We start from the raw sequence: 133,524 nt of genomic DNA, 5'->3' as shown, positions 1-133,524 counted from the left end.
TTCTATTGATGAGATGAGTAGCAGTGAGCAAACATTCTCCCCAAAATCTCATTGGAAGTCTAGATTGGAAGAACAAAGCTCTTGCTGTTTCTAATAGATGCCTATGCTTCCTTTCAACTACTCCATTTTGCTGTGGAGTATCTGTACAGCTTTTCTGATGTTTGATCCCAAATTTATGATACAAGGACAAAATTCTCCCCTCACAAAGTTCTTTAGCATTATCTGATCTAAAACACTTTACTTTCAAACCATATTGAGTATCAGCAAAGGTCAAGAAATTAGACAAAATATCAACAGAATCAGATTTATGCTTTATAAAAAAAGTCCATGTATTCCTTGAATAGTCATCTACAATTGTAAGGAAAAATGTACAATTGTCATGAGTCTTTACTCTAAATGGTCCCCAAACATCAATATGAAGAGGTTCAAAACACTGAGAAGTCTTAGTATGACTAACAGGAAATGGTTTCCTACTTTGTTTTGCTTTGGGACAAATCTGGCAAAAACTATCACAATTTCTGCCAACAGAAGGCAAGGATTTATTCACTAAATGAAGTTTATCAAAAGGTAAATGGCCTATCCTTAAGTGCCATACTTGATGTCTTCACTGACTGTAACCAAGACTTCTGAAACTGAGTTGTTCTTGAGCTTCTTATTCTCCGAATCATCCTCAACAACAGCATACAACCCTGATTCTATCTTACCAAGAACCACTGAAGCTTTCTGAGAATGTTCCTGAATCATACACTTGTCATGAGTGAAAATGATATCATGAGACAGATCTCTACACAGCTTATGAGTTGAGATAAGGTTAAAATGACAACTAGGTACATGTAGAACATTCTTAAGCACAATGTTTTTCCCAATCATAACATTACCAACATGTTTAACCTCAACTTTCTTTCCATCAGCTACTGTTATAGACCTAACATCTCCTTGCAACTCAGAATATGTATGAAACAAATCCAAATTAGAACAGATATGATCAGTTGCTCCACTATCAATGATCCACCTTGTATTAAAAGATGTGATTAGACAAGTACCTGCCATATTTGCTGAGTGAACAGACTGTTCTTGACCATTGATGAGTGTTAAAAATTGTTGGTATTGCTCTTCTGAAATGTGAGTAACATTCCCATCACTTGGAGTATCCTCAGTACCTTGCATTACTGCTGCAAATCTTTTTCCCCTGTGACCAGGTGGATACCCATGCAGCTTCCAGCATTTTTCAACAGAATGACCAGCCATGTTACAGTGATTGCAGAAATATGAATTGCCAATTCTTTTGTTTGAGACTGCAATTCTGTTGTTACCAGGACCTTGCAACATCTTTGGCTGATAAACTCTGTTGTTATTGTTGTTGTAATGAGTGTTCCTTCTGTCATCAGATACTGCAAACACCATTGGCTTTACATCTTGATCTTTAGACATTCTTTGTTGTTTCTCATCTTGAATAAGCAACCTGTATGCAGTTGCAATACTAGGCAAAGGGTTCATCATTAGAATATTAGTTCTCACTTGGGAGTGCTTCTTATGCAGCTTCATTAACATCTGAATCAATCTTTCTTCTTCTTTTTCTTGCACAAACTTTTGACTGACATTACAAGTACAACCACTGCAGATACAAACTGGTGTAGCCTTAGCACTATTCAATTCATCCCAAATCATCTTAATCTTGGTAAAGAAATCAGTAATGCTGCTATCTCCTTGTGAAATTTCACTTAAACTTTGTTGCAGACCATAAAACTGTGGTCCAGATGTAACTGAAAAACGTTCCTCCAAATCTTTCCAAATATCTCTTGCAGTTGGAAGAAAAACAACACTCTTGGCAATTGTAGGACTTAGAGATCTTAATAAGTATGCCATGACCATGTTGTTGCATCTGTCCCAAGCTTGGTAATCAGCATGATTGAGGGCTGGTTTAGGCAATGATCCATCAATGAATCGAACTTTGTTCTTGACTGCAAAAGCTAGTAATATGCCCCTCTTCCACTCTGCATAACCTTCTCCATCAAATTTATCAGACACCACTGCTGCATAAGGATTTTCTGATGTATGTATGAAGTACACACTGTTTGGATCTTGCATTGCTTCTGTTGCCATGATGATCTCAGGAAATCAAATAGAAAATTTCAACAAATTGCTGCTTTCAATTATCAAGATTATTTTTCTGGCTTTGAATAACAAACAAGTTGAGATTTTATCAAAGAATTGCTTTTCTGTTCTTTTAACAGTTTAAAGAAATGCGGAATTTTGGAATTTTGGCAGAATCTAAGCCTGCTCTGATACCATGAAGAAGTTCTATATTTAGAACTACAAATTGAGAGAAAGGGAAGAGAATTTTATTAACTAAGAATCGAGAATGATTCTTGTTACTTAACAGAAGCAAAGCACTACTGTTTTTATACTAGTGTGCTAGTTTTACAAGCCTAAACAAACACACCTAAGAGAGTTAGTTATAACTAACTATTACATCATGTAACAACCTTAGCCATGTCATCAATCTGTCTACTGCAGTGCCACATCACCAATCTGTGCATTGTGGTCTTCTAGTGTCAACAAACAAGTCAGCAGTGCAGTGATCAGTTTAGTTCTTGTGTTGGACTGATCTTGCTCGAATGTGTTAGTCAGTTGTTGCTCAACTATGTTGCTGTCTTGCTTCAGTTGTTGTTCAGCTTGATTGCTGTCTTGCTTCTGATCATGATCTTGTATTCCATGATCATGTTCTCCAATATAGAATAATCCATAGCCATCTGAATTAGAATCTCCTGTAAACCATACACTCCATGGGTTGTTGTTATCATCGTCATTTTCAGGCCCGGCTATAGGGCGGTCCGGGCGGTGCTACAACACAGGGCCCAAAAATTTTGGGGGCCCAAAAATTACAGACTGTTGGTTTAAAAAAAGAAAAGAAAAGAAAAGCCGCTCTTCTTCTTCAATTCCCTTCCCGGTGAAACAGAACCCCAAAATCACTCATCAAATTCTCTCTCCTTCCCATGTTTTGATTTCCAAAGCTAGTCAATAAATTCTCTTAATTCCTTTAATTATCTCTCCTAAAAACTACTAAATTCACTGAATTCGTCTCCTACCTTTTCTCCAATTAGGAAAAAAATTCCATTCATCTATATTTTTGTATCAAGATCTACAATTTCGAATTATTTCAATTCAAAGAGGGGAAAATCGAAAGTATCAATATCTACAATTTGCTACAACTCAAAGAGGGGAAGCAATCAATTTATTCTCTTTCTTCAATTGACAAGCAATCAATTCAGGTTGTATCTATCTTTTTTAAAAGTTTTATTTTTGTAATTTATATGTAAATTTAAATTGTTGTTTGATTTTTCAAATGCTTTAAAATATTGTAATTGTAATTATTTTTTCTGTTTAATTTTTCAATTATTGAATTATGCCAAAACGTGAATGGGAAAAAAGAATGGGAAGAGTTTGGAATTAAGGCTAAAATATTTCTCATAAAAGTCGTGCTTCAAATATGGTTGCAGATTATCGGGCAAGACTGGGACTCAATAGGGAAGATGTTTTCATTGCTAGGATGTAGAACTTTATCTTTGGCTTAATCGTTATATTCGGTTGCTTAAGTCTGCTGTATAATGTATTGAGCTGAACACTTTGCTCGTTTAAAGCAATGAAAATCCTCAATTATAAAAAAAAGGGCTAAAATATTGTATTTGTAGGGGCCTCATATGAACTTCGTTGATAAGCTTAGCACAGGGCCACCAAATCGTCGGAGTCGGCCCTGGTCATTTTGCCTCATAACCCAAATGCAGCTACTCTGCTTCGAAATACCAAACACTGCCAATGATTCGCCTAAGTTAAACAGATTCATCAACGTTCACTACAAGAAAGCGCTTGATTACCAACTGCTTTTACCGACCGCCAAAAAATTAGTCAGTAAAAAAAAAATTAGCGACCGTTAAAAAACCAGTCGGTAATTTACCGACCGAAAATTGAGCGGTCGCTAAATTTTAAGTTTACCCACCGCTTTTAAAGCAGTCGGTAATTTATCGACTGCTTTTTCTTGTATTCCGACTAAAGAGCGGTTGGTAAAAATCCGACTATTTCCAAAACTCATTCAAAATTTTAATTACCGCCTATTTAATATCTCCAACCATATAAGCGGTCGGTAATTTTTTAAAGGAAAAAAAAAAAAGAGATTTGAGTACAATTTGTGACCAACTTCATTCAGATCTACACTTCAAAATAAATATATAAAAAAAAGCTTCACACCCAGCGAAGCACCTCGAGGCGACGAACCTGCTGGGCGATTTGGGCTGCCGGCGACGAACCTACCACTACCGGCGACGCCCCTCCCACCTTCCGGCGACGCACCTTCCCAGCCCGCACTACCACACTTCCAAAAACCCGCCACAGCCCGCACTACCGCACTACCGCCACCAACCGACGCTCCTTCCCAGCACAACCGCACTACCGTAAAATCTGAGCAACCGCACTACCGCACAACCGCACAACCGCACTACCGCACAAACTAAATCTGGTGAGTTGTATTTCTGCTTTTTTTTCTCTCTGAAATTAAATATGTTATTTTTTTTATGAATTTATTTTCTTTTTAGATTGTGGTGTGTACTTGTTTTAGGTTGAATTTCTGGAATTTTGTGAAAGAGGTTGCTTTAGTTCTTGATGGTGTTCATTTCATGTGCTCTTAATTGTCTGACATTCTTGAAAATGATGAGCAATAGTCAAAGTAGCCGTTAAGGATGATCGAGAAACGTTTAATTTGGCCCCTTATATAATGATTTGATGTTTTTTCAGTTGATGTTAGCTGTAATGACTGACTTGTAGTATATATTCTACGCAGTAATAAGAATCTAAGAGAAAGTTAGTAAAGAATAATAGGCCAATTGATGAAAATAGTCCTAATAGATTTTAGATTAGGTGTGAAAAATGATATGAAGCCACGTGAATTCGGGAGTATGCATGATTTTTGTGTTAGATTTCAAGAAGATATTTGTGATTCGTTCTCACGTGAATTGCTTCGAATCGATTTTAGAAACCTTGAATATGACACATAAAACATGTAAATGGTTTGAAATGACAAGTTTGGTTCCTTAGCTCAAAGTTGGGCGAGAAAATGACATTTTAGGCAATATATGACCTATAACGACCAAATAGGCCTTAGATGTGAGTAAATACCTTTGAATGTGACTTACCAAGTTCAAAAAAAGCTTATGAAACATGTTTTAAGTTTAAAATCTGCCCCTAGGTGATTTAGTTGAAATATGGGACCGAAAATGCCTTATTTAGCCTATATATGATCTATAACGACCAAATAGGCCTTAGATGTGAGTAAATAACCTTGAATGTGACTTAGCAAGTTCAAACAAAGCTTATGAAACATGTTTTAAGTTTAAAATCTGCCCCTAGGTGATTTAGTTGAAAAATGGGACCGAAAATGCCTTATTTAGCCTATATATGACCTATAACGACCAAATAGGCCTTAGATGTGAGTAAATACCTTTGAATGTGACTTAGCAAGTTCAAACAAAGCTTATGAAACATGTTTTAAGTTTAAAATCTGCCCCTAGGTAATTTAGTTGAAAAATGGGACCGAAAATGCCTTATTTAGCCTATATATGACCTATAACGACCAAATAGGCCTTAGATGTGAGTAAATACCTTTGAATGTGACTTAGCAAGCTCAAACTAACCTTATGAAACATGTTTTAAGTTTAAAATCAGACCCTAGGTGATTTAGTTGAAAAATGGGACCGAAAACGCCTTATTTAGCCTATATATGACCTATATCGACCAAATATGACCTAAATGTGCTTAAATTGCTTAGAATCGGTTTTAGAAACCTTGAATATGACAAATAAAACATGTAAATGGTTTGAAATGACAAGTTTGGTTCCTTAGCTCAAAGTTGGGCGAGAAAATGACATTTTAGGCAATATATGACCTATAACGACCATATAGGCCTTAGATGTGAGTAAATACCTTTGAATGTGACTTAGCAAGTTCAAAAAAAGCTTATGAAACATGTTTTAAGTTTAAAATCTGCCCCTAGGTGATTTAGTTGAAAAATGGGACCGAAAATGCCTTATTTAGCCTATATATGACCTATAACGACCAAATAGGCCTTGGATGTGAGTAAATAACCTTGAATGTGACTTAGCAAGTTCAAACAAAGCTTATGAAACATGTTTTAAGTTTAAAATCTGCCCCTAGGTAATTTAGTTGAAAAATGGGACCGAAAATGCCTTATTTAGCCTATATATGACCTATAACGACCAAATAGGCCTTAGATGTGAGTAAATACCTTTGAATGTGACTTAGCAAGTTCAAACAAAGCTTATGAAACATGTTTTAAGTTTAAAATCTGCCCCTAGGTAATTTAGTTGAAAAATGGGACCGAAAATGCCTTATTTAGCCTATATATGACCTATAACGACCAAATAGGCCTTAGATGTGAGTAAATACCTTTGAATGTGACTTAGCAAGCTCAAACAAAGCTTATGAAACACTTTTTAAGTTTAAAATCAGACCCTAGGTGATTTAGTTGAAAAATGGGACCGAAAACGCCTTATTTAGCCTATATATGACCTATATCGACCAAATATGACCTAAATGTGCTTAAATTGCTTAGAATCTGTTTTAGAAACCTTGAATATGACACATAAAACATGTAAATGGTTTGAAATGACAAGTTTGGTTCCTTAGCTCAAAGTTGGGCGAGAAAATGACATTTTAGGCAATATATGACCTATAACGACCATATAGGCCTTAGATGTGAGTAAATACCTTTGAATGTGACTTAGCAAGTTCAAACTAACCTTATGAAACATGTTTTAAGTTTAAAATCAGCCCGTAGGTGATTAAGTTGAAAAATGGGACCGAAAACGCCTTATTTAGCCTATATGTGACCTATATCGACCAAATATTACCTAAATGTGCTTAAATTGCTTAGAATCGGTTTTAGAAACCTTGAATATGACACATAAAACATGTAAATGGTTTGAAATGACAAGTTTGGTTCCTTAGTTCAAAGTTGGGCGAGAAAATGACATTTTAGGCAATATATGACCTATAACGACCAAATAGGCCTTAGATGTGAGTAAATACCTTTGAATGTGACTTAGCAAGTTCAAACTAAACTTATGAAACACATTTTAAGTTTAAAATCTGTCCCTAGGTGATTTAGTTAAAAAATGGGACCGAAAATGCCTTATTTAGCCTATATGTGACCTATAACGACCAAATAGGCCTTAGATGTGAGTAAATACCTTTGAATGTGACTTAGCAAGTTCAAACAAAGCTTATGAAACATGTTTTAAGTTTAAAATCTGCCCCGAGGTGATTTAGTTGAAAAATGGGACCGAAAATGCCTTATTTAGCCTATATATGACCTATATCGACCAAATATGACTTAAATGTGCTTAAATTTCTTAGAATCAGTTTTAGAAACCTTTAATATGCCACATAAAACATGTAAATGGTTTGAAATGACAAGTTTGGTTCCTTAGTTCAAAGTTGGGCGAGAAAATGACATTTTAGGCAATATATGACCTATAACGACCAAATAGGCCTTAGATGTGAGTAAATACCTTTGAATGTGACTTAGCAAGTTCAAACTAAACTTATGAAACACATTTTAAGTTTAAAATCTGCCCCTAGGTGATTTAGTTGAAAAATGGGACCGAAAATTCCTTATTTAGCCTATATATGACCTATAACGACCAAATAGGCCTTAGATTTGAGTAAATACCTTTGAATGTGACTTAGCAAGTTCAAACAAAGCTTATGAAACATGTTTTAAGTTTAAAATCTGCCCCTAGGTGATTTAGTTGAAAAATGGGACCGAAAATGCCTTATTTAGCCTATATATGACCTATATCGACCAAATATGACTTAAATGTGCTTAAATTGCATAGAATCGGTTTTAGAAACCTTGAATATGCCACATAAAACATGTAAATGGTTTGAAATGACAAGTTTGGTTCCTTAGCTCAAAGTTGGGCGAGAAAATGACATTTTAGGCAATATATGACCTATAACGACCAAATAGGCCTTAGATGTGAGTAACTACGTTTGAATGTGACTTAGCAAGTGAAAACAAAGCTTATGAAACATGTTTTAAGTTTAAAATCAGCCCTTAGTTCTTTTTTTTGAAAAATGGGAGCGAAAATGCCTTATTTAGCCTATATATGTTTTAAGTTTAAATGTGCTCAATTTAATATATTTGTTATGCATGGGTGATAATCATTTTAATTCTTGTAGGAAAACTATGAAAAAATTGTTGCTAAATGTGTTGAAAAAGGCATTGCTAAAGATCCCAACCAAATCTACTTTGAGACAGTAGGTGGGAGAAAGAAGGGAAAGATCCCCGGGCTGGGGAGTGGAGACTCTCTATACTTTGCACCATCTAGAAGGGGTGGTAGTTCTTCTAGCTCATACACCCCATCTATTTATTCTCAAATGTCATCTCGATTGGAAGAGACTCAACAACAGTTGACCCAAAAATCCATTGAGCTTGAAACAACAAAAATCAGATGTTAAAGGCTATGGAGGACGATCTACTTTTGAGGCAAAGGGAGAGAGAAGAAAGAGAAGCAGATCGACTAGAGCACCAAAGGGAGATGGAAAGGGAGAGACAAGAGAGAGAAAGGGAGAGACAAGAAAGAGAAGAACATGCCGCCCAGATGAAAAAGGCAATGGAGTCTTACGAGCGGATGTTCAGTCAATGTACTGGTTTTCCTTTCTCGCAGTCGCAGGACCCTCGAGATCCAACCGACGGCGGGACACCTTTGTGTTAGGTAGTTAGTATTCTTGTATTAGTTTGAACTAGTTATAACTTTTCGTATTAACATGTTTGAACAACATTATGTGTATTATGAATCTTTGTTGTATGACTTTGAACAGGTTTAATATTATAACATCGAGCAGGTTTCATACGATTTTACAGAATTTATATAAATTCGTATATATACAGGCATATATAATATTTACAGGTACATATATAATACAGGTATATATGCGATTTTACAAAATTGGCTGCAAATGATATTTGCATAATTACCGACCGCAAAGGCAGTCACAAATTTAGTGACCGCCACTAAAGCAGTAACTAATTTAGTGACCGCCACCAAGGCAGTCACTAATTTAGTGTCCGCCTAGGCAGTCACTAAATTAGTGACCGTCTAGGCGGTCGCTAAATTAGCGACTGCCTTAGCGGTCACTAAATTAGCGACTGCTTGGCGGTCACTAATTTAGTGACTGTTTATTGCGGTCGCTAATCCTGTCGGTAAATTTTAGCGACCGCCTTCCAGTTGGAGTTTCCTAAATTACCGTCCAGGTGAAAACTGACCGCTTTTTTGCGACCGTTGGCGGTCGCAAAATCTTTTACCAACCGTTTTTCGCGTTTTACCAACCAATTTTAGCGGTTGGTAATTAATCAAATTCTTGTAGTGGTTTCATCTTCAACAACCGGCAATTTCACATAGCTGAAAGCTTCCGCACCAAAGTCGAACGAAAGAACATGTGTGAATTGATTTTGTTCTTCTTTATCGGACACAAGCCAGTGTGCGGCTCCATTAGAGTAATAATCACACATCTGTCCTAGACCTGGTTATTGGACAGGGTAGTCCAATGGATATAGGGTTAGGGTCAAGTTAATAGGGCTTTTATTGGGCAGGGCTCTTATTGGACAGGGCCTTTATTGGACAGGGTCATTGTAGGGTCAAACTTATAATACAATTATTTTGAAAATTAAAATAGTAATGATACAAAAAATTACGTGTATAGCTTCGTATTTACTTGTACATGCACATGGCTCTTTTGTTTTTCATTTTTCATTGCTCGTTTATTGACCCGCCCACTAATGACCCGCTACTGACCCGCAACACGATTTGACCCGCCCATTATCGACCCGCTAAAAATGACCCTTTCAATACCCGACCCTCTTTTAACCCGCACCGACCCTGACCCGCCCCGCCCGATAACCAGGTCTAATCTGTCCAGATGTTCTCGTGCAATTCCTCCACAAACGTAAAAATATTACAGGAAAATCAATCGTAACGGTCTTGCTCCTCCAAAGATGATCACTAACTGAATAAACCGAAACTGTCATTGATGAATTTTTTAAATGAAAGCAAAAGGCAACCACTTTATATTCATTACTGCAAGGAACAAATCCAATAACAACAACGTCTACACAGCACGGAGAAGGGGGAAGTACCATATATAGCTTTTTGTGCAGACGGGTTCCATAGCTTTATCAAAGGGTTCACCCTATTATCATTATGAATCCCAACCAACGTATCATAATGTTGAATTACAACCAATCCATTACAATTTCCGTGAATCTTAAATGATTTGGTATTTTGCTGAAGTTGTGTAATTATCGTAAAACTCTCTCTTAGACGAACTCCTAAATATGGATCTCCCCAAAAATCTGAATCCATGACTAGTAAGTAATTCTTGTTAACATTATTCTTAAAAAGATTAAGATGCATCGAAAGAAAATCAGGTTCATCGATCACAGAACACCAGGTTCTACAAACCGCCCTGAATCTTAATAGGGTTTTCACCGGCAACCTCGCCAATACCTTCCTCCATAACTCTGGTGGTAAATATAACTCCGGTGGTAAAACTTTACGTTTTGACTTATTACGCCGGTTTTTCCTTCTCCTACCGCCACCCATATTAACCAGATCGATTTGATAAAAGACTATATTTCACATATGAAGAACAAAGAGAGGAAGGGTGTAATTAGGAGTAACTTTAAGTATTCCGAGTAAAGTTTTACTCAAGTGTACAACAATTTTTATTTTATTTTTAGGTGGTAAAACACAATTTATTTTTTTGGCGATATAAATTTTTCAATTTTTTTATGTGGTAAAAGTTTACCCTTAAATATAATAAAATATGGATGAAGTAAGAGAAATGTATAAAAACTAGTGTTTTCCCCGGGTGATGCCCCGGTTAAAACGTAGAATACTATATGAAATATATTTTTACACATTGTTTACATTTATACGTGGGTATGCGAGTTTGACTCTTTTTTTTAAAACTATCCAGCAATAGTTTATTTTATTTGGATGTAGTGTGTTGTACGTAGTATCATATTTTAGTAATAGTGTTCTTTATCTTTTTTGGGTTGTTAGTATTTGTAAATCATAACTAATATCTATTCAATGTCTTGTATATATGTTATAATCCATATATGCTAACAAAATTGTTGACTAATGAATGAAAAAACATGTTATATTATATGTAGAAAATGGTCAAATTAAAAGATGTAATATTATTTGAAACCTTTTTCAATATTTGTAACAAAATTACATTTTCTTGCAATCACTATTGTGTGAAAATTAGCAAATAACATAAACATGGTGAAAAATTAGTATTAATACACACTAATCCTATCCAACTTAAATAATTTAAGTAGAATTAAAAGACATAACTAATAATTAGCTAAGATGGTAAGCTTTCTAATATATTATTTGTTGGTCCCATGTTCGAACCCTAACAAAATCATTTTGTTTATTTTAATATAAAAAGCATACCCTCCATGTCATTGTTGATGTGGCGTCTTGTCATATTTACAGAAGGTGACACATGGCGGCGTGACATACTTTGTCTTAGAGATTTAATAATAGTATAGATGTGGGTGGGTATAAGGAAAAAAAAAAGAATAAAATAAGAGAAAGTTGTTGTTTGCAACTTATTTTACAACTTAACACATTTTCCACTCTATCTTCCTCATTCAACATCAATTTACCAATCATCATTTACTATATATGGAGTATTAAAGTAATCACCAGATAAATTTCCGAAATGCGCATGTCGCTTTTTTAGAAAAAAGTTCCCAGGCTTAAAATATTTTCTATTTTTTTTAATTTTAAAAAAAAGTTAAGCAGATTCTATGTAAGAACTTAAAAGATAAGCATGAAATCATTGTTTTTCTATATGAAATAAATTTTAAACATAAAATTTGTCAAATACAACCTAATAAATTTCACTATTTGCTAATTACACACTCAAATTTCTAATTTTTTCAATATTTTAAATTACAACCCGAAATCATTTTCCTGCAAAAATCACCAGAAGATAATGTAATAACGTTATTAAAAAAACTTACGAAGTACTCTATAAAAAAAATATTTTTTCAATTTCTTTTTTTTTTTGTTTTAATTCTTATTTATCGATTTAATTTTTTTATAGAAATTATGTAATTTTTTTTAATAACATTATGATATAATCTTTCGGTGATTTTTGCCGGAAAATAACTTCGGGTTGTAATTTAAAATGGATGTATAAGTTTAAGGTTGTAATTGGCAAAAATAAAAATTTATGATTGTAATTGACAAATAAAGAACTTTATGAGGTTGTATTTGGCAAATTTTCACATAATAAATTATGATTTGTTAAACGTGAAGATAAGTCAGGTATTGTTAATATAGAATCTTTTACTACATTTTTAAATAAAAGATTAAATCATTGTTTTTTTAATAAATGAAAAAATGTTAAACAGTAATATATGTTGAACGTGAACATAAGTCAGAGTTTGTTAAAATAGAATCTTTTATTACTTTTTTAAATAAAGGATAAAATTCTTCAACCAAAAAATAAAAGTAATCTCTATTATATAAAGGAACATCTGAGGATAAATAAGTAAATACACTTTTCGTGTCCCCTTAGAAAAAGACAATAATACCCTCCTACCCCAGACTTCGGTCGAAACCCTAGAGATTCACTAAGCGCCCAATCTCTCCCTCCTCTCAACTCACGCCTTTTCTCTCTCCTCTCAACTCCATGGTAATTCTGCACATCCCAAACCTCCCCCCGTCTTCTTCCCCGGTCACTGAAGAACCCTAACCAATTTCGAAGATCAATGAAAAATCATTGATGGTAAGGTTCACCCTTTTCCCTCTCAAATAGCAATGGTGTTTTCTCATGCTTTTAATGGCGGAATTCTCCATCGAAAAACTCATCTTTGAGCTGTACAACGTGACATATGATCATCGATCACTTATCATCGCCGGACGCCGTCGTATTCTCATCTCCGCCGGCATCACTACCCTCGCGCCACTCCCCAGGTCATCATTCTTCCTTTTCCCCGAATTTTGTTGTAAATATTTCAATTTCATTTAAATTTACATTTCTTCCCGATTTTGGTGTAATAATACCCAATTTTTACTTCAATATCAATTTTCAATTATTCAGATGTGGCTTGATTTGATTGCAAAGGCAAAAGAAGGAGGTGTGTGATTGAAACATACACATTTTGGAATGGACCTAAGCCTGTGAGAGGAGAGGTTTGTGGAACTCCTTTAATTTCAAAACCTAAATATTTATTTACTTATTAGTTCATATTTAATTTTGTCTCCTAATCATAATTGTAGTATAATTTTGAAGGGAGTTAATCCCGTGAGTTTAATTTTACTCTGCAATTTTACTCGGTGAATTTCTGCACCTTTTACACCGCCTTAATCACTTATAATTGTAGAATTTGGGGTTTTGGACTGGTGATTGATTGATCAGGTACATTGGAAGGGGAATTCTGGTGTGTGTTAACATGAGATGATTAAATTAAGTTGTAATTAACCTAATATCACTAATAAGCTGGTGTGTGTTAACAAACTATGTGCATCACTATTAAACTCTGCAATAAAATGATCTCAAGAATGTATAGGTTAATTAAATCTTGGTCGGAGATTAATGAATATTGATGAACTAGATGGGGGTACGTAGGTAACTGATCTTACCAAGTTTATTCCAGTTGGTAAGAAGTAAAACCCTTTTACAGGGTTGTTTGCGAAACTAACTTGCTCTGTTGGTCCAACCATATTCGTCATCGCAAAGCTACAATTCTTCCATTTTTGTTAAAAACTTTGAGCAGCCTCCTGTACAAAGTGTAAACGGAGATAGTGACTAATGTCCGAGAAATTGAAGGTCTATGAAATTGATGCTATAGGTTTGCTACCAGATGAGCTTTGGAATTTTATTTACCTCACTAATTTGTATAATTCTCCATACCTTGAGGACTTGAGGTCCTTGACAATAATCATCAATATTTTAGGTTAATTTTAATTATATTCACTGGATCTTTGTGTTTAACACAAGAGCATCATGGCAAAGCAGAATATAGTTTTATCTGACATGTGATGGATGTTTTCTTACTATGTAGGAGACTGGGACAAAATTACTTGACAGCCTATGTTTCTCCAGGGATAGATTTCCCTTTCTCTCTCCTCTCCCATGTTAACGGTAATTCATTTCTACTATTTCATATTATCAATTTGATTCCTGCACTAAATCAGTTGAATTTCTAATTGCGATTCAAAAAATTGAAAATTTGAACTTGATTAAACTGTGTAGGAGATGGTAAAGTAGCTGCTGCTTATTATTTTAAGAACTTGATTCAACGAAATGTTCATGGGAAGGTCGATCGGGTTCTTTTAGTCAGGAATTTAAGGAGATGCTATTGGAATCGTTAATTCGAGCGGAATTTCCGGTTCTTAGGTTAGAAGCAGTAACCTAACTTTTTTAGCTGAATTTCCGAATTTCCTATTTCCCTTTTGGTTTTTGATGATACGGTAATTGTAAGTTTGTAACTGATCGACTTTTGATTTTTGATAGTTTTGTTGTTGATGCTGAATTTGTAAAGAAGAATTCATGGCCTGAACTTGCTCTATTGTTTCCACTTCTCATCAGGTAAATTTGCTCTATTGTTTCCATTTCTTGCTTCTCTAATTTTACAAGAGTACTTTTTTTATTGAGGTTATTATGATTGTGATCATGATGCTCTGTATTTGCTGCTTTGGATGAAATTCTAATACAATTTTCATATTCAATTGATCAATTGCAAATTTGAAATGAAATATTTAAGATTTTAAGCAAAAGGTGACAACTTTTCCCCCTAATTAACTACTTTGTTTGTTCGATTCTTATCATTAGTTACCATGATTATAAACTGGACAATTGATTTTTAAGGTTTTATATATTGCATAGATGAAATGGATCACTAGCGGTAACTATTCATTTCTCAAGTTAACAGATGCAATGAAGGCTTTGAATCAGAAAGTTAAGTCACCTTAAAAACATTTAATATCCCCTATATTTTATAATATTTTTAATCACAGCAGAATATACAGGTTAACTCACCAAAAATCATGCCATAATTGAAACAGAAAATAAGAAAAAGGAAAGTCACATTAGTTTGCGACTTTGCTCCACCAATCACGCCACAAATTCAGTAGCTATCAAAAACGTCAAGATTTTTTTTTTAAAAGGTAGAATGATTGAAATATAATTACTACTTAATACAATTACTAAAATTATGGAATAACAATTTGAGAAGAAAATCAATGGAGAAAAGAGGGAGAAGAACTATAGAATTTTGCTTCCTTGAGAGAAGACGAGTGGTCATGAACTTGCGAGTTCGGATTTTGATTTGTGACTACTTTTCCGCCATTTTTGTAGTGACACTGCGATGATAGCTGAGATAGGAGACTCATTGTTCAATTGTCAGAAGTTGAAGTTAAAGGATGCGGGTATCCTTTATCAATGTGAATAATTATTGTTGGTTTTATTTTTTTCTATGGGGTTGTATGAATAATAGGATTAGGGTTTCCAGTGGCCCTACTCTTGGTTATGCTCAAGATGTTCCTGAGAATAGGGTCCTTGCTTTCATAGGCTGGATGGATTTGTTTGAAATGAATTCTAAGACGGTAGCAGAACACTGCAGTAGAACATAGCAGCTGCTACATCATTAGCCAACAACGTACTCTGGGAAAAACAGAAGAAAACAGCAGCACCTGCACTTCTTATATGTGCAGATTGGTTCTTCTGGTAGTTTTTGGTTCAGCAGCTGCAGGTGCAGTTTGATTTTCATACTTTTGATATGTGCAGATTTGTGTTAGAGTGTTTGCAGACTGTTTGTTCTGTTGTTACAGTCTGCTGCTATGGGTTGTTCATTCCAGCTGTTTCAACTGTTGTTTTTCTTCTGTTTTTCCCAGCAGCAGCTGCGGCTGAGGGTTATCTTTTTTTTCCCTTTCAGCTTTGCTTATGCGTATGTTACTTTGTTACACTTACGTTTTTACCTTCATTGCAGTTATTGTTGTGGTTGGCGGTTTTTTAAGCAAAATCTGTTTTGGTGGACTGGTTAGGTAACTGAACAACATAAATCGACAATGCTGCGATGTGACCAAAAGACTATCATCTTCTTGATCCACACGAGTGGAGATACTACTGAGGTTGAGATCCATGACGGTCCACAATGTCATAAAAACTGGAACTAAACTGCACTTGAGAGAAGACAATCAATGGAGAAAAGAGGGAGAAGAACTAAAGAATTGCTTCATGAGAGAAGCCGAGTGGTCATGAACTTGCGAGTTTGGATTTTGATTAGTGACTTCCTTTTCCGCCATTTTGTATTCTTATATTCTCTCTCCTCTGGTGCAGGAATTACGGCTGAATCATCCTTCAAGTTTCACGGCAAAACAAAAGATAGGGTAATGAAAGAAAAAGGTGAAACACTTGGGTAGAGTTTTGTATTCAGGCTATTGTCTTTTTTGAAAGCTTCTTTGTTTGGGCTCAATATTTAAGCCCAATGTTGGCCTTTAACGGGTTTACGTTAGCATCATTATGTTAAGTTTCTATCACTTCATAATTACTTTTATTCAGCTACATAATTTATTCTTATGTGATATAGATGTTCATATGTTGTGTAATTTAATGTAATTCTGTTTTTATGTCTCTTCAGAGACATCTAGAATTAACAACAATATATTGTGTAATTTAATATAATTCTATTTTTATTTCGAAATGTTACTACTTTGTGAACATTTTTTATTATATTTAGTGGTTGTAATACAATTTTAAGTTTTTATATAATTCCGCACGCATCGCGTGCATATTAGACTAGTTTTCTATAACAAAACGTCTACACATAAAGATTTTTTGATTTTAAATATAGCTTATTTTTTGGATTAAAAAATAAGTTGTGTTGTTGTACGTCTACGACTATATAAATGATATAAGTATAAGGGAAACACTGCACAATTATTTTTCGAATAATATTCACTGATCATCATGGTGTCAAGATTAAATTTAGTTTTGGATGTCACTCCATTGAACTAATCATGGAGCATACAAACTAGTGTAATTCGATTCTAGAAAACTCATAGCTCTAAGACTCATATAGATCCATACGGCATTGAAATAGTTCTTATGGATGAGAAGGTAATGTGTCTTTTTAATTAACAAGTATAATCATTTACTATTGAAAAATTACGTACAAACTTCTTAACTTAGTGTTACCATCTTAGAAGTTAATGTGTTTTCTTATGCATTGTTGAATCATTCACAGAAAGTAATACAATATGCTCGTATCAGCCTCTTATGCTCTAAATTCACACAAATATAATTGGATTATTAATCTATAGGAATGGAGAAGATGATGAACAAAGAAGATAAGTCATAAGATCGAAAAAGTTTTATTTTTCATTTTATTTAAATAGGAATTTTCATCCAAAGTTAGATGACTTTTAGTTTTTTTTAATTTTTTACCTTATTGGCTTATATTTATTTTTTTATTTTTTTGGTGATCGATCTTCTGGCTTTTAGTTCTTTTATTTGGTTGTGCATTATTTTCTTTTTAATTGGTAACTAGTTTCTGGGTTCGGGCGATGCCCCGAGTTACCACATTAGTAACATTTTTATTTATTTATTTATATTTTCGTAATGATAACATGAAACACGTTATGTCATAGTGGTAAAAGCTTTATTAATTAAACACAAGGTTAGGGGTTCAAACTTTATACAAATCATATTTCACATTTTTTTTCATGTATGTGAAAATCGCATAGAGTGAATGACTAATAAGCAGAGCGCCATGTAAACTTCTTTTGAAACGCCTTTTAATATATAGTATAGATTTATTACCACGTTATTTAAAAAATATATCATCTACTTTAAGTAATGATGCTAATAAAGTTCATATATGATACATAAAAGTAAAAAACTAATGAATTAAAAATATATAACCATTTGTGCATGGCACGGGTTTTGTACTAGTTTTAATAAAAACATATACAGTTCTTGCTAATAATATGTTATGCAATAACAAAAAATACCCACCTACAACAAATTTATGTCAACTATTTTCTTGAATAACACTAGTGAAATAGCAATTGAATGTGTTCCGTGTATGAAATAATGGGATTCGGATTAAATACCCTTTTGTAGTGGAAGAAGATCTAACATGGTCTTGAGTGTTTTAGTCCAAGAATACCTCCACACAACTGAGTTAACTGGTCTCGGGGATGTTACGAGTAAAGCCCATCCGATGCCTAAGTAAATACTAGGTTCGAGAGTAAGCTCTATAAATTAAAGTGTATGTAAAAATAATAAATGAACGTATTTTGGTATGTGCACTAAGACGGCGTATTTATAGTGTTCGTGTAATAAATGTAGCATTACAAATGGGCCGTGGGCCGCTTAAGAGGCGTAGAGACTTGTGGAAGATAACTGGATTATGTTGTATTTATCCAAGTGGGCTTTCAGACTACAGGACCAACTAAAAGTCAATTGGACGTACAAACAGAATGTACAAATATGATTAAAATTTATCGTAATATATTTTTCAAAAGTTCTTGTTCTCTAGAACGAAATTAATCAATTATCCCATTCTTGATTATCGAACAGAAGAGAAGCAACCGAGGACACGTGAAAGTCACATAAAATTGATTTAATTCTGTATTTAGAAAGTATTTGGTAGGTTATGGACCCAAAATCTATTAATCTAGAAAAATCTAAATCTACAAGGTGTTATATAAAAATCTAGTAGTAAAGTGTGTAGAAAAATCTAGCCAAAACAATGTCTAGAATTTACTTGAAAAATATCTAGTTAAGCGTCTAGAAAAATTTATTTAGTGAAAGAGGTAAAAAATTCTAGAGAATGAAAATGACCTATATTGAACAACTATAAATAGTTTGTATTTGCATAAGTTTAGGAATGAGCCCATAAAGAGAGCTCCCACAAACATGAGGGGTAAAAACAAGGGTTCTACCAAAGAGATAAGTGAGAGACATGAGCTCTCGCAAATATTGTTGTACAATTCTTATTAATGTAATCAATGAAAAAAATACAATTTTGTTATATTATTCAGGTCCATCAAAACTTCCGCATGCGTCCTCAAAAAAATGTTATATTTTAAATTTTATAAAATTTGTGTGATTTTAATGAGATTTCACTTTTTGGGGAACTCCTTTATTTCTGGGTAGGTCATTTTGTATAAAATTTGTTTCATGAGTGTCACCGTGTAGAGTGAAAATCTTAGTTTAGTTTAGAGTAGATATAGCCACTTTAGATCCATTTACTATAATAATTAATTTCTTAATTAGTAAAGATTTATTTCTAAGTTGTTAGATTAAGAAAAAAAAAATCATATTTCGAATTTGATAAAGTTTTCGAAATTTAGTTATTATATATATATATATATATATATATATATATATATATATATATATATATATATATATATATATATATATATATAGAAAGATGTAAGTATCATAGGTTCATGATCGAAGGAGGTAGGGAGAAGAAGAAAAGATAGAATTAAGGATGATTCAAGAAGATCAAAAACAAATGTGTAGCAACATTTGTGGTGATGATGGGATTGTTAATAGATCATCATCAATATCATCATCAAAAAAGTTGAAGCAAATTTTCATCTCCATCCACGGATTCGCCTTCTCGAAATGGTATTCATTTGCCATTGCCATTGCCTAATTTACCAATTCCTAATAACCAAAAGCCACTAAAATCTTGTCGTCCTCCATCACCTCCTCCAATGCCGATTAATTTGTCGTCTCAAAATCCGATTTTTATGTTACCAAATACCGAGAATTTTCACTTAGGATCAATACCTTGTTTGAGTCCGGGTAGCAATGGTGATGGGGTTCAAGGTGGATGGCCTCCAATCCCGGTCCATGGAAATGTTGGTTATACTAAATTGTGGCATACAAATCCTAATGAGTTTAGTCATGATCAGAATACACAATAACATCAACCGCCTTGTTCGAGTTCATTGGTAAAAAACATTTCCTAATGAATCTATATTAATTCTTAATTGTATGTAAATTAGTTTAATATTTTGTTCAATATGTAATAGGTCAATATTTTGTCATCATCAACTGTAGTCAATTTTCCAATGGAACCCCCTTCAAACCAAAGCTTTTACTCACCATTGTGGCCAGATGAGGATAAGGTATCACCATCCTGATTTTTTCATCCTAAATGTTAGGTGAAGTTGATATATTTTCTCCATGTTTGTTACATATTTTTCTTTGATATGCATGTTAGATTTGGTCCTTGAATATCTCCTCAATTCTCTAAACTAATCACATGCACATGATCCATTATGAAAACTTGGTAAGTGTTTGGTGAGGTAACGGTTTAGGTAGCGGTAGAGGTAGCGGTTGAGTAGTTTTTATCAAACATTAAAATTAGTAGTACGTGTTTAAGGTAGCGGATAGCGTTTGACAAATTTATATTAAAGTCTTAAATAATATTTCAGCTTTTATTTTATTTTATAATATCAACCGCTACTTTTATCGAACACTCATATTTGTTACCCGCTACTTTGACGGCTAACCGTTATCCGCTACCATTCACCGCTACCCGCTACTTCAACCGCTAACCGCTACTCAACCGCTAAGGCGCTAACCGCTACCCGCTACCGCTACTTTTGCCGAACAAGGCCTTGGTGGGTTTTAATATCTTCAAGAAATAAATTGAGATTGTTGATCATGCAAGTAATTTTAATTATAGACGTATTTTCAATTCCTTTGTTAAACTAATTTGTTTTGATGTAGCATAGATGATGGTTGTTGGTATGAAGAGGACATGTCCCTTCCCTTTAGACAACCCTTCGATACCCACATTTCACAGTAAATTCGCTCATCGTTCACTTAATTAGCCGGTCAGATGAATCGTCATCAAATGGAAACATTAGTGTGGGACTGTGGGTATCCCGATTTTCAGGTCAGCTTACCAGAAAGTTGATCTAAACTTAAAGTTGTAACGATTCCAACATAAAGGGGAATTACGTTGATGCATGTTTAAGGCGAAATGAAAAGTTCGAGTGACATAAATAATGTTACAACGTTGGTTATTAATTAAAATTTACTAATTACTACCTAGGTATTTGGTGACTTTGCATATTACTACCTAGATTGTTAAAATTACTACCTAGATCTTTAGTTAATTGTTGTCAATTACTACCTTAGTCAAAATTCCGGCCAATTAATCACTAATCATATCCTAATCAATCGTTAATTATATTTTAATTATTTTAATTAATTAATAAATCTAAAATTAGTGTTAAAAAGTGGGTCCAATAAAATTACTTATAAACCTGAAAGGTTGTTATATACCCAATCTAGGGTATTATAACTTATACAGTTATCAAATCAATCCCATATCCAAAAGTTTGGATAGATCAGGGGTACCATTATAGTTACGATTACGGATATTATTCAATTCCAAAAGAAAATGATATCTAATAATTGTATAAGTTAAATACTTCAGTCTTTACAACTTACAAGCTACAAATGAAGAAAAAAGCAATCTTGCATTAGGAAAAGTTTGTAGGGTCTTAAGAGTGTACCAGTACCAAGCAACAAAACAATCTGTGAATTAGCGTAGCAAAGTTTGGTCTTAACGTCCACTGCATAAAGCCAAGCTCTCCACATAAGTATCTGCAAATTTGATTCTAAGGCCGGCCGTAGATTCTCTCAAACGTCGTATTTCACGAGTTATAATATTGTAAGACATTGGTTCATCATACTCGTGGTTGTAGTAGTTGTATACTACAAACAATATTGTTGTACTCTTGTATACTACAATGAATGTACTTGTACTCTCATCATAGAATAGCTTCTTATATAACAATAACTGTGTTTTGGAGAAAAATCTAGAGGTATCCAAATTAGAGTCTCCTGAAAACCATAGACTCCATGGGTTGTTGCTTAAGTTTTCCGCCATAACCCAAACCCAAATGCAGGTTCTCTGCTCCGAGACACCAAAGACGGCCAATGATTCGCCTAGGTTAAACATACTATGCATTACCATTTCATCTTCAACAACCGGCAATTCCACACCAAAGTCGAACATGTGTAGGTTTAGGTTCGTATTCACTATTCAGGTTGTTTCTTATCGGAAACAAGCCAGTGCACAGCCCCACGAGAGTAATAAAATTTCCATTTATCAAAGATCATAGAGTAATCGTATTTTTGGCGGTACCCCATACTTTGAACAAATATAACTGGAAAATCAATCATAACTGTTTTTTCCCTCCAGATATGATCACTAACTGAATAAACTGAAATCGACACTGATAATTTCTCAACAGAAAAGCTAAAGGCAGCCACTTTATATTCATGACTAGAAGGGACAAATCCAACGATAGGAGCTTTAATTTGTCTAACGCCAGGACAACGGGGAAGAACAATAGATTTTTGTATAGAAGGGTTCCATAGCTTAATCATACCATAATCATCTTTCCGTGAAAGCAAAACCAAACCATTACAATATCCAAGAACGTCAATGTTTTCGCTCATATTCTTCTGCAGAAAGTTTGTACTTATCTTAAAGTTATCTCTTTGACGAACTTGAAGTATACTGCATCCCTTTGAATTCTTCATAACTAGAAAACGATTCTTGTCAACATTATTCTTGTAAAGACTAAGATGCATCGATAAGAAATCAGGTTTATCGATCGTAGAGCACCAAGCTCTACAAACACACCTGAATTTTTCAAGGGCTTTTGCCGGCAGCCTCACCAATACCTCCGTCCACAACTCTGGTGGTAAATCCAGCTCCGGTGGTAAGACTTTCCATCTGGACAAATTCTTGTTCTTCTTTTTCCGGTTTCTTCTTCTTCGCGGAAAGAATTAGGTTTAGAATATATATAGGGTTATACGAAGTACCTCTGTATGAGTGTATGACTATATACTTCGTCTATATTTATATACTCCGTATACGGTATATCTTCTTTGTTGTAAAAAAGGAAAAGGATAACGATTTCTTTATATCAAATAAATCACTTTCCTCGAAATAAATATTCGTACTTCAAATCCCACAATTTTGTTATTCTTTTTATTTTCCAAAAATATTGTTTTATGTACATACTATCTCTGTTTCATTAAGTTCCATTTACATTTTGAAATGTTGATATTGTTCAAACTCTACATTTTTATTAAAACTGTAGAGGATCCAAAAGTATTTATTATAGTCCGCTTGCAAATAAATGTTTGCTTTGAGATTTAAGTTATGTGGGCCACTTGACTCACTTCTAGCTAATTTGAGATTTTGAGATCCCTTACAATATGTGAATTAATTGGTAAATTACAAGTTTAAATCTTTCTGGAACTACATAGTAGTAATTTTATCCATAAAGTATTGGAAGATGAATTCCAACACGGAAAAATTACAAGTTTAGATCTTCTCGGTAAATAAACTGACCGATCTATACCATTCAACACTCGTACAAAATTGATCAAAAAATCAAATGAATCATAAAATCTACGCATTAATTAATTATTCAAACCCAAATTAACCTCAAGAAGTGGTGATTTCCCCAATGATTTGGACCAAAGAAGTGTAGGTACCAAAAACAACAATAAGAATACTCAAGACTATAACACTTAGGATAGCAACCATCTCAACACTACCCCATTTAGTTCGAGAAATCTTCATGTAACAAACACAAGGGATGGTAAGAGATGCAGTTGCACTTAACAATGCTCCAACAAGTGACATGAGATACCCGAAGAACGGAATACACAACGCAACGATAACTTGTGTAGCAACCAAGAATGTTCTGATGAAGATTCTGAAGGACTTGTTCTTCTGGTATGTAGGAAACCAACTCTCGGTTGTAATTGCCACGGGCTTTAACATGAGTGCGTATTTTGCTAATGGAGTCACCAATGTGGTGTAGATTGCTACTTGCGAGGCTAGCTTTGACGTCGGAAGGTTTAATGTGATTTGCGAGTTTACTCCTGGACCGAACATTGCGTACCCTAAGATTGCCATTGCTGCGTAACTCAGTGTGCATACTGTGAAACATAGGAGTAAGACCTGCCCATATACAAACGGAGCAATGTCATTAACTTAGCAAGTTAACCATTATAAAGTTTATAAAATTGAAATATAGATTGTCATAGACCCCGACCATCTTGAGCCGGCCCGCTGACCTAGCCTGAAAATAGTGGGGTTTGGGCATATTTTCAGGCCCGTTTTTATTGGTTCAGCCTGATACGCTGCCCGGTTTTAATTTTTTTTGGGTGGATTTGGGCAACGCAAAATTGAAATTTTAGTTATAAAATTGGTCCGCCATGAAAAATCCGCTATTTTTGGTCTAAAATAGTGGGCTTTGACATAAAATTTGACCTGATGTCTGGCCTAGCCTAGTCCAACACAATAGGGCAGAATGTAATTTTGACCGTGGCCCGTCCTAAACACATCCCGCCTATTGATCAGGTCTAGATTGTGATAATATCTATAATTCTAGTGTGTTTTTCGGCGATATAAGAAAGTAAAAATTTTGATATCATCGACAAATTTTACTCTTTGTCACTCGAACTTTTCATTTCGCCTTAAACATGCATCAATATAAGCTTTTTTAACACTACAACAAATATTATTAGTGGCGACTCGAACCTATAAACTACCATACACAGACATTCGGTCTATCACTAGATTAAGACATCATTGGTGCATACGAAATTACATTAAGTAATATAAAATCATAGACAAAAACATAGATCGGGTTGGAGGTTTACGTACCGTAGAAAACTGATGTTTCTTTTGAATGGAAGTGTATAGTGGAGGGAAAACAGGGTGAGCACTGTAACAAAACATAAACAAACTAACAGCCGTAGGTAACCCTTTCAAGTTAAACAATTCCCCTTTATGTTGGAACCCAACTCCATCAAATGCACCAACCCATACGACCGATAATAGTATAACAAACGATGCGACCACGCCACCAGCCGAGACATACGCAAGAATACTAAGATCATCTAACCAAACCGTAGGCAACAAAATCAGGGCAACCATAACAATGAAGCTCGAGTTACCATTGATCGTCAACCCGAGTAATTCAACACTCATTTGTGGGAACAAGTTGTGTAGATTATCGCCTTCTAAGATTAAGAACCCGGTTACGACCATGTACAGATCTGCGTACAATACTGCGGATACCACGACTTTTCCGATGCGTCCGAACGCGTGTTCGCCTATATCGGAGTATGTTTTGATTTTTGAATCGGCCTGCATGCATCGTTTTACTAGTAGGCCTGAGTATGTTGCTGCTAAGGCTATGATGAAGAATAGGATTAGACTCATCCATCCTCCTGCTGCTAAGGCATACGGTACTGATAGTATTCCAATTCCTGATCCAATAATATTAATTTACCCATTTTAGAAACTAATTATGGTTAAATAATGTAACAATAATTTGTTACATTAGTGCTACGTTTATATAATTTGAGAGTGACTATAGAAAGTGTACAGGTACAAGAATATGTAGACAGTAGACTGTCATACACTCATACACGTAAAGATAGCTTTATTATAAGTATAACTGTTTGATCTAAAAGTATACTCCCTCCGTCCCTTAATACTCGCACCGGTTTGACCGATGCGGAGTTTAAGACATTTGAATTGAGTAAAAAATGTTTGTTAGTGTACTTACTTCTTAGGCTCTTAGCCCATTAGTCCTTTCTTGAAACAATAAGTATGTTACTTCATAATTTTGTTTGAACTTGATGAACTTGTGTAATTTTAGACGTTGGTAAGACTTATTTTTGTTTGACTTGATCTTCTATTTTCGGTTTATTCGGTTAAGCGTTCTGTCAAAAATTGTAACCGTAACCGACCCGTTTAACCGTTAATTTTTCCGGTTCGATTTACCGCCCATTTAGGTCGGTTTTTTATGAACACCCATAGATAGTGGGGTAATTTTCAATATAGTTAGTGGAAAATGTGTAAAGGGGTAGTGGGGGTGTGAATTTTTAAATGATTTTTTGTAGAGAGTAGGGATGTGAGTGAGTTAGTAGGTAAGTGTGAGAAATAATATAATATTGGTAAAAAAAAATCCATTTATAGAAATGGTGCGAGTATTTAGGTACGACCCAAAAAGGAAAGTGGTGTGAATATTAAGGGACGGATAGAGTAATTAATAATAGTAGAACATAAAATGTTGTCTTACATAAAAATGAGACCTCCATATACAAAGTACTCCCTCCGTCCCATTTTAAGTGGCACAAATGGAATTTGGCACGAATTTTTAGGCACAAAAAGAAGACAAGAAAAAGGACATTTTAATTTAAGATCATTTTAATTTAATTAATTGAGATGAAGATGTAAATTTGTATGGGCCCATTTATAATATAGATATGTATAATTAAATTGGGACGACTACATAAAAGTAATGTACTCCCTCCGTCCCGGAATACTCGCAACGGTTTGACTGAACACGCTTGCCAATGCACAACTTTGACCATCAATATCTTCAATTATATATTATAAAAACTTATAAAATATTAATATTTTGAAAATATATATTAAGATGAAGCCAACAATATATTATATGATAACTAATTTTCATATACTATAAATAAAATAGGGTTAAAGTGAATTATGTGAATAGTGCAAAAAGTCAAATCGTTGCGAGTATTCTGGGACGGAGGGAGTAGCACTTAAAATGGACGGAGGGAGTATAAGTTTTTATACAGATAAATCTAGATTGGTGTTACGTTGGCAATGAAGTGGACCATTTGTCGTACCGATAGTCATCATAGCCTATATGTGTTAGTGCCTTTCTTGGACCATGTTGTCCAGCTATTTTATACCACATCAACAATAATTTTTGTTTTTATCTTTTGAATAAACTTCGAAGAAAACAATTTGCTCAACTACTACGTACGTATTACATTATTTTTTCCTTAATTTGTTGCAAAACAGATCTTCTATTGTGTGATTTTTAGTTGTCTTGTAATTAATTGATTAATTCTATTTTTATTCTTCCTACTTTTCTTGTCAGGAAGTGGGGAAAGAGGAGTAGCTAATTAAAAATGAGAATAATACAACCAAAACGTCATAAGGTGGCTCTTTTCATAGACTTAGCTTTTTTGTTTACAAGTTGTTAGCTCATACTCCATGCGAGATAATTTTTCTTAATCCCTCCTTAAAAAGTAGTCATATTTTGCAAGATCTCGCATGAATAATACTTTGAACAAAAGACATTAGAAAATTGACCAGAGGGATTAATTGATTTGATTATAATCAGTTCATAGAGGCTCCGTTTGGTAGGGCGTAAAACGTTTTCATTGTAAAATAATTTTTCATGAAAAAACAAAATTTCAAATTAATTTTCCTTTGTTTGGTAACTTAAAGGATAATGGGAGAAGATGGTGAAGATTGAGGGGAAGAAAGGAGAGCGAGGTAAGGAGGAAATAAGGAAAAGTGGCTTCTCTCCATTTCAAATGGAAAAGGGTTTAACACCTTTGAGGAAGTCATGAAAAATTGTTTTCAATCCCTTATCCAACCAAACAACGTAAAATGATTGAAAATGAGAAAATCGTTTTCCATGAAAACCTTTTACGCCCTACCAAACGGAGCCATAATTAGGTCAATGAAATCCATGGTCAAACTTTAAAAACTTTACTATATACAATTAGACAAACAGTAAGGGACGGAGGGAGGAAATATAAAATAAGAAAATGCGGAAACAAGGGGATGGAAATAGATATAGAGGAAGAAGTAAATAACCTGTAATGGCATTGAGGCCATTAAAACAAGTGTTGAAGAATGAAGAATTGCCTTCTTTAATTGATGAGATGTTGATGTTGTTGTTTGCTTCGTCTAACTCTACTAATGGTTGTGTTAACGACGATCCCTCGCGATGATCACCTTCCATTTGTTTGATTAATTGTTGACTGCCTTGTTTGAGAGGAGAGAGAGAAAGAGAGAAAGAGAGTAGAGAGATGTGATACTTTTTCAAAACAGAAATGCTACAACGTTGGTTATTATAAAGAAAAGTAAGACGATCAAGTGCCAAATATGACTACCTTTTACAATTTAAATAATGTATTAATTAAAAATTAAGAAAGTGTAGGTTGAAAATTCTCATCGAAAAGCACAAAGAAAAAAAAGATAATCATAGAGTCTTACTTTGAAAAAACTCTTCATATTTTCCTTGTTTATTAATTGGGGGAAAGGATGTAACTCTTGTTTAAGAAAGTAGGAGAGTGATATAGGTGAACACATAATGCGAGTGCGTGCTGGGTCGGGCTCGGACCGTGGGCGTGGGGTGGGTTTTAATTTGCATTTATTACGTCCGTTACATCCTTCATGATTCTGCTGTTACAGTCATTATCTTTTTGTTATTAAAATGCATTAAAATTAGTGGTGGTATGGAAAGATAACGTAGTTATCCTATGATAGAATATCGTGGTAGAGTTGTGTTCTATTTTGTTTGTATTATAATATATGCCCATGAATAATACACAACAGCGTACAACCATATATTTCGTCTTCAAAATCATGATTTCCCGTTTTAAAAATCCCGACTCCGCCACTCATTAAAAACAATTGGTCACGTGCTCAGTTGTGGACTACTGGACTTGTGGTCGACGCTTCCACATTCCATGATCAGTAAATAGTTTAATTTCATTGGTATTATTGGTTTAGGAATTGTGTGATACTGTAGTTTACTCGTAATAAACTTTATTATTTTATTATAATATGTTGACCGGTTGTGGCTGTCTACAATTAGGCTCCACGTTACAGGCCATCATGATTCAGGATGCAAATATTTCAATATTACTCCCTTTCATTCTTACTCCGTGTACCAATAAGATATTTATAAAATAGAAAGCTATACGAGGATGAATGTTAGATAAAAAAATTATAAAAAGAAATTAAAGAAATAACTTAATGCGATAAGAGAACCAATATACTTTCTCCGTTTCAAAGATATCGTACCATGGTTGACTTTTACTCCTCTAACCTATTACTTTAACTCTTAATACCTCAAATTATGTGTAAGTAAAAATTATAAAAAAATAATATTTAGAAAATATATATTGATACAACGGAAATTTCATGAAATGCCCTCGAGTTTTGCCATAATTCACCAAACGCCCATCAAGTTTCAATAATTCATAAAATACCCCTCACAATTCGTACAAATACCCAACATACCCTTACTAATAACGGGCCGTTAGTCCGCCGTTAGTCAAGTTTCCAATTCACCCAAATGCCCCTATTAGGAAACTTATTTCACCAAATTCTCCAAATTTAAATATAGCTATTCTGATGTTCAGACGGCTAGTTTTTGTGTTTCAAAAGTGGTTCTTGGTCATGGTTGGCTATAAAAACCCCTTTGCTGAATGGTTCTTGTATTTTAGATGTTATTTTACTTTACTTTGCTAATTTCATAAGATTTGTGTCATGAGTTTTCTTTCAAAATCATCTTCCACACCCAATCATTCCACATATATTAGGGTACCTAACAAATTTTGTTATTGTGGTAGGAATGGAGGTTGAAGTGGTGTTCCACAAGCTCTTCTGGATAGCTGCTAATGCTTTTTGGGGTAGTTTTTTGCACATCTGTTGTGATCTTGCACATATTCGTTGAGTAGAAAATAACATTAAATGTAGTTGGTGGAAAGATGTTTTGTAAGTGAAGCTAAAAACAGAAATCCTTCCCACTTTGGTATTTTGTGCAGATTATGCAACATCAATTATTTATTAAATGTGAATTTGTTTCTCATTACTTGTGTTTACTTCATGATTACAAACAGTAAAATTACAAACATCAATATCCCCATTTGTATTACAACTTTGACTACTTTTTGTTGTTGTTTTAGCTTCTTCTTCATTTGCTTCAATTCTTCTTGCATCTTACTGTTTCGCCTGTTTTCAATACTTTCTCATTCGTCTAAGCTTCCCCCGCATTGTCCTTCGTGTTGTTGCCCCTTGTTTTTTTGCTCAACTACTCCCTTTCACCATCTCAGATTGTTTCAAGGATCACACTTGTAGTACAACCTTTGTGGATTGAGTGTTGTATTAGAGCTTCGAATGACAAATTTCCTACCACAATAACAAAATTTGGTAGGTACTCTAATATATATGTGGACTCATTGGGTGTGGATGATGATTTTGAAAGAAAACTCATGACAAAAATCTTATGAAATTAGCAAAGCAAATCAAAATAACATCTAACTTACAAGAACCATTCAGCAAAGGGGCTTTTATAGTCGACCGTGACCAACAACTACCTTTCAAACACAAAAACTAGTCGCTGAAACATCAAAATAGCTATATTTAAGTTTGGGGCATTTGGTGAAAAAAGTTTCACAATAGGGGCATTTGGTGAAATAAGTTTCAGAATAGGGGCATTTGGGTGAATTGAAAACTTGGCTAACGGCAGACTAACGGTCCGTTATTAGTAAGGGTATGTTGGGTATTTGTACGAATTGTGAGGGGTATTTTATGAATTATTGAAACTTGATGGGCGTTTGGTGAATTATGGAAAAACTCGAGGGCATTTCATGAAATATCCGTTGATACAAATATAACATGGCCCCACATGACTACAATTTTTTACATACAAATTACAAAAAATGACCAAAATCATAATGTGAATAGTGTGAAAAATCAAATGGTGCGATATTTACGAAATGGAGAAAATATAACTAATTTTTTTTTATTATTATATCGATCAAGTTGTAACCCCTAAAAGCACGAGGGAGTACTCTTCTTACATTTTCAGACTAATCAGTTTTTGTCCTTTTATCTGTGGTTTTATTCTGGTACTACGTACATTTTAACGTGCTTAGAGTCTTAGACCGTGTAGAATGGAAAAACAAAATAAATAAATAAATAGACTACGGCACTACGCATGTTTGTTTAGTCAAATTAAAGCCATCATGGATTCATGGCTGGAAATAACAATTCGAGTCAAGTTGGGTGAGATCTTTTAGTTAACTATTGTAATCTTTTGGTTATAATTCGGCTCGAAATTGGTGATCACGATTCACGACTCACGAGGTAATACACTTTATATTCGGTCGTTTTTTTTTTTTTTTTTGCCTATCATTGCACAGGTTAATTTATGTTGTTGTGTATTACTCCCTCTGTATTTATTTAAGGATACACTTGTCTTTTCTGTCGTATTTATTTAAGAGATACACTTGTCATTTTTAGTAACTTATCAACCTCATCATCTAATTAAATAATATATCTACATCCCACCTCCATCCCCCACTCCCTAAAATGACATGGTCTCCACTTGTTTTTCTTATTAAAATATCAACTCAACTCCACTTGTTTTATTATTTTATTTCATTCAATTCTTTTTCTTAATACGCGTGCCCGACTAAGTATATCTCTTAAATAAATACGGAGGAAGTATTTGATTTTTGACATTTGATATGGAGTTATATTAACATATATCTGATTATATCTTTTAAAAAATGATAAAAGACTATTTATCAAATTATGTCTTTTAAATATTCGCTTAATCTTATCTTTTCAAAAAAATCACTTTTCCTTATCCTAAACGTATTTACTTTATTTTATAATTTCTAAATCTTAATATTTAAATACTTTATCCGTTCTGTAAATATCGTACCATTTTGTTTTTACACTATTCACAATACGGCTTTGACCATTTTTTGTGATTCACACGTAAGAAAATTGTAGTCATGTGAGGTCATGTTAGATTCGTATCGATATATATTTTCTAAATTTCAATTTTTTATAACTTTACTTACACATAATTTGAGATATTAAGAGTTAAAATAATATGTTAGAGAATCAAAAGTTAACCATGGTGCGATATTTATGAAACGGATGAAGTATAATTATTGATTAGATCGACAATCCTACATGGATGCTTTAAATGCTCACCAAAAAATCTTCCCTATATATATTTACTAGATTAGATCCCGTGCATGCACGGATTTTGATATTTTGTTTTCACAAAATATTTAGCTGAATATCTCCCAAACTACTGCATAGTTAGAACATTTTTAACATACTCGTTTAAATTTATTCATCTAATATGCATATTTAAAATGCTAATATGACAACTTGACCAAAATATTGAGTGATATGTTTTCCATTATTAATATAGCGATTTGGCTAATATATTACCAATGTAGAATAATTATTATTACGTCATATCTATTATTGCCATAATTTGTAAACTAAAATTTGTGTCCATACATAAATAGCTTATAAAAAAAGGTAGAGAATAAAAATAAAATAAAACAGATACACTTTTTTGGGAAAGTGATTTTTGGAGGGGAACAATCGCACCTGGAATTGACACGTGTCATTCCTGTTGTCTCTTTTAGTATATAGTAATACTAGATTATTATTTATTTATTATTATTAATATTATTATTATTATTAGATTTAATTATCTCCTACGTGGTCCCTATACTCACTCACATTATCTTTTTACTACAATAAATAATTCACTCACTTTAATCACGTTCTTATTACATGACACAACTCTTTAATAATGTTTGTCAATGCACGATTTCAAACATTAATATTTTCAATTATGGATAAAAAAAAGTTGATATTTAAATAATACTTATTGAGACGAATCTAACAAAATCCAGACGAATATATTTTTTTATTAATTATAAATCACAGAAGAAAGTCAAAAGAACATGTGTAAATAGTGTCCAAAATCCAATTGCACGATTTAAAAAGTTTTAAAATTAAAATTGTCCTAAATTAAAAATATAAATATTTATATTAGTAGAACTCCGTATTAATGTTGTTCACTGAGTTAAATAGACGTTATTTTATTATAAAATAATTATTACAAATTGAGATGAAATCAACATTTTACGCCTTAATTAGTACGTTGTACTACTTATTGCAACACAAAATTTATGTTACTATTACTTTATTAGTTCCATTTTTTTATTATTTTAATGTCATAAAGGATATTATTGCGTACTCCGTACATAATCTATACTATTATTAAATCTCCAAGGCAAGGGATGTCACGTTGCGAGAGTTGGTGGGGGAACTCACCTTGTGATTTGGAGGTCACAAGTTCGAGCCCCATCAACTGCGAAATGCTTGGGAGTGGCTCAAGTGATGACCTGCGGAGCTGGCTGGTTAACCTGTGCTAGGTGCTGGTTCAGTTAGGATCCCTTCTTCTTACCTATTAAAAAAAAAAAAAAAAAAAAAAAAAAAAAGGATGTCACATTGCGAATTCCTCAATTTTATTATCACAAAAAATGTTAGTATTAATGTTCGAACCCATGACCTCTTATTTATAACTTTAACCATCTCTTCAATGATATAACGTATGACTCTATAGTAATGAAAAAAACACAAAAGTCATTCTTATAAATATTAAAACTTTAATGCCCAATATATATTTGAATAACAACCTATTACAAACTTTTACTTAATCCTTTCTTAATTACTCAGATCATGCATAAAAAAAAGTCAATTATTACACTACTTCTTTAGATAATCAATTTTGTTTTTCCAATAACATATAATTTTTGTTATTCAATCTAATATATATATATAAAGGGGAGTTTTTTCAAAAGCATTTAGAGCGTCCACGTAGGATTTCCACGTCATCACATATAATTAAATTATTAATTAATTAAATAAATAATATTAGAGTCTTTCCATGATTAACCACTTAATATGATAAAGATAGATTCCAACTAAAATCTATCCTACTTCTCTTCTCCCTTTTTGTATATATATACATATAAACTTCTTTTCAGGATCCACCAAAACTCACGTATAACACAAAAAAATCTACGTAATTTTTTTTTTGTACACAGCATAATTGTTTATGCTCCATCGGCTTAAGAACTTGCTATTCGTTGATGTGTGTTCATGTAATACTATTTTGTATGCCTACTGGATATTGATATATTTGAATTTTAGTTTTTGTTGTGCTCTTGATTTCATCTTGCTTAAGTAACTCACGTACATAAATTCTTTGCTATGTTTCAGCGCAAAAGTCGATGGTTCAAGGAGGGTGATCGATTCAACAAGTTATACGGAGTAGTAGTTATTATAATAAATGGTAATTGTAATTTCAATTACCTTAATAATTTTTACATAAAAAAATCTTTTTGGTGCAACCACGAAAGAAATTTGTAATAGTTATGATAATTATGATTAAGTATAATAGAGTTCTATTTGCATTAAACCTATTTTTTCTTCCAATTACAAATTATATGACTTTATACCCATATCTAACCATCAACATAACAATTTTTTTTTAAAAAAATATAGCTTAAATAAATAAGGTTTATTCATATTTTTATTAATTAAAAAAAGATTTGCCGTGAAATTAGCATGCTGGTAGTTAGATAGATTTTTTGATTTTGTTAATATGTTGGTAGATCTTAATAAAAAGGTAATTATGGTAGTTAGGATAGATTTATCTATCCAAAATCATAGGATGGATTATCTCCATCGAAAAAAGTTATAGGGATTAGTTTACAAATTTGAACGACTTATTAATTTTTGAGTAGATAATTATTGTAACGGGCTTCAAAATAAAGTGTGAGAGTAAATTATTCATTTAATTTGCATTTGTAGTTTGATTAAAAAAATGGGTGTAATCTTAATGGCCAATTCATAATTTCGCGATGATACGGATTGTCGATTTCGCCAATTTTTTGAATCTACCCAAGATGATGGAACTCCAGCTAATGAATATGTACTTTTCATTACAAACCCGTGCATCGCACGGGCTTCAATACTAGTTTATAATAATTGACACTTTAAGAAATTTCCTATGTTTATAAGTGAAATAGAAAAAAAAAAGTTTTATACAGAGTACCAACCAAGTAAGACTTGAAAAAATAAAGAATCTGAACATAGGGACTGTTCTGAAAATTCTCATATATTTAGAGGAAATTATGTAATATGACAACAAATTAAATAAAACAAATACAAAAAGTTTTGCAAAGAAAAAAATCATTAATCAGACAAAAACAAATAACAAAAACAATAAAATTTGGGGCATCGCCCGGGTCACTAACTACTCCCTCCGTCCCGGAATACTCGATCCGGTTTGACCGGCACAGAGTTTAAGGGACTTGAACTGACTTATTTAATTTAATAGGTAGTAGTTGATAGTAGGGTATTATTTTATTGTAGTTAATGGGAAATGTGTAAAGGGATGGGGTTGGGGGAGAGTAGGGGTTGAATTTTTAATTATTTTTTGTATGGAGTAGGGGGTAGGTGGGTTAATAGGGGTGGAGTGAGAAATAATATAATATTGTTAGAATATTTTCATTTTTAGAAACAGGTCAAGTATTAAGGGATGGCCCGATAAGGAAAACAGGTAAAGTTTTCCGGGATGGAGGGAGTAGTTGTTTATTAAACTACGTATTACTTCATCCATTCCAATGTTCTATAAAGTTCTACAAATTTACTACTCCATTCGTTCTTAAATGCTAACTAGCATTTGAGCCCCAATGCAATGCACAATAGCATTTTTAAGGTGTTATACGAACTTGTATTGCTCAACCTACAATAATTTCCGGTATTATGATATAAATATATAATTAAATAGAACCACGTGTATATATTTAAGATTATTAATAAATTAATCTAACAACATTTAGAAGGAACAATCAACGATAATGATATATAATATGATGTCAATATAAAAACAAACCATTAATAAAATAATCATAATACATTGACGAAAAAACAAACTTAGCCATAAAAAAAAAAATAGACACACAAAGTAAAACACACATTACCTCTGAAAATGGTATGATGATATAGAGTGATTGTGTAAGTGATACAACGAAAATGATTGTTAGTCAAATTATTTATAAGAGGGTGTATGGAAGATGAGAGGTTGATGAAGAAGGTGTTTAGTTTCTTATGATTTATTTTGAGTTAATTTTTTTAAAAAAGCTATTAACTCATAAATACTAATGTTTATTGTTATTGTTATGGAATATTAATAACACTGTAAGTTAGCTCATTTAGTTTTGATTATTTATTTTTAGGGGTGTATTTTAGATTTTTTTTTTTTATGGGAAGTCTTTTGGGTTTTCCTTCTTTTAATACAAGTTGATATCTTTTTATTTTTCTATTTTAATTAAGAAAAAAAAATGGGAGATTGATGAGGTGAGGACACATGTCTCATTATCACCTATGATTTTAGTTTTTAAATACTAGGTATAGATAGATAAATTATGTAATGATATCTATAGTCCAAGGAGAAATAAAGCTAGAATCTTAGAGGAGGGGAGGCGGCGTTTAGCTGGAGGGTTAGAATTGAATTAGATATCAAACCAAGCATTGTACTCCCTTTGTATTTATCTAAGAGATACACTTGCTTTTTCCGGCCGTATTTATTTAAGAGATAGACTTGCCATTTTAATAACTTATCAACCCCACCATCTAACTAAATAATATATTTACACCCCACCCCCACTCCCTAAAATGACATGGTCCCCACTTGTTTTTCTTATTAAAATATCTACTCAACCCCACTTGTTTTATTACTTTATTTCATTCAATTCTTTTTCTTAATACCCGTACTCGGCCAAGTGTATCTCTTAAATAAATACGGAGGGAGTAATATATAACTCATTACAAACGTTCAAATAAGTTGTAATAAATTTAATTAATTTCAGATAAGATAAGGTCATGAAAAATAAATAAAAATTAGGAGATTATATAGAACGCATGATAGCTAATTAAGTGCACAATTTTAAACCTTGTAAAAGTAATTAAAAGAAACAAGGTTTTTCTAATGTGTGCCCATGGGCACATATTAAGAAAACAGATTCTATACTAAAATATTTAATAGTGAAGTATATTTACAAGTTTATGGTAAGTTGAATATGTCGTTTGTGAAATAATAAAATCGTCATTATTTCCTTTCTTACCAAGGTTACCACCCTTTCCTAATTTTTCTATCGATTTATTTTAGTCTATTTTCAAATAACAACAATCAAATATCACTACAAGAATTTGTATCTTTAACGACAACCTAATTACGACGGGTCAAAAATCCCGTCGCAAAAGCCTTTTGCGACGGGGCTAACAACCAAACAATGACGGGAATAACCGTCGCAAATGTCTTTTATGACGGGTTTACGATGGATTTACGACGGGATTTTCTATTAACGACGGCCCCCTTTTATGACGGGTTCGCGACAGGAAATCCCGTCGTTAATCAACGATTATTGGCCTTTCACGACGGGATTTCCCGTCGTTAATAGTGCAATTTCTTGTAGTGTATGAAACTCGGGGAACGCCGCCTAATATCACCTGAATGATTTTTTTCCACAAACAAAGTCATCCACTTAAATATTTTCAACACTTTGTTCTTTCATTCTTTCATTCTTTTACTTAAAACTTTTAATAAGAAATCCAGGATTTATTTTTCAATTAAACTACTGGAAGTTTAAGTGAGAATTCTGTAACTTTTTTTGAAGTATGCAGACAAAAAATGAAAAGGATAAATGATGGATAATCAGAAAGACTCTTGTATAAGCGTACAAAAGTGTCTTTCAGAAAATATTTTAATTGTTAGTCTAAAATATTGTTAATTTTGTTGGTGTTACCATCCGATTCACCCTTAGTGCTAATCCGGATTCGAGGCGAGTTTAAAATGTTGTTCGCAATAAAGAATAAAGGAGTAAGAAAATAGATTACGGGAGACATGTAAGGGAATATAAATTCTACCTCCCCATTTAACACACCTACCTAATTAAGAGATAAAATTCCACAAAATAAAATATTTAGTATAGAATTTATTTTCTTAATGTGTGCCCATGGGCACACGTTAGAAATACTCTTAATTAGGATCACAAAAAAAAAAAGTTGCATTGGAAACCTACCCCTTGTACTATATTTCCCTTCCCCCTGTACTATATTCTACTTTCTCATACAAATTAATCATCAATGTATTATTACCTCGTTTCATTAAGTTTTTTGCGCTTTGAAAGTATGACCAATAATCAAAATTTTGACCATAGATTCCCACTATTATTTTTATAAAAAATTATCATGAGATATCTTATTAGATTCGTCTCAAAATATATTTTATAAATGTCAAGTTTTTATAATTTTTTGTCGACAGAATTGGATATATTAACGGTCAAATATTATACCGGAGTCCGTGCAAATAGTAAGTGAGATTTTTTTTTGAAACAGAGGTAGTATATTTCAATTTCCCACCAACTATATTCCACTTTTTGGTCAAACAAGACTATAATTTTGGGACGGGAGTATAATCTACTTTAATATACTCCCTCCGAATCTAAATGTTTTTCCCATTTGCAATTTTACGCGGTAACTAAGTAGAAAAAAAAAAAAAACATTGAGAGTTGATAATAATTTATTGTTGTATTTTATGGGGAGTTGTTGTCTTTGCTAATTTTTTTCACAAGAATACAAAACAAATTTTAAAGTTTTGATTTGTAAGAGCCAATAGAATTTAAAGAATCAAAATGCGAACTCATCAATCCATCAATACTTAAACTAACCAATGAGAATGCATGATTTTATATTGATAAATCAATAAGATTACAAGGTTAAAAAGGAAAGAAAACAAATTAGAATATCATTTATGGACACTTAAAAAGGAAATGGAGAAATCATTTAAATTCTGATGGAGTATATAAGTTGAAAAAAAAGCAACAAGCATCAACACAAGTTTCAAGGTGAACTACCAGTAAGGCCCTGTTTTTTAGAGCTGAACTGAACTGAGCTGCCAAATAAGTTCTGAAACTGAAATTAAGCCAAAAAGAACAGGGCCTAAGGCAGTAACATACTAAGAAAATAGCAAACTTTATTATAAACCTCTGTCTGTACAAGCTATGAAGAAGAAGACAACAAATATTAACAATTGATTCTTGAAATTCTTGAACGAGAAAGACAAAGTTTGTAAGGTCTTAAGAGTGTACCATTACCAGGCAACGAAACAATCTCTGAATTAGCATAACAAAGTCCGGACTCCGGCCTTAACGTCTACTGCACAAAGCCAAGCTCTCCACATAAGTATCCACAAAATTGATTCTAAGGCCGGCCGTTGATTCTCTAAACCGTCGTATTTCACCAGTTATAATATTGTAAGACATTGGTTCCTGTTCATTATACGACTCGTGGTATACTACAATGAATGTACTTGTACTCTCGTCATAGAATAGCTTCTTATATAACCGTAATTTGGAGAAAATTATATAGGAAACCTTTTTGTATGACCAACATTTAATTGAGAATAGTTCATATGCTTCTGAAGTAGAATCTCCTGAAAACCATACACTCCATGGGTTGTTGCTTAAGTTTTCCTTCATAACCCAAATGCAGGTTCTCTGCTTCGTAACACCAAAGACTGCCATTGATTCACCTAGGTTAAACAGATGCATTGCCATTTCGGGATCTTCAACAACTGGCAATTTCACATAGTTAAAACCTTCCACACCAAAGTCGAACCATGTTTAGGTCCGTATTCAAAAACCGGTTCGTATTCATCACTCTGTTGATTTGGTTCTTTTTTATCAGACACAAGCCAATACACAGCCCCATGAGAATAATAACTTTTCCAATTATTAGAGGAACAATAACCCTCTTTGTATATTTCGACATACCCCATACTTCGAAAAAATCTAACAGGAAAATCAATCATAGCGGTTTTGGTCCTCCAAAGATGATCACTAAATGAATAAATTGAAATTGAAACTGATAAATTCTTAACCGAAAAGCGAAAGGCAGCCACTTTATATTCATTACTAGAAGGGACAAATCCAATAATATATATAGGAGCATCAGTTTGTGTGACGCCAGGACAACGGGGAAGAACAGTAGATTTTTGTATAGACGGGTTCAATAGCTTAATCTGATCATACATACCACAATTCAGCGAAAGCAAAACCAAACCATTACAGTATCCAAGAATGTCAAGTCTTCCACTCATCTTCTGCCGAAATGTTGTAGTTAATGTAAACTTATACCTTAGAAGAACTTGAAGTGTACTGTATTCCATCGAATCATCCAAGACTAGTAAACGATTTTTGGCTGTGTTATTCTTGTAAAGACTGAGATGCTTCGAAAAGAATTCAGGTTTATCGATCGTAGAACACCAAGCTCTACAAACAGTCCTGAATCTTACTAGGGTTTTCGCCGGCAGCCTCGCCAATACCTCCGTCCACAACTCTGGTGGTAAATCCAGCTCCGGTCGTAAAACGTTACATCTCATCAATTTATTGTACGTCCTTTTCATGTTCCCCTTACTGACTAGGGAGGAGGGATCGATGAAGTTGAGAGAAGGGAGATGAAAGAATTAGGTTTAGAATATAGGGTTATACTTTTGTAAATTGTAGGACCATATATATGGAGTATAAAATTATAAACCCTAAAAAACCTAAGTCCAGGGGGATTAGAATTCCTACGGCTTGTTGTAACACCAAGCACGCAGACCCCCCTAACTTCATTTATTTGTTAAACGGGTTGGTTAGGTGGGTTATAGTTAACTAGATTAGATTCCGTGCACGCACGAATTTTGATCATTTTTTCACAAAACATTTAACTGAATATCCTAAACTACTGCATAGTTATATCATTTTTAACATATTTATTTAAATTTATACATCTAATATGCATATTTAAAATGCTAATATGGTAATTTTAACAAAATATTGAGTGATATATTTTCCATTATTAATATAGCGATCGATTTGCCTAAAATATTACCAATTTAGAATTATTATTATTACGTCGTATCTATTATTGCCATAATTTATAAACTAATTTTGTTTCCATGCATAAATAGTTTATAACAAAAGGTAGAGAATAAAAAATAAAATAAAACAGAAACACTTTTTGGCGGGAAAAATCGCACCAGGAATTTACACGTGTCATTTCTGGTGTCTCTTTTAGTATATAATAATAGATACTTCGTAATAGATACTACATGGATAATAGATAATAGATAAATACTTTCGGGCTTGGGTTTAGTTCGGGTCATCAGTTTTGAGTTCCGGTTTACAAATGCTTAGCTTGTTCATGACCTAGAGTGTTTAGATTTGGGCGACTCAACGGGTTGAGAAACTTTAAGACACGTATTATGCTTTGATAACTAGTTCTGGTAACACTAACCGTAGGTATCTCAATCAATAAATTATACTTCCTCTGTTCATAAATACTCGCAACGTTTGATATTTTTACACTATTTACATATTCCACTTTGACTATTGTTAGTGATTTATATGTCAAATAAAACATAGTCATGTGAGATCTTGTTAGATTCGTCTCAATACGTATTTTCAAAATATCAACTTTTTATAATTTTTGCTTGGAGAGAATTTAAGATATTGACAATCTAAAATGTGCATTGGCATGCGTGAAAATGACAAACGTTGCAAGTATTGAGGAAGTACAAAATATGCTCACATGCATAATAATAACAAAGTATCATATACAAATTTATATGTAGTCAAATTCAACAAAAAAATGACGTATAAGTCAAACCAAAATGGTATTTCACCCAATAATAATAACAATGATGGTGATCTTCCTGTACCTCAGTTGATTTGAGTTTCCATGACTGCTCCTGCTTGTTTGTTTTTGTCCATGTATTGGTGATGGTGTAGGCATTAAAAATGTGATAAATGCCACGTCATCATTTTTGTCCCGTAAAAGTCAAATGTTGACTTCTATTAATTAAATGTCATATAAATTATTTTCTATGAAAGTCTATCCAAATTATTGTTTAGTTAAATTAAGTCTTGAGTCCTGTTTCATATCAACTTGGCGAAGAAGGTTGACCAAATTCTATCCTAACTCGGTATTTGAGCATGGTTACAATTTCTCTTTTATTATTTCCAAAATGTTGAGATTATTTCTCATGGAGATAATCTGAGTAAGTGTTCAGTCCTGGATCAAGAAAGCCAAAAAAAATAAAAAGGGGCGGTCCAAGGAGATCAAAGTTTGGGCCATCACAATGGACCAAGTTCGGCTGGGCTAAAAGGCCAAGTATTACTCCTGGTTCTAGTAAAAGGCAGATGCTGGAGTATCAAAAAAAAAATGCAAGCAAGATTTCGAGATCGAACCACGAGCAAACACTCAAAGCTTCGTGTACGTGACCGATCCCGAGGGGGCAATTTGTAGGCATTAAAAATGTGATAAATGCCACGTCATCATTTTTGTCCCGTAAAAGTCAAATGTTGACTTCTATTATTTAAATGTCATATAAAAAAATAAAAGGATAAATGATGAATAATCCGAAAGACTCTTGTATAAGCGTATAAAGTGTCTTTCAGGAAAATATTTTAACCGTTATACTAAAATATTGTTAATTTTTTTGGTTAATACCCGATTCACTCTTAGTGCTAATCCGGATTCGGGGCGAGTCTAAAATATTGTTTGCAATAAAGAAAAAGGAGTAAGAAAATAGATTGCGGGAATCCAATTGTCTATTGGTTCACTGATGATTGGGGCTGAACTTGGTAGGGAGGAGTGGAACCTATCCACCCATAATTCGTGCCGAATCCGGATTAGCCTTAAGAGTGAACCAGGTGCTAACACCAAAAAAAAAAAAAAAAAAAAAAGATTACGAGAGACATGTAAGGGAATATATATTTTACCTCCCTATTTAACACACCTACATAATTAAGAGATAAAATGCCACAAAAAAAAATATATAGTATAGAATCTGTTTTCTTAATGTGTGCCAATGGGCACACTTTAGAAAAACCTATTATTTACTACTCTCTCAGTCTCTTTTTATATACTTTGTATAACTTATTATTTATTGCTCTTTCGGTCTCTTTTTTATTCTTCCTGTTTGGAATATTTTTGTACTAGGCAACGAACAATCTCTGAATTAGTATAAAAAAGTTTGATCTTCACGTCCACTGCACAAAGCCAAACTCTCAACATAAGTATCCACAAAATGACTCCTCAGGCCGGGTATAGATTTTCTCAAACGTCGTATTTCATGAGTTATAATATTGTAAGACCTTGGTTCATCATACTTATCTCTTTGACGAACTTCAAGTGTACTGTATCCCTTCGAATTCTCCATAACTAGTAAACGATTCTTGTCAACATTATTCTTGTAAAGACTAAGATGCATCGATAAGAATTCAGGTTTATCGATCTTAGAGCACCAAGCTCTACAAACACACCTGAATCTTACCAGAGTTTTCGCCGGCAGCCTCGCCAATACGTCCGTCCATAACTCTGGTGGTAAATCCAGCTCCGGTGGTAAGACTTTACAATTGTTGTTCTTCCTTTTCCGGTTCCTTCTTCTTCTGCTCCTCATGTCGACTAGGGCCGGAGAAGGGATCGATGGAGTTGGGGGAAGGGAGTGGAAAGAATTAGTTTATGACCTTATACTTCGTGTATATAAATAGGGATTATATTGTATACGGAGTTTTTACATATATAAACACTAATAACCTAAGTCAATGGGGATTACTACTGGAGTATATCCGTACAAGTTTATATGTAGTCAATTAAATTTAACTATAAAATGACACGTAAGTCAAACCAAAATTATTTTATAAATTTAATTATAACTAACTATAGTAACAATAACGTGTTATTAGGCTTATAATCATTTACAATCTCAATTATTACTATAAATACACTTATTTTCAATCGGTGGGAAAAAAACGGGTTCGGTCGGGTTGTGACCCATTATTTTCAGTTTGTTCGAGTTCAGATAAAATTATTCCAAGTCACAAAAGTTTGTTCAAGTCCGGCCCGGTACGTATTTTGGGTTTGTTCGATTTTTGACAGGTTTAAGAGAGCCTCTTACGGAAAAATGTTTGAAGGATCATCACAATTCAATCCCCGAAAAATTAATCTCAATCGACAGGTACGATCTCTATACCATGGACAACTAGGCCAGATTTATGCAAACCAATCTCTGTACCCATCAATGTCATCTCCAAAACATCAACATTATCATCAACCCCGTTGAAGTATTTGCCCATATCTATCTTTATCCATTTATTACCAATAATATCACAATCGATAGTGTCTTCAACCTCTGCATCATCATACATTTCACCATGTATTGGTCGAGCTTTGAGATAGAATGTCTTTGAAGTATAGTTGCCTCTCACATATGCACCATTCGTGTCGATTCTCGACAAGAACACCCTAATAGGGTACACATCGAAACCATACGAGGTAGCTTCGAGCATGAAAGAGAAATACATACGGTAAGTTGTGTTTGGAGATAGCAATTGTGCTCTTATTCTTCCTGTTATGTGGAGCTCGTTTACTCCTATAAGTTCTGCCACCTCTAGGAATCTGTAACGAATGAAAGCTCTGTTTTATTCAACTTATTCTGTAAAAATATATACTACGTATAAACTATCTCGTCTGAAATAAGTCAAAATAAATTTCTAGTAATCGAATCAAATAGGGCCTAATTAGGTTCGCTTCATTTGGATGTGGAAAGTGTGAGGAAAAAGAGATCCATACCTGGACTTGGGTTTGGGCGGCTTTCCCCTCCAACAACCAAACACATCACCCGATGCAAATATTAGTCTTCTAGCACCAATCATATAACTTTTCTTCCCTGTCCATTCATCCAATGAAAAGCTCTACAAAGGTATTGAAGATATATTAGAGGTGTGTAGGAAAGTAAGCTCAATAACTATCCTAACCAATACATCCTTCTCAAAAAGTAACATCGTTTTTTATTTTAGTAGGTAAGAAGAATGAACCCTACTGAAGAAGAGCTCAACCATATGACCTCAAGATCACAAGGAAAGTCCCCACTGACTCCAACAACTTATGTTAGTTTGTATAAAAGAAACATGTTTTGTGTCACATAGTGTGATTGCAAGCGTTTGTTTTGATGAGACTAAATACGGAGTAGTTACTTTGTTTACTTTCATTAACCAATACTTGGTCTGACGAATAAGAACCCTAGACCGCCTCAATGATAGAGAATTTAACAATGCTTAACAAAAATATATAAGTAATTAGACAAAAAAAAATCATATGCTAAAAAGCTTACCATGTTTCCATCTTCTAAGAGAATGAAAGAACGGCAAAGGAGGAGGACGAGGTATTTTACGGAAGGAGAAGTAGTCGACGAGCGTTCAACGAGGGGGTGGAAATCGGACGGTACTAATTTCTTCCACACTAAACCGGAGTTGGCAATGTAGTATAAATTCTTACATACGACGGAACAACGAAGAACACAAGAAGGAGTTGTGAGTGACAGGATTTGAGATAAACATCCTTCTGGTAAATCCAACAATTTTGTCTCCTTGTTATTTTCTCGCTCCTTCATTTTCGACATTTTGCTACAAGTTTAATGGAATTAAGGATAAGTTAAAATGGTATTTAAAGGGGGGATTTCTTGCATTTCAAGCTATTTTAAGACGACCAAGAACAAACGTTGATTTCCTCCCTTATTAGTCCATTCTTAGATTATTTGAGTCAATTTCACACTTGTATAAGTTGGACTTTAGATGCTTCCATGCACTAGGATAATGCACACTTTTTGTTTTGTTAATGTTAAAACATTGTTATTGCGCGCTTTTGATTAATTAGTGCGTATGTCACCGGCTGCCGGACAGAAATTCCAAATTCCAACCACCCAAATTGAAACATTCTCAACTAACACTATAGGGAATTATAGGGATTATATTATTTAGGATAGACTGATAGAGTACATATAGCTAAGATGCGAATATGTGATTGGTTATAATAATGGCTCGAGTATCAAATCATATAATCTGTACTATATTGCCCGACCCTTATACTAATGCATGGCTTGTAGGGATGGCAATCACATCCGAATCCGAACCGAGTCCGCCCCGATTTGAAGAAAAAATTCCTATCCGAATTTGAGAAAAAAAAGTCCGAATCCGAATGGATTTGGATCGGATATGGAGTATGTAGAGACTTCAACTTGAGTCCGATCCCGAGTCCAAATCCGACCCAAAATTATTTCAAAGTGTATAAGATTTTTTTTAAAAGGAAGTTCCCAATGTAATATATTTAAATAAAGCGCGTATATTTGTAAATTTATTAATTTATTAGAAACTCATTAGATTTTGGTAAATGAGAAATATGATTTCAAATTTATTTTAGAATTAAAAAAAATACAAGTTCTGTGTAAGTAAAGTTAACGCATGATTTGGATTTGGATATGGATATGGATTCGGATTTTAGATGCATTTTGGAGTCCTGATTTTAAATGGATATGAATACAATTTTGAAGTCCGGATTTGGAGTTTACTACATCCGGCCCGAGTCCGATCCATTGTCATTCCTAATGGCTTGAGTATAAAATCATATACTTTGTACCTAACCGTGTGACCTTTAGTTATGAAGGCCGGTTTGGAATTGAACATCGGGAGAGTTTAAGTTAATTAGGATCGAGAAGCATTTAGAATTTTAGATATTTCCCTAAAAAAAAAAAAAAAGGATTTTAGATAAACATACAAGACTAGTAGGATGTAATTGATTGCTAAATACGGAGAACTCTGTAAGGTTGTAGTAACCTTTACACGAGCATTACTAATTGACCCAGGGGATATACATACATAGTGAGGTGTATAACATATTTGATACTAATGTAAGTACGTCGTATCATGTATGTAACATGTTACAATTTTGTGACTAGGCAATCATATTGGACAAGATGTTACGCATAATTAACAAAATTCCAAAACTATCTCTAATCACGGGAGTATTTAATCGATCATACAATCGAATGTATTCTTACACCACTTCAATCATCGTCTCCATAAAAGACTACTATACAAACATGATAGGGGCTAATAAATTTGCTCTGATACCATGTTAAATAATATGCAATGAGTATGACTATTCAATAAGCAAGAAGAGAGCTATGTCCAATTATAAGTTTAGCATCGGTTTCACACTAAAATCAATTGGCAACAGTGGGTATTCTCCCCTGTTTTTCCAATGTGTGACAACTCACGTGTAGGTAACATTGAGTTTTAACATGTTTGACTCGATTCAAGTCCTAAGAAAGAAGATCATCGATCGATCAATCGACAGGTAAAATCTCAATACCCTGGACAACGAGTCCAGACTTGCGCAAACCAATCTCAGTACCCATCAATGTCATCTCCAAAACATCAACATTATCATCAACCTGGTTGAAGTATTTCCCCATATCTATCATCATCCATCTATTACTAATATCACAATCCATGGTGTCTTCACTCTCTACATGAGTCACATGACCATACATATCAGCATGCATAGGTCGTCGTGGTTTGAGATAGAATGTCTTTGAAGCATCATTGTAGCTACTACCTCCTAAATACGAACCATTTTTATCGATCCTCGACACGAAAACCCTAACTGGGTAGACATCGAAGCCATGAGAGGCAGCCTCGAGCATGAAAGAGAAATACATACGGTAAGTTGTGTTTGGAGATAGCAATTGTGTGCTTATTCTTCCTGTTATATGGAGCTCGTTCACTCCTATTAGTTCTGCCACCTCTGAAAATCTGTAATGTAAAATGAACAATTGAACATCGTAAGTTGTAAGCAGAAATAATCCTTTCTTTTGATAAGATGGTTCTAACACATAAAAATGTTTCACCTAAGCAATTAATTTTAAATTTCTTTGAATATTTCACCTAATCTCTTGATTGTATCATAGGTTGTGGCTCGTATGCTAAAAATACGATCCAACATTGCTATATGAAAGTTAAATGGGTTGTAGATTAATGGGTTAGCAAACTAGTTATGGTGTTTTGTTATATGACTTATATCTCCTAAGGTAGTGTTGGGCTACATGAAAGTTATTTGGGCAGCAGATTTTTTTTTTTTTTTTGAAAGTAAAAATTAGTTCATTAATAAAATAGTCATACGACATCTACAATAGAAATCAAAACAATTTGGATCAAACGAAATTCTAATCCGGCAAAACCACGATCGTTGTAGATTAGATCTGGCAATGATAAATACTCTCTTTCACATCGTTGTTTGATACAACATTAACTCAACGAGGAGGTCTTTAGTTCTTGCTTTATTTGATTATTTCCCTTTCTAGTTCGTACTAGGTTTCTCCTCTCTTTTTTACACACACAAAGGAAAAACAAAAACAAAACAAAGATAACTTTCGACCGAGTTGGTATGTTAGGAAAAATTGAATCACTCAACACATTTTCTCATGTTAATTAGTATAAGAACATTTCAAATAAAACCTTAACACATGTCACTATGACCTACCAACGATAAATTGGCATAGCGTATAATTGTATAAAGCTGAGAGTATGTGCACAATAGGTTACTAATTCGAATTCCCCATTAGCAATATGTTTAATTTGCTACAAATTGAGTAAGAACTTAAGTGTGTGCACGTACGTATCATAGATTCATAGTTGATTGTAGAAAGGTAGAGAAACAGAGAACCTGGATTTAGGTTTGGGAAGTATTCCCCTCCAAAAACCAAACATATCACCCGATGCAAATGTTAGTCTTCTAGCACCAATCATATAACTTTTCTTCCCCGTCCATTCATTCAATGAAAAGCTCTACAAAACAATTAAAAACATATCCATAATCATGTCATAAAATTCTTGTAAAAGATGGTCTGACATATTTTAATTCTAACGTAAATTGAACGAAAAAGTCGTAGCTTACCATATGGCCATCTTCTAAAATAATGAAAGAACGACAAAGGAGGAGGACTAGGTGCTTTGTAGGAGGAGAAGTAGATGATGAGCGTTCAACCAGGGGGTGCAAATCAGACGGTACTAACTTCTTCCACACGAAATCAGAGTTTGCAATGGAGTATAAAAGCTTACAGACCAACGAACAACGAAGAACACATGAAGGAGTTGTGAGTGACAGGATTTGAGATAGACATCCTTCTGGTAAATCCAACAATTTAGTCTCCCTCTTTTTGTTTTTTTTGTTTTTCATCTTCAACATTTTGCTTTGATTTTATCTGAATTTGAACAATATTTTAAAGAGAAGGAGGAAGTGTATATTTTAAGACGACCAAGAACAAAAGTAATTGTTGTTAGTCCATTCTAATTAACATGAATCAGTCAATTCCACACCTGTTCTAAGTTACGTTGGACTAGCTTTAGACGCTTCCACTCAATAAATTTGTACTTATTTTTTTTCAATTTTCTTGGTCTTCTGTACTAAAATGAGTTTGACTACATTGATGATTTGACCGAATTTCATGGAAAATCATTTGAAATAATCCCCACATAGGTATATACCTAATGGTGTTTGGTACGAGATAAGGAATTTGAGATATAAGGATGGAGAATTGGTTAGTGGGTTAAGGATAAAGGTTCAGAATTGTTTCAATAAAAAAGTTCGACTCGAGCCTGATTAGTTTGTTAATGAACCAAGATCGAGGCTAAATTTATAGTTCAATAACTAAATGAACCAAATCAAGTGATGTTCACCTTGAAAGCTCGTGAACTCATTAATTTCAGAAAAATAACGCATGTTTATGAGATTATTATGACATGGTATATCCTTTAAATCTTTAATATCAATGTCTAAACTATCCGTTGAGTGACAAACAAGGCGGATTTTAACATGTTATGGTTCAAGAAAAGTAATGACAATGTTAACATATTTTATTGTACTTATTATCGAAATATGTTTTATCTAACTTATCGAGTCAAGGCTCGAAAAAACTCGAAATTCAACTCGAACTAAAAGAATTTTTATCAAGCATAGTCCGTCAGGAACTTTTTAACTCGAGTTGAGTCGAGTTCACATAAAGCCAAGTCGTATTAGAGTGCGACTTGATACGGCTTGTATCCTCCCCTAGATGACAAAAAACAATGGATCACAAATGATACACAAATGGTACAAATATTCATCGATCAATTAAAAAAAAAAGTGATTCATAAATGGTACACAAATTGTAGGAAACAGACTCCAAATCCTCTTCTCCGATAATATTTTTGTTACCCCTTGAATGCCACCATAGTTCCCAAAGTAACACGTTGACTTAGTCAATCAATCAGTCCAAAGGACGTAATTCAATCCCTTGAACAAGAAGACCAGCCTTCCAATTAAGTCCATCAACATCCCTCATACAAATCTCCAACACCATACTTCCATTATCACCACCACCATCACCACCACTACCAACGTTGTACCTTTCCAACTCTATCTCCATCCAACCATCACATCTCTCAGTCGGAAGCTGCACTGCTTCAACATGCCTTCTGAATTGCTCTGTAAATTTGAAAATTTCAGACTCTACTGGAGTTTTGAGGTAAAACTCCTTATGGACCGTTTTACGACGAAGAAGATGGTGTTGATCATTTCTTGGCAACCCTTCGTCGAGTTCTAATACGGATAGCTTAACGGATGTGTGTTCGAATGTTGCAGGGTACTTGATTCCTAGCTTGAACACGAAATAAACGCCGTAAGTTGTGTTTGGTGACAGCATTTTGGTGTGTATTTTGCCAGTTATGTCGATCCATTGAAGCTCAATCACTTTTGGGAACCTTGATTTAGGGTCTGATTTCCAAACCCAACAATCGGGGGTGTCGCCTCGTGGAATTACTAGTGTACTTGCACTAAGCATGTAGCATTTCTTGCCGCTCTGTATGTCTAGTGAAAAGCTCTGAATGATGGAAGAAATCCAGCATAAGGAATGCATCATTATAGCCAACTACACTAGCTACATATATTGTTCTGTGACTATAAAAGAAAAATAATGTACTAGACCCTATCAAAATGGCGGGTTGGACCGGGTGCAGGCTAGACCACGGTCTAAAAATCAATCCTTTATGTCGGGTCAAAAAGTTTCGGGCCAATAGTGTATCACCAAAACCCGCTAATTTGGGTCAATGGTAATGGGATTTTCGGACCGGGTCAAATTTATAAGTTAAAAAATGTAGTTTTATAGGAAATTACACTAGCTACATATATTGTTCTGTGACTAGAAAAAAAAAAACAAAAAAAAAAGAAACAATACAATACAATACAGTAGACCTGATCAAAAGGCGGGTCAGATTCGGGTCTAGCTAGGGTCTAAAAATCATCCTTTTATTTAGGCCGGGCCAATTTTATAACTTCAAATGATGTTTTACTTTGCACAAAACCCGTCAAAAAAATTTAAAATTTGGCCCGGATCGGACCTTGCCCGAAAAACAGCCCTAAAAAATAACTTATTCTCGTAATAATGTAATATGGTCAAATTTAATAGGTCAATAACACAAATATCAAACTGTTGCAAATTGCAAAATATGGAGGTGCAGAGGAAATAATTTTTTACTAAGTATATTTTTGCACTAGAAAATAATGCTAAATAATACATGGGAAATTTGTAGAAAGGCTAATAGAACAAATTTATGGGTGTAGGCCCAATAAAATTCATCCGGTGTGGGCTGTATTCGAGTCAGTGATGGATATCATACCATTAGCCCATTACCATACACCCATACCATACCTAAATCTCATACCGACAAATCCAAACTAGGCCACTAGGGTGTGGGCGTAGGCGTGTAGCTAAGAATGCTGATTAAAAGTATAGAATAAAAAATGTACAAATATTACTCACTTCGTCCTAATTTATTGGTCGTAAATTGTAATGGACTTTTCATGGAGTATTAAGCAATAATATATTGTAAGTCTGCATATTTGTACTATATTACTCCTTCCGTCCTTTATATTCTTTACGCTTTAATATTAATGGTTTCATGTCATAAAAGAAAATATGCTAGTTAAATTAAATTGGGATGTATAGAAAATGCGATGATTAAATAAGAACTAAAAGAGTATATTTTGATTTAAGATCCATTTCACTTAGAAATGAGAAGTTAATTGGGGGATCCATCCTGGATCCGGATGGAACAAAACGGGAGAAATGTTAGGGGATCGGTATTTCAATTGTAATTTTGTATGTAACAGATTATAGTAATATAGTTTACATGTAGGCATTTGATAAATAAAGTAATTAAGAAAGTGAAGGTAAATTTACCAGAGTGTTATTATTGAAGAGTAAAGGATATCGGCAAAGATGGAGAAAGAGCTTTTTCTTAGAAGTCAACTGTTGTTGATCAAGCGTTGTTGACGATTCAGAGATGATGAGATCAATATCAAATGGCAGGAACTTCACCCAAATGGTGTCCGATTCGGATGCCGATAAGAGTTGTTTCGAAACCGCCGATGATCGGATTACGTCCGTCGGCGATATCAACGACAAGATGTGTGAGATGCATTCTTCGGGTAGTGACGACAAGTTCATACAAGTCATGTTTAGTTTTGGAGGTTCAAGTTGTGGAGGGAAGACCAAAGCTAAAAGCAAGAATAGGGGTTTTTTAAAACTATGTGATATTCAACTATTTTGGGCTTGTGCTTGGGCTTGGTCTTTGACGTGGAAGATTTCATATTTGTTACGGGCTTGGACTAGGTATTGGATGGCTTAACGCATAAACAAATTAAAAAAAATACGAAGTACGGAGTATACTTTAGGAAAATTTGTAAATATTAATTCAACTTTTGCCTGGCTTTTTTTAATTAAGTCAACCTATGCAATATTTTTAAATAATCCAACTTTTATGACCCAACTACTATTATTAAGTTTGGGTGACCGGTTACCTGTTACAAAATCAACATTAAAAACGTTGACAACCTAAAGTTGATTTCCCTCCTAAAATTTTGGACACGTCACATCACGTGCCACCTAAACAGGATTTTCTAATTATTTTCAAAAAACCTTTAACCCTTCTCTCCTCTTAACCCTTAACCCGGATCCAACAGTTGATTGGTTTAACCCAGTCATAGCAATTGCTGATTATTTTTGACGAACTTCGAATGGAGAGGTATGAGGGATCAACAATGGTGGAGAAGAGGTAGAAGAGAAATGATGAACAGAGGAGAGAGGAACGAAAATTGCAAAGATGAAGCAATTAAATCGCAGAGGAGAGAGGAACGAACATTAGAATAACAATTTAAAAAAAAGGAGGGGGAAAAAAATTAAATTGTAAGGGTTATATTGCCACGTAAGGGTGAATACCGGTTACAACAGGTTATTAACTTGCTAGGCTTAATAATAGTAGTTGGGTCATAAAGGTTGGATTGTTTAGAAATATTGCATAGGTAGGCTTAATTAAAGAAAATCGGGCAAAAGTTGGCTTAATCAAACATTCAAACTATGCTACTCATGGGTTGTTCCCTTGTTTGGTTGACATCTAAAAATGTGGAAGTAAAAATTCATTGGAATTTATAGATTGGTACTACCTCCGTTTCGCAATAGATGCATCATTTCTTTTTTCACGTATCCCAACATGTTTCTTTAAACATTAATATCTCTAATTGTGTGTAAGTAAAAATTATAAAAAATTGATATTTGGTATCCTCACATTGATACGAATTTAACAACATCTCACTTGACTATGTTTGTTTTTATCTAATGTGGAAGAATAATTGTTAAAGTTAGTTAATGAATAGTGTCCAAAAGAGAAACGATACATCTATTGCGGAACGGAGGAAGTATTTGTTTGGTTGCTATAAAAAAGTAATAGTGGAGTAAGTTGGAATTCATGAGAAGTTTGAATTATATTCCTACAAAATATGGAAAATAAATTACCTATCTCTCCCTTGATCAATCAAAGTTCATGGGTATTTTAAATTTTCATGTTGTCAACCAAACAACTTAGAGAACTTCCTATGAATTTAACAAGGGAACTAATTTCCCTTGAATTACAACTTCCTATAAGAATTAAATTCTCATATCAACCAACACAAGCCCTCAGTAATTTGGGAAGATTGTAGAACCGCTATATCGATTCGTAGCTACTATAAATTTTTAATTTTGATCTACACCATTTATTTTTTATTGACTTGACTTTGCAATGATTTATATTTCTTTAATAAAATAAAATAAAATTGTGATTTCAAGAAAACAAGAAGAGTAGAAAGAAAAATAATCAAAGCAATAATCAGTTGTGCTTACTTCTCGTTCCCCTTAACTTTCAACAATATTACCTTCTCTGCTGAAATGAACTTCCCAAATACTCGTGTTCTCAATGGTTGAAGCAGCCAAGTTATGTCAAAAATGTGAGGGTCGTGTTAGATGAACAAATAGAAAGAAAAAAAAAAGTTGAACTATGCTTAAAAAAATGATGAGTATGTCTAATAAATTTGGTGTTTAATTTATTAAAGTCACTGTATATACAATAAAGGTCCTTGTTATTTTTCTTTCTTTCCTTGAAGCCCTGCTTCCACATTTGAATCAAAAAAAAATATACAATAAAGGTCCCTATGTACGTACGTAAAATGGGTGCTAGAGAAAATTATTAAACCTGATCAATAGTCGGACCGGACCGGGTTCTGGTCGGGCCGCGGCCATAAAAAGGATGCCCATTGTATCGGGCCGTGTTGGGTCGGGCCAAGCTTTGGTCCCTTTTTTTAGCCCAAAATCCGCTATTTTGAGTCAAAAGTAGCGGGCTTATCGATCACTTGAGTCGAGCTAATTTTATAACTAAAATTGTAGTTTTACATTGCCCAAAGCCAGCAATTTTTAAAAAAAATTGGGTTGGGCCCGAAAATCGGTCATTTGGGTCGGGCTAGCGGGTCGAGCTAATGTTGATAAGCTCTAAAAATTATTGATTTTGGGTCCACATTAATATTATTGTGGACCAAGTTCACACAAGAATAATCTCTATATTATTGGTGGCAAAGTGATAGAAGTCGCAATTTACGACAGAATTATTTGTGACGCAATTATATCCTTTTACATAAAATTGTGCTCCGTATTATTATATTATAATTTCTATTTACAATGGTTTTTAAGGAAAACTACATTCTTACCATAATAAAAATTGGTTCCATCTTTTTTTTTAAACGGACAACCTTATTTGAATATATTTTTCATAATAAAATATTTTGATGAGTCGTGACCTTTGTGGCTCCCTTATGTACGTACAATTAAACAATATGGCATTGAACAGTTGACACTTGACAGTAAAACGTTTTGAACTTTTGATGAGTCCTGACCTTTGTGGCTCCCTTATAGTACGTACCATTAAATGAGTGATGCAGAGGCTTGTGACGCATTTTAATTAATTGTCGCAACTTGATATCTTTATCATCACACTAGTTGGTGGATTACTCCATTTTCCTTAAACTAAAAGCTAATTTCTAATATGAAACAGTAGTACTTTCACTACAAAAATTTGTATCTTTTATGACAACCTAATAACGACGGGTAAAAATTTCATCGCAAAAGGGATTTTGCGACGGGGATAACAACCCAACAAAGACGGGAACAACCGTCGTAAATATTTTTTATGACGGATTAACGACGAGATATTCCATTGACGACGGCCCCCTTCTATGACGGGTTCACGACGGAAAATCCCGTCGTTAATCAACAATTATTGGCCTTTAGCGACGGGATTTCCCGTCGTTAATAGTACAATTTCTTGTAGTGTTTGTAATTAGTAAGACATTGAAGTGAAATAGCGGAAAACATATATACTTTCTCCGTTCCACAATGATGTTCCAGTTTTTTTTTTCATGTTTGTCAATGCTCATTTTATATCATTTTTATGTCTAATTAGACAATATTAAAAATTATAACAACAGTTTGCATGACAATATTAAAAATTTATATCATGTTTGTCAAACAAGAGTCTACATGACTATGTTTTTTCTCATATATTGGAAAGAATTTAAAAGATTTTGTTTGAAAAGTTGGAACGAAATATTAGAAAAAGGTCAAACGAGTTACAATCAACAATGGAACGAAATAAAATGGTCGGCGAGCTGAGGACTCTTAAGTCTTGAACAATGACTTGCTCTGCCAAATGTTGCTAACTTTTCATCAATTATTATCTTTTTTTTTTTTGATGGGATTTCATCAATTATTATCTTGAAATGTCAATGATTATTATTTATTAGTATGAAAGACCGCTCGGGCCGGAAAACTTTTCTATTCTACAACAACTCTTACTATTTAAGTATCTATTAACATACAAAAAACTATAATACAATCATTCCTTTTTTGTTTTTGATAGGGTTGCTATATATGTTATACTACGTATTTGTTAGAATATGGAACATAAAATAGATCTGGACAATTCAATAATAAGGAGAGTTGAATTCATTTATTTATAAGTTTAAAGGAGCTTCCAAATTAAAATCAATTGGTGATAATAGGATAGGAGTAAACCGAGCAACTCTTCCAACCTATAAGTTGATAACTTCATATATTCTTTACATACCCTTTTTCTAGTGTGGAATAATACATATGTACTCCCTCTGTCCCTTAATACTCGCACCGTGTTGACTTTTTGCACTATTCACATAATTCACTTTGACCATATTTTATTTACGGTTTTTTCATGAAATACCCCCGAGGTTTACAAAAACGCACCAAATACCCTCGCGTGTTTCGATTAACATAATATACCCCTATTTATCCGTATTGTTCATGAGATGCACCTAACAGTTAACGGCGTTAGTCTACCGTTAGTGGAGTTTTACTATTTTGCCCTTAATTGTGTTATGACCCCATTTACTTACCTTCCCTTTGACAAAAACTCAAAAAAAAAATCTCATATTCTTCTATTTCTCTCTCCTCTCCCCTGTTCTTCAAGCTTCAACCTACTCGAAACCCAGTAATTCTGGGTAGATCCTCCTGCTCTCTGGTCGCCGGCGACGTCCGATCTCCGCTCTCTGGTCGCCGGCGGAGGCCGATCTCTGGTCCCCGACAGTGATCCGGAGGATCACTTAAATCAGATGTTGATGGTGGTCGACTTGGCTTCGCGGAGGGTGGTCGTTCTCCGGTGGCCGCATTGGGAAGGTTGTCGATTCTCCGGTGGTGCGGAAGTTTCGCGGCGGTGCAAAAAACGAAGTTGTTCTTCCTCCTGCTCTCTGATAGCCGACGGCGTCCGATTTCCGTTCTCTGGTCGCCGGCGGAGGCCGATCTCGGCCCAGGGTTCAACATCCTCGGTTGCACCGTCGATTCATTGACCCACTCAAGTGCAACGAGCAATAGAGAAAGAAGGGATTCGAAGGACGAATCCCTTAGTTTCTGCAAAGGTAAGGGAGTTGAAGAAGATGAAGAGGAGAGAGAGTCTTCAAAAGTTTCTGCAATTTGAAGCACAAAAGGGTCAAAAAGTGCTGCATTTAGGGTTAGAATTGAAGCTGATTTTGACGAAATTGGGTATTTTGATTTGCAATTGAATGAAATTCGAGAAGTTGAGGGTGTTGGGAATTCGGAATTGGGAGAGTGAGTAAAATTGAGTGGAGACTGTTTGAAGAAAATTGGGAGTCAATGTAGAAGCAGACATTGATTATGGATTTATGGTGGTGGATTTCCAGAATCGAATTCTAATTCTAAGGTTTTTGACTTACTACTAAGATAGTATGAAGCACTTAGTTAAGGAATTCTCTGTAAATGTTGTTGTAAGTGTTGTTGATCTGAATATCTTTGATAAAGTGGTTTAATTCTTGCAGCCTTTGTGTTTTAAGTAGCTCAATCCCGTATGTTCTTCTCTGGGTCCGCCCTTCTTGTTTCTCCAATCTCAGTCCAATTTGTGGGCGATTAGTGTGAATGGAAGTAATTGATATTTCGAATTTGATTGTTTGCACGTTGATTCTTATGTTGGCGGTTGTAGAACAATGGAGTGCACCGGAGAAGATGGATCAGGAAAAGAGAAGGAAGGGATGGAGAGAAAAGAAAAAAAAAAAAAAAGCAGTTTGGATATTTAGTGAAACTTAGTTTACAAATAGGTGTATATTGTGCAATAAGTTTAAAAATAGGGGCATTCTGTGAATTATAAACATGACTTAACGGAGGACTAACGGAAGGTCGGATTAGGGGTATTTGGTGCAAACTTAGGCAAAAATAGGGGTATATTATGTGATTCGAAAGACACGAGGGTATTTGGTGCGTTTGTGCAAACTTCGGGGGCATTTCATGAAAAAACCGTTTTATTTATAGTATATGAAAACAAATGTTAGTATATAATATATTGTTGGATTCATCTTAATATATATTTTTAAAATATTAATATTTTTATAAGTTTTTATAATATGTAGTTAAAGATATTGATGGTCAAAGTTGTGCATTGGCAAGCGTGTCCAGTCAAAACGGTGCGAGTATTAAGGGACAGAGGGAGTAAGTACAAATGAGTTTTCAACATACTGAGTAATACTATAATTCTATAGAGGTTAACAACATTTGTTTGATGAGGTTACTTATTATGTGACACCACCACTTGAGTGACGCGCTAACACGTCATATAGAAAACGAACACATACTCTAGTTTCATAAACAAAAAAGCACTAGACATATACAATAGCATAGTTCTATCATAACTCTCACAATATGTGATCTCAGAATTAATCTTGTTGTACATTTTTAAGATATAACTTCATATAGTATTAACAAAATTTATAAATTCTTGTAAAAGATGGACCGGCAATAAAATAACATATGTTTGTACCAAGAAGGCGACAACAAAAAGAGAAGAATTTGGAAATGTGTACACACCGCAAAAGAGCACGTTGTAAATTAAATTCCCGCGAGACTTGACACACGTAGACGTGACACTTAATAATACGCACGTTACTTAAATGAATGAGAAGTCAAGTACGAAGTGTGAGTTTCTAGTAGGAATTCAGCCTCTGAAGTTCAATTGGACATGAATTGACACATGTAATTCGTTGGTTACTATTGGCACCACAACCAATCTGATTTTATAGACCTACCCGACGAGGATGACCCCAAATTAAACCCTAAATATGAATAGACCGGACTGTAACACCCCGACAATTCTCTCTTTTCTAAATTAATCTTTTAATATAAAACGTAGAGAATTATCAAGGCATTATCGCCCGTGTGAAAACGTAACGGCTTATTCAGAATTTTGCAGCGGAAAACATAAAACTAACTTTAGGTTTATAAATAATCGATTACAGATTTAGTCCCCAAAAATCAACCAACGAAAATAAGGAAATATAAATAGTACGACAAGTTTAAAGTCCCAATTAACAAACCCAAGTTAACTTAGCAAATCAAAACTAAATACAAGCTCTCTATTCCCGATCCCAATGATGCAACATCTTCAAACCTGCAGATGGACAATGCTTATTGATCCTTAGAGACTGCTCACCAAAGATTGGGTCATCACAGGATCAATAAGGCATAGCCATGATCATCATGCACAAGCAAAAGCACGTAATCAGCAAAGCTGAGTACTACATACTAAATCAATAATAATCCTAACATGATACTATTAAACGATCAATCCTAACATGACACTAATGAACATAAATAAGGGCAGACAAATCATGATAATCTGAAGACCATACTTAACTAGACTAGGCTAGACTGGACTAGACTTTTATAACAATAATATTATTTTAATTGAAATAGGCAATGGACCGAGTTTTCTAGCTAGACGAGGTACGGGCGCGACTCCGTAACCTCAGTGACCTGCGATATCGAGGAACGTTTGACTGAAAATAGGACGCGGTGATCAATCCGGTCCGAATGAAAGGCCATGGGCTACCACCATGAACCCCAACTCCTGTTTGTCCGTCACTTTAGACGTGCACAGTCTAAAGCTATTGCTACTCAGTTTCACTTTACATGATTTACAAATTGACACCCAGTTATGACTCAACAATCACATAAGGCATACAACTCACATTTATTTACAACTGCTTTTATCCTGGAATTAAGTAAGTGATCACAAAGGCATCAAACAAGACTCATTCCAATTAACTCCAATCTTTTCTTTAATACTGATCAACCCCTGAATATGGGTATAAGGTTTCAACTTACTAAATGAGGTCCTCCGCCCTCATAAAGTAGTGAAAAGCTAAAAAGGGAACAACAATTAACTGATCTGAATTGTATACTAAATACTCTAGTGTTCCCAATCAAACATGTTTGCATCAATCTTCCATACTAACATGTTATAATCCTCAAAATGCAATAAAGGTTTAATATGTTCATCCAACAGTATCAAACATGCAATTTCAACCTGACTAAGTTCATCAACAACATTAACATAACCAAGTTTATCAACAATTCAACATGGTTTCAACAATTAGCACACATTCCAAGCACACAGGTATGTACGTACCTTGTGTAAACAAACTGATACGTCACCTTAACACTTTCAAAAGTTGCCTAAAGAGAATTCTCCACCTAAAAACAACCAATATAGACTCATATCAATTCATATTGAATTTTCAGCAACATTAGGGAGCTTCAAACCCTTCCTAAACATAATTAGGACGTTTCCCAATATCGAAACTTGAATGTTTAATTTCCTAGCATCATAATTATTATATTAATTATTGAAATTCGTTGAAAACTTTTCAAAGCATCATACTTTAAATTTCCAGCAATATAACTAATTTCAAACTACTCCAAAACATCATTAACATGTTTAAATCATAAAAACAATAACTTTAATAATTCCTAAACATCCTACCATGATTTAAAATCATTAAAAACCTTAAAATTTATACTTTAATAACTAAAACCATATCTTAATCAAATCGTATATTCTGAAAATTAATGATATAATTATTACAAAACATGAAATCCGAAATTCATAATAAATCATAAATCATAAAAAGAATCATGAATTTAATTCAAGAAACATAAATCGAATTATAAAAACATTATTAAACATTAATTAGTTTTAAGGGTTTAGAAATAACCTAAAGTGAGGAAGAAGGAAGCTGCTGGCCGGCGACAGTGGCGGCAGCAGACGGTGGGTACGTCGGTGGTTCAACACTCTTGGTGGCGCGACGGTGGTGCAGCGCGACTGGTAGCTGCGTGCGGAGCAACAAAGAAAATAGGAGGGGGGATTTCTTGTGTATGTAAAGGAGAAGGGAGGAGGTTGGTCGACGGCTGGGTTGTGGCGATGGGAAGTCGGCGGGAGCAGGTGGTGGTACAGGTGGTGGTTGCGTGCGCTGATAGTGGTTGTGCGAAAAAAACAGAACACAAGTCAGGGGAGACAAAGAACGAGAGATAAAAAGGAAAGAACGAAAGAGAAGAGGAGTACCGACGGCGGAGGGGCTGGTGGCAGGAGGTCGGTGTAGTGACGGTGGTCCAGCGTGGCTGCCGGCTGGCGGCTGAGCAAAGGGGGAAGAGGTTAAGGGTTATGGTTCACGTGAAAGTGAAGCAGAGAAGTTTTTGTTGTTTTTGCTTTTACGTAACATTGAAAGAGAGGAAAGGAGTAAAGTGTTTTGGGTCTTATTATTTGGGCTTTATCAACTTGGGCTAGAACTAAGGTTGAGTTTAAGTGTTTGAATCCAAAACCAATTAGGATTGTTTTCAAAATTCAAACGGTTTTCGTAATTCAATTTCTTTTCAACATAAAATTCTAAACTTATTTTAATTTCATAAATCGTTGAGATATTTAAAACGTATAAAAATAAATATTCGTTACTTAAATAATTTATTTCTAAAATTCGCAAATTCTATTTAAATATAATTAACTATACGTTAAAATATATCAATAAAATGTATAAAATTACGGGGGATTACAATCTACCCCTCTTAAAAGAAGTTTCGTCCCGAAACTTGACACGAAAATTCACACATTTTTCAAAAGTCTTTAATTCATTCTTACTTGAGAAATACTTGTGTCACTCATGTGCACTCTTTTGCCAACTTAAAGTTGCTTGTGTTACTCATGAACACATTTTTCTTATGCGGAGAATCTATTTGCTTTACATCAACATGTATAAGTTGCTAAAAATGAGCATAAAATGCATAAAATTGCTACAAAAATAGGTAAAAAGCGCGAATTTCTATCGCATTCTACCCCCCTTAAAGAAAACGAGTTACGCCCTCGTAACTCATCTCAGGGAATAACTTTGGATATTCCTACTTCAACGAATCATGTCCCCAATGCTATATTTCCACTAAAATCGTAGCAAGTTGGATTTCTACACTTCTTTCCACACAATGCCTCAACATGTGTCATCTTAAAGCTCGCATAGTAACTATTGTTGCAAGAAGGTCAATCGAATCTAGGTGGTTTTCCCAATTACCCTTAAAGTCAATAACACAGGTTTTCAACATATATTTCATTAGTAATCTCAATCTGTCTATCGGTTGCAGGGTGGGAAGCAATATTCATTTTCAATGTTGTCCCCAAGATTCAACTGGACCTTATTGCCAAAATTTCAGACTTTTGTTCTCGGTAAGGATCTTACATGTTGCCTTATAAAGGTAATGTCTCCAAATATTCGTAGATAACACCATAACAGTTATCTCTAAGTCATGGGTTTGGTAATTAGCCTTATAAGGTTTCAATTGACGCGACAACAACTAAATCTAGAAAGCTTCCTCACATTTCTCACTTCACTTGAAATTCGATTCCTTTTTCATCAAGTTGGTCATTGGTTTTGCTTACTTCGAAAATTGTTTCACAACTCCTATAATGGTCATCTAGGCTTAGAAAACTTCAAGTATCGGACACGTTCTTTGGAGTAGGTCGCTCACTCACAGCTTGAATCTTAGCAGGATCTACAGAAATTCCTTCTGTTCAACTTTTCCTTGTTACCGAACCTCATTACGCTTTTCATGGGTGTATAACTTTGGGCTTTTCTCTTAGCTCTTGCGCCAATTCATGTATTTCTTTACATCTTTTCCAGACAACAATGATTTCTAACGATCCTGGACCACTCAAATCGTCTCTTAGATTTATTCCCTTACGTAACATAGTTCTCAATCAAGTTAGTCCTTCACTTTTCCACTGGTGTCACTTATACACACATGACTTCAAGATTTGTATACTTCATTTAAGAAAAAAAAAACTAGATTCTTTCTAAGCGTTTCCAAAGTAATCCTCAAGATTTCATTATGCTCTTTTTGCATTCTTTGAATAAATCAGGATACCATCAGTAATATAATAACAAACTTAATTCGGAATTCGTGGGAAATCTCATTCATCAATTCCATATTTATGGCAGGTGCATTGGTTAACCCAAAAGACATTACTCTAAACCCATAATGACAATAACGAGTCCTAATGAGGTCTAGGCCCTTATCATCTATCCTCAATTGGTGGTACTTCAACACAAATCAGACTTTGAGAACACACTCGCCCAATTCAATTGATCAAATATGTCATCTATCCTAGGCAAAGGATACTCGTTCTTGATGGTGTTTAGCTCCCTAAAATCGATGCATGGTTCCATACTCTTATCTTTCTCCTTAACAAATAACTCTTGCAATTGTGTCTTAATTCGCTCATTCCAGGAGGTGTCATTCTATCAAGTGCTCTGGGTATAGGTGTCGGTCCGGGATTCAACTCTATTGTGAACTCAAGGGCTCTAGCTGGTGACGTACTCGCAATTTCACTCGGAAACACACCAACGAATTCATTCACCATGGGAACATCCTCGATCTTCACTCCAACTTCTTTACTCACATCTAGCACAATACAGAAAACAGTTCACACTCTCTATTCATCAATTTCCTCACTTGCATTATAGAAATCACTTAAAGGTTCTTGGACTTTTCAAAACATCTATATGAGGTCAATTTTCCAATAAGGTTCCTTAAACTTACTTTCTGAACTTCACAATCTACCTTAGCCTTGTACACACTTAGCTAGTCCATCCCCGAAATTACATCTAGGTCCCTCAGACTAAACTTTATCAAATGAGAAGGAAAAACACAATCTTTTGTCTTCAAAGGCAAGTTCTTAAACAACTTGGTACACTTTATGGTTACACCAGTAGGTAGACTAACAGGTAAATCAATCGCCTCAAAATCTACTAACTTCAACTTTTAACAATAGAGCACGAAATAAAAGAGCAAGTTGCCCCTGAATCAAACAATGTTTTAACTGGCACGGAGTTAATAGAAAGTACCATAAACTACATCTGCAAAACGTTCAGCTTCACTTCTACTCATAACGAATAGTTTATCCGGAGCCTTATCCTGGGTGTTATTCTCATTAGCAGACTTATGGAAGTTCTCTTAGTTGTTCTACGCCCCTAAAGGCTTCGACCCTAATTTCCTGACTGGTTAAATCCCTACTTTACCTGGTTACCACTCCCATTACCATTTTCATTCATATTTCTCTTGAAATTTCCTTGGTTTTCCCCAGCATTAAACTCTTTTCTTTTCTCCCCAACGACAATATTTTTCTTGTCCATTCTAGACTGCAACCCATAAATATGAGCATCTCCCCCATACACAAAATCCAAAGATGTAGAGGTTTCCCCACCTAATCCTAAGGTGGTCATGCTATAAATCTGCAATAGTATTCATCGATGGTCATGCTCCCCATACTAATGTTTATGAATTCCTAAACTTTCTGCTTTCTCATAAAAGGTAGGGTAAACCTTTCCCTTAAGGCAGTAACAATTGAATCCTAATTAAATCTTTCAGCAGCGCTAAGCCTAACTCTATTTCTCTCCACTGTAAATCGGCTTCATCTTTCAAATACATGACAACTTGACCCACTCTCATATTCTCAAGACAATTCAAATCCCCAAACAATTTCTCAAACTCTCCAATCTGGTTTTCTAAAAAGGTGGGGTCATCTTTTCCGCCAAGAGGCGAATAGCAACAACTAAGTCATTATTGTTGGCCATTCTAGAACGCGGCCTGCAATTAGTATACTCTACTTTAGGTTTGAAACATCACCTATACGTTATCCCATACAATTTAATACTTGAATTGACCATAAAGTTCGCCTCAACCAACAATGTTCACATTAATACACATCATTTATGAAGGCACGACAATCGTTTATGAAGGTGCAACGATCGTCTACAAGATGCAATAATCATTGAAAAATAATCATCCTCGATAATTCACGAAAGACATTCACACACTGCACATAGGGCATAACCTTTTGAATCATATTGGTCATGAGGGTCTAGATTGGCCCTCACTTTCTTTATGTACTCAAATCATTTAATATTATTGTGGCAATTAAATTGATCCACAATTCACACTGAGTATGCAACCAATGGAAAATTAATCCATGACGTGTTACCTAAAGGTTGGGGTATTATGGAATCCTCAAAATAGAATAAAGAACAATTCCTTGAAAACTTTAACTTTTATTGCTAACTCCATAAATATTTATTACATCCTTCAAAATAATAAAGAACATTTCAAACTTCAATAAACTTTAACTTTAAACTATTGTAGCTTCGCTACTTATTCTCTAAAACATAAAAGAGTTAAATTAACTATTTATGACTTCAAAATATTTGTGGCCTCTTGCCTATCCATTGCTCCTGAAACTTGCGAAGTGAAATTTAGATCTCAAGATTATCGAACTCTTCTTCAGGGTCTTCATCGGGGTCTTCCTCAGGGTTTGCATCTTCACCCATGTCTTCATCTTGATTAGGCTCACTTGCCATCTCCTGTTCACTTTCGAGCTCTGCATCCGAATCACTAGAGATCTCAATGGTTGGCTCATGAGCCGCTGGGTTAGGATACTCTGCCTCAACACCTACATTCTCATTCTCCACAGCTACATCATTTTCCTCTAGGTCATTATTTACACTAATTCCCATAGGTTCTTCTGTAACTGAATCCCCAACATGACTCCCTACGATTTTACCGTCTCTAAACCCACTTTCTGCCGCTTCAATAATGGTGGTCAGAATTTCTGAATCATATTTCCATCTACCATCCCAAGTTCCATACTTAGTCAAGTTTGGAGTCCCATTATCAGAATGCATGTCTTTAAACTTTTCCTTGAGTTCTAGGTATGGAAATTTGTTAGGTAAGCAATTAATGATTGTGGCTGCTATGATATCCTTTCTCATTAAGATAGGTTGCCCTTGAACTTTAGCATAATATTCACATCCAAACACAATTTTCTTCACGTAAATATCAGGGGTTTCTATATCAAGTTTCTCGAAGGATCCTATGTTAGTATACTTGGAAAGAAACATTTTATTCCTGAAATAAACAATTCAAAGTCTCACTAACGATTTTCCAGCCAAAACATAAACAAGGTTCAATAATCAATAAGTTTGGTGGAATCAAACAATTCTTTATGCACATGTAAATGTAACACTTAAACAATTAGCACATGCACATACATAACAATCAATTTCTTATCATTGACTAGCTACTAATGCACATATAATTCTATCTTATATGCCCTTTTTATACTACCCATCTCTCATAAACTAAAGCATTAGAATCATTTATATAACGAAATAAAAGAACGAGGTTATAATAAAATTATAACATAGAATAATAACATAAATAAAATATAAAATAAATAAAGTAAAATAAATTAAGGAAATGCGTAGCGAATAAATTCGAAAATAAAATTATTAATTCGAAAAAGATTTATATTTCCTAAATAACGAATTCTAACTCTTGAAACAACTTTTAAAAAAAAAGTTTTGAACTTTTTTAAAAAAAATTGTACTCATTTTTGAATAATAAATAATAAGAAAAGAATAAAATTTTCGAAAGTCACTTTAATTTGAATAAATAATTTGATTTCGAACTTAAATAAGAAATATTATATACTTTCAAACAAGATAAAAGGAAATCGGCCCCCCAAAAAAAAGTACCAATTTTTGAACACTATAAGTCTATAATACGTAGAATCTCGATTTTTAAGAAATTTATTTTAAATAACTAGATAGTTAGGCGCCTAAAAATTTATTAAAGTAAAACCATAAGCTTCTAGATACCACTTTGTAACACCCCGACAATTCTCTCTTTTCTAAATTAATCTTTTAATATAAAACGTAGAGAATTATCAAGGCATTATCGCCCGTGTGAAAACGTAACGGCTTATTCAGAATTTTGCAGCGGAAAACATAAAACTAACTTTAGGTTTATAAATAATCGATTACAGATTTAGTCCCCAAAAATCAACCAACGAAAATAAGGAAATATAAATAGTACGACAAGTTTAAAGTCCCAATTAACAAACCCAAGTTAACTTAGCAAATCAAAACTAAATACAAGCTCTCTATTCCCGATCCCAATGATGCAACATCTTCAAACCTGCAGATGGACAATGCTTATTGATCCTTAGAGACTGCTCACCAAAGATTGGGTCATCACAGGATCAATAAGGCATAGCCATGATCATCATGCACAAGCAAAAGCACGTAATCAGCAAAGCTGAGTACTACATACTAAATCAATAATAATCCTAACATGATACTATTAAACGATCAATCCTAACATGACACTAATGAACATAAATAAGGGCAGACAAATCATGATAATCTGAAGACCATACTTAACTAGACTAGGCTAGACTGGACTAGACTTTTATAACAATAATATTATTTTAATTGAAATAGGCAATGGACCGAGTTTTCTAGCTAGACGAGGTACGGGCGCGACTCCGTAACCTCAGTGACCTGCGATATCGAGGAACGTTTGACTGAAAATAGGACGCGGTGATCAATCCGGTCCGAATGAAAGGCCATGGGCTACCACCATGAACCCCAAATCCTGTTTGTCCGTCACTTTAGACGTGCACAGTCTAAAGCTATTGCTACTCAGTTTCACTTTACATGATTTACAAATTGACACCCAGTTATGACTCAACAATCACATAAGGCATACAACTCACATTTATTTACAACTGCTTTTATCCTGGAATTAAGTAAGTGATCACAAAGACATCAAACAAGACTCATTCCAATTAACTCCAATCTTTTCTTTAATACTGATCAACCCCTGAATATGGGTATAAGGTTTCAACTTACTAAATGAGGTCCTCCGCCCTCATAAAGTAGTGAAAAGCTAAAAAGGGAACGACAATTAACTGATCTGAATTGTATACTAAATACTCTAGTGTTCCCAATCAAACATGTTTGCATCAATCTTCCATACTAACATGTTATAATCCTCAAAATGCAATAAAGGTTTAATATGTTCATCCAACAGTATCAAACATGCAATTTCAACCTGACTAAGTTCATCAACAACATTAACATAACCAAGTTTATCAACAATTCAACATGGTTTCAACAATTAGCACACATTCCAAGCACACAGGTATGTACGTACCTTGTGTAAACAAACTGATACGTCACCTTAACACTTTCAAAAGTTGCCTAAAGAGAATTCTCCACCTAAAAACAACCAATATAGACTCATATCAATTCATATTGAATTTTCAGCAACATTAGGGAGCTTCAAACCCTTCCTAAACATAATTAGGACGTTTCCCAATATCGAAACTTGAATGTTTAATTTCCTAGCATCATAATTATTATATTAATTATTGAAATTCGTTGAAAACTTTTCAAAGCATCATACTTTAAATTTCCAGCAATATAACTAATTTCAAACTACTCCAAAACATCATTAACATGTTTAAATCATAAAAACAATAACTTTAATAATTCCTAAACATCCTACCATGATTTAAAATCATTAAAAACCTTAAAATTTATACTTTAATAACTAAAACCATATCTTAATCAAATCGTATATTCTGAAAATTAATGATATAATTATTACAAAACATGAAATCCGAAATTCATAATAAATCATAAATCATAAAAAGAATCATGAATTTAATTCAAGAAACATAAATCGAATTATAAAAACATTATTAAACATTAATTAGTTTTAAGGGTTTAGAAATAACCTAAAGTGAGGAAGAAGGAAGCTGCTGGCCGGCGACAGTGGCGGCAGCAGACGGTGGGTACGTCGGTGGTTCAACACTCTTGGTGGCGCGACGGTGGTGCAGCGCGACTGGTAGCTGCGTGCGGAGCAACAAAGAAAATAGGAGGGGGGATTTCTTGTGTATGTAAAGGAGAAGGGAGGAGGTTGGTCGACGGCTGGGTTGTGGCGATGGGAAGTCGGCGGGAGCAGGTGGTGGTACAGGTGGTGGTTGCGTGCGCTGATAGTGGTTGTGCGAAAAAAACAGAACACAAGTCAGGGGAGACAAAGAACGAGAGATAAAAAGGAAAGAACGAAAGAGAAGAGGAGTACCGACGGCGGAGGGGCTGGTGGCAGGAGGTCGGTGTAGTGACGGTGGTCCAGCGTGGCTGCCGGCTGGCGGCTGAGCAAAGGGGGAAGAGGTTAAGGGTTATGGTTCACGTGAAAGTGAAGCAGAGAAGTTTTTGTTGTTTTTGCTTTTACGTAACATTGAAAGAGAGGAAAGGAGTAAAGTGTTTTGGGTCTTATTATTTGGGCTTTATCAACTTGGGCTAGAACTAAGGTTGAGTTTAAGTGTTTGAATCCAAAACCAATTAGGATTGTTTTCAAAATTCAAACGGTTTTCGTAATTCAATTTCTTTTCAACATAAAATTCTAAACTTATTTTAATTTCATAAATCGTTGAAATATTTAAAACGTATAAAAATAAATATTCGTTACTTAAATAATTTATTTCTAAAATTCGCAAATTCTATTTAAATATAATTAACTATACGTTAAAATATATCAATAAAATGTATAAAATTACGGGGGATTACACGGACCGTGATAAAGTGATCTAAAATAGCTCGAATTGAATTGAATCGACTTTAATCTAATTTGAACTTAAATTTTGTAGTACTCCCTCCGTTTCTAAAATATTGCTCCATATTCAATTTTTCGGATATCTCTATTTGTTTATCCTATAACTTACCCTTTAGTTTATTTTTATTTTTTTTGGTGATTCGTATACCTTATTTAGTAATAACTAGTTTTGGAGCCCGTTCAAAGAACGGGCAATTATATAGTGTTTGTTAAGCCATTTTTTAAAGTGTTAATTTTATTGAGAGATTGTGATTTTAGTTAGAGTATATGATTTATATAGAGGTGATCAAATTTCTAAGTTGAAAAAAATATATAAATTATATAGTGAATTAATATTAAGTGTTAAAGAGGGAGATGACGTAGTAGAGGTTGAATATGAATTCAATAGTGAATTGATGTTGGATGAAGAAGATGTGTCGAAGTTGTGAAATGCTTCGTATAACAAACAACAACATGAAAAATTAAAAAAATAAAAAATAAAAAAATTCATGGATGAAAGAAGGAGGTGACACGTGTCATATAATCATGTATGGTTATCCTTTTTAAATACTAAGTATAAATTCTCACTTATACTCTCTCTATCTCCCTATTCGATCAAGGGCCTACTTTATCAACTCATGTATATATTTTATACCCAATATTAACAAACTGAAGTGCGCTTTATGGGACAATCTTTTAAGGATATAGAGAGTAATAACTTGTTTATAATCAATGTTTTCACAAGTTTATCAATTTTGACTTGTACCTAAAAGACTAGAATTATCTGACATGGTTATCCGTGATTGTTGTACACATTTCAAAACCCATCCTTAGTAAGCGTATGTGATAAGTAAATGACTCTAAACTAGTAGGAGCCCAACAACAAAGTCTCATGCCTAAAAGAAGGAGACAGAATCACCCCAGTGAAGGTAAAGCCCCAGGAGCGCGAGCCCAATAAGGCCAAAACCCAGCACCAATTGCGAAGGAGTTGGAAGCGTGGAACAGGTTAAAGGTTGACGTGGCCAAGATCAGCCAATCCCTCTCACTCGTTCGAGCAATTATGGGGAATAAGTCCTACTTTTCCACAACCGCTCATCAAACGCCTCTTATCAAAGGGTATGTATATATACAGCAGAACCCGACAATTCAAAGACATCATCAACACATAAAGAAAGCATTTCATGATTTTCCTAACTTTTTTTAGCTTTAGCCTTATCACTTAGTAGCCCTAGGCTTAGTAGCCTAGCGGTAACGTAGCAGTATAGTTTTCTCCACGGGTTGAAGAATTTCAAGCGGTTAACGCCATTGTAGTTCCGAGCATTTAGCCATGGATGTACATTTCTTCATGATTTAATGCTTGTCCAGCTTTATTACATACTAATCAATGATATTTATTTACCTTAAGTGTTGTTATCTTAAACATTTCATTCTGTTTTAACTGTATTAGAAAAGGCATGTAATTTGGTGATATCTCACGAAATTACTTGTTTACGAGTGAGGCCTCTAAATAAAAAGATCAACCATCCTTAATTAACAAGATAAGCTGATGTTGCTTGTTCGTATATAGCGTCAATAGTAATATATAAATATAACTTACCCATAATAGAACAATAAATCTCGCACGCACACGGTATACAATAATTTGTTGTTCATCTGGGTAACTCTATCCAAAATTTGTTAATATTTGTATGGATAAACTTTTTAAAAGGTGAAATGGGACCTTTATATATTATGATTGATTATGAAGGAATTATTTTATTAAAAAGAAAAGTTTTATCACTACAAAAATTAATACTTAGTATTATGATATTATTGAGTATCATACCTTCAATTCCCCTCAAAAAAAACAATCTGAGTATCATAGCCAAGAATTTATAGAGAATGATAATTGAATGGTGATATATATTCTTTTTATTTTTTGGAGTAGAGAGTGTCATAAAGGTATGGTCAAGACAACAAATAATGTAGACGGAATTCGGTCTCATATCTTGGGTATCACTCTCACAAGACTTTACCAACTTAACTAGTTGACTTCCACGTGATATATTCATTCATCATTCACATGAATCTATGGTTTTGCAGCAAAGATTTACGTTTACTAGAAAGACAACTTGAATAATTACATAAGAAATCCATCCCTTTAATCAAGGAGAATAATGTACCAAGATTATATTTACGCAATAAAATCCCTAGAATATATAATGCTAAGCATTGACCTTTACCTTGAGTAGGCCAATCCTTATCACTACTCTTTTATTTTAGTTTCCACCTATATTAAAATACAATGTAACTCACATGTGAGTCGTCCCACATTGCCTACATCGTTGAAAGAAAAAAGAAGTTGAAGTATCAACTTATAAGATTGAGGAGTTACTCTCACTATTGTCAATTGATTTTATTGTGGAACCTCAATTGTGCTTATAAATGGACCGAATTCACCTCCTTATTGGGTTGTCCATGTCCATTTGATCTAGTCTGGTTTGAAAATTTCTTATCTGGTCCAATTTTTTTTTTATCTGATTTTATAAGCAATAAAAATAAGGTGAAGCAAACGAATCCTTAGTCCTTTGTTTTCTTGAAAAAGATTATACAACTTAATATTATAACTCTCCCCCTTTTCTCTATTCTCTCTCATCTTTTAGGGTTTCAATTTTCTTTGTCGTTTAGGCCGGAAATAGTCTAACTTCTTCGGAAATTAGACTATTTCCCGAAGAAGTTAGACTATTTCCGACCCTTATTCTTGTTTTTTCATTGTTTTCTTTTTATGTATTGTCTTGTTTTGTTTTTTCCGTTGATTTGTTCCCAATTTATTCCTGGGTTGTTCCCAATGTATTTGGGTTTTTCCTAGAGTTTTCTAGGTTCTTGATTCTCATCCATGGATGAGAATTTTTTAGGGTTTCAATAATTGGGAAGGAGATTTGGATTAATACATGTTTAGAGTTTATCATCAAATCGTCAAGCAGAACAATTCGTGTGCATATTGCGAAGGGCTCTACTTGGAAAGATGCGAAAATATCGAAAATCACTGCTCGCGTTAAGCTTAAAGCGGTGGAGTACGAGATGTGCTTTAGGATGCAAAATAGTAATTCTTTTGATTGTAACAGTTATATATTTTCTTTGAATCTGTGGTATGCAGATCTATTTTATTATTGTAGATGCTGTATGGCTGATTATTAATGAAATTATTCTTTCCCGTCAAAAAAAAAAATAGTATATTCGTATTATGCAAAAAGCTAAACCATATCACAATTTTAGCTGTAATGTAAATAAGACATGTATATCAGTATAAGATCTATCATATCAGTTCATGTAATCTTTCTCGCACTCTTGAAGTCTCTACCCCAACTCTTGAACTTCTAGCCTGTAAATTGCACAAAAAATCGTTGTCTAAATATTTAATCAGTTGTTGAATTTTTAATCTAACGTTCCTAGCTTGCATCAAAAAAAAAAAATATATATTTAATCAGACCGTCTGACATAAGAGCTGTTATATCAACAAGGCCAGAAATAAATTGAAATAAAATTACGTACCTTGGCATGGAGAGTGTGGACAATGTTATTCCCAGAAGTGGAAGAAGTAGCATTTACAACTTCAGCTCCTTCTTCCTCAAGAACCCTAATAACCTCATGTAACATAATATTATTTTCAAAATCCATCACTAATTGCACCTCTAGATTACAACCCAGCTCTTTTATTTCAATGATGGGTAATAATCTGGAATTCGCCGCCATTGTTGCATCATTATTGCTAGATGATGAAGCACCTTCTTGGTTTAAAACCATCATCTGAAGTTGCTCTTTTGTCTTGTTTAAGTTGTCAACTCTTTCCCTTAATCCCATTATGTAATTTGTTGCTTGTTCTATCTGATCAGCTTGAGATAACATTCCCTACAACAACAAAAATCATGACCTAGAAATTAGCATTAATCTATGAAAATATTAGTTATTACAGTGTAACAATACATAGATCATTCTACAAAGCTTAATTAATTACTGCTATAAAGCTTAATTAATTACAGCAATATATGAAGCTTAATTACAAGTCAACGAAATAAAAGAAAAAGTTGACTGATTAGGGATGAGGCTAATATTGATTATACCTCAAAAGAGAAACAAAAGAAAACCTAAAAAAATACCCAATTAAGCAAACCCTAGCCACAACATTGACTAATTAAGCTAGTTTCCTAAAAATAGACTAATTAAGCTAGTTACCTGAATGGCTGAATAGATCTATTTATAGATGGATGCTTACTACTAACCCTAATAATTCGAAGGCTTCTCATTTAACCTATCTCCAATTCCATGAAATAGATCTAAATATTAAGACCATCATCGTTGTTTTCAGGGAGGATCTTCCACCGGAGTTATTTGAAGTTTGGCCCTTAATTATGGCCTTAAAACTTACTAGTTATACAAGCTAAAATATCCATTTATTGATCGAAGGTACTTAATGTATCTAACAAAAGGTTGAAGTTTCAAACTTTGGGTCTCCTACTTTTTTAGCCAAGATCCGCCACTGATCATTTTGTCTGTATAACTCAATTGGACTTGTATGAAACCGGATCCAAAACAACAACCATACAACGAGTGAAAACTGTATGAATGCAGCACAAAATGAAGATGAAAAGCTAGAAATAAATAAAAATTACCAGTGAGGAGTTTGGAAAATGTGGAGGAGGAATAATGGAAGTGAGATTGGAACAAAGTTGATTCATAAGAGATCGACTATTTGTCTGCGGTTGCTTTGATGAAGATGAAGAAGCGTTCTCGTTGCTCCTTTTCATGATTAAAATATGCAAGATTATACGCCTGGATTATGTTCTATTTATATAATACGGACTATTCTTGGCGTTTATCAATCTTGACGTTTCTCACTATTTGTCAAATTCGAGGCATAGTACCAGCCTCAATAAATAAAACGGCTAATAAATTAACACTGTTTATATGAATATGACTCAATTCTATAATTTCAAGTGAAATCCAATTAATATGGCTCACTTCTATAGTTCAAATGAAATCCAACGAATTTGCTTCCATTAGTAAGTTAAAAGAAAAAAAATGTATAACTTCCCATTTTTACTACTCCCTCTGTCCCTTAATACTCGATCTTTTTTTACCGGACATGCTTGTCAATACACAACTTAGACCACCAATTTCTTTAACTACATATTATAAAAACTTATAAAAATATTAATATTTTAAAAATATATATTAAGAGCAAGTCAACAATATCTTATATACTGACATTTGTTTTCATATACTAGAAATAAAATAGAGTCAACGTGAATTATGTGAATAGTACAAAAACAGTCAAACCGGGTCGAGTATTAAGGGACGGAGGAAGTATTTTTTATTATTATTATTATAATGTTAAAATTATGAACAAATTATTTTTTACCATCTACAAAAATCAAAAAATTGTTTTTTACCACCTAAAAAATTAAAACTTGTATTTTACCACCTAAAAAAAATAAAACTTATTTTTTACCACATGAAAGCAAAAATATCGAAGAAACCTTTATGTATGGCTACCTAATTCAACTTCCCTCCAATTTTTTACACTCCCTTTGTGATTTTTTTTAAGTCTTTCACCTTTCTCTATTTACTTCCATTAAATTTTGTCAATTTTGAGAATTAATTGTGGTAAAAATTTATGTAAATTCATGGGACATATGAAAGTTGGGAAGAGAAGAGAGTTAAATACATGAAATTGTAGAAGAATAGAACACATAAGAAGTACTCCGTATTACCGTTATTGTGGCCCCCTACATAACATTTTCATATATTTTTCCATTTTTTAGGTGATATAAAACAAGTTTTAATTTATTTTTTTAGGTGGTAAAATACATGTTTTAGTTTTTAGGTGGTAAATGATAATAAACAATTTTTTGATTTTTTAGGTGGTAAAAAATAATTTATCCTAAAATTATTATACATAATTATTTAGTATATATGTTTATAATATAATATTTTATTATTATTATTATTATAATAATAAATATTATTATTCATATTATTATGAGTGTTACTATCATTATTATTTATCATTTATAGTATCTTACTCTGTATTTATTATCAAAGTTCAATTCAGCTTCATTCTATTCTTTTCAATTCAATTCAATTCAACCAAATAAAGCTCGGAAAAACAGGGTTTTAGTGTTGTTATTTTTCTAACAATAATTCGTAATTAATATAAGACTCTCAAAAAGCCACTTCTCGTTTATTACCTGCCAACATTATGCAGGTGTTTTTTTTTCTCTGGAAGAACTTTTGTTTTTTTCAAGAACTATACTTGTACTAATTAAATCAAGTTATTAACATTAAAATCTTTAAATTATTTTTTAATAAAATTAAGTTAATGGGAGTTGCTAAGAATATTTTTTTTTTGTTTAGGGTTACTCCGTATATTTTAGAATTGCTTTAAGTTAGAAGTGAAGTGATTTTGAGATATGCATGTCCATTTAACTATTGAAAGCATAAGGCTCTATGAACATCATCATTGATAACTGATAAGCCTATAACCGAGACTCAAAAACCTTTCCGCGTCATTTGGTTCAATATTAGTAAAGGAAGGGAAGAGATGAGAAAGGAAAGGAAAGGAAAGGAAAGGAAAGGAAGGGATTGGAATGAAAGGGAAAAGAAGGGAAGATAAAGGAAAGAAAATAAAATATATTTTTCATGTTTGGTATGATGAAAAGAAATGATAGGAATCTCATATTTGGTACACCATTAGTAAAGGAAGGGAAGTTGGACTTGGTAGGCGGACCGCATATTCAATCCCCTGCAACAACAATTGGGATGAGACTAGAACCTATCCACCCAAAACTCGCCCCGAATCTGAATTCGCCTTAAAGATAAATCGGGTGGTAACACCAAAAAATGATCGTTAAGACTGATTTTTTTATTTTGTTTTGCAAGTTATTGTTACCGTTATAATGATCGTTTCATTAATAGTTTACATAATTTTATTTACATACTGTGTGATTCCTATGGTTATAGTCATGAGCCTGTATCCTCTAGAGTTTTAATAAATCTCTACAAGGTAAAGTTTTATCTAAACCATACATTTTAAAATCAATGGCTCATATTGATCAAAATAAATAGGGGAACTTTTGAAAAGATAATATTTGAACCATTGATTTTTCATTCAACGGTTGATATGCTCAAACTCTACATTATAAAATTATTTTAGAACTCTAGAGGATCCAAAACCTATAGTCGTTATAGGGGTAGATCAGAAATTCAATTTCCATATCATTAATTTATGGCATATTTCATTTCATATTATTCTTTCTAAATCTCTACATCTTTAATTTCCTTTCGATGCGCACTCACAACCTTTAACAATCGTTAGATTCGAAATTCAAAATATCTTTTTTGGACTATTGACAAATTCAGAATCTATAAATATTGAATATGACGTTGTCATCAAGTTCTCTGTTTTTTTTTTTTTTTCTATATAAATGTCTAACAATCATGTTTGGCAACGACTAGAGTAGCCGCAAAAGGAATTCCTGATTTCACATGCTTTTGAGATTTTCTATCAAGAAATTTCATAATCAATTCAAGTCTACAAGTTTCCAACAAAAAAGGTCTGAAAGCCGGAGACAAAGCCCAAATCAAAAGAGGCCCACTCCATTCAGGTTCCTTCGTTACCTTTTCCAATCACGCGTTATTGTTCTTGTCATCTTAGTCTACAAATAATCTAGTGCACCAAGGACACCTCTGGATTATAGTCATTGTACCTCATTATGGGTCGGGCCGGGTTTTTTAAAACACGAACCAGTTCCGACCAAAACATTAAATCAGGCCCAAACTCGGGTCGAAAAGTTCGTGTTTCAATTGAGTCAAACTCACTATTTTTAGGCTTAAAAGTGGTCGATTTTCGAGTCGGGACTATTTTTTTTTAAACTAAAATATCTGTTTAAATATTATGAAATTTACAAGACGGACTGGGCCTGGAAACGGGCCCAGAAACTTAGCTCAAACCCTGCATTTTTTAGTCTGGTTGTATCAATGACCATGTCTACCATGGATGGATGCAACCACGTATAAGATGAATGTTCTCATCTTAGCCTCTTAGGTTTATTTTACATTCTTATATGTGCGTACAATTGAGTTTCAACATTCCCCCAAATGATCTTAGTCATATGTGAATGTATTATCATTCGACGTAAATCATTATCCAATTGATATTAAAGTCCTACTTGAGAAGAGACACACAAGTAAAGCTCTGATACCAAATAAGGAGGAATAGGAGAGGTTTGTTCACTTACGAACTCAAATGAAGTTTTCATACTAAACCCAATGAGTAATATTAAGAATAACTTTTGTAAGATTGTATTTTCTCTCCTCTTCCTCTAATGTAAGAAATTTTACATGTAAGTGAAAAACATTACTAGTTCAAATATTTCAGATAAACCAAAAGGTGGTTTTATGCACTTGGTAAATCCTCTCATATTTTCTCCTCGTACGTAGGGATGACAATGGATAGGACTCGGGTCGGATGTAGTAAACTCCGAATCCGATCCATTTAAAATTTGGACTCCAAAATTGCATCCATATCCAAATTCATTTAAAATTCGTACTCCAAAATTACATCCATATCCAAATAAGTTTAAAATCCGGACTCCAAAATTGCATCCATATTCATTTAAAATTAGGACTCCAAAATTGCATCCATATCCAAATCCAAACTCATATCCATATCCAAATCCGAAACATGCGTTACATTAACTTACATAGAACTTGTATTGCTTAATTTTAAAATAAATTAGAAATCCTATTTCTCATTTACCAACATCTAATGAGTCTCTAATAAATTAATAAATTACAAATATATGCGCTTTAATTAAATATATTAGATTAAATTGAGAACTTCCTTTTTAAAAAAAAAATGTTATGTATGGAAAATACTACACTTTGAAATAATTTCGGATCAGATTCGAGCTCGGGTTGGACTCAGGTCGGATTCGGATCGGAGTCTCTATTGACTCCATATCCGATCCATATCCATTCGGATTCTGATGTTTTTAATCAGATTCAGATTCAGACTTTTTTTCTCGAATTCGGATCGGATTTTTTCCTTCGGATCGGTTCGGGCTCGGCTCGGATTCGGATGTGATTGTCATCCTTACTCACACGTTATGTTTTCTACATATGTGAAGAAAAAACGTGTCAGGGTGCGAGGTAGGTGCCCACGAATCCAGTACCTTAAATGTGCCCGAAAAATTAAAGGATACACAATGAGTTAGGTGCAGCCGGAAACCGGATCGATTATGCTATATCCGAGTCCCAAAATCCCAACCCATCAGAATGACTGAATGGAGGGCTGGTACTGAAATTTAAAGGTAGAGGAGGGTGTTGCATGCTATAATACGGACCACTAAATACTTTGATCTTTATTGTTGTACATATTTCTCAGCCTTATAAAAAGGCAATTATTATTTCTTTAATTTTGGTACATAAAAGTAGTGTTCCCTTTAATCATAAGCATCACTCCGTAAGACACAACAGGTGGGAAGAAATTATATGCTTTTACGTCATAAAAAGGCTGAATTTCTTTGGACATTTATAAAAAAAAGCTGGAAATGCATGTAAAAAGAGGCTAATAGGAGTATATGTTCGTTACTTATATATCACCAATTCTTGTCTGCAAACGAATAAATTTCTCAATGTAGTATAAACTACGGCAGTGGTTTAGGGGGCCAGGTTGTTGGTCCATACTACTTGGTCGCCATGGTCTTCAACTCTCTCCATACATGCGTACCATAGAAAGTAAAGGTGTATTTTACTTTATTATATTGAAAGAGGGACACGTCACACGTATGAGCACCAGCTACGAGTAAGCTAGGCTTTATTTTCTTCACTCCATCTGGTATGGTCTGGATTTTTCTTAATTATATGGTCTGATTTTAAGAAGAATACGTAATAAACAATAAGAATAATGTGAACAGAACATACTCAAATAAAAATTATACCAGACCAGAAAAATCAAAAATAAAAAACGCTCACATAAAACATTAAGACCATACCAGATTAGGAATTGTCAGGCCAAATCCCACACCAAAATGAATTAGACAATATTAAAAGGGTAAATTGTTTTTTACCACCTAAAAAAATAAAAGTTGTGTTTAACCACCTAAAAATAAAATAAAAATGGTTCTTTTACCACATATTAACCGGAAAGATGAACGAAAACGTTATGCAGACCAATTTCAACGACTATATTTTTTTATTTCCTTATATTCTCCCACGATTTTCATGTATATAAGCTTAAGATGTGGTAAAAGACAATTTTTATTTAATTTTTAGGTGGTAAAAATTAATTTTATTTGTTTAGGTGGTAAAAAATAATTTTTTTTTTTAGGTGGTAAAAAATAATTTAACTATATATATTAAAAACTTGAAAAATCAGAGTAGACCATGTGGAAAGGAAAAAATGAAGTAATCATACATTAAAAATACGGAAATTTCATGAAATGCCCTCGAGTTTTGCCATAATTCACCAAACGCCCATCAAGTTTCAATAATTCATAAAATACCCCTCACAATTCGTACAAATACCCAACATACCTTTACTAATAACGGGCCGTTAGTCCGCCGTTAGCCAAGTTTCCAATTTACCCAAATGCCCCTAGTCTGAAACTTATTTCACCAAATGCCCCTATTATGAAACTTATTTCACCAGATGCCCCAAATTTAAATATAGCTATTATGATGTTCCGACGGCTAGTTTTTGTGTTTGAAAACTGGTTCTTGGTCATGGTTGGCTATAAAAGCCCCTTTGCTGAATGGTTCTTGTATTTTAGATGTTATTTTACTTTACTTTGCTAATTTCATAAGATTTGTGTCATGAGTTTTCTTTCAAAATCATCTTCCACACCCAATGAGTCCACATATATTAGGGTACCTAACAAATTTTGTTATTGTAGTAGGAATGGAGGTTGAAGTGGTGTTCCACAAGCTCTTCTGGATAGCTGCTAATGCTTTTTGGGGTAGTTTTTTGCACATCTGTTTTGATCTTGCACATATTCATTGAGTAGAAAATAACATTAAATGTAGTTGGTGCAAAGATGTTTTGTAAGTGAAGCTAAAAACAGAAATGCTTCCCAGTTTGGTATTTTGTGCAGATTATGCAACATCAATTATTTATGAAATGTGAATTTGTTTCTCATTACTTGTGTTTACTTCATAATTACAAATAGTAAAATTACAAACATCAATATCCCCATTTGTATTACAACTTTGACTACTTTTTGTTGTTGTTTTAGCTTCTTCTTCATTTGCTTCAATTCTTCTTGCATCTTACTGTTTCGCCTGTTTTCAATACTTTCTCCTTCGTCTAAGCTTCCCCCGCATTGTCCTTCGTGTTGTTGCCCCTTGTTTTCTTGCTCAACTACTCCCTTGCACCATCTCAGATCGTTTCAAGGATCACACTTGTAGTACAACCTTTGTGGATTGAGTGTTGTATCAGAGCTTCGAATGACAAATTTCCTACCACAATAATAAAATTTGGTAGGTACTCTAATATATGTGGACTCGACCATTGGGTGTGGATGATGATTTTGAAAGAAAACTCATGACAAAAATCTTATGAAATTAGCAAAGCAAATCAAAATAACATCTAACTTACAAGAACCATTCAGCAAAGGGGCTTTTATAGTCAACCGTGACCAACAACTACCCTTCAAACACAAAAACTAGTCGCTGAAACATCAAAATAGCTATATTTAAGTTTGGGGCTTTTGGTGAAATAAGTTTCACAATAGGGGCATTTGGTGAAATAAGTTTCAGAATAGGGGCTTTTGGGTGAATTGGAAACTTGGCTAACGGCAGACTAACGGTCCGTTATTATTAAGGGTATGTTGGGTATTTGTACGAATTGTGAAGGGTATTTTATGAATTATTGAAACTTGATGGGCGTTTGGTGAATTATGGCAAAACTCGGGGGCATTTCATGAAATATCCGTTAAAAATACGAAGTACTTGAGAATATTCTTCTTTATTGATACTTGAAGGCTATTACTCTTCTTTGCTAAGGGACCTCAATCAATCTGTGTACGAGTATGTTGTATGCATGCTTTTCTTGCTAGTGGTCCGGGTGGACAATGCATGGAATTAAGATGGCTATATGTGTTAGAATAGTCTTTGAGAATGGTGAGTTTTTGTTGTTGGGAATTGTCCCACATTGATAGAATGGAGATGTAAGGAGTTGTTTATATTAGTAGACCACCTCTTATGTTTGAATAGAAGTGGGTCTACTAGTTGGGTTAGTGTGTGCTTTGGGCTTGGGAGTGCTTGTGACTTGTGCTAATATTCTTGGGTTTAGCCAAAAATTGAAGTGAAAAGAAGAAAGAAAAATGCAAAATCTAATGAAAATTAGAATAAAAGGGCATGTACAAGAACTGTTAACCTCCTTACCAATTGTGACAATGTTCATATTTTATCCAACTGAGCAACTAAAAGTATATAAAGGTTGTAAAGCTCTTTGTGTGGGTGGGCGGGGAGGGGGGCTGCCCCTCCCCTCCCCTCCCTAGCTCCGCCATTGACACTAACACGTGTGTTGTGTAGAAGCTCGTATCTTATGTATGTTATTGTATCACATGTCATTTTGTACTTTGAAGTGTGCTTGGTTGGTGTAATTTCTTTTAGGTACATCCAATTTCAAATATACATGTATTTTTTTTTTAAAACGAGTTCAATACATGCGTATGAATTCACTATATTAATACTCTTTCCGTCCAAAATTTACATTACATGCCTTCATACTGCAATAAGATTCGTCTTATGAGATAGGCAAGACAACTTATAGAGTCGTATAGTATTTAATACGAAGTAGGTTAGTTGATAGGCTATTCAGCTATTGTCGTAACGCATTTAAAACCAAGATTTGCACATTCAATTTTCCAAACAAAGTGGATATAAATTCTCTTTGTTATAATTGTGTGATATCTGTATAAATAAAACAAGAGCTAAAGTTTGTTCCCCAACCCCCAAACCCAAACCCAAAATAATGGTCTCTCTTTTTAACACGTGGCTCTTTATCAGTGATCAGGTGGAAAATAGTACGTAGTAAAGTACTATTGGTCAGTTCACTCCAAATATTATTGCCATGATTATGCAGTAAAGTTCACGCCTGCCCCTCCTCCGATCTAAGCATGAAAATTACAAATGATTATCGTTTTCAATACTCCGTATCACAAAATGGGTCTGACGGATCTTAAACAGTTTTATTAGAGAGAACAGTAGAAAATTAAGCAATATACTACCTCTACTTCGTAATAGATGCATCATTTTTTTTTTTCACGTATCTCAACATGCTTCTTTGAACTTTAATATCTCTAATTGCGTGTAAGTAAAAATTATAAAAAAATAATATTTGGAATCCTCACATTGACACGAATTTAACAAGATATCACTTGACTATGTTTGTTTTTACATAATGTGCAAAAGTAATTGTTAAAGTTAGTTAATGAATAGTGTCAAAAAAAGAAATGATGCATCTATTGCGAAACGGATGAAATATATAGTTTAAAATGTATATAATTATAACTACATACATTGTGGAAAAAAAAATTAGAGTGTTCTGAGCGCACCCAAGCCATAAAAAAGATACGTCAACATAATCATTCATTAAATTTTAATCACATACAACTAAAACAAATCTTCTCATAAATATCATTCTACAAACTTGAGATATTTTTTTAGAAATGCAACAAAAACATAAGTTTAACAATGTATCGAGTACAAACGATTTTGCTTAAATCTTCTTTGTTTTATGTGTCTTAATTAATCTGCGACTGCCCAAGTCATATCATTTTCGAAGATCCAATGGCAAACTTCAATGAGGCCCGGCCCAGAACCCAATGACAAAAATGCCCCATGCCCTGAACTCCAAGCTGAAGTATCAAGATGACATATTGCAACACCTTGATTTATCTTACCTTTACTTTCCAAGTCCAAAATATCAGCCTCATAGACTCTTACTTTAGGGACAGAATGACAATAGTAAAGTAAATAAGGCAACAAACTTTGGTGACATGACACTGACTTTGTCACCTTACCACCATTTATCCCTCTTACGGGCCCGATCACGACCCGTTTACCCGACCCGTTCACATTCTCCGTGGTCCGGACCGCCACATTGTCGCCCAAGACCGAAACGGTAAAGTCTATCATGTCCTCGACCGAGGCGACACACCGCTTAGTCTCACTAGGGCTCGACGGCCTCTCACACTCACCTAGCGCGTTCATCATAACGCGCTCCAGAGTAGAGTTCTCCTTAGCCTCGAACGTTTCCCTTAGCGCGGCTAACTTAGATGTCGATAATGGTAATTTGGATGATATAACCCGGGGCAAAAACGACCTTTTAGGCATCTTATCTTTAATATCAGGCATCTTCATAACAGTTCCATCCTTCAACATTGATTCTCTAAAGAATTTACCCTCCTCAACCCACTTATTTACCAATTTACCACCCTCGGGGGCACTTTGGGCATACCCAGCAAAACTAACCCCTTTCTTATCAACATAACCGCTAAAAGAGTTATTAACACTATAAGTCTTAAACTCAATTTGTCTATTAACAGCACCCTTACCATACCCCTTAAACTTATCAACCCCTTGATTAAAAGACTTCCCATAATTTACGAAACTAGCCTTCGTCGAAGTCGAATCTCGTAAATAATTCTGAAACGTATCATCCCCTACATTAGCCTGATCCCTATAACTTTCAAAACTTTCCACACCAGAACCCACCCTAGCACCATAGTTCTTAAAATTATTATGAGGGTTATTTGCGCTCGACGAATAACCCTTAAACGAGTCATTCGCCGCATTGGCTAATTGACCATAGCTGGCAAAATTTGACCCGACAATATTCGACGATTTACCATAGTTGTTAAACTCGGTAGGGACACCGTTCCCGTTTTTACCGTACGCGGTAAAAACCTCGGACCCAGAGTTGGTAGCCTCGGTGTAAGAGCTAAATGATTGCTTATGATTATTACCACTACCACTATAACTACTAAACTTAAGATTCGGAACATTTACGTTTGACTCGTAACTCTTAAACTCACCTAACCCACCGGTCGCACCTAATCCGTAGTTGGTGAAACTGTCGTTCGCTACATTGCCGTTGTCGGAGTAGCTAGCGAATCGGTCGCTATGGCCCGCTGTGTTAGGGCTGTACCTAACGAACGAGTTAACGGGCATGTTGATGTTGTCGGAGTAGTTCTTGAACGAGTCAACTCCGCCAACGTGGGACCCACCATAGTTAGTGAACTGTTTGTTGTTGTAGGAGATGAAGTTGGCGTCTTCCTTGTGTGGAGGCGGCGGGTGACGGCGGGTTTGAACGGAGGATGTGTCAAACTCGCAGAACAAGTTGGCGGCGGAGCAGAAGGCGGAGAGGCGGGTGTTTAGGGCGTTTTCGGTGGCGAGTTTTGTGAAAAAGGCGGTGTCGACGGCGTTGAGAGGTGAGGCTTTTGAGAGGAGGAAAGATGGTTGAGGGAGTTTGTTGGAAATGTGGGTGTTCCAATAACGGATCAATGAGGCTTTTGGTGTAAATGGATTTTGATTTTGTCTATCTTCCGCAAATGTCACCTGCATTATTATTCAAAAATTGAAAATAATTAGTACCAATATATACATAACAAATAAAAATAATTACTCGTAGTATATAAAAAAAATACGGAAATTAAATAGGAAGATATTTCAGAAAAAGAGGGAGCAGAAACTAACATTATGTAGAAACAAGGAGAAAAGGAACAAAATGAAGTGAAAGGTGAGTAGTTTGGACATTGTTGGTTTTAAGAAGTGTAGGTTGAGTGGAGTTTGGCAGGATAGAAGTGGACAAATATATATTGTTGAAGAAAAGTGATTTTATTGTTTTAATAAATAAATTTTTGAAATTGAGATTAATTAAGGTTAATTGTTGCTTAAGAATGTTTTAAAATGTTAATTAATGGGAGATTAGTATAATTAATTTGTTTTTGTTGGATGGTTCAATCATTTTTTATCCATTCAAAGATTCCTTGGCTTGGGAGAGTTGCAAAGATTTTGTTTATATATGGCTTTAACGGCTAATATTTATATTGTTGGAAAGAAAGCTAAGTGTGATTATTAGGTGATAAACTGTTAACCAATTAGTAAAATAATTAAGTAAATGTTAGCTTAGGCATTGTTAGACTCACTTGTATCTATATGTGAGTTGCCCCTTGTCGGGGAAATAGAAGAAAATATGCCATTGATTTTAATGTGAAACGTTTTGTGGACGTGTATATATATGTGAATTGAACTCTTTCCTTCTTATTGGGATGTTTAGCTTATTGTAATATCTCTACATTTAACATGATACCAAAGCTTAAGTTATAAGAACATATTATGATTCTTTCATACTTTTAATTATCTTGTTAGTAATTACATTGAGCAACTAGTACTAATAGGATCTTGACCAGTAGTCTAGATTGAATTGAAAGCCTGCGTACAATAGATTTCGGGTTTGAATCTCCCCTCCTCTATCTGTTATTTGTATGGCCCCTGTGGCTCTTTCGCACCCAAATAAAAAACGTTGAACAACTAGAGTAATGATTAGACGATAATTACATTCTAGAATGATGTATGATAAAGAAAATCCAAAGATGATTAGCATGATCTTAAGGTGTCTTTAACGGTTCTAATCAGAAAAAGTAAGAAAAAATAAAAATCTTTTACTGTTAAATTACAAGTATATTTACTGCTTTGAGGCAGTCTCCTCTGTCTAAGGCTTTATCCTTAAGAAAGAAAGACAAAAGAGATGCAATAACAAACAATTTACTCCATTCCTCCTACTTGTTAAAGCAAATCTCTTTCATTTTTCTGACTTAAATTTGAATTTGACTTATTTCCATATTAAGTAAGGTTATGTAATCAAGGCTACAGTTAACATAACAAAGTATGGGACTTCTTATAAACAAATCATCTTTTGATTGTTAAGATTCTCAACTTAAAAAATTTATGGGGAGTTACATTGCTAGCTAGTTGCGACAGCATCTTACGATAGAAGATTAAAAAAAAAATTAACTAGAGGTTAACCTATGTTATACTTCCCCGTATTTTATTACTAACTATTTACATAATCTAATTTGACTATATTTGTGATTTATATATGTAAAGATAAAACATAGTCAGATGAGATCTTGTTAAATTTGTTTCAATGTATACTTTTAAAACATCAATTTTTTTATAATTCTTTCTTAAAGAGAACTAAATATACTAATGATCAAAGTTGTGTATTGGCTTGCGTAAAAGTGACCAACTTTACAAGTATAATTTTATGAACTTCAGAAATTAGATTCCATTTTCAATCTAGAATGCCAAGGTGAGTAATTTAATCTACCACGGTGTACTTCAAATAGAAAAGTCGTATGTGTATATACTTCCTCCATTTTTTTTATAATTACACCATCTTGGTTTTAGCACTATTCCCTTATTCTTATATAGTTATTTTTTGTGATTTATATGTAAGAAAAAATATACTCATGTAGGATCTTGTTAAATGCGTCTCGAAATATACTCTCAAATTATCAATTTTTTATAATTTTTTAAAATGTATAATGAGAGATATTAGTAGTTAAAATAGTGCATTGGCAAGCGTGAAATCCCAGATGGTGCAATTAAAAAAAATGGAGAAAGTATATTTTTTTGGGTGTGAATGAGCCCTTTTTGGGTGTGAATGAGCCATAACATCATAAATGTGGTAAAGAAAAATAGTAGATCATTCCAATGTAAAAAAAAAAAAAAAAAAAAGAATTGTAGATCATCACCGACCTAGTATCCTGTATCCGACCTAGCTAGCTAGCAGAATTAGCTAAAGCACTCGATCTCTTATTGGATGGCCTAAATATAAACTACCCTTCCCTCAAAAGAAATAAAATTATAAACTACCAAAATGACACTCTAACATAGTTCTATAGGTTGGGCACTAAGACCATACCCAAGTTTAATTCCGTAGCAGATTCACATTAGCATTTATTTGATGATTTTGGGAACCTATATACGTAGTACTTCGTAAGTAATTATCATTTTAACGTTTACTCTATTAATATCACTTTTATAGGTCTTCCGTACAACCGGTAATTGGAGTGATGGAGTCCTACGTCTAAAAAGTTTACATTTGAAAATATATATCAAGAAATTTAACAAGAACTCACATGATAAATTGATAATGGTTTAATGAAAATAATAGTAAGAAATTACAGTCAAAATTTATCAACTTTTAGCAAAAATTTCAAAATATTAGTACTCCGTTTTTAACAAAAGCATCCTCGTGCATGTACGTCGAACATCTCCAAATCATCCCACAAAATGACAAATTAAATATATAAATAGAAGTACCTAATTAAACGATTTTTCTAACGAGTGCCCACAGTCTCCTCTTCCTCGGTGCTCGCCGGCTCGACTCCTCCTCCTCTTCCTCGGTGACTCGGTTCCTCTTCCTCGCGACCTCGCTTAGTCGCCTCGGTATGCTGCGAATCTGGGTGTACTTCGTTGGTCGGATGAGGTTGGTGGCTGGTGGCTGCGGCCTGCGTCGAAGAGAGAGAGAGGGAGGTAATGAAGGTTTTTAGGTTTTGGTCTTTTGGGTTTCACTTGGCTGCATTCCAGGCAGTGAGACAGAGAGGGAGCACGGTTTTTGGGTTTGATTTTGGGTTTTCAAATATCTTTTTTTTTAAAATATTAGTGGGTCACGTGACCTAGGATGTCCCACCCTAGGTCCGCCACTGATTGCACCATCTGAGATTTTAAGCTTGCCAATGCACTTTTTTAACCACTAATATCTCTTATTATACATTTAAAAAAGTATAAAAATTTGATAATTTGAAAGTATATTTCGAGACGAATCTAACAAGATCCCACATGAATATATTTTTCCTTATATATAAATCACAAAAAAATAACTATATAAGAATATGAGAATAGTACTAAAACCAAGATGGTGCAATTATTAAAAAATGGAGGAAGTATGCAATACTCCCTCCGTATTTATTTAAGAGATACATTTGGCCGGGCACGAGTATTAAGAAAAAAAATTGAATGAAATAAAGTAATAAAAAAAATAGGGTTGGGTAGATATTTTAATAAGTAAAACAATTAGGGACTATGTCATTTTAGGGGGTGGGGTGTAGTTATAAAATTATTTGTTTGGTTGACATCTAAAAATGGGGGAAGTGAAAATTTATGGGAATTCATAAATTGGCTAGTTGTTTGGTTGACATAACAAAATAAAAATGGAGGAATTTGAAATTCATGGGAATTTTGAGTTCCTACAAAACATGGGAAGTAAACTACCTAGTCCCCCTTTGGTCAATCAAAGTTCATGGGAATTTCTAATTCCCATATTGTCAACCAAACAATTTTAAGAAATTCCCATGAATTGAACATGGGAACTAATTCCCATGTTGTCAACCAAACAATTTTAAGAAATTCCCATGAATTGAACATGGGAACTAATTTCCCTTGAATTATAATTTCCTGTAGGAATTTAATTCCCATGTCAACCAAACAAGCCCCCTAAATGGTGGAGTTGATAAATTATTAAAAATGACAATTGTATCTCTTATATAAATACGGCCGAAAAAGGCAAGTGTATTTCTTAAATAAATACGGAGGGAGTATCAACTATCAACCTTCAAGTCTTCCCTAGTTCAAAATGTCCTATAAATATCATCCTCGACAATTAAACTATTTGTCATATTTTCATCTTCAAGCCAACGTTAAAAAAAACTGCTGGACAACAGATTACACGCAAGACGAAAGGAGACTAGACCACTGCAATACTCAAGTGTAATTTTGAGCTGTTTCAAACTGAAAAAATATGATGATATCTTAATTCAAACAATAATTAATTAAGAGAATGAATTAATAATCATTAAATTCATTTATATTTTTTTGTTAATTACTTCGTATGAAGCATTTCATCAATCATGCATGTATATATGGTAAGTTAAGCAATGTTCCACGAGTACGAGTTGAAAGAAATGATGATATGGAGTAGCATTCCATTATGATCTTGAAGATGCACAGAACCAACCATCATAACATGTACTAACAAACTTAAAGAACAATCTATCTTTGTTTATTGATATATATTATAAATTTTGTTTATTGATATATAGAACTTTGTTTATTGATAGCTTTTCCAAATTAAATCGATTGAATGATCCATATTTTCACAAATTTCTTGTCTTTCACACGTTCTATGTTTTATATAGTTAGGGGTATTAAAAAACCGGTCCAGACCAATTAGACCTGACGGAAAACAAACGGTTCCGGATTGAAAAATACTTCATATGTTCTTTTTTAAATAACACAATTATTTAGACACGTTTGACAATGCACGATTTCAAACATTAATATCTTCTATTATGAATAAGAAAAAATTACAAAAAATTGATATTTAAAAATTATTTATTAAACACCCCTAAAAAAGCCCCTTAGAATTAGAGTTATGGTATATTTAGGGTTCTAGTATGTTTAGGAAACTAGAGTTGTGTTAGTTTAACACTAGATATACCATAACTCTAACACTTAGAAACCACTAAAATCATTAATTTTCTCTTCCAATATGTTTGGAATTGAAGATCATTATATTACGAACTATTTTGTATATATTAGGCTTTTAAAAAGATGTTCCACAATTTGTTTGTTTTATTCCATAAGTTAAAGGAAGTCTAGAAGCCATATTGGTCTGATCCAGTCCAAACATAATCAGTCCGGTCTTCGTATCTAAATTATTAAATTTCATATCCAAAACCATTTAGAAAACGGAATACAAATTGTTATTTTTGTATTTTTTTTTTAAAAGAACAACATTATCGGACCGAAATATTTCGCAGATTCCTAGCCGTAACGAGGTAGAAGGCAGAAAAAGGAATCTATACCCTTGAGAATCGAGTTCAAGGATTGTGATTTGTAAGTATGTGAATTACTCGAATCCTATTTGAATTGGACTAAGGCCCATAACCGAGCCCATTGCTAATTCAGTGGTTCTTTATTCTTGCATTCTGTTGTCATGTTGTGTACTGCGATAATTTACGAGTTACACTTTCACTTTAATTGTATTTTTAGAAGAGAATTGCACCTTTTAAAAATAAAATAAAATTTTGTTTGACAAAATTTCATTTATTTCAATTGTAACCAAAGCTGAAAATAAACAGAATATAACAAAATAACGAGCAAGCTTCCTAATCAGCGAGGTAACATTTTTAGGAAGGCTCCCCTTACTAGAAAGAACAACAAAAGAAAACTAAAACAACCTATAAGCTACGTTACACAGGTTTTGTTATAATGGGAATGGAGTAGTATGGCTGTATGGAACTAATTATTGGAGTTAGGGCAATCGATAGAGGTTACATTTCACATATTTACAAGTGATAATTTTAGAGATTTTAGTCTCACGTACTTTTACAAATCCATAATCGAGAACACGAGACATCAGACATGTATGAGACATATAACAATAATGATATTATAAAGTTATAAAATCTTGTGTTATTTAGTATGAACTATTGGTACATTTGAGTTGGTCTTCGGTTTGAATTATATTGTGTTCATCTTAATATTGTTTTTACAGTTATTTTCGATTCAATTTACTTCGATTTCGGATGAAGACCAATCAGTTACTTCGATTCAGGTCAGTTTGAATATCAGGGTATTCAATTTGGGGTTAGTTTAGATTTTAGCTCTAATCAATTTGGATTTCAAGTTGGGTAAAATTGGGTAAATAAAATCGGGTATCGGGTCTGGAATTCTGGATCAGTTTTGTTTAGTGTCGGTGTCGGACTCTCGGTACCAGCCGCGCGTACCACTAACCAGCACAATGTCCAAGTAAACTGAAAACAGAATTTCAAAATAGAACCCAAATTTTTAAAAAAAAAAAAAAATGGAGACAACAACAATATCCACCTCCAAAGCCAAGCTTCCTCCACCACCACACCCACAACCACAACCACAACCACCAATCCCTTCTCTCTCCTCCCAAATTTCCTCCATTTCCATCAACCGTCGCCACCTCCTCACCTCACTTTCACTCTCTACTACCACCTATTTCTCTCTCCTCAGCTCCCAAATCCCCATTTTACCCCCGCCTGTCGATGCCCGCGGTCTCTTCCAAATGCCACCATTTCGGCTTATTAACAGGTAAAATTCATAAACCCCTGTTTCAAATTTTCAAATCATTCCGTTGATACACAATTATAATTAACTTAAGCTGAATTTTAATTTTGATTTCTTTACTTTAAAGTTTTGATTTTTCGGTTTTGTGTGGTTTGATGAAGGTATTTTCTGGTGAGGGCAGGGGAGTCCCAGTACGAAGGATTGGGGGTGATCAATACGAACCCGGTGGCAAAAACATCGGTCGATAACGGGTTGTCGGAAAATGGGAAGAGACAGACAGTGAGGGCTGCTTTGGAACTAAAGAAAATGGGAGCTTGTGAAGGGAGTTGCTGGATTTGGCCTTCTATCACTCAAAGAGCTTACCAGGCTGCTGAGATTATTGCTTCTGTTAATAGAATTGATCGTAGGTAAATCATCTTTTTCAATATTTCTGATATTGAATTGCTTTCAATGAACTCAATTTGTGAAAAGTTGTGGGTCTGTTTGTTTTAATTTATTTTTGACTTATTTCAGCAAAATTTGAGTTCAAATAAGTTAATAATATAAGTTCACTTCAATAATATAAGTTAATTTCAGTTGCACCAAACAACGCCTTAGAATGTGTTTAGAAAAAAGAGCTTATAATTTCACTATTCAGCTCACTATCAGTTCACTTGTTCATGGAAATTTGTCAAATTACTCTATTTTACTAGTCATATGGTGTCGATTTTGATTGTTGATTTCTGTCATTAATGATTAATTTGGCCTGTTATTTGCTAATTTCTCAATTGAGGTTGAAGATTGAAACCTCGGCCTACTTATTTTGTAAATAATTTGTGTGTAAAATTGTCAGTTCTTTTTTCCTGAACTCATGTTATCTGAACTTTTCTGAAATTAACTGAACTTATTTAAACTTATTTTGTCTGACATAAGTCAAAATAAGTTGAATAGAACAGTGCCTACATAACTGAAACGGTCAGTTCTATATCTATCTTCTGACTGTACGAAAAATGAAGAATTACCGCATTAGCTTGATTACAAATTGTTGGTTAATGAGTGATTTCTTGCCTATTAGATAACATGGATGTTACTTGTTTTTGTTCTGGTGTAGCCACATAGTGCCTGAGTATAGCTTTCTGGATGCTCGCGGGCTAGGGGCTTATGAAGGCAAGGCACTAGAATCTGTTTCAGAGGTCTGGTTTTGATCACTTGGAAAAACAAGTTGCACTGAATGAGCATATAGTACTGCATATGAAATGTTTAGGGTTACTCGTAGTACTAACTATATGACTAAATTTAAGTCCACAAAACCAAAAAAACGACTGAAAACTGGTAATGATACTGAACATTTTAATTTGCTGGTTTGTGTTTATAGTGCTGTTCTGTTTACTGCTGTAGTGCTTATACAGGTTTATGCATCAGATGGAGTATCTCCCAACATAAAGCCGCCTCCTATTGATGATGGAACCCCAAACGAGAGTGTGGGAGATGTGTTTGTACGCGTAACACAGCTCATGTCAGTTCTGGAAACTCAATACTCCGGTGACACAGTCATCATCGTGTCTCCAGATTCTGACAATTTATCAGTACTACAAGCTGGTTTAGTTGGACTCGATCTTCGAAGGTACTTAATTAATGTTCAATAATCCCAACTCTTAAGCGTAATCAAGGCTAAGCTACTTTCAGATCTGTCTTTTTAATTAATTTTTCAGGCATAGAGATCTTTCTTTCAGCCCAGGAGAGGTGAGATATGTAGATGCAAGCAGCATACCTGAATACAAGAAACCGACATCAAATGTATATAAGTGTTACAATCCACCTAATTGTAGGTAGATAGATTAATTTTCTGCAATTTCTGCATGCTTATTGTACATACTTGGTGAATGCAAATTGCAAAACCCAGATGTATGACAAATCTTGTTTCTGAGTGTATCAGAAAGATTTACAGAGCCATACATATCTATCCATGCATTGTTATAACGGATGCAAAGAAAGATTAAATAACGTAATTAAAGAACGCAGAGATTTAACGTGGTTCATTAACAATGTGTTAGCTACGTCCACAGGCAGAGGGGAGGAAAGTTTTATTGATCTTGAGGAATACAGATTACAGAAATACGGCTAGGTTATCACCTAAAGAGTTTATATACTACTCTCTAGACAGATGCGGAAAATCCCAGTAAATAGGCCCAAAACAGATAACCGTGTCCAAAATAACAGATACCGTAAAGTATCTATTGGTCGTTTGACCTCAAGAAAAATCAAAGAGGCACTTAATCAAATTGATCCCCTAAAGGCCTAAGCTAACGTGCATAAAAGGAGTAACAAATGTTCGTCACTTCATATACTACATCTATTCCTAAATGTTCTTTACGTTTACTATTTGCACGGTAATTATGGAACTTTGGTGAACATGTGATGGTGGACTAACAAATGAAAAAATGAGTGGCTATAAATTGTCTATCAATGTGAGTGGATGAACATTAATATTAAAGTATTGCAAGTGGTATGTTGTAGTGGGTCAAATTAAATGAGGGTATAAATGTAAAATTTATATGCTAAAAATAGAATAAAAATAGAGTGTAAAGAACTTTCAGTAACGGAACAGAAAGCGTAAAGAACTTTAAGGAATGGAGGTAGTAGTATACATGATGACTCCATTGTATTTTGTAGTCTATAACTATACAAGTAGCCGCTCGATTAACTTTCACAAAATTACGAAGATTTGACGAATCACGAGAAAAGGGAGCTATAGTCTCTTGGTTCGAGGAGAGCTGTCAAAACGGTTACTTGAGTCTGGTTCGGATCTATTTATCTCACGTATCGAGTCATGATCATGTCGGGTCGTGTTGGGTTACTCTGTCACCCGGGTTGGTTTCGGCGGGGTCATTTCGAGTTGTTTTTCCCATTTCGGGTACATGTTGGGTTAAGATCGAGTCATATTTAGGTCGGGTTCGGGTCTTACCGAGTCGGGTTTAAGTCGATTTTGTAGCAGGTAATTTTGGGTTTGAGTCAAATTTTGATCGGATAATTATCAGGTGGACTAAATTTTAGGTCGGGTTCACTCTTCGACACGAGTCAAGGTTCGATAACTATGGGTCTGGTCAAGTTTTTAATATTTTTTTTCTTATGTTATAAAATTAATGTTTAATTTATTTCTAAATTTTTAGTTTTATTCAAACCAGATCGATCATCATATGTTATTGTCAAGTCAATATGTTATTGCCGTGTTATAAATCGGGTTCAGTCATTGTCGGGTCGGGTGTAAAGTAGGGTTCAGATCATTGTCGGGTCAGTTCGGTTATCTTCTGCTCGGGTGTCGGGTTCAGGTCATATAATATCATGTCAAAATCAATCATCAGTATTATCGGGTCGTGTATAAGTCGAGTTACAAATTACTTGATTTACCAAAATTTTGGATCCGAACCGATTTCAATTACGGGTCGATTTAGGCCGGATTTTCAAATCCGGTAAGTTTTTAACCGTTCTATTCCGTATGTTTCGTTTCCCCCACAAATGAACCACTCCGTTTATGCTAAAACCGGAGAAGGTAAAATTATCTATTTTTGGTAAGAATTATTAAGTGTGTTAATCTTTAATTACCAGTAGAGCTGTCAAAAATCGACCCGACCCGAAAACCGACCCGAACCCGACCCAAAAATAATGGGTCCTGAACAAGATTTTGTGACCCGTAACCCGATTTTATCCGAACCCGAACAACCCGAAAAGGAATGGGTCAAAACCCGACCGAACCCGTTTTAGACCCGACCGATTGAAAATCATTGTATTTATAGTAATAAATGAGATTATGAGAAAATTTAAGCATAAAAGACAGTTGTTTTTACTATTGTTCTGTGTAATATGATTTTAATTTGAATTATATGCCATTTTATGATTGAATTTGACAAAATATAAACTTTCGTAGGAAAATTTGTTAACTTGTGCCAATATTTTGTATATCTTTCACCTAAATTAATGAAAATATAATGCGCGTTTTAAAATCTCTCAACCCGTTGGGTCGACCCGAACCCGAAAGTTCTGGGTCTTGAACAAGCATTTGTAAACCCGAACCCGAAACTGACCGACCCGATTCAACTCGAACCCGAAAGTAAATTTTTACGACCCGACCCGACCGACCCGTTTGACAGGTCTAATTACCAGTGTTAAGTACTCCGTAGATGGTATAGTCAGTTGTCAGTTCAACCCCCTGCTTCTCTGTCTCTCTCTCCAACTTTCCCAAAATTGAAGGTGACTTCTTCCCACTCTTCCTCTCAGTCTCTCACAACTGTTCTGCACATTAGCGTGAACGTTTCATCCTACTGCACTCGATTCATTTTTTCGATTCGCGCAATTCTCTCTATTATAATCACCACAGTTGCGTTTGATTTTCGCCCAAAATGCAATTCACTTCACTCTAAAACCTCCAATTTAGGGTTTCCAGTTTCACTTCAATGGCTATCAGAGGCGTCGACTTCAAATGGTTCCGCTCTATTTTCTGAAATTTTACTTCATTTTTCCCGCATTTCTTTTGTTAATTTGAGTGGAATTTTGATGATTTTTTTGGGGTTTTTGTTTTGTGTTTGAAGGTACGATGGGTTCTTCTTGTCGATGCTTGCCACAAGTGTGTATCCTTTTGTTGCGCAATCAATTTGATCATTTCCAGTGATCTTTTGTTCAATCTTTGCTCGTTTTAGGATAGTTTTTGCACCTTTCGTCATCTTATTGAATAATTCAGCTATAATTGAGTTTTCAATTCCTAATCGGAGCGTCATTTCATGTAAAATTGAGTTTTTCTGTGTCAATTTACAGTCATAACAAATGTAAATTTATTGTTTTCGAGTGATTTATTCAGTTAGTGCTCTTTGACTACATCATCTCAGAGTTATAGTGGCCGTTAACTGGAAGCGATACCATCTTTGCACATACCCTTTGCACATATGGATAGTGGTGGGTTTTGATTTTTCGCCCTTGTTATTGTTTATTTTGCTACAACTATGCTGTGTATGCTTTGATAATAATTAGATGCGCCACTTCTTGTGGGCAGGTTGACTACACCACTATTTTCTTGTTTCGACTTTTGATGTTTGTTGACAATGGGCTCTCGGCTGGAATGGGACCGTAAGCATTTCATATATGTGTTTTTTTTGTTTCTTTTCGAATACCTGCAACATTTTCTGCTTTTGTAAACAGAGAACCATCAGCATTCTTGGTAATAATGGTGGACAATTAGTTTGTTGGATAAGTAGTAGTACCAACTATCATCTATCTGGATTATAAGTGATGGAAATTTTAGTGGTTTGTTTTGCTTTAATAGGAACTTAAGAGTTAAGACCAATGAATCTGACTTTGTGAGAAATATGAGTTGTCCATATGTAATGGTATTTTATGTCTTATAAGGGAATGATGAAGTTTTTGTAATTGCTAGTTTAGGCTGTCCATAGTGCTGTCTTTCCGGTTTTGAATATTTTTTGTTGGGTTACCTAGTATGGCCAAAATATGATTTCGGATGAAGTTCTTTCTAGTTTTTTACCTTTCCTTTTTCCAATACACGCAAGGGTGTGAGTTCAGAATTTTGTCTCTTGCACCATATGCTACCTGGATTTGGGAATGATTTGAATAGCTTTTGAATGTACATGATGAGAAACAGGCTTGTGCTTAACTGCTTACTCATGTTTTAACTGCTTACTAATTTGGTACTGTGGGAGTTGAAACACTGTTGGTGAAAGCTGCTTCTCAGTTTCCCTTATTCGTAAAATACTGTTAGGAACTGTGTAGCTGCTTAATATTAATCTGCATCCTTATTTGTTAACCTTCTACCCCCCACCCCTCCTCAATTGCTAAATTATATTACGTCTGAACTTTGAGATTGTTTAATAGAGATGGATTTGTCATTATCTACCTCTCTTAACTTGTGTTGTGAATGCCACTTGCTTTTTTCAACTCAATGTTTAAAGAATTATAGCATAATGCTGAATTAAATATTTTAGGGACTTTGGCTGGCAGCAGAGTTATGCTCGCTTTTGTGGTAGAGTAGCAGTTCTCTCTATCCTCTCTCTGTTACTCTATCCCTTTCTTTGGGGATGGACCGTCATCGGCACCTTGTGGTTCACCAAAGCCAGAAACTGTGTAGGTTACTTACCCTAATGTCTTCTGTTTCTCCTTCATTCTGTGAACCAATCTAAGTTTGTGGTTTTCTTCTTTGTGCAGTTGCCTGAAGAAGGTCAAAAATGGGGTTTCTTGATATGGCTGATGTTTAGCTATTCAGGGCTTTTTTGCATTGCTTTCTTTTGTGTTGGAAAGGTCTGTCTTCGGTTTCTGTATTTTCTTATTCATTACGTTGCTATTTTAGAAAGAATTTCTCTTTATTGTCTATTGCGGCTGTTCTTTCTATTTTTCATACTCATTCTGCTTTCATCTGGGCAGTGGTTATCACGAAGACAAGCTCACATGCTACGAGCTCATCAGGGAGGAATTCCTATTTCAGAGTATAGGGTAATCATTCTGCCTAAGTGCCTATCCAATATGTGTTATGTTTTCTCCTTGGTAGTCAATGGTAAATGAGGTTTGACAGTAAATATAAAATTATTTCAACTTGCTTTCTTCATTTGTTGGTTTACGCTGATAAAAGTGCTCTCTAAATTCTTAAAGAGGAAACAATCTTTTGCAATATATCCATGATTAATCATGCATATGATATAACCTAGCTCCACGAGTTAGTATAGCATGTTGTTGGATACAATCATTCTTTTTGCTGTTAGCCTGTTAGGTAAACAAGATGGGCTAAATCCTAAAGATGAGAAGGAATCTTTATTAACAGAATAGAGTATAATTTTTCCTTGGTTCATTTATTGAATATAAATTACTTTGCATGAGTTATATCCAGTCATTTTTAGATGAGATACCTTCTGATATCTTAACTTTATTCTTTGTATAATTTGGCGATTAATTAAAGATTTAAGTTTCCTTATTTTGATGTAGCTGACAAATTTTAACCATGATAGTCATTGCATTACATTAGCTAATTGTAATAATACTCATACTTCGTACAATTAGTATTTTTATTATAAATTGTTAATTGAGAGAAATTTTGTACTAGTGTTTTTATTGAACTAATTTTTACTGTGTAAATGGAATTTCATAGATCAAAAGTCATTTTACTGATTATAATTGATTTTTTTTCTGATTAAGTTTCATTTTACAGAAGCTATATTAGCTAAGTTGAAGAGAACTAGGCCTTAATAATACTAAGTATGTTACTTGACGTTGGTGTAAAATTTACATGAAAATGACCTGAATCTGGCTTTTTTCTTGGCAAATTGGTATCTCTGTGTGTTGGGTGTTATCCTTGCTGTTTAATAATCTTGGATCTTTTTAGTAAAGCTAATTGCTTTACTAGCTGACACATGAAGGACGAGGTGTTAAAGTAGCTGTTTAATACAAGTGTTTGATACTATTAGTGTAGTCCAATAATTTAACAAGTAAAAATTATTCTAATTTCTGAAGTCTAATTTTGTACCTGTTGTAGTTTTTGCAAAACTTCTCTAAAGCAATAAATATATTTGGTACATCATCTTGTTTAATGAACAAGTTGTTGAAAGGTGTTATTTGTCTGCAAAGAAGTGTTTTCAAGATGTGGACTTGGCCTGATAACGAGGATTACAAATTAATGATAAGACACTGTTTCCTAGCTGACAGTTTATGGACTGTGCAAGTGTAACTAAAGAACTTTGTATTGAAACTTGACAAGCCTTGTTTTGGGAAATCTTTTATATTGCTTTTAAAAGTAGTATGCATAATTGGTTTCTGTTGCATCTCAAGTTTTTTTTTTTTTGCTGCTTTGATTATGACTTATGAGATATGTGTCTGGTGGAAAGGCTTACAAAAAGGATCTTATGTGTCAGGTGTTGATTGACATGATACGTATACCTGATTGGGCATTTGAAGTAGTCGGTCAAGAGATGAGAGGCATGGGGCAAGACGCTGGTACATACCATCCAGGGCTTAACTTGACTGCAGCTGAGGTATCAGTCATTTCCCATCTCCTATTAGTCCTGAGGATTATCAGTAGTCAAATTGTTAATGATGTTTACTTCTGAAATAGACACCTACTTTCTCAAAAGGACTGAAGGTTGTCTCTTTAAGATGGCTAACTTGAACACCATTTTACTAGCAAAAGTGGTTTTTTTCCTGTTATGCTTGTTGTAGATATTGAGTTTTGTCTTTATTTACTTAACGTAGCCTGATAATGGTTGAACCTTTACGAAGAATCAGGTTAGAGTGCAAAGTGCAAGTCCAATGCATAACTGAATTTCCTAAACTGGACCTAAGCAGCCTGTAGTTGGGTGATATAAGTTACTCTATTTGACTTTCAAAATACCTCGAGGCTTAAAACAACCTAAATAGGTATGCGCCGATATCAAAGACCGAACTTAAATTGAGCTTTGGAGGGGAAAGCCAGCGCACGTCCCTGACTTATGTAGGACTAGTGTAGGGACCGGGACATTGCTCCTCACCAGTGAGTGTGTCTATGGAAGCTTTCCTTGGGACTGTGCATGCCTATTATCCCCTGTCAACCCACCTATGTGAATCGATACAGCTCGAGGGATGATCAAGTCCCCAGTTATAACCATAGCCAATTTACCCTAATGTTTGCATCAATGACTTTGATTGCTTCACCTGGTACAGCTCAAACGCGTAAATGAAGTCCAATGTGGAGCATGGTAGGTGTGGGCAGCAGAATCTGGGTATGAAATCCATGTCAGACCTATCTTTGACTCAGATACAGCTACCTGGTCAAGAGAATAAGGGAAGAAAGAGAGAGAATGACGTGACAGAAAATTCATGGCACTAGCCATGTGCAAATAGATTATCAATGATGCAGAAGCTAAAAGTTTGTCAGACTAGGGTCACAGGAATCTAGGTAATATCCACCATATGACCATATCCATTGCAAGTAACAAAGCAATTGCCCGGTGGTTTTGGTTTTGGTTGAGGTGAGGTGAAGTGAGGTTGTGGGAGTTCATCTATTTTGGGCTTTGGGTTGTCCACTTGTCCCTAGAATTACAAGTTAATGACTCTATTTGTGGTTTGGGCCTTCTTTTTCTTTTACTCATAGAACAAAGTTCCTGTGTACTAAATATATGGAGCACTTCATAAGCTTTAATGAGTTGAGACTCTCAGACACATTTTCATTTTTGACAGCTCCAGTAAAGTTAACGTATCATCTCTCTTAAAATCCAGTGAGCCTTCACGGCTCACAAATTATATATGATATCTGATAGTTCCTCTGTTGTACAAATCTGTCTAGATCTCACGTAAAATCTGAATGGGATGATGGCTAATGGTCCACATTTGCTTCATGTATGTTTGATGGTTTCTTTTGTTAAAAAAAACTTGTGCAATTAGCTTTCCTGTGATGATTGGACGACTTCTCAGGTCAAAACCCCCTAACAGTATGAATTCAAGCTCCCCAAATTTGTGCCTATTTAGGTCGATTTGTAGGGTTATCCCATAGGGTTTTATTGATGTAATTCATGCATGTCTAGGCGACATTTGCTGATTTTCTTGTTTTTGGTTACCACATTCCTCTCTTTAGACCAAAGGTTGAGTACTTAGGTACTTCCTCTTTTTTTTTAAAAGTTGCACCATTTGGTATGGGAACACAATGTTAAAACAGCGTAAAAGGTGTAGATACCAAAAATGCCAATGTGATTACAAACAAAAGAGAGAGAAAGGGGAGTAACAATGGTAAATTTAGAATGAATATTTTGTGCATGAACACAATAACAACGTATGGGAAAGCATACTGTAAAAGAGAAATGGTGCAATCTATATGCAACTTCTAAATAAGGAAAATGGTGCAATTACAAAATAAAAAACGGAGGAATTAACTTTAGTTTTATTTGTCTTATTTCTCTCCTTTTCTTTTCCTTTTATATTTCTTTCATTTGTTTACTTTTAGAAGAGGATGGTGGTGAGGGATAATATTTGAGATTTCTATGATTCCTGAATGAGATACTTTTGCATAAATTGCCTTGCCATACAGAGGGAAGCAGTGGAGGCCCTCATTCAAGATCTGCCGAAGTTTAGGCTGAAAGCTGTTCCGACTGACTGCAGTGAATGTCCCATCTGCTTGGAGGAGTTCCGTGTTGGAAATGAGGTAAATTATTTATGCAAAATAGCTATTGTTTTAATACGTTGTCACTAGTTAGTAAGCAGTATGTTTAGAGCTTCGGCGTATATTTCCACACTTGCTATGTTTGTGTTAAGTCCTCACTCCCCCTGGAAGTATATATTATACTACTACAATCCAGTAAAAGTGTTAAATAATATTGAGGTCAAACATTAGTCACAAAGGTTCTACGGCTTCTACCCATGAACTACGGTGTTGGTGGCTTCAGGATCAGGGTGATTCAAGTTTTGCAGATCTAATTATTTTTATTGCATTTATGTTAAAGTACTAAAGTTATGTACAAACTTCACCTAAAAAGAAGGGCACAAAGTATAGAAATGGGAAACAACAGTCTGAAATAACTCCGAACAAAAGAAATAGCACATTTGTATCTATCCTGCATAACGTTTTACATTTTTAACTTAATTTATGTCATCCTGAAATGCTTGTTCCTAAAATGTTACTCCCTCCATCCGCTTAAGCATTGTTGACACTATTATACTACTTATCAAAAAAAAAAAAACTATCTTTTATCTGAATGAAGTTTGGGTCACCCCCACCCAGCCATTTATTTCTCTTTGTTTATCCCTCCTTAATGCTTGTTCCTAAAATGTTACTCCTTCCATCCGCTTAAGCATTGTTTACACAATAGTATACTACTTATCAAAAAAAGAAAAAAACTATCTTTTATCTTAATGAAGTTTGGGTCACCCCCACCCAGCCATTTATTTCTCTTTGTTTATCCCTCCTTAATCTTTGTGCAATAGAACAAAGTTAACTTGGCTCCTAAACTGAGAGAGTAAAATTTGTCAGCAATAATTAAACTACATACTGATGTGTTAGCTTGGAAGGTTAAATCAACATGATTGACAAATAGGCTTTTCACTATAGAGAGGTCAATACATGCAATTTTATTAGGCAATATAAGACGGTCCATGGTTAATAGTCAACACAACGAATTGTTCTTACCTTTTTACATGGCATTTCTATTCTGTATATACTCTGACCTGAAATTGATGGGCAGGTTCGTGGCTTACCTTGTGCTCACAACTTCCATGTGGAGTGCATAGATCAATGGCTCCGGCTAAATGTGAAATGCCCTCGGTGTCGGTGCTCAGTATTTCCAAACCTTGACCTGAGTGCCATATCCAATCTCCGTGCTGACTCAGATCAGGAACGACCCTCGCCTACTGTTGTGACAGCAACTCAATATGTTAGATCCCAAACACCTAGCCAGAGTTATCGCGTAAGGTTGCAGGGTTTGTTACGTCCTATACGGACTGAAAATGCAGGATATGGTAATGAATCTGAAAATGCCTTGGAAGTGGCTGAGAATGGAGGGTTGCTACTTAATCCAGGCCCAGCTCGTGCGAATTCCGGCCCAGATCGTGTGAATCCAGGCCCAGCTCGTGTGAATCCCTCGCCCTATCTTGTTGAACATGATGTTGCTGCTCTGTCTTCGGCCCCACACCACTAACGCGTTCTGAATACCTAGGGATTTTTTTGGCACTCTTACGACTGCAAATGTTCGGACGTAATTGAGGTGGAAGGTGGAAGTTAAGCGGCCTCAGATGTTAAAGTCTGGGGAAGCAATGTGAAGGAACTCACTTTTGGACTCAGGAATTTGCAAAGTGCAAAAGCAGTAGTAAAATTTGCACGAACGAAATTAATTGACTGAATTGTACATAATGCTGCTAACCAGGTTTGTTTTACCTGATAACTGAAAGTTGTTCAGGTTTATGCTATGCAATATGCATGCACCTTCTGGCTTCTACACATATAAAGAAGAGGAAACAATGACAATGCATTTGCCTTGTCAATAGCTTTTGTGAATGTCGTGCCTTAATAGTATTCTTCACCAATACGTGCTTGAGATAACGCAGGAAAAAACTCGCACAATGACTTACATTTGCCAACACACAATTTTAATACTTAATAGTCGCAGTAACTTCATATATTGTTGTTTTTGTATTAAGTAATAAATTACGCTTTGGTCTGGATTAGTTCGGGTCGGTCATTTTTGAATTTGGGTTTTACTAAATGTTTGTTTATGACCCAGAATATTCGGTTTCGGGTTGACGTAACAGATTTAGAGATTCTAAAACGCGTATTATATGTTCATTAACTTGCGTAAAAAAATATAACCACATCAATAAATATACAAATATACATTCAAATTAACAAATCATCCTACACAAGTTTAGTCAAATCAACCATAAAATGACGGATAATTAAACCAAAATTATTTGACACCCAAAAATAGTATCGACAATGTGTTTATTGTGATTAAATATCTCATAATCTCATTTATTGTTACAGATACAATTCTTTTCAATTGATCGGGTAAAAAACGGCTTCGGTCTGATTTTGACCTATTATTTTACAGGTTCAGATAAAACAGGTTACATGTCATAAAATTTTGTTCAATATTCGGTAGTATTTTCTAGGGGTGAGCACAACAGGGTACCCTGTTGAAATTCCAGGAACCGGAACCGGAACCTGTTTCAACAGGTTCCTTAAAATGAGAACCGGAACCGGAACCTGTTGCAACAGGTTCCTGAAAATGAGAACCGGAACCTGTTGCAACAGGTTCCGATTCAGGGTACCGTGTAATTTTGAAAATCTGAGTAAAATATTTATATTTTATTGAAAAACTATCTACTTTATGGTTTGGGCTTTGATTGTTTTATAGTTTGGGCTTAAGTCGCAATTCTATATTTATATTTTCCAAAAATTAGCTTGGATTGTATTATATTTTAGGCATATGAAGCATTTTCATATGGCCCAGTTCCTTATTTTGGGTACTCCACGTTAAAATTAGTGTGTACAAATTTGTTACCCGAAATCGGAACTTGTTGCAACAGGTTCCCAAATTTGTTAACCGGAACCGGAACCTGCACAGCAGATTCGATTCCGGAACCGCAGATTCTAACAGATTCCGCTTCCGATTCAGGGTACCCTGACTTTTTGCTCACCCCTAGTATTTTCTATTCATTTCAGATCGGGTTAAATTTACAAGAATAATCTCATGTCTTGAGCACCACCGTCGACAACTTATTTCTTCCGCTGGCAACTTGTGATTTGCCCAAAGGCACCAACCAACAAACAAACCCCGTTCAGGTCTATCCACAGATGTGGAAACAAGCCCACAGAACTCTCCCCCATTTCATTCATTGATTTTGACACCCTTCATCAGAGTCATCGTCTCCCTGACTCCCCCCTCTCTCTCTCTAGAAAGAAGTCATCATCAAAAGAGGAGAGAGAAAGACATGGTGGTGACTAGCCCATGGGGTATGGGCCGCGCAATCCCACTTCCCCAGACTGCCGGCACTTTATCTTCTCCGTGCGCTTCTTCTTCTTCACACACTTCTTTTCTGATTAAGAAGAAGAATTACAGTAGCAAACCCAGCAGTAACAGTGTTTATCTCAGACAAATTGTGGGTTATCAGAGATTTTTCAATAATAGAAGCTCCAATTTGTGCTGCCGTTGTAATATCAGCAACAATAATGTTGAAAATTATACAAGTGTTAGTAATAACAGCAGCACCGATGAATGGGATTGGAATCGCTGGAATCGTCATTTCTCTGAAATTGAACAAGCTGAGAGCTTTTCCTCTGTTCTTAAGGTTATTTTCTATTACCCTTTTATTCCTTTTTCCTCTATTTATTTATGTAATTTCTAGTTTTTTATGTGAAATTTTGTTAATTGGGTATTTGGGTGGCTGCAATTTTTGTCTGGGTTGATGATTTAATTTACTTGATTTTGGGTGGTCTCTTTTACTTTTTCTTGTTGATTTATGTTTGGGATTTTTGTGGGTATTGGTTTTGTCAAATGGGGTTGAAGAACAGTGTTACCCTTTTGTAAGTTTGGTGTTTTGGTAAAGGTTATTTGGACTGGTTTACGTCTGTTTAGTAGCTGCTATGATACTGCTGTGCGCCTGTGCTCTCGTCTGGCAGTTTACTGTGACTTTTATCAGCAGTATCCAATTCTATGACAATCCTTTGAGGAAAAAGATGGAACTATTTCTGCTGGTGATTTAGTTCAATTGCGAAATAAGCCGGTTTGATGGTGTTGATTGCAAGCATTTTTGCATCATATCAAGCTTCTACACATTAAAGTTGTCTGCTCTCAATCATATAGGTGGACAAAAGAAAAAACCAATCTAAATTGTTTGGCAGAGGAAAACCAATGTGAGAGGGGACTATTTGATAGAGTCTGTAAGAGTGAATGAGTAATTCTGGATGCTATTTCATTTTTCGTTTTGCAAATACTGAGTAACTAATAGAGTTTTTTCTGTCGCTAGACTCGGTTTTAGTTTGATTCTCTAGGTCATGGTTGTCGTAATTCCTGTGATAAGGAAAACCTTATCTGCTCCTTTTTTTTTCTTTTTTAAACATGAAAGAGTGTTTTAAAAGTTTCCTAAGTTATCATCTCTCCTTATGCAAGCTCGACTTTGTGCTTCCGACATGTTATGGTCTTTTTGGTTCTAATAGAGAACACATTATGTTTTTTCTAATACTGTGCTAAAGAGCTATTCAGTATGGTTTCCACTACACATAAAATGTAGACCTTTTCTGAATGACAAGAACAAGAAAAACAGCCATAACCAGTGATCCGGCATTCCTGCTACCCCTAGGGGTTTAGGAAAAACAGTAAGTGCTTAACCTTATGGCCCTTATCCTTAACTAGTCAAGATTAATGGTACCAGATAAGAAGATCCAAGTTTTGTTGCTAACATTATCCATCCACTAAACATGGATACGGAACTAAATTTGTAGGCTATTTTTTGCTATTAGTAGGTATCATTAGGAAATCGGAGACCACTTTGGAAATTTTGAACAGATAGCAGTTTTGTGGAAATATTTGGCAGTTACTCCTAATTTAGCGGTTTGCTGCTTGTATTAAAAAATCACACATAAGGGCATGGGTGTATTTTCCTTTACATAATACCGTTAAATAATATAATTACCTTTGGCAACAAATTCTTCAAATGCTCCTCTTATTAGCTTTTAGAAAGAGTTTATTAACCAAATATACCATTTACAAAATACTAAAAGGTAAATTAAGTAGTCAAATCTGCTATTGGTGTTCAATCTACTTACTTCCTACAATTCACTCTTTTGTCTTTACCAAACACACTGTGGCATTTTGTGTTTAGATTAGTTCTGAACTGGATAGTAGGCTTGCGAAATTGATATCAAATAAACAGATTGGCTTTCAAGAAATGCGCTGACACCTTTTTTGTTTCTGTTTTGCAGTTCCAGCTTGAGGAAGCCGTTGAAAGGGAGGATTTTCAAGAAGCTGCAAAACTGAAATCTGCTATTGTTGAAGCTACTTCAAAGGACACTGTAGCTGAGATAATGTCTGAGTTGAAGGTATTGCTTAGCTCTGCAGTCCTTGAGGTTGAAATACATTCCAAATTGTTCATTTGACCGAGATCCTTCTTCTTTTGCTGCAGAATGCAATTGCTGAAGAGCGATACCATGATGCCTCAAAGCTGTCCAGAAATACAGGAAGTGGTTTGGTAATATCCTTATTCTGTACCAATTAGTTGTAGCTATGCATCCATTGGTTCTATGTACTCATGATTCTAGATCTTGATCTCCTGTCTTTTTTTTTTTTTGAACAACTACATTCTTATGTTGAAGGCAAAGTTAACTTGCTTCCTTTTTTTGTATTTGATTTGGTAATTTGATGTCCTGTTGTGGACTCTTCCCATAAACTTGCAAGATCAAGCCTGTTAGTAATTGTCTTTAGTATAATTGAGTCTGCGATTCTGGATTTGGAAGCTTGATGGCTTGCTGCCAAGATTTTTAGGTTACACTGTGGCACAAAGTGCTGAAAGTGAATTGGGTGAGGCTCAGGATGTACAAAATGCTTTTCTGTTTGATAATTACTTACTCCCTCCGTACTTAAATAGGAGATACAATTAGCCGGGCACGAGTATTAAGGAAGAATAGTTGAATGAAATAAAATAATAAAGCAAGTGGGGTTGGGGTAAATATTTTAATCAAGTAAAATAAGTGGGGACCATTAAATTTTGGAGGGGTGTGGGGTGGGGGTTTATGGAATTAATTGTTTAATATGGTAGTGGGTCATAGGGTAAATTAGATATATTATTTAATTAGATGGTGCGGTTGAAAAGTTACTAAAAATCGCAAGTGTATCTCCTATTTAAATACGGCCAGAAATGGTAAGTGTATCTCCTATTTAAATACGAAGGGAGTACTTGATTGGATAGGCAATCTTGCATTAACTTCATTTAGCAAACAACTAATTAACCAAGATCCGAGTATCTCAGTCGAAGCTCATTTCTAACCTGGGGAATTAGTAAGCACCTGACTATTACACCTGGACAATTAGTAAGGACCTGACATTCTGGTAATCACACCTGGAGTACTAGTTGGCTTTTTTTCCTGGTTATATTGGACTGATACGAAGATCAATATGAATTTTGGGCATGCTACTCTTTCTTATATTATCTGGCAAGTAACTGTTTTAACCAAGATTAGTTTGCTTTTCTTCAGCCAACTAACATGATTGAGGCTCATCCCCAACTATAAGTGGCTGTTAAGCTGAATATGTCACAATGCTGTCACATGCCACTAAGTTTCAAATTCAGTTGTATGTAAACAATTGTAACGTTAAGGTCATGCTTGACCAGTGTATGAAAAGGAGTGCCTAAGGAGCTAGGCAACATGGGGTAGGCGGTTTTTTTTGTTCTAGACGAGGCGTGTGAAACCTTAGGCGTGTGAAACTTACTTGAAGCGCTTGAAGCACGCTTGAGGCGCACCTGAGGCGCGCTCGAGGGACACTTCAGTCAGATTTTTTGAACTTTATACATTGCGTCTCACTTCAAAGAGGTTCACGGAAGCACGCCCAATAAGACCCCTATCGCCTTGGTGCGACTTGAGCTTTTAGACACTGTGCTTGATTCATTAACCTTGTTGAACATCAAGTTGCTCAACTCATTTCTATCATCTAGAGCCTATTTCCACTGCCAATTGTGCTATCTTTTGAAACTTTTAACTCCCTGTATAGGGGCTCTGATGATTTAAGTATGCATTATTAAAGGAATTTAGTATGCAGTATCTTTTATGGCTCTGGCATATGGAAGGGATGGTTATGTGGCACTGGAATCATTTTCTGCTGTCAAAGATTGTAGTTTCTGGTACAAGAAATATTGAGGTAGCCTGTTATGGTGTGTATATGTGGCAGTCTGTGAGGCTGTGCCCTTTGCCTGGTTTTTTTTTTATCCTGGTACCATTGATTTTGGTTGCTGGTGCCTGGTGGGTTGTTGCAAAGAGATTGCGGTCTTGATAGCTTGAAAACTAGATTTGTCAAGTTCTGAGCACTGTTTTTGACATTACGATACACCATTTGATTCTGGATTGTGAATGATAGCCTTAGCGCCTGACGGCCAGAAGTGAGCATTTCCTATTTGATGTCTCCGAAAAGGGTTTATTGGTGTTTGGTCAGGAGGAGAAACTGACGGAAACCTGCTACAGTGGTTTAAATTGTAGCTAGAATTGAGAATGACTAGTTTGCTTTGGTCAATTTGAATCCTTGGCCTGCTATAACGATTTTAGTTGTAAGTAGATATGGTCAGTTCCGTATTAAAATTATGCAGTTGAATAATAAAATTGGACAATTGTGGATATTCGAATGACTATGCTATGAGAAGTTGAAAACAGATCATTATAATGTTTAAACTAACGCCTAAAAGTTAGATTTTTACTCACTGTTTAGTGGTGTTATTAGGTATTGTATTTGTCAGCATTTAGTGATCTTGAATTAGTGATTTCTTTCCTCTTCTAATCCTCTCGAAATATTTCATTGCAGGTAGGGTGGTGGATAGGCAGTGCAAAGGACTCAGATGACCCATTTGGCCGACTTGTACGTATAACTCCTGGTGTCGGAAAATTCATTGGCCGTTCTTACACACCAAGGTGCGGATTCATTGTACTTAAGCTACGGAGACACGCTGAATATTTCAATTGTGACTAATACTTGTGGTATTTTACTTAATGACAGACAGCTTGTAACTGCCTCTCCTGGAACGACATTATTTGAAATATATGTTGTCAAAGACACTGATGGTACATATGCAATGCAGGTGCGTTGTAATACTTCTTTTCTCTCTTTTCACACTTGCTAATTGATGAAGAGTACAAAATTTCAGTGAACTTCTCTTGTCTTACACTATTGTCATTTTTTTTTTTAAAGAAAAAAGGAAATTGAGTGGACAAGAAACTCCAGCACTTCTGTCAGAATCTCTCTGTTTGCTCATCCACCTAGTTTTGCCTGCATGAGACCTACATTTTAATCCCATTTCTTGTTCTTTTTTCTTTAAGGAAAAGAAGTTAATTAGTAATTTAGCATTGTAAGTGTGTCCTTCAACTTATTGGGTGTGGCTGAATATATGTATCTGTGGCAGGTCGTGTACATGCAGAGATCAAAAGGTAATCCAACAAGCCCTGCCAATTTGCAACCAAAACCATCAAGAGAATCACCAACCAGTGAGTCCGAAAATTCATCTACAGTCGATGTTCAGACTAACAAAGATAAGGAAGAGAAACAAGAAGATAAAATTTTGAATATTGAAGGGGCTACTGAGGAAGGAATAAAGAGTGTGATTAATTTTCTTAAAGATAAAATTCCAGGACTGAACGTTAAGGTCATGAACATTAGTTTAGGAGACCAAGTTGTGGAGGACAGTGATGCTATGAAGCAATTGACGCAGGATGATTCCGAGGAAGATGACGAAGAATCTGATGATGAAGTTGATAACTTGGATGTGGCTGAGGGTGAGAGTGACGGAATCAGGATAGAAGGAGATGGTGAATCTAGTGAAGATGAAAAAGATTTAGATATGAAGGTTTTTGTTGGTGGGATTGTCCATAATGAGGATGATGTGTCACCGAAAGAGGAGTATGCCCGCTTACCAGCTGAAATCAGGGACGCGGAGAAAGATTCTTTCATTTTACATGTTCCTGGTGTTCGTGGAAGTGAAGAAAGTATGTCATCTAATGTCAAAGTAGCTGCCTTAGCAGCTCAAGGTGTTTCTGATCTCATGCCCTCTGAGGTTGCCAAGGCATTTCTGGGCAGTGACAAAATATCTCCAAAGGTTAGCTTTAGACTGCATCGTCGATTTCCTTTCTCACTTCGAATCACCTGTCAGAAGATAAACTTGTGTCAGTATTTTTAATTTTTTTAAAATTTCTTTCCTACTTCAATTCCTATCAAGTTGTTGGATTAACCAAATCTTGGATTGTCTAAACATTACAGAAGAAAAAAGTCGAAACTTTAGATGAACAAGAAAAGACTTCAAATCTGTGTGTAATTTAATTGATTATGAGAAGCTGAACAAAGACTAACATTGACAGTGTTTTATCTGCCTTAGATATCCAGAAATGTGCGTGAAATTGTTAAGCTTGCAGTAAGTCAGGCACAAAAGAAGAACAAACTTTCTGAATTTACAAAATTCAATAGAATACAGGTTCCCAGAGGCACTTTAGATCCTTTTGATGGTAAGTCTCAGCTATATCTCACCCTTTGCAATATAGCATATTCTAGTCACAATAGTATTTTAAGATGCAATTTTACATTGACATGCAGGGCTATACGTTGGTTCTTTCGGACCTTATGGAACTGAAATAGTTCAGTTAAGACGCAGATTTGGTCAATGGAATAGTGGGAATGAACTGGATGACTCCCCAGATATGGAGTTTTTCGAATATGTTGAGGCTGTTAAGCTTACAGGAGACCTTAACGTTCCTGCTGGTCAGGTTTGTATATTTTTCCACGGCCGTTAATAACTTATACTCCATATTATCTCTTTAAAAAATAGTTGTTTGTCATTCCCTATATGCAAGTAACACGGCGTTTGGTGTGTGGGATTGGGAGTTTGGGGATTACAGGGATGGGAATTGGGATTGGGAAATGGTTGTTGGGAATTTGTAAAGGTATGGTCAATGTCGGGTAATGATTTTGGCACACCACTATGAGACACAGTTTTCCGTGCTTTACTCACAAGGTTGTGTTCCAAAATCAATTTTTGGTGTGCCAAATCACTTTCCGTCAATGCCTTATTTGTTAGATATTAATAACTAACAAGTTTACAAAAATACCCTTAACTAACATCTCTCCTCCTTCCTTTCCATTAATGGCAATTTTGTCATTTTACTTCCCTTCCCAGTTCCCAACCCTCAATACGAGCCCCTCTTGGTATTTCTTGCATCAACTGTATGAATTTTCTTTACTGATTATGTTTTTTTGCTCCGTATGAAATTTATTTACTGATTATGTTTTTCGCTAGTAGGTGACTTTTCGTGCTAAAATTGGTAGAGGAAGTCGCCTCTCTAATCGGAGCATATATCCAGATGAACTTGGAGTGGTAATTATGATTTTAGATTTTAACTCTCTACCTCGATCGCCCTTTACATGAAATAAAAAGTGAATTTTGTTCTATGTGAAGTAAATTTGTTCTCATTAACTAATAACCCTTAAACTGCCTTTCTTACAGGTGACAAGCTATAAAGGTCAAGGAAGGATTGCAGAATTTGGATTCAAGAATCCCAAATGGGTTGAAGGTGAACTACTCCAACTTAATGGCAAGGTAATGAATGGATTTACTGTAATGGCTTTTCTCATGAACGCTGTTATTCATCCTTAAACTGTTTGTTTCTTGTGGGGATGGTTATGCAATTGCAGGGTGTGGGACCCTATTTCCGAGGAGCAGATCTCGGTTTTCTCTATGTTGTACCGGAGCAAAGTTTCCTCGTGCTTTTTAACCGGTTAAATCTACCCGAGTGAGGCGTTTAGACTCCCGTCTTTCCCCATCCCTTACACTTACACCCTTAGCAATAGAGGAAGAGTCTGAAAACATGAAGGCTGATACGAGACTTCCATGCTGTGCGTCCCCTCGGTCAGTAGACAGACAATAGGAACAATTTTGCTACCTACTGCACACCTTTGCTGTGGCCGCTGCACGCTTTCAACACCATGTATTTGTATACATAACAAAGCTATTGTCTTTCTATGATTAGATGTGATATATTCACCACATATTCTGATATTCATACTTAAGATGACTTATGTTTTCTTCTTTTCCCCTTTGATAGATTTATCAGTTGCCTTGGGCATGTAATATATATAGTACAGTATCATAAAAGTGTGGGCCCACTGGCAATTGTGAAATGATAATCTTTAAGATTAATTAAGGCCTCTTTTATCTTTGTTGGTTCTTCTTTTACCCATTTTTATCCAAAACTCCATAGATATGGTTACTTTTTTTTGGTAATAGTAGAAATAAGCTTAAGTGGACACTCATGATTTGAACACTTTTCCAATTTTTGTGACACTTTGGAAAACTTTAGTTTCTTCTTGGAAAAGAGTGGTACTCCCCTAGCTAAAGACATGGTGTGTTTTGTTTACCTGATTTTAATTTATTTTGTCTGGACTTCTATGAACTATCAAGACTAATTTAATCATAAATTGTACTTGGTTAACCCTTATTTTTCTTGAACTTATCTTATATGAATATATTCGAGATTATTTTGTCTTCAAATAAGTGAAAATAAGGTGAACAAAACAGCCGTATATATTTTACAGTTCATGAGTACTAGAGGGACAAATAACATTCTTTGGCAAGAACTTTGGGTCAACTATAAAGATGGTTGTGGGCCGGGCTGGTCGGGCTTCGTGCCGAGCCCACGGGCCGTGGGCCTAACCGTGTCGGGCCCACGCCAAGCCCACGTTGTTTCGTGCCGTGCCGGGCCGAAAAGTTAAAAATAAGGCCCAAGCCCACGTGCTTTCGTGCCGTGTCGGGCCGGCCCGTCGTGCCTAAGGCTAATTTGACTAAATTTAACGTGCTTTGTTGTGCCGGGTCGAGTCGTGCCGTGCCTTGTCGTGCTTTTTTCAATAAAGTAAGGCCCAGGCCCGGCCACGACTTCGTGCCCGTGCTTTTTGCGTGCTCGTGTCGGGCCGGGCTTCGGCCCGGCCCGGCCCGGCCCACATCCATCTTTAGGCAACTGTAACCATTGACATGAACCTCCCACTGTTGTAGAAACAACAAGCCAAACATACAAATGTCATCCGAGCTTGAAATTCTAACAAGCTAGGAATGTGTTGATTGTATAATCTATTACTATATACTAAAAGAGACACCATGAATGACACGTGTCAATTCCTGGTGCGATTTTTCCGCCAAAAACACTTTCCAAAAAAGTGTATCTGATTTTTTTTTATTTTTTTTTTTATTTTTTTGCCTTTTTATAAACTATTTATGTATAGAAACAAAATTTAATTTATAAATTATGGCAATAATAGATACAACGTAATAATAATTATTCTAAATTTGTAATATTTTAGTCAAATCGCTATATTAATAATGGAAAATGTATCACTCAATATTTTGGTCAACTTACCATATTAGCATTTTAAATATGCACATTAGATGAATAAATTTAAACGAATATGTTAAATGTTATAACTATGCAGTAGTTTGGGAGATATATATTCAGTAATATGTTGTGAAAAATGATCAAAATCAGTGCATGCATGAGATCTAATCTGGTTGATAAATGGCAAAAAAAATGAAAAATGTTTGCACTATTTTCGGATTCTTCTATCTACAAGTTGGTCAAATTACTACAATATCTAATTGTTCATTTGTAGGCATTGCTATATCATCTAATTGTTATTGAGTATACCAAACCAACTTATACAATCAATTACTCAAACCAGCTAATATAAAAGGCTAACAATCAGTTGCTGATTGCCTTTGAGACATTTGTGGACTTGTGGTAGGTGGTCTAAAAGAATGTATAGCACAAGAAGATGATCAAATTATTGAAGGTGTAATCATTTATATAGAGAGAAGGAGCAAAAGTGGTAGGTAACTTTGTTAAAGCATTTGTGATTTGTGAATCTATTTCAAGGTATAAAAAGTAAGCCATGCAAATGTGTTTGTGGGGGTCATATTTTAAGTGGAAAGAATAAGATGAAAGGAAAACCAAATGGGTTTTGGATTCTTTTTGTAATTTAAGACGTCAAAAGCAATTTTTGGTGCTCTTTGGTTTTTGTTTGTACTTTTTAGTGGTTAAAATAAAGGGGAAAACTTGAGGAATTTAGTGCAATAAAGTTTGAGAAGATTATGCTTTTCTTTGGTGTAGCTTTTGGTATATGCAAGGCAATATAGCCCCATTAAGGAGAGGTAAGGAACCATATGCCATTTCTTTGTTTCTTAACCGTGTTGATTTGTGTTGGTCAAAAGGGTTGCAAATCACATAATTATCACCATTTTATAGTAGCTTAGTGTTCTTAAATTCTTGCTCTATCATATTCAAATGGTTTAGTTGGTTAAGTTTTGAAAGACATCTCTTATTACGGGTATTTCTTAAATAAACGGTTGGAAATATTTATTACTCAATATAACACATTTTAACTTGTTTTAGTTGTAAGTTGAACTTGAGAGCTCTGTTTTTCTTGAACTTGTCACTGGCAAGGAGCGATATTCTCAATACTTTCAAGTGTATAGTACCCTTAAAGATATTTGTATTTATGGTACATATTTAGTAGATTGCGTGTATGTAGCCACACACTGATACAGAGTATCTCTCTTTTGTTCAAAGAAATTGTATAAAACGGTAAGCAATACAAGAAAACATAACTCAATAAAACATAGAAGTGTTAGAGTTTAGTTCGTGGCGGATCTTGAACAGAAAATTATGAGGGCCCAAGGTTTAAAAATTAAACACATTTCTGAATATAAATGCATTTAATCAATATATCTTTGATATATATATACTTTGTATATCTTAGCTTGTTTAATTGATAATTTCAAAAAAAACTTATCAGGGACCTGGCCCCAAATAGCCCAAAGAAATATCCTCTCTCTTGGTCCCCGTAAGTAAGAGCAAGATTAACGTTAGTATAAGCTAAGACTTCCACATCATCTTTTTATTAATCAGATTCTTGTCGAGACCCTTTCAGATTTACTTAATTTTTCCACTTCACCCCTCGTACTCATTCAAGACTCCTGAAATTTATGAAAATAAAAAATAAAAAATTATAATAATTAAGATTGAATTTACAATTTAAACGTCTTAAGTAGAGTCTTGGAATTCTTGCTCAAACTTTTGTCATACTCTTTCACTTAAATGGGAGGTCTTAAGTTAATACTTAATAATACTATTGCTAAGACTATTGCTCAGACCAGCGTTAATCTTGCTCTAATACTCCAATTTCTTTAACATAAGATAGAGTTTGATATAATATTATTTTTAGATATTCTTTTAACCTTAAATTGTGAATCAAATCATAAACAAGAAAGCTAAAAGAAATTATGAAAGAAATATTTCCCAAATGGCTCCAATTTTACGTCAAAGGATTACAAAAATAAAAGGGACCCACAAAGACCTCCATTTTCAACTTCTTTTCAAAAGCTTCAAAGTTTAAACAAACACTGAACTATTTTACTTCCCACGCTTTAAGTACGCTCTCTCTCTCACACACATCTCTCCACCCCGCTGTTATTCAATCTTTTTCTCTCTCCTAAAAAAATGAAGAACAACCACAAACCGCCGCGCCCACCACCACTGTCAGTGTCACAGCCATCAAATCCACCGTCCCAACTCAAGCCCAAACCCAACTCCCGCTCCAACTCGGACGAGTCACCCAAATCGCCACTTCGATCCGAAATACCACACCGATCCGACGACCAGGAACTCGACCACCATAAAAACGGCGGAGCAATTGTAGCTGTTGAGAAGTACTACTCTCCACTAACCTCACCTCTCCCTATAACTCCTCCAAAGGACGCCTCCACACCCGATAATTTCCCCTCGCCTCCGCACCAAATCATCCACTTCAACCGCCGGGAAGAAGCGCTTCCGCAATCTGGCGTCGTTTTCGGGGATGGAGCCGGTGGAGTGGAGAAAAAGGGAAGAGTTGGAGTTGGGGGAGGGGAGAAAAAGGGGAGAACTAGTGGTGGTGGCGCAGTGAGGTTTGCAGGTATGGAGGATATTGGGAGGAGGTCGAAGAAAGAGGGAGTGGTTGAGAAGGTTAATTTAGGGGTTAGGGTTCTTGAGATTGTGTTCTGTTTGATTTCTTTTTCGGTTATGGCTGCTAATAAAACCCAGGGTTGGAGTGGTGATTCCTTTGATCGCTATAAAGAATACAGGTCTTCCTTCTCTTTAAATTCCTACTAATTTGCGTAAATGCGTAGAAATTTGAACTTCTGTTTTGTGATTTTGGAGTTGATAGAAGGGGATGATGTAGTGATGTAGACGGGATTCAATCACGGTTATTAAATATCGCCCAAGTTCATAACCAGTCAAGCTAATTAACATTCACTTCCCATATTATGAAAGTATGAAATTAAGGGTAAATATTTTGTATCAATTTTGCTTGGAATTTGAACTGTTGTAGTGTTCTTGTATTGCTGATTTTGCTGCTTAATCTAAATCATGAAGCTATACAACTGAACTTGTAGATGATATGACAAATTAAGATTTTAATATTGTGTTTTCGTTGTTGTAGTTAGATATTGTTCTTTGGACAAAGTCATAGTATATTAGTTTGCGTAACTTGGTTTGCTTTTGCCTGTCTCATAGATTCTTGAAAAGGTATCAAGCATCAATTTTTTCGAGTTTTCTTTAGGGGGTAGTTTTGCTAGTGTGGAATGAATATATTTTTGCAGTATAGCTTTTTTAACTTAATTTGTTGGGTACAAAGTCATTTACTAACACAGTTGTGAAGTGATGAATATCCTCTTTTTATGTGGGACTGTTGTCTAAATTAGCATTATGATAGGTTGACCTTAGTTTTATCATTTGTCTAGCTTGCTAAACCAAAACTTTTGACCAATATCTAGGTGGGGCATTGATCTTTAACTAAGGTAGTACCACTAATATGTTAGGTTACTGAAGCAAAACAGCAATAATCATGTTGCCATGTTGCTGGTATTCCAGGACTGGTGTGAGATGCTGCCGTGCTGGGTACATTTCAGGTGAAGTAGTTAGCACTTAGCAGTACAAAGTTTTAGTGACTGCAAATTCGTGTAACCCGTGGCATTGTTTGTGAGCTTTACATCTCTTTGGATGAAGATTAGATTCTGGGTAGTGTGTGACATATTGGCAGAGTGGCAGGGGTGTTAGGGGAGTAATTTGATTTCAAATTCCTGTTTTATTAGTACATGAATAGAACTTACTAAGCGATGCATTGTGGTTTGGTTGATTATTTAATTGTGTATGCTCGGTTCTCACCTTATGTTATTCCATAATCAAGAGTGTAGTTATCTCCTCTTCTAGTCTTCTTATCCCAAAGAAGGAACATTTCATCTTCAATCCTCCCTCTCATAAACAACACCCAGTTCACTGTCCCCTCTTATCCTCCTCCCTGCCCATCTAAATACGCCTCTGTATCTCTCAGCTCTCCTCCTTTAATGATGCATGTGGGGCAAAAAGAAATGTATGCTCAAGCTGTGAGTTTGGATGTGTTCTTGGTGTTTGAACTTTGAAGATGAATTTGCTTGGGTTTGGGTGTTGTGATGTCATTTTTTAAGGGTCTTTTATGCAAGTCTTTGAGTTTTCTTGAGCGGTTTCCATGGATCAAATAGAAAAAACTTATGGCTCTAGGTACTAGGTCGGACGATAGGTAGAATGCGGATTAAAGCGTTGTATTTGATGGTTGAAGATGTATGAATTTTGGATTTTTAGGGAATAATGATAGGTAGAGAACGTCTTGAATGTGTAAAGGACAAATGTCTTCACACTTTTCAATATTTGAGATAAAGATTAAAGAACCTGATTCCTAAGCCACCAGCCAGCTCTATAGAGGTCCTACTGGACATCGAAAATAAGGATAAGTCTAAGTCATAAGTATTTGACTTGTTTCAAACAAGTATAAAAAAACTTCAAAGAAAAATCTCTTACTGGATATATTTTCATTCAACGCTTACAACTTGAGCATAAACTCCTATTCAGCCTGCCTGCATTGTTTATGGCTTTTCCTCTCACTCTTGTCTGATCACCGTCTTCTCTCACACTCTCCACGCCCCTTCTTAGGCCTCTTGTTTCCTTCGACAGCTCTACTACTCCTGTGGAATGTAGACCTGTTCATCCTTTTTTCTTCATGAAAGCCATGTAATAGCTGAGGCCGCTGGGCAGATTAGTCTGCACAACCCGCAATACATCACTGTCGAAGCTGCTTCTTACTTTTGTGAACTGTTGTTACAGAAGCCAATGTTTAACTGTGAATTTTGTGTCTATGTGTCACCATATGATGTGAGCTTTCTTTCTGTGGTGTCATGATTTAAAATTCCAAATATATGGCTAAGTTTGTGATTATTTGTAGTACTACTGCACTTAGCTTCCTTTCAACTTCCAGACTGTTTAAATCAATTGTACATATGGTTTGTTTTCTGGTCCATCATTTCTTCTAATGAGTGCAGTAGCCAGCTAAACTTATATTAGCCACCCACCTTTATCTTTTCTAAAGGAAATTAACATTATAGTTTTCTCAATGCAGGTTTTGTTTATCAGTGAATATTCTTGGATTTATGTATTCAGCATTTCAGGCATATGATGTAGCCAGCCATATGGTCGCTGGAAAACATGTGATTTCCCATAATCTCCGCTATCAATTTGAGTTTATTATGGATCAGGCAAGTATGAGTATCTTATAAACTTCTTGTAGAACTCAAAGTATGTTTTATGATAGTATATCTGCTGTCAAGTCCTTGTTTGTTATAAGTCTGCACTAATCCATGAATGTGAATCTATTTCAATGCTTGATCACAATATACAGATTTAAGTCGTGATAGTCATTTATGGAGTATACAAGATTAGCCACACTTGTCTGCTCGATGAATTTAGGCCTTAGTTGTCACTGCTCGTTTACACTAAATCGCTAATTACTTGTGGATTGGATTTTTTGGAAAGTCATGAGGAGTTGACATTAGCATTGGTGTTTAGGTTGTAGCAGGGATAAAAGTTTTCATGTATCTACATTCTGATGGGACATAGTATTTGCATTTTGCTGAATTATCACCAACGAGATAAACCTTTTTACAATTTATAGTGGGGAGGTGATAATTTCGATTGGACACACATGAACAAATTCAGGCAGATGAAGTCTCGACCTGTCTAAGCTGCAACTTTGATCTACTCCTTGCAGCAGCCCCTAGAAAAGAGCAAACCTAAAGATTGTTGTGTGAGATGTGGGCAGGTAATTTACTGAGTGAACATTATGCAATGGTTCAAGAAAACAAGAAATATATGGATGTTCGACTATGATCAGACATGTCGGGGGACTTGTCTTGGGTATGCGGAGGTAGAGACGCTTTCCATCAACTTAAGAGATTTACCCCCTCCATCCCATATTAAATTTCCCACTTCCCATTTTGCAATGTCCCAAAAGACCTCCCATTTATTTCTCAAGTCAAAACTTACTTTTCCTTTCTATGACATGAGCACCTTTTGTCTCTTAATTTTAGTCTCTTTGTTGTTAAATCCAAGTGCCACTTAGAAGTAATAAGTTAACCATGGGAGGGAGTTTGTGATGTTAATGAAGATCCAAAACAGTGGGATGACACTCCGCCATGTGTATCACCACAAATATTTGATGGAAGAATTTTCAGTTCCAAAAGACTATCATGTAAGATGTGCAGGTAATTAACTGAATGTACATCATGCAATGGTTCAAGAAATCAAGAGAACAAGAAATGTTTGGTTGTGTGACTGTATGACTTATGAGAACAAATTGACTGAACTTCGTCAACATATGAGAACTATGGGAGGGAGTTTGCCTTGTTAATGAAGATTCAGGACAGTTTAGGAATGCCACTCACTCACTCTCTCAGACCTGCAAATCTTTTAGAAGAAAATTTCAGTTCCATCTAGAAGTGAATATTCAAATTCAGGCTTCAAATGTCTCTTTTAAATATCGCATTATCTTAGTTTTATCAGCAATTTATTTTAATTAGCATCTGTGAATACTAAGACGTTTCTCCGTTGAACTTTACAGATAATTGCATACCTTCTGATATCAGCCTCATCAGCAGCAGCCTCGAGGGTTGATGATTGGCAAGCGAATTGGGGAAAAGACACATTTACAGAGAAGGCTAGTGCATCAATCAGTATGGCTTTCTTGGCATTCTTAGGTTTTGCCATGAGCTCTTTAATTTCAGGTTACAACCTCTGCAACCGTGATTTATCGTGAATCGCTGAAGACAATTCTGCCAATTCTGTATCAACTGGTAATATTTTTTTTAGTTAGCTGTAGCATTTGTACAGGAAATATAAGGAATAGGGGAAGTGAATTTTAATCTGTGAATAAGTCTATATGACAATAATTTGTGGCAATGAAGAAGTCAAGAGATACAAATCCAAAGTTTTTGTTCAGTTTTTTTCTTAAGCAATCAAATTAAAGTGACATTGTTGGCCTCTCTTTCTTTTCTCCTTTCAGTAGATTAATTACTAATTGTCCAGTAATACGGAGTACATTCTTAACTTATACGAGTCGGTGATTAGAGGTAAACCAGGTTAGTACAAAAGAGCCTCGACTACGGACTACAATTCCAGAAAGTCTATATTGGATTGAGAAAAGTCCAATTCAATCCAATCCATTCCAAACTTGTCGGATTGGATCAGACTCTGACTTAACTCCTCTAAAAATGTTATTATTTAATTTGCGTGTATGATACACAGTATAAAGATACCGAGTGAGTATACAAATGAACCTAAACATACTAAATATTCAAACATCAACATAGGAGGATCGTTATAATCAAATATTACTTCAACAACAAAATTTTCTTACACATCTCCTCGTTGGACGGTTAGGACATGTATGACAATTTGTCTAGACAACGTGTACATGGAAACCATTTTGTAAAACATGCACTATCACCTCGAGGAAATATATTTCAATCTTATATATGTTTTTGTCATCAGATCAAAATAAATTCAAATATGGTACTCAGAAGTTTAAAATTTGTACTCACAAGTTTAAAAATGGTACTCAAAAGCTCAAATATGATACTCATAAGTTTCAAAATGTTGTTCATTTCTCAAATATGGTACTCAAAAGTTTTCAAAATAATGATGAAATTACCACCTAACCCTCAATATGTGTTTGAAAACACATCTCTGAGATGGGCATCTCCGTCCTCCTATCACCTCTACTCTATCTATCGTTGCTCAAGTGGTCTATTTGTTTGATCAATTTTGGTTCATAAAGTAGTTATTTAATTTGTTTGATCAATTTTGATGCATAAAGTAGTTATTTAATTTCTTTGATTAAATTTTATTGACAAAACCAATCCTTGACAATATTCGGAACATAACATTAGCCGGGCCCATCTTGTTTAAATTGCCAGCGCTAAATAATTGAGTTGCAGGCTTGGTCAAGAAGCCTTTGGGCCCACGATGTCTTCCATTAGTAAAGCTGCACTTCAGTTTTTGGTTTGGGCCCAACAAACAGCTTAGTATTTAAGTACGTACGACGGGCTGTCAAATGGGTCTACGGGCGGATCCGGAGCGCGGTTGCAGTTTGGGTCTAACGGTTCGGATATAATTGGATAATTTTTGTGAAGGGTCAATGTGCCCAGATGGATTAAATGTGTGAATTTTAGTTTTTGGGTCAATTTGATTTTTGTCGTAATATCGGTCAGATCGAATCAGTTTTTAATAATCCTATATACGAGCAGTAAAGCCTAAGAGTTTAGTCCAAAGATATACGAAGTACATGAAAAAAGAATAATGGACATAAAAATGACATATACTATTACAAAGTATGAGAGTTTGTCATATGATTACATAGTTCAATTCCATATTTATGATAAATAATAGTTTTAAGGACACAACTTTTAGTTTGTACAACGCGTTTTAGGACTTCCTTACATATATGTGTTCATTACGTGTCAGTCACATATAGTATGCTTGTTAGCTCCAGTATGTATATAGATTCTTGTAATAGTGTGTATTTATTTTCGATTACAGACTGTGATTAATTATCTATCGCTAAATAGACCCTCGAACAAAAGAGCTCATAAATTCATAATGTATATATTATTCTCCTTACCTTTCAAACTATAGTATCCTGATTATGGAAGTTAATCAAGTGAGGAGGCTTTTAGAGGTTGGAGTCCTATCAATTGTACCACTATCATGTGACCATTATTAGACACTCCATATTATTAACCCTTTACAGTTTTACCCTTTGTATTGTTGATCATGAAACCCTTGACAGTTGACATAAATCCAAATGTAGTTCTTGTTCAAATTCTGAGTCTCGAGGTGGTACAAAGGGTACAAGTACAATTGTACCCCTCTGGTACCCTTGTATTACTATAGCATTTGGTAAATGGAAGATTGGTAGTAGATCCAACATCTCTTTCATTAACAAAAAATCGCCAAGGCAACATCATGCATGTGAGCCTCGAATCATGTTGCTCATTATTTTGGCAGAATTCATAGCAACTAAAAAACAAAAATATCATTTTAAGGCGGCTCTTTGAACTTTTTCCCAACCGCATAAATCAATATTGTAAAAAAATTGTCATAAGCCACATTTTAAAACACGGACTTTATAAAAAAAAAAACACCCTATATAATTTTTTAAACAAGAAGAAACCTTATTGTAATATGTTGTATGAAGGACCATCTTATACTGAATTCTGACTTTGAGTCCACTTTTTAACATTGACTATATGTATGTAGGGCTGATAAATTCATTTGAACTCGATGGATAACCATTTACTCGATCCTATATATATAATATATATATATATATATATATATATATATATATATATATATATATATATATATATATATATATATATATATATATATATACGAAAATTCGAATTAAAGAGGATGATAAACGGGTGATGGATAGATCTGTCGGGTTAGGATGAAGACTCGTCCAACCCATCACCCGATACATCACACTACCTATCCAATATCCATCCACCCGTTAATTATATTATAAAATCAAATAAATTAGCGCTTCTTTATGATTTGCGAATAACTGATGTGTAACACAAATTAGATGATAAACTAACTTTAACTAACCAACAAAACTATTAATTGCATCTCGGTTCAATGGTGATTGGGGCTGAACTTAATTAGGAGGACTGCGTGTTCGATCCACCGCAACAACAATTGGGAGAGAACTTGAAGCTATTCACCCAGAACGTACTCACCCCAAATCCAAATTAGCTCTAAGGGCGAAGCGGTGGTAACATCAAATGAAAATAAAAAGCTTGGCAATCAGCAACACTATATTTGGTTGGTAGTATTAAGTACGTAGTTCCTAGAAATGTCAACAAGTTGGTTGGTAATTTGATACTCCGTATGTTTATGTAATTTAAGATGTAACAATACAACATATATACGGAGTATATCAAGTTTTAATTCATTAGTCACTTTATTCTCAGATCTTAATTTTAATTATTATAATGTCCAAACAATTTATATTTTTTAATGATCGCAAATTCACAACTGATCCACCTCGGACCCATTGCTACCCCTACGTGCATGGGACCCACGTGGTTTCGACCTAAACTATTTGATTTTTTTATACTTCCGGTTTTCATTTTTATTTACACGATACAATTGAGTTTTGGACACCATTCACACAAGCTCTTTTGACTTCTTTTTGCAATTATACTTAAAAAATTAAAAAAAAACTTAATTGTGTTGGGTTTTGTTAGATTAGTTATATTTTATAAATATCAATTTTTTATAAAGTTTTTCTTATCCATAATTAAAGATATTAATATTTAAAATTGTATATTGACAAACATGATTAAATAATTGTGTCAGGTAAACCAAACCAAAATAGAGGAAGTATATATAATTTGGGTAAATTTTGTACGGAGTATAATGATACTCCCTCCGTATTTAATTATTTATCTAAGGGATACACTTGCCTTTTCCGGCCGTATTTATTTAAGAGATACACTTGCCATTTTTAGTAACTTATCAACCCAACCATCTAATTAAATAATACATCTAATTTACCCTATGACCATCATCCTATTAAACAAATAATTTCATAAACCCACTCCACCTCCCACCCCCCCCAAATGACAAGGTCTCTCCTTGTTTAATTATTAAAATATTTATCCAACCCCACTTTCTTTATTATTTTATTTCATTCAATTCTTCTTCTTAATACCCGTGCCCGACCAAATGTATCTCTTAAATAAATACGGAGAGAGTAACATGCACGTTGCCGTCTGGATGTTGGGCGGATGCACAAATTGGAAGTAGGTGCCAAATAATAATAATTTTGGGATATGGTTTGAAATTAGACAAAACTAGCCGTCCATATCCATTGTCTTTTTAAGTTCACTAATTGGCCAATTGAGTTGAATTTTTGGCGTTAGTGTTGCATCGTGTATTTTCATTACCTACCAATCAATATCTATCAACAATATTAAGTATTTACCATAATCAAATATTATTCCCAACAAATCTCTCACCGATTTGCAGGAGATTTCCTAATTAAGGTTAATTAATGGAGGGTGACTTCATACAATGACTTGATTTATTTTATTTTATTTATTTGTTGTGAGTTTCGATTGGACCAGGGCCCGTTTAAGCCGTAAAATTTTGGTCGCTAACTAGTTTGTATTATCTAGGTTAGATGTTGAAATCGATTTACAAAAATTTCCCCTATGATTAGAAAATTAAACTCAGCGTCGGGATTCATAACCAATACCCAGAATTATAGATTATTTTTCCCGATTATTATACTTCCACTGTGATTTTTACGTTTCATTATAAAGTTTGATATCTATTTTTTCATAAAAAATATTCTATTTGTTAGTGTGTTTTGGAGTTACATTATGTGATATCTATATGACTATATTATTAAAGCGGAGTGGTGAGGAATGGAAAGGCTGTAAAACCCCAATCTTCACCTCTCATGCAAAGTTATTTGAGGAAATTCAGGCAATTAAAAAAAAACAGCAAAAGTCTTCTTACGCAGTTAAATGAGAGATTAATTGAAAATAAGAATAAGTAAGATATTTGGCAGGAAATAATAAGGAAACACTTTAAAAATACACTTTCAAATTTCGTCAAAAATATTACACACAAAATGGAAACACTATTGTTATGAATTTGATCAAGTAAATTTTTTATCATGTATGTAGTACTCTTTTATAACTGATCTAAAACAAACTACACATCTCTTGTATAGCCTACACATTAGCCGGCCTTTTATGGTTAATGCATTATCTATGATCAAATTTTTATCAGAGTACATGTATGATAATTAAAAAGACAATATTATTTTTGTACTATTATTGTTTTGTGTATGCTCATGTGTAAAAGATGAATATAAAGTATACACCGTGTCACTATGTTACACTCTCTATACAAAAAGTCAACTTGAGAGTTCGTTAATTTATTGTGGTTGGTCAATGAGCATTCCAAAGATAACGGTGGAAAAGTCCAACGTAGATGATATTTGGTGTTCATGGATAAATATGTATGATTGAAATCCTAATTTATATTCATATTTTTTTAGGCCTTTTTTTAATTTTAGAACTAAATATTTAACTTTCAACTTCTGAAGTGTGATGAGATGCAAGTGACTTAGTTTGACAATGTCATTGATAAATATGGACATCATGGAAGAAGGAAAAGTGTATTATATATTGCCAATTTGGAGATAATGTCATTAGATACGAGTTATTAATATGTTTCGGATAATAATAAATTGAAATTTGGTGAGAAAGTTGAGATCTTGGAGGTACTGGATGATATTGAAGATATACTGCGATCAATTTCAGATTCAAACATTTTGATAGTGTGCCACAATACCTTAACAAGAAAAAATCTAGCACAAGTATATACTCTTTTTTTTAAAATTCAAATAAGACTATAGTTTAAACCCGTTTAATAGTATAGATAATTGGGTTAAATTGTGTTTGTGTTAGTGGATTCCTCTTCCCAAGCTATCGAACAGAGACAATAAATTCATTAAGTTCGTGCATTTGCATATGATTTTGTCTAATTTGACTAATTCCTAATCACTAACTGGTGAACGAGTCATCGGATAGTGGGTTCCATATTCATTGGTTTTTAAAATTACGAGCATACCATTTAGTTAGTTTTAATAATATAGATGTGATGCATGAGTACGAGCAATTATTATGACATTGTTGAGCATACTACTATTCTACTAATATTATTATGACATTGTTAAGCATACTACTAATGAACGTTTTGGTATTGCCACACAATAAACATTGTAGTTAACATTGCCGATTAAGAGACTTGTTATACTTTTTATAGGTACAGCACATACTAGTTTTTTTTGTATATCTAAGCTTCACGTGGGCGATGGCATGAAGTTGGTGTTTTATGAAGATTGGCATGAAAATACAAACTAGATATCCTACAAACTAGAATCTTTCTCCGCATGAAGTTGGTGTTTTATGAAGATTGGCATGGAAGGCATACTCTTCGTAGATTTCCTAAGTCGTACAGACTTATATCTTATACTCCATATCATATAGCTAAGATATTACACAATTCTGCCACATACGATATTCTATCATACTACCTCCGTTTCAAAAAGATCTTTACAGTTACTATTTGCACGGACTCCAATGCAATATTTAACTACTAATATATCCAATTTCGTATGTGAAAAAATTATAAAAATGTGATATTATGAAAATACATCCCGAGACCAATCTAACAAGATCTTACATGTAAAGTTTTGATGTATATAATGGTGAGAATTTACGGTCAAAGTTTTTATAATTTGGACACATTTTCCAAAGCGTAAAGAACTTTCCAAAACGAAGATAGTATAAGATAACGTAATTATCATCCGCTCAATAATAACTTTGATTCATCATACTTAGTCTAACGTAAGTTATGTTTTTCTGTTTTTCTATGTATCTAGACTAAATTAAATTTATCACACTAGTACGTAGTCCGTAACACATAAAATAGTAGCTTCTTCCCTCCTAACTTTCACCTAATGACATTATTTTATTTCCATAGTCAAAAACAAAAACAAAACAAACTATGGATACGGGGTACTATTATATATATAGGTATAATAACATATACTTCCTCGACACTATTCACACAAACACCTTTGACTTCCTTTTGTTATTTATACATAAAAAAAAACATAGTCGTGTGGGGTTTTATTAGATTCGTATCAGTAAATATTATTTAAATATCAAATTTTATAAAATTTTTCCGATCCACAATTAGAGATATTAATGTTTGAAATCGTGCATTGGCAAATGTGCCTACATAATTGTGTCATTTAAAAAAGAACGGAAGAAGTACATACGAAGTATATGAAAATACTAAACTATGAAACTATCCTTAATTCCTTATATTCTTAAACAAGGTAGTGAGCTAGGGACCCTGTTGGAGCTAGTATCCGAGTATTGTATTAACAATTGAACGTATTAATGAATATAGTATCGTAACTTTAAACTTGAAACATGCCACTTATTTATCTACTCCCATGAGATATTGTCAATAAAATCAGAACATGGATCGAGCTTCTTCCGTTTCCGTTTCCGTTTCCGTTTCCATTCCCATTTCCATTCTCATTCTAGTGCAGGTAATTCCATTGAGTACTGGAATCCATAATTGGCTTCCTCCATCACCGACGAATACGAATACGAATACGGATACAAATCTCCATTACTGCCATAGTTATTCCAGACTGAACTAGTACCAGTAATACCATACTCATTGTTGTTGTTGTCGTCGTCGTCATTATAGGAAAAGTTAGCAGGAATAAGGTTGTTGTTGACTTCATTGAAGGTGACATTGTTGCTAATGGCGTTGTTTTGGACATTAATATTGACAGCAACATCAACATTATTACTGTTTCCAGACGCAGATGAACGAGGGTTTTTCTTATTTTTCTTCATTATCACTGGCGCTACAGATAAGCTTTCTTCTCCCTTTTTCTTTTTCCCGTCGCTTGCTTTTTTAGGTCGCGACGCCTTTTTCTTTTCCGACTTATTTTTTTGCTTTTTGTAGATTCTGCATAACACCCAGTCATCCAGCTACAAAACAATTCAACTCATTAATTCATTTGGAATAATTAATAAATCGCATATTTTACCATCTTAAAAAAAATAAAACTAAAATAAAGAAGGGTGAAAGAGTTAAAGAGAGTTAAAGAAAATCACATAGGGAATGTAAAAAATTGAAGAGAAATTAAATTAGGTAGGCATATATAAAAGTTTTCATCTATTTTGAAAATACAAATTATTTTTCGATTTTTGTAGGTTATAAAAAACAATCTGTCCTAATAAATCACTACACCAAAAATATAAATATAAATATTTCATTTTTGGACATACTCTTTTCCCAATTTTCTATATACTTTTCTCACTTTTCCACACACTTTTCCCACTTTTCCATAAATCATTATTACTTTTTCTTACACATTCTACAATTTTTCCATTTTTCAATCCCCACATTCTTTTTATTTGTACTTTAAACATTAAACAATTACTTACTTTTTCCTTTCCCAAAAAAAAAAAAAAACACTCCCAATTATTAAAAAACGCGTAAATGTCCAAAGTGGACACTTAAATAGAAACGGAGAGAGTAATATATACATACCCTCATACCAATATCCTCATTAGGAAAATTTCTGTGTACGTTGGGAGGACCCTCGACACGAAATTCATGCATAATCCAATCCGTCTTGTCACCCATTTTAGGTTTTCCTTCGTAGTACACCAAAGACTTTCGGTATCCAATTATTTTATTTGACTTATCACGTATTTCTTTATCAGCTCCGGTGGCTTTCCAGTACCCGTCCCCGGCCTTCCGGTCAGGACGAGATCCATTCTTGTATTTTTTGTCCCTTGGTGTAAAGAAATACCAATCTCGCTCTCCTTGTGGTAGGAAATGTTCTGCATGCATGCATCCGCAATATCAAACATGCATTTTCCAATTACGTACAAATACCAAATATATAAAAGATACATATTTTGATCGACTAATTAAACAAATAACGTATAACATTATGTTCTATAAAATTCCTAACTAATATTTTTTTTTTAAAAAAAAAAGGTAAACATATAGAGACCGAGCATAATTAAAAAGTGAGGAACTTTATGGATGAATTTTATGGAACAGATGGAGTACGTTACTATGCAAATATATACACGAAAAAGCAATAAACAATTTTATTTAATTGAAGGCAGGGCTACACATGCACTATGTAAATAACTATATACGTAATAATTTTTTGACCTTAAACAAAACTTCATGTGTATATTATGCAAGAAGATACATCCGTTTGCCTCCTCCTAAAACCTAGCAAATGCTCATAGCAACTCTCAATTTTATGAGGCATTATTCAGGCTTTCACTTGGATGTCTATACATGTACGCTATCACAATGAAATCAACGACTAATCATATTTTTTACATAATATTCATAAAGATCGAACATCAATAAACAAAAAAAGTGACCTAAAAAACATGTTGTATGATCATAAATTCAGGGCCGGCTAAAGGGCGGTCCAATCGGACCTACAGCACCGGGCCACATAATTTTTGGGGCCCAAACGAAATTGTGTTTAAAGGATGATATATGTTTGTCCCAGTTGGTAAACGGTAATAAGTGTGGGAGACGATACCTGAGTTCGATTCTTAACTCATGCTGTTTTTTGTATATTTTTTTTGCTTTTTCAATGGCTGTCAAACTTTTTTCATTCATTTCTAAAATTGACCCACATAAAACGTTAAACCATATTATTAATTTGACTCTATATTTTGTATAAATAAAATAATATTAATATAATAATTATGTGTTTTACATTGAACGTAAAAAATTTAGGGGCCCAATATCTATATTTATTGATACAATAAATTGTACTATTAACGACGGAAAATCCCGTCGCGAAAGGCCAATAATCGTTGATTAACGACGGGATTTCTTGGGGGCCGTCGTTAATAGAAATCCCGTCGTAAATCCGTCGTAAACCCGTCGTAAAAGACATTTGCGACGGTTATTCCCGTCATTGTTTGGTTGTTAGCCCCGTCGCAAAAGGCTTTTGCGACGGGATTTTGACCCGTCGTAATTAGGTTGTCGTTAAAGATACAAATTCTTGTATTGTTAGCACAGGGCCTCCAAATTGTCGGAGACGGCCCTGCATAAATTCATAATAAAAAAAAAAAACTTAAAAAATAAATAAATAATAATTACACTAAAAATTACATACGTATTCCATCAACTCGACCTAGAATCAATAATCACGTTAATAGCGAAAAATCGTACGTACCAGCAAGAAAGTTAGGATGGTGCTTGTAGATATTAACTTCATGCATGAGGTTTTTGGGCAAGATTTGACATTTGATCTTCGGTTCGAGATAGACACTAATTAATTCTTCATCGTGGGGATGGAACCTGAAACCTGTTGAATAGTCTTTATAGAATAATTGAGATTTTTGAAGGGCCAAATTCGTAGAGGGGTCAAGTTGTTGTTCCATGGTTTAGAATCGTACGTAAAAGAAAGAAAAAGCAAATTAAAGTAGTTAAGATAGATTTTTCTCCTCCTTTTTAAGAATCGTACGTAAAAAATTATTCACTCCTGTTGTTGACTTATATTAACACACTCCTTTTTAAGATAGATTTTTCTCCTCCTTTTTAAGATATATTTTATCCCATAAGATAATTAATACTTAGCTTTTTACAGATAATATAATGCTGTATATTTTTTGAAGATAAATATCATTTTTTGCTGATTTTTATTTAATTTTCTATCTCTTATTATTAGCAATCCAAAAGACTTTTTTTCCCCTAAGGATTCAACTTGTTACAAACTTACATTGGCGGAGCCAGAAATTCAACGTTGGGGGAGGCGAGAAAATAAATGGAACTAAAAATAAGGGGGGGTGAGGAAAAAAAAGTAAAACTAATAAGAAATAATATGGTATAAGGATTTGATCCCTAGATCGAGGAGTATAAATGACTTGTTAAAATAGAAATAACCATTGAGACAAGTACTATTTAGTGATATATTTTAATATTTAGTACTATATATTAAGCATTTTAAACATTGTTGGGAGGCAGCCGCCCCCACCCGCCCCCCCCCCCATCTCCGCCTCTGCATTGTACTACTGGCGCGAATAATATTTGATCACATACTCCATATTGTGAGTATTCTCCCTGTTTTTAGTACTTTTAAGAGTTTGACTTTTACACTATCCATATGATAGAGATATAAATCTATTATTTCGTAGGATTTAATTTCTTAGGATATTTGATGTATATTAGACTTCTAATAATATATTAATGTTCCTAGTTCTATGAGGACTAATATTGTAAAATCCATTTAAGAATTGGTGCATAATCTATATATTATACTAAAAGAGAGGAAATCAATGTGGTGATGACAAGTGTCACTCATTGATTGCCTCTCTTTTAATATAAATAATTAAAATAAATATTTTTCTAACTATCTCTATTAAATAAAAATCTTTTATGGACTTCCTAATATTAGATTTTCTAAGTGAAATTAAGGAAACTATGCATATACGGATTAACTAAATATACTATTGATTTTATTTATATATAACATGAATATCTTTATATTTTGCATAATACATAACTGTTTTTTTTAATTGTATTTTATTCTATATATACATTGTTGTATTTCAATTTAGATCTGATATCTATATAACTATACTAAAAGAGTGGCCTAAAAGCAAAACTGACACATGGCGCTCTCACATTGATATTTTTCCCGCTCTTTTTTCTTCCCCTAAATAAATGAACTGAATTACTTAGTTAATTTAATAATTTTTATTACATGTGCATATATTTTCCAAACCAAAAGATTATATGCGTGTGAATATTTCATTTAATATTAGCACGGTAAAAATTTAGAGCTTTAAATTAAGCAATTTAATAATAGCATAAATAAAACGATGGTCATAAAAAAAAGTAAGATATCCACGCAATTGGTGAATGTGTATTAACGACAATTGGTCAACTATTATTTTAAGATATTTATTTTATTTATTTATGAGTAGAATTAAGCGATAGGCATATAAATAATGTATTAACGACAACTTAACTTAAAGTCAATTGCATGTATAATTTCAAAATATTATTAGTAGTTTGGCCAATATTTTGTTGAATAAATTGATATATGTATAGTACGTACGTAATTTGGGATGCTTAAAATAATTCTTGTATATATGTCAATGAAAATGTAACACAGTCTTGCATGTGAATATAATTGACATAAGTTTTTACAATTTTTTTACCAAATAAACCAATAGTCCGTCATGTATAAGATATCTACGACACACATCATAACTATCTATACAAGACATTTACGACACACTTTATAACTATCTATATATCTATCAATAAATAACCCGGAACCACATCTGACACATGTCACACTCTCATTAAAAAGAAATCGCTATTTTTCCCTTCCATATTTATTCGAATTAACTTATGTAATTATTTAATGTATGGAAATAAGGCTATCTTATTTATTATGTCATTGCTTAAAAATAAGTACTAATATGTTTGCATAAGGAAACAAATAAAATTAACAACCTAATTACTTAACATTGTCGTATATAGGATACGTCACTTTAGTCAATTGATTTGATAAAGTCATAATATCAGGATTTTCTATCTATCGTATAATATACTAAAATAGAGGAAATTAATATGGTGGTGACAAAT

At 34.3% G+C, this 133,524-nt stretch overlaps 14 protein-coding genes and 4 long non-coding RNA genes across 20 annotated transcripts; 6 read left to right on the top strand and 12 right to left on the bottom strand.

Moving 5' to 3' along the window:
• Positions 1 to 9,427: 9,427 nt before the first annotated feature.
• Positions 9,428 to 10,676, bottom strand: LOC130461297 (F-box/kelch-repeat protein At3g06240-like). Its single transcript, XM_056829322.1, has 2 exons — positions 10,211 to 10,676; positions 9,428 to 9,597 (listed from the first exon to the last, which is right to left on the bottom strand). The coding sequence occupies exons 1-2, from the start codon at positions 10,674 to 10,676 to the stop codon at positions 9,428 to 9,430; spliced, it is 636 nt and encodes a 211-aa protein (XP_056685300.1).
• A 1,977-nt stretch (positions 10,677 to 12,653) lies between these two features.
• On the top strand, positions 12,654 to 16,697 carry LOC110781318 (uncharacterized). 3 transcript variants are annotated; one of them, XR_008922094.1, is made up of 6 exons: positions 12,654 to 13,073; positions 13,201 to 13,292; positions 14,165 to 14,244; positions 14,356 to 14,499; positions 14,617 to 14,691; positions 16,146 to 16,697. It is a non-coding gene; the product is annotated as an uncharacterized lncRNA (long non-coding RNA). The 3 variants fall into 3 exon arrangements; XR_008922095.1 differs by having other exon boundaries at positions 16,091 to 16,697; XR_008922093.1 differs by having other exon boundaries at positions 15,460 to 16,697.
• Positions 16,698 to 19,593: 2,896 nt separating this feature from the next.
• LOC130461991 (uncharacterized) lies at positions 19,594 to 21,184 on the top strand. The gene is made up of 3 exons (XR_008922073.1): positions 19,594 to 20,075; positions 20,157 to 20,252; positions 20,865 to 21,184. It is a non-coding gene; the product is annotated as an uncharacterized lncRNA (long non-coding RNA).
• A 2,223-nt stretch (positions 21,185 to 23,407) lies between these two features.
• LOC110779887 (amino acid transporter AVT1I) lies at positions 23,408 to 28,082 on the bottom strand. The gene is made up of 3 exons (XM_056828815.1): positions 27,824 to 28,082; positions 24,836 to 25,443; positions 23,408 to 24,127 (listed from the first exon to the last, which is right to left on the bottom strand). The coding sequence occupies exons 1-3, from the start codon at positions 27,969 to 27,971 to the stop codon at positions 23,606 to 23,608; spliced, it is 1,278 nt and encodes a 425-aa protein (XP_056684793.1). The 5' UTR covers positions 27,972 to 28,082; the 3' UTR covers positions 23,408 to 23,605.
• An 11,415-nt stretch (positions 28,083 to 39,497) lies between these two features.
• LOC130461296 (F-box/kelch-repeat protein At3g23880-like) lies at positions 39,498 to 40,319 on the bottom strand. The gene has a single exon (XM_056829320.1). It carries the CDS (start codon positions 40,317 to 40,319, stop codon positions 39,498 to 39,500), a length of 822 nt encoding a protein of 273 aa, XP_056685298.1.
• Positions 40,320 to 42,441: 2,122 nt separating this feature from the next.
• LOC110778753 (F-box protein PP2-B11-like) lies at positions 42,442 to 45,392 on the bottom strand. The gene is made up of 3 exons (XM_021983317.2): positions 45,075 to 45,392; positions 44,534 to 44,655; positions 42,442 to 44,359 (listed from the first exon to the last, which is right to left on the bottom strand). The coding sequence occupies exons 1-3, from the start codon at positions 45,360 to 45,362 to the stop codon at positions 43,909 to 43,911; spliced, it is 861 nt and encodes a 286-aa protein (XP_021839009.2). The 5' UTR covers positions 45,363 to 45,392; the 3' UTR covers positions 42,442 to 43,908.
• Positions 42,921 to 43,361, bottom strand: LOC110778754 (F-box/kelch-repeat protein At3g06240-like). Its single transcript, XM_021983318.1, has one exon. The coding sequence runs from the start codon at positions 43,359 to 43,361 to the stop codon at positions 42,921 to 42,923; it is 441 nt and encodes a 146-aa protein (XP_021839010.1).
• Positions 45,393 to 46,618: 1,226 nt separating the features above from the next.
• Positions 46,619 to 49,006, bottom strand: LOC110778752 (F-box protein PP2-B1-like). Its single transcript, XM_021983316.2, has 3 exons — positions 48,695 to 49,006; positions 48,464 to 48,585; positions 46,619 to 47,553 (listed from the first exon to the last, which is right to left on the bottom strand). Exons 1-3 carry the CDS (start codon positions 48,983 to 48,985, stop codon positions 47,085 to 47,087), a joined length of 882 nt encoding a protein of 293 aa, XP_021839008.2. The 5' UTR covers positions 48,986 to 49,006; the 3' UTR covers positions 46,619 to 47,084.
• Positions 49,007 to 49,720: 714 nt separating this feature from the next.
• LOC110778751 (F-box protein PP2-B10-like) lies at positions 49,721 to 52,346 on the bottom strand. The gene is made up of 2 exons (XM_021983315.2): positions 52,017 to 52,346; positions 49,721 to 50,657 (listed from the first exon to the last, which is right to left on the bottom strand). The coding sequence occupies exons 1-2, from the start codon at positions 52,290 to 52,292 to the stop codon at positions 50,046 to 50,048; spliced, it is 888 nt and encodes a 295-aa protein (XP_021839007.1). The 5' UTR covers positions 52,293 to 52,346; the 3' UTR covers positions 49,721 to 50,045.
• Positions 52,347 to 60,141: 7,795 nt separating this feature from the next.
• Positions 60,142 to 62,138, bottom strand: LOC130461012 (uncharacterized). Its single transcript, XR_008921298.1, has 3 exons — positions 61,075 to 62,138; positions 60,728 to 60,982; positions 60,142 to 60,206 (listed from the first exon to the last, which is right to left on the bottom strand). It is a non-coding gene; the product is annotated as an uncharacterized lncRNA (long non-coding RNA).
• Positions 62,139 to 68,045: 5,907 nt separating this feature from the next.
• LOC130462110 (uncharacterized) lies at positions 68,046 to 69,383 on the bottom strand. The gene is made up of 3 exons (XR_008922249.1): positions 68,979 to 69,383; positions 68,632 to 68,886; positions 68,046 to 68,110 (listed from the first exon to the last, which is right to left on the bottom strand). It is a non-coding gene; the product is annotated as an uncharacterized lncRNA (long non-coding RNA).
• Positions 69,384 to 72,980: 3,597 nt separating this feature from the next.
• Positions 72,981 to 74,353, bottom strand: LOC110789431 (transcription factor bHLH167). Its single transcript, XM_021994094.2, has 2 exons — positions 74,138 to 74,353; positions 72,981 to 73,376 (listed from the first exon to the last, which is right to left on the bottom strand). Exons 1-2 carry the CDS (start codon positions 74,270 to 74,272, stop codon positions 72,981 to 72,983), a joined length of 531 nt encoding a protein of 176 aa, XP_021849786.2. The 5' UTR covers positions 74,273 to 74,353.
• An 8,741-nt stretch (positions 74,354 to 83,094) lies between these two features.
• On the bottom strand, positions 83,095 to 85,387 carry LOC110789437 (polygalacturonase 1 beta-like protein 1). Its single transcript, XM_021994100.2, has 2 exons — positions 85,230 to 85,387; positions 83,095 to 85,091 (listed from the first exon to the last, which is right to left on the bottom strand). Exons 1-2 carry the CDS (start codon positions 85,287 to 85,289, stop codon positions 83,280 to 83,282), a joined length of 1,872 nt encoding a protein of 623 aa, XP_021849792.2. The 5' UTR covers positions 85,290 to 85,387; the 3' UTR covers positions 83,095 to 83,279.
• Positions 85,388 to 91,370: 5,983 nt separating this feature from the next.
• On the top strand, positions 91,371 to 93,582 carry LOC110789432 (uncharacterized). Its single transcript, XM_021994095.2, has 5 exons — positions 91,371 to 91,664; positions 91,802 to 92,047; positions 92,731 to 92,812; positions 93,029 to 93,243; positions 93,332 to 93,582. The coding sequence occupies exons 1-5, from the start codon at positions 91,408 to 91,410 to the stop codon at positions 93,450 to 93,452; spliced, it is 921 nt and encodes a 306-aa protein (XP_021849787.2). The 5' UTR covers positions 91,371 to 91,407; the 3' UTR covers positions 93,453 to 93,582.
• A 2,207-nt stretch (positions 93,583 to 95,789) lies between these two features.
• Positions 95,790 to 103,623, top strand: LOC110789443 (E3 ubiquitin-protein ligase SIS3). Its single transcript, XM_021994107.2, has 10 exons — positions 95,790 to 96,099; positions 96,206 to 96,244; positions 96,500 to 96,566; positions 96,664 to 96,737; positions 97,607 to 97,745; positions 97,827 to 97,919; positions 98,043 to 98,111; positions 99,521 to 99,640; positions 101,665 to 101,778; positions 102,815 to 103,623. Exons 1-10 carry the CDS (start codon positions 96,071 to 96,073, stop codon positions 103,265 to 103,267), a joined length of 1,197 nt encoding a protein of 398 aa, XP_021849799.2. The 5' UTR covers positions 95,790 to 96,070; the 3' UTR covers positions 103,268 to 103,623.
• Positions 103,624 to 104,817: 1,194 nt separating this feature from the next.
• On the top strand, positions 104,818 to 113,026 carry LOC110789444 (protein EXECUTER 2, chloroplastic). The gene is made up of 11 exons (XM_021994108.2): positions 104,818 to 105,416; positions 107,050 to 107,166; positions 107,250 to 107,315; positions 109,634 to 109,740; positions 109,826 to 109,907; positions 110,229 to 110,918; positions 111,195 to 111,321; positions 111,410 to 111,579; positions 112,113 to 112,187; positions 112,317 to 112,409; positions 112,505 to 113,026. Exons 1-11 carry the CDS (start codon positions 105,060 to 105,062, stop codon positions 112,604 to 112,606), a joined length of 1,986 nt encoding a protein of 661 aa, XP_021849800.2. The 5' UTR covers positions 104,818 to 105,059; the 3' UTR covers positions 112,607 to 113,026.
• A 3,231-nt stretch (positions 113,027 to 116,257) lies between these two features.
• On the top strand, positions 116,258 to 121,247 carry LOC110789446 (CASP-like protein 4A3). The gene is made up of 3 exons (XM_021994110.2): positions 116,258 to 116,975; positions 119,324 to 119,459; positions 120,821 to 121,247. Exons 1-3 carry the CDS (start codon positions 116,356 to 116,358, stop codon positions 121,013 to 121,015), a joined length of 951 nt encoding a protein of 316 aa, XP_021849802.2. The 5' UTR covers positions 116,258 to 116,355; the 3' UTR covers positions 121,016 to 121,247.
• A 6,807-nt stretch (positions 121,248 to 128,054) lies between these two features.
• Positions 128,055 to 131,393, bottom strand: LOC110789438 (NAC domain-containing protein 2-like). Its single transcript, XM_021994101.2, has 3 exons — positions 131,102 to 131,393; positions 129,430 to 129,725; positions 128,055 to 128,864 (listed from the first exon to the last, which is right to left on the bottom strand). The coding sequence occupies exons 1-3, from the start codon at positions 131,307 to 131,309 to the stop codon at positions 128,397 to 128,399; spliced, it is 972 nt and encodes a 323-aa protein (XP_021849793.2). The 5' UTR covers positions 131,310 to 131,393; the 3' UTR covers positions 128,055 to 128,396.
• Between the last annotated feature and the right edge of the window lie 2,131 nt (positions 131,394 to 133,524).

Source organism: Spinacia oleracea, chromosome 5, assembly GCF_020520425.1.
Source record: "Spinacia oleracea cultivar Varoflay chromosome 5, BTI_SOV_V1, whole genome shotgun sequence".
Taxonomy (NCBI): domain Eukaryota; kingdom Viridiplantae; phylum Streptophyta; class Magnoliopsida; order Caryophyllales; family Amaranthaceae; genus Spinacia; species Spinacia oleracea.
This window is presented reverse-complemented; position numbering and strand designations above follow the sequence as displayed.

Excerpts from the sequence above, each read along its gene's own strand:
- LOC110789446 (XM_021994110.2), top strand. The coding sequence starts at position 116,356 with ATGAAGAACAACCACAAACCGCCGCGCCCACCACCACTGTCAGTGTCA. Across the intron at positions 116,976-119,323 it reads GATCGCTATAAAGAATACAG|GTTTTGTTTATCAGTGAATA; the intron begins GTCTTCCTTCTC and ends TTCTCAATGCAG. Across the intron at positions 119,460-120,820 it reads TTGAGTTTATTATGGATCAG|ATAATTGCATACCTTCTGAT; the intron begins GCAAGTATGAGT and ends TGAACTTTACAG.
- LOC130461297 (XM_056829322.1), bottom strand. The coding sequence starts at position 10,676 with ATGGGTGGCGGTAGGAGAAGGAAAAACCGGCGTAATAAGTCAAAACGT. Across the intron at positions 9,598-10,210 it reads TGCACAAAAAGCTATATATG|GTCTAGGACAGATGTGTGAT; the intron begins GTACTTCCCCCT and ends TCCAATAACCAG.
- LOC110789432 (XM_021994095.2), top strand. The coding sequence starts at position 91,408 with ATGGAGACAACAACAATATCCACCTCCAAAGCCAAGCTTCCTCCACCA. Across the intron at positions 91,665-91,801 it reads CCATTTCGGCTTATTAACAG|GTATTTTCTGGTGAGGGCAG; the intron begins GTAAAATTCATA and ends GGTTTGATGAAG. Across the intron at positions 92,048-92,730 it reads GTTAATAGAATTGATCGTAG|CCACATAGTGCCTGAGTATA; the intron begins GTAAATCATCTT and ends GTTCTGGTGTAG.
- LOC110779887 (XM_056828815.1), bottom strand. The coding sequence starts at position 27,971 with ATGGAAGGTGATCATCGCGAGGGATCGTCGTTAACACAACCATTAGTA. Across the intron at positions 25,444-27,823 it reads TGGCCTCAATGCCATTACAG|GAATTGGAATACTATCAGTA; the intron begins GTTATTTACTTC and ends TTATTGGATCAG. Across the intron at positions 24,128-24,835 it reads AGAAACATCAGTTTTCTACG|GTCTTACTCCTATGTTTCAC; the intron begins GTACGTAAACCT and ends GTATATGGGCAG.
- LOC130461296 (XM_056829320.1), bottom strand. The coding sequence starts at position 40,319 with ATGAAAAGGACGTACAATAAATTGATGAGATGTAACGTTTTACGACCG.
- LOC110789437 (XM_021994100.2), bottom strand. The coding sequence starts at position 85,289 with ATGTCCAAACTACTCACCTTTCACTTCATTTTGTTCCTTTTCTCCTTG. Across the intron at positions 85,092-85,229 it reads TCTCCTTGTTTCTACATAAT|GTGACATTTGCGGAAGATAG; the intron begins GTTAGTTTCTGC and ends ATAATAATGCAG.
- LOC110778753 (XM_021983317.2), bottom strand. The coding sequence starts at position 45,362 with ATGTCGAAAATGAAGGAGCGAGAAAATAACAAGGAGACAAAATTGTTG. Across the intron at positions 44,656-45,074 it reads TCTTAGAAGATGGAAACATG|AGCTTTTCATTGGATGAATG; the intron begins GTAAGCTTTTTA and ends ATACCTTTGTAG. Across the intron at positions 44,360-44,533 it reads CCGCCCAAACCCAAGTCCAG|ATTCCTAGAGGTGGCAGAAC; the intron begins GTATGGATCTCT and ends CATTCGTTACAG.
- LOC110789443 (XM_021994107.2), top strand. The coding sequence starts at position 96,071 with ATGGCTATCAGAGGCGTCGACTTCAAATG. Across the intron at positions 96,738-97,606 it reads CTCTCGGCTGGAATGGGACC|GGACTTTGGCTGGCAGCAGA; the intron begins GTAAGCATTTCA and ends TAAATATTTTAG. Across the intron at positions 99,641-101,664 it reads TTAACTTGACTGCAGCTGAG|AGGGAAGCAGTGGAGGCCCT; the intron begins GTATCAGTCATT and ends CTTGCCATACAG.
- LOC110789431 (XM_021994094.2), bottom strand. The coding sequence starts at position 74,272 with ATGAAAAGGAGCAACGAGAACGCTTCTTCATCTTCATCAAAGCAACCG. Across the intron at positions 73,377-74,137 it reads ATTTTCCAAACTCCTCACTG|GGAATGTTATCTCAAGCTGA; the intron begins GTAATTTTTATT and ends TTGTTGTTGTAG.
- LOC110778751 (XM_021983315.2), bottom strand. The coding sequence starts at position 52,292 with ATGACTTGTATGAACTTGTCGTCACTACCCGAAGAATGCATCTCACAC. Across the intron at positions 50,658-52,016 it reads TCTTCAATAATAACACTCTG|AGCTTTTCACTAGACATACA; the intron begins GTAAATTTACCT and ends TCCATCATTCAG.
- LOC110778754 (XM_021983318.1), bottom strand. The coding sequence starts at position 43,361 with ATGAGGAGCAGAAGAAGAAGGAACCGGAAAAGGAAGAACAACAATTGT.
- LOC110789444 (XM_021994108.2), top strand. The coding sequence starts at position 105,060 with ATGGTGGTGACTAGCCCATGGGGTATGGGCCGCGCAATCCCACTTCCC. Across the intron at positions 105,417-107,049 it reads GCTTTTCCTCTGTTCTTAAG|TTCCAGCTTGAGGAAGCCGT; the intron begins GTTATTTTCTAT and ends TCTGTTTTGCAG. Across the intron at positions 111,322-111,409 it reads CACTTTAGATCCTTTTGATG|GGCTATACGTTGGTTCTTTC; the intron begins GTAAGTCTCAGC and ends ATTGACATGCAG.
- LOC110778752 (XM_021983316.2), bottom strand. The coding sequence starts at position 48,985 with ATGTTGAAGATGAAAAACAAAAAAAACAAAAAGAGGGAGACTAAATTG. Across the intron at positions 48,586-48,694 it reads TTTTAGAAGATGGCCATATG|AGCTTTTCATTGAATGAATG; the intron begins GTAAGCTACGAC and ends ATTGTTTTGTAG. Across the intron at positions 47,554-48,463 it reads CTTCCCAAACCTAAATCCAG|ATTTTCAGAGGTGGCAGAAC; the intron begins GTTCTCTGTTTC and ends TTTACATTACAG.
- LOC110789438 (XM_021994101.2), bottom strand. The coding sequence starts at position 131,309 with ATGGAACAACAACTTGACCCCTCTACGAATTTGGCCCTTCAAAAATCT. Across the intron at positions 129,726-131,101 it reads CCATCCTAACTTTCTTGCTG|AACATTTCCTACCACAAGGA; the intron begins GTACGTACGATT and ends GCATGCATGCAG. Across the intron at positions 128,865-129,429 it reads ATGAGGATATTGGTATGAGG|CTGGATGACTGGGTGTTATG; the intron begins GTATGTATATAT and ends ATTGTTTTGTAG.